At 39.6% G+C, this 122704-nt stretch overlaps 2 protein-coding genes and 2 pseudogenes across 2 annotated transcripts; 2 read left to right on the top strand and 2 right to left on the bottom strand.

Moving 5' to 3' along the window:
• Positions 1-13702: 13702 nt before the first annotated feature.
• LOC132513169 (CXXC-type zinc finger protein 1-like) lies at positions 13703-19955 on the top strand. The gene is made up of 10 exons (XM_060137350.1): positions 13703-13725; positions 14742-14793; positions 16718-16825; positions 16952-17115; positions 17496-17703; positions 17805-17915; positions 18241-18290; positions 18506-18602; positions 19551-19703; positions 19809-19955. The coding sequence occupies exons 1-10, from the start codon at positions 13703-13705 to the stop codon at positions 19953-19955; spliced, it is 1113 nt and encodes a 370-aa protein (XP_059993333.1).
• Positions 19956-47739: 27784 nt separating this feature from the next.
• Positions 47740-49275, bottom strand: LOC132513167 (uncharacterized; annotated as a pseudogene).
• On the top strand, positions 48502-112460 carry LOC132513833 (zinc finger protein 81). Its single transcript, XM_060138434.1, has 5 exons — positions 48502-48607; positions 54673-54918; positions 84114-84240; positions 91415-91510; positions 110752-112460. The coding sequence occupies exons 2-5, from the start codon at positions 54847-54849 to the stop codon at positions 112458-112460; spliced, it is 2004 nt and encodes a 667-aa protein (XP_059994417.1). The 5' UTR covers positions 48502-48607; positions 54673-54846.
• Positions 51438-51968, bottom strand: LOC132513946 (ribosomal biogenesis factor-like; annotated as a pseudogene).
• Positions 112461-122704: the final 10244 nt, after the last annotated feature.

Here is a 122704-nt window from a genome sequence, read left to right as displayed (position 1 = left end):
GAATGGGCTTCCTAGTGTGTGGAAACTTTTCCTCCTTCACGGCTCCCTCCCAGAGGGGCAAGTCCTGTCCCTACTCTTTTGTCTCTGTTTTTTTCTTTTTTCTTTTGCCCTACCCAGCCACGTGGAGATGTTCTTGCCTTTTTGTAAGTCTGGGGTCTTCTGCCAGCGTTCAGTAGGTGTTCATTAGGAGTTGTTCCATGTGTAGATGTATTTTAGATGTATTTGTGGGGAGGAAGGTGATCTCCATGTCCTACTCCCCTGCCATCTTGAAGGTCCTCCTGGAAGTTTTATATTTTTTAATTACAGATTCAATTTCACTTCTAGTGATCAGTCTGTTCAAACTGTGTTTCTGCTTGACTCTGTCTTGGCAGGCTGTATGTTTCTAGAAATTTGTCCATTTCTTCTCGGTTGTCCAATTTGTTGGCATATAACTGTTCACAGTATTCTCTTATGATTTTTTTTTTTTTTTGCAGTACGTGGGTCTCTCACTGTTGTGGCCTCTCCCATTGTGGAGCACAGGCTCCGGACGCGCAGGCTCAGCGGCCATGGCTCACGGACCCAGCTGCTCCATGGCATGTGGGATCTTCCCGGACCGGGGCACGAACCTGTGTCCCCTGCATCGGCAGGCGGACTCTCAACCGCTGCGCCACCAGGGAAGCCCTCTCTTATGATTTTTTTAATCTCTGTGATATCATTATTATCTCTCTTCTTTCATTTCTTATTTTGTTTATTTGGGTCCTCTCTCTTTTCTTCTTTGTGAGCCTGGCTAAAAGTTTATCAGCTTCCTTATCCTTTTGAAAACCCAGCTCTTGGTTTCATTTACCTTTTTGGTTTTTTTATCTCTATTTTTTTTACTTCCTCTCTGATCTTTATTATTTCCTTCCTACTTCTGACTTTGGGCTTTGTTTGTTCTTCTTTTTCTAATTCTTTCATGTGGTAAGCTAGGTTGTTTAGTTGAGATTTTTCTTATTTCTCGAGAATGGTCTGTACTGCTATGAACTGATTTTGCGGCATCCCACAGATTTTGGAAAATTGTGTTTTCATTTTTATTTGTCTTGAGGTATTTTCTGATTTCCTCTTCGATTTCATTGTTGACTTTTTTTTTAATAGCATGTTGTTTAGTCTCCACGTGTTTGTTCTTTCCCCCTTTTTCTTTCTGTAGTTATTTTCTAGCTTTGTGCCTTTGTGGTCAGAAAAGATACTTGAAATAATTTCTATCCTCGTAAATTTGTTGAGGCTTGTTTTGTGACTTAGTATGTGATCTATCCTGGAGAGCGTTCCATTTGCACCTGAAAAGAATGTGTACTCTGCTTTCTTTGCACGTAGTGCCCTGTAGATATCAATTAATTCCAACTGGTCTATTGTGTCATTTAGGACCTCTATTGCTTTATTGATTTTCTGTCTCAGTGATCTGCCCGTTGATGTCAGTGGGGCGTTAAAGTCTCCTACTCTTATTGTACTATTGTCAATTTCTTCCTTTATGTCTGTCAGTATTTGCTTTACATATTTAGGTGCTCCTGTATTGGGCACATATATGTTAACGAGTGTAGTATCCTCTTCTTCTATTGATCCCTTTATCATTATATAATGCCCTTCTTTGTCTTTCATGATAGCCTTTGTTTTAAAGTGTATTTTGATACGAGTATTGCTAGCCCTGCTTTCTTGTCACTTCCATTTGCACAAAATAACTTTTTCCATCCCCTCACTTTCATTCTGTGTGTGTTTTCTCACCCTGAAGTCTCTTGTAGGCAGCATGTTGAAGGGTCTTGTTTTTTTATCCAGTCAGCCACCCTGTTTTGTTTGGAGTATTTAGTCCATTGAGATTTAAAGTAATTATTGATAGGTATGTATTTATTACCATTTAATTCCTTGTTTTCTCATTTTTTTGTAGTTTTTTGTTCATTTCTTTTTCTTTCTGTGGTTTGGTGATTTTCTTTTGTAGTATGCCTGAGTTCCTTTCTTTTTGTTTTTTTGTGTATCTATTGTTGATTTTTGATTTGTGGTTACCGTGGGATTCATATATGTTGACCCATAATTGTATCTACTTGCTATAAACTGATAATCATTTAAGGTCACACACATTCTAAAAGATGTACATTTTTTACTTCCCTCCCCCACATTTTGTGATTTTGATGTTCTATTTTACATGTTCATGCTTATCCTTTTGCTGTTAATTGTAGTTACAATTGCTTTTACAAATTTTTTGATTGTTTTTTAATCTATATACTGGCTTATTTAAGTGATCATCAATCCTTTTATATATCTGCCTTTCCAATAGATTCTTGCTTCTTTTCTTTTTAGAGAAAACCCTTCAATATTTCTTTTAGGGAGGTTAATATTGCTGAATTCCTTTAGCTTTTGCTTGTCTGAGAAATTCTTTATCTTTCTTTCTATTCTAAATGGTAATCTTGCTGGGTAGGGTATCCTAAGTTGCAGGTTTTTCCCTTTCAGGACTTTGAATATATCATGCCACTCCCTCTGGCCTGCAAAGTTTCTGAAGAGAAATCAGCTGAGAGCCTTATGGGGGTTCCCTTGTAACTGACTCCATGTTTCTTTGCCGCCTTTAGAGTCCTCTCTTTATCTTTAACTTTTTCCATTTTAATTATGATATATCTTGGTGTGAGTCTGTATGGGTTCATCTTGCTTGGGACCCTCTGTGCTTCCTGTACCTGGATATCTGTTTCTTTCTTTAGGTTTCAGAAGTTTTCAACCATAATTTCTTCAAATACATTTCAATTCCCTTTCCTCTCTTTTCTCCTTCTGGAAGCCCTATAATGCGGATGTTGGCATGTTTTATATTATCCCGTAGATCTCGTATGTTGCTTTCGTTTTCTTTTTCATTTGTCTTTCTGTCTGCTGTTCTAATTGGGTGATTTCCATTTTTCTATCTTCCAGATCAGTTATGTGTTCTTCTGTATCACCTAGTCTGCTGTTAATTCCTCCTAGTGTATTTGTCATTTCAGTTATTTTATTCTTCAGTTCTGCCTGTTTCTTTTTAATATTTTCTTGTTCCTTGTTAAAATTCTCACTGTGTTCATATATCTGTTTCCTTAATTCGGTTAGCATTTTATTGCTAATGCTTTGAACTCTTTAATAATAATAAATAATTTCTGTTTCATTAGTTGTTTTTTCAGGGGTTTTCTCTTGTTCTTTCATCTGAAAAAATTCCTCTGCCTTCTCATTTTGCTTAACTTCCTCTGTCTCTATGAAATTAGGTGAAATAGTTACCTATACCAATCTTGAAGGAGGGTCCTTGTGTGGGAGCATCACAATACTGTCTTCATGTGCCCAGTGGCTTTGATGGGAGAGCTGGATCTGAAGTGAGCATGAATCACATCTTCCCCCAGAGTGTGCTGGTAGCTATCACATTGGTAGAAGGTGGGGCTGGAAATGGAGGGGCTAGAGCCAGGGCCAGATGTGGTCTAGGGCTTCTCCTCTGCTCAGTGGCCAACACCACCCTGTTGGGGGTGGGGGTGGGGGTAGGGGTGGGGGTGGGTCCTAAGTTGCTGGAGCATAAGTCCTAAGAGTCTGGTCTGAGCTGGCTCCATTCCCTCTAAGTGTGTGCTCTCCCGTCTCCCAGCACGGGCACCCTTGTCCCAAAGGGGAGCAGTACTGGAGCAAGAGGAGCTGGAGCAGGTGCTTGGTGTGGGTCAGGGCACAGGCTGTAGCAGTACCAGCACCAGTCACTGTTCTGGACCATTCCTGCAAGTGCCAGCAATGGCTGCCTTCACCTTGTTTAGATGCCATGCTGGGTCTGAGCCAGCTCGGTCCCTCACAACTGCGCACTCCCCTCTGCCATGGTAGCCCTCACCCTAATGCAGAGCTGCACCATGGAGCAAGTGGGGCCAGAGCAGAGGCTTAGCTCAGGCTGGGTCACATGCTGGGTTGGTCATGGGAAACCAGCCAGAGTCCTGGGTAGTTTCAATATGCTTCCCCACCCTTGTTCCGGGGAGTAAGCAAGCATGTGCATGCTCTTCATGAGTGGTGTGTAGGTTTCTTACAGCCCTCCTATTAGTCTCACTGATTTTCAAACCAGCTCCAGTTTCTTGTCTTCCCCGTGTCAGACCCCAAGGCTGGGTGCTCAATATGTGGCTTGAACTTCTCACTCCCCAGGGAGGACCTCTGAGCCTGTGCAGTCCCCTTCATCTTCTGTGCCCCCTCTCAGGGGTGCAGGTCTTGACCTGATTGCTTCTCTTCCCTTCCTAGCTGATTCTGTGTGGATCATTTTTACAGCCTTTTTGCCAGTCTCCAGTTTGTTTTCAGTGAGAATTGTTCCACACGTTGATGTATTTTTCATGTGTTTGTGGGTATAGGTGAGCTCTGCATCCTCTTCCTCTGCCATCTTGATCTCCCCTTCTCTCTTCCCTCCTCCTTCTTTCAATCTCCTCTTCTCCTGAACTTTGAAAAACTTTAAGAATGACAGAAACAGTTTTCAAAAAAACTGTTCTGAAAGCTGCAGGCATGAGATTGCACCTATGATCCTGAGAAGAAGGCATGGAAAACTGGAACAGTCCCTCAACAGTTCGAACCACAAATTTTCAGCAGTTACAGATAAGAAAAATTGCAGCCTGGGACAGACCACAGTCATATGCCCTTCTTGCCCTATATAAATTAATCCTGCCTCAGCTTGGGAAGTTTATCGTTCTTAAGTTTCTAACTGATGCACATCCGTTGAGTAAAATCTTTAAGCACTCTTAGAGTCACAGTTTTTCTCTCGACAGGTTCATTCTGTAATAATAAAGGGGTTAATTCATCAAAAGGACATAACAATCCTGAATGTTTAGGGACCTAATAACAGAGCTTCAAAAAGTGTCAAGAAAAACCTGATAGAACTGCAAGGAGAACTAAATCAATCCACAATTACAGTCCAATATTTCAACACCCTTCTCTCAATAATCACTAGAATAAGTAAACAGAAGAGAAGAAGTAAGGATATAGAAGACTTGGATAACACTATCAACCAACTTGCCCTCATTGACATTTATAGAGCATATCGGCAGACTACACTTCCTTTACAAGAGCACATGTAACCCATTTACCAAGATAGACCATATTCAGGGTCATGGAACCAATCAAATACATTTAAAAGTATTCATATCATACAAAGTATGGCCTGGGACCAGAACTGAATTAAATTAGACATCAAAACCAGAAAGATCCCTGGAAAATCCCCAAATGTTTTGAAACTAAATTACATACTTCTAAATAATCTGTAGATGAAAGAAGAAATAAAACTTGAAATTATAAGATATTTTAACCTAAATGAAAATGAAAGCACAGCATATAAAAATTGGGGGATTCAGCTAAAGAAATATTTAGAGGTACATTTATAGCACTAAGCATTTATATTAGAAATTAAGAATGCTCTTAAAGCAGTAATCTCAGCTTCCTTCTTAAGAAACAAAAGCTGTACGAGCAAATTAAATCTAAAGTAATTAGAAGAAGGGAAATAATAAAGATCAGAGCAGAAATCAATGAAATAGAAACCAGAAAATCAATAGAGGAAATCAATGAAACCAGAAGCTAGTTCTTTGAGAAGATCAATAAAATTGTGAAACCTCTAACCAGAATGATCAGGGAAAAAAGAGAGAAGACACTAGTCACTAAGATTAAGAATGACAGAGGTGAAATCACTGCAGGTCCTAAAGATGTAAAAAAGGATAAAAGGGAGCACTATTAGCAAAGATGGAGGAGTAAGGATCCCTGGAATTTCACCCTTCCATAAAAGCAATGAAAAAACTGGCAAAATATTGTCAAAATCAACTTTTTCACAACTCTGGAAATCAACCAAAGTTTTTCAGTTACCTGGGAAGCATTTAGTCAAGAACATATACTGAATCTCAGTACGAACAGCAAGTTCTGTGGCATTTTAACTTTCCCTACTCCCACCCCCAACTCCCCAGTTCAGTGGCAGACTTGAAAAGAGCACTTTCCTGGTACCGGTAGGAGCAGAACGGAGTTATTGCTCTTTCTAAGAGCTGCTATAAACATGGGAGGACAAATATCTCTTTAAGACCCTGCTTTCAATTCTTTTGAATATATATCCAGAAGTGGAATTGCTGGATCATATGGTAGTTCTACTGTTAATGTTTTGAGAAACTCTTAACACTTTTTTCCATAGTGGCTGTACATTTTACATTCCCACTAACAGTGCACAAGGGTTCCAATTTTTCCACATCCTTGCCAACACTAGTTATTTTCTGTTTTTTGATAGTAGCTCTGCTAATGAGTGTGAAGCGGTATTACATGTAGTTTGGATTTGCATTTCTCTAACAATTAGTGATGTTGAGTGTATTTTCATGTGCCTGTTGTCCATCTGTGTGTCTTCCTTGGAAAATGTCTATTCAGGTCCTCTGTCCACTTTTTTTTTTTTTTGGCCGCACTGTGCAGCTTACGGGATCTTAGTTCCCTGACCAGGGATTGAACCTGTGACCCCTGCATTGGAAGCACAAAGTCTTAACCACTGGACTGCCAGGGAAGTCCCATGCCCACTTTTTAATTGGGTTGTTTCGTTGTTGAGTTTTAGGAGTTCTGTATATATTCTGGATATTAATCCCTTATCAGATATAAAATTTGCAATTATTTTCACCCCTTTGTGTGTTGCCTTTTTTACTCTATTGATAGTGTCTTTTTAAAAATTAATTAATTTATTTTTGGCTGCATTGGGTCTTTGTTGCTGTGCGTGGGCTTTCTCTAGTTGTGGCAAGCCGGGGCTACTCTTTGTTGCGGTGCACAGGCTTCTCATTGTGGTGGCTTCTCTTGTTGCAGAGCCTGGGCTCTAGGCGCGGGCTTCAGTAATTGTGGCACGTGGGCTCAGTAGTTGTGGCTTGCAGGCTCTAGAGCGCAGGCTCAGTAGTTGTGGCACACGGGCTTAGTTGCTCCATGGCATGTGGGATCTTCCTGGACCAGGGCTTGAACCCATGTCCCCTGCTTTGGGAGGTGGATGCTTAACCACTGCACCACCAAGGAAGCCCTGATAGTGTGTTTTGATGCACAAAAATATTTAATTTTCATGAAGTTCAATTTGTCAAATTTTTTTGGTTGTTGTTGTTGCCTATTCTTTTGGTGTCATACCCAAGAAACCATTGCTGAATCTAAGGTTGTGAAGTGTTTGCCCTATGTTCTTAGAGTTTTAGATCTTACATTTAGGTCATGGGTCCATTTTGAGTTATTTTTTTAATATGGTGTTAGGTACGGATCCAACTTCATTCTTTCCCATGTGGATATTCAGTTTTCCCAGCACCATTTGTTGAAATGGCTGTTTTTCCCCCACTGGATGGTCTTGATAGCCTTCTCAAAAATCATTTGATCATATATACAAGGGTTTATTTCTGGATTCTCTGTTCTATTCCATTGGCTTATATGTTTCTCTTTATGCCAGTACCATATTGTTTTGATTACTGTACCTTTGTAGTAAGACTGAAATCAGGAAATGTGAGTCGTCCAGTTTTGTTCTTCTTTTACAAGATTGTTTTGGCTATTCAAGGTCCCTTGAGATGCTATATGAATTTTAGGGTTTCTTTGTGTGAAAAAAAATTGGGATTTTTGATAAGGATTGCATTGAATCTAGATCAGTATTGACATCTTAACTATCTTTTCTCATCTATGAACATGGGTTATTTTTCCATTTATTTCTGTCTTTATTTTCTTTCAGAAATGTTTTGTAGTTTTCATTGTACAAGTCTTTTAACTTCCTTGGTTAAGTTAATTCCTAAATATTTTTATTCCTTTTGATATTATAAATGCAATTGGTTTTTAAATTTCCTTTTTGGGTTGTCCATTGTTAGTGCATACAAATGCAACTGATTTTTGTGTGCTGACCTTATGTCTTGCTACTTTGCTGAATTTGTATATTAGTTCTAACAGGGTTTTTTTTGGGGGGCGTCTCTATGGAATGTAGGGTTTTCTACATATAAGAGCATATTATCTGTGAACAGAGATCATTTTACTTCTTCTTTTCCAATTTATATGCCTTTTATTTCTTTTTCTTGCCTAATTGCTCTGGTCAGGACTTCCACGATTATGTTGAATAGAAGTAGCAAAGGTGGGCATCCTTGCTTTGTGTCTGACCTTAGAGGAAGTTTTCAGTCTTTTACCACTGAGTATGGTATTTTCTGTGGGTTTTTCATACATCAATCTTACTATGTTGAGGTAGTTTCTTTCAATTCCTAGTTTGTTGATTTTTTTTTTTATCATGAAAGAGTGTTGAATTTTGTCAAATGCTTTTTCTCCATCAATTGAAATGACCATTTGGCTTTTCGACCTTTCATTTTGTTAAGTTGGTGTATTACATTGTTCAGTTTTCATGTTGAGCCAACCATGCATTCCAGAAATAAATCCCACTTGATCATGTTGTATAATCCTAATATGCTGTTAATTTGGTTTGTTGACTATTTTTGCATCAATGTTCATAAGGGATTTTGGTCTGTGATGGATTTTTTTTTCTTGTAGTGTCTGTCTGGCTTTGGGATCAGCATAAGGCTGGCCTCATAGAATGAATTAGGGAACATTCCCTACTCTTCAATTTTTTTTTGAAAAGCTTGAGAAGGAATGATGTTAGTTTTTCTTTAAATGTTTGGTAGAATTCATTGGGAAAGCTATTAGGCCCAGAGATTTCCTTTCTTGGGAGATTTTTGATTACCGATTCAATCTTTTTACTAATTATTGGTCTCTTCAGATTTTCTATTTCTTCATGGTTTAGTCTTGGTAGGCTTTGTTTTTCTAGGAATTTGTCCATTTCATTTAGGTTATCCAATTTGTTGGCATACAATTGCTCAGAGTACTCTCTTTTAATTCTTTTTGTTTCTGTAGAATCAGTAGTAATGTACTCACTTTCATTTTTGATTTTAATAATTTGAATCCTCTGTTTCTTTCTTAGTCCATCTAGCTAAATGTTTATCCATTTTGTTGATCTTTTCAAGAATCAGCTTTGGGTTTTGTTGCTTTTCTATCACTTTTCTATTCTCTATTTCATTTTATCTCTAATCTTTATTATTTCTTTCCTTCTGCTAGCTTTGGATTTAATTTTTTCCTCTTTTACAGGTTCCTTAAGTTGTAAAGTTAGATGTTGACTTGAGATCTTTCTTGTTTTTTAATGTGTTTATAGCCATAAATTATCCCTTAGCATTGCTTTCACAGTGTCACATAAGCTTTTCTTTTTCTTAATTTTACTTATTTTTGGGCTGTGTTGGGTCTTCGTTGCTGTGCACAGGCTTTCTCTAGTTGTGGCAAGCAAGGGCTACTCTTTGTTGCAGTGCACAGGCTTCTCATTGTGGTGGCTTCTCTTGTTGCAGGGCAGGGGCTCCAGGCACCAGGCTTCAGTAGTTGCAGCACGCGGGCTCAGTAGTTGTGGTATGCGGGCTCTAGGGTGCATGGGCTTCAGTAGTTGTGGTGCGTGGGCTCAGTATTTGTGGCTCCTGGGCTCTAGAGCGCAGGCTCAGTAGTTGTGGTGCATGGGATTAATTGGTCCATGGCATGTGGGATGGTCCTGGACCAGGGATTGAACCCATGTCCCCTGCATTGGCAGGCAGATTCTTAACCACTGCACCACTAGGGAAGTCCTCCATAAGCTTTTGTATGTTATGTTTTCTTTTTCATTTGTCGCTAAGTATTTCCTAATTTCCCTTGTGATTTCTTTATTGATCCATTGGATGCTTAAAAGTGTGTTGTTTAGCTTCCACAGATTTCTGAAATTTCCCGTTTTCTTTCTGTTATTGATCTCTAATTTCATCCCATTGCTTTTATTTTTTTAATATTTTATTTTATTCTTGTATTTTATACAGCAGGTTCTTATTAGTTATCTATTTTTTACATATTAGTGTATATATGTCAATCCCAATCTCCCAATTCATCCCACCACCGCCCGCACCCCACTTTCCTCCCTTGGTGTCCATACGTTTGTTCTCTACATCTGTGTCTCTATTTCTGCCTTGCAAACCGGTTCACCAGTACCATTTTTCTAGATTCCACATATATACATTAATATACGATATTTGTTTTTCTCTTTCTGCCTTACTTCACTCTGTATGACAGTCTCTAGATCCATCCACGTCTCTACAAATTACCCAATTTCGTTCCTTTTCATGGCTGAGTAATATTCCATTGTATATATGTGCCACATCTTCTTTACCCATTTGATTGTCAATGGGCATTTAGGTTGCTTCCATGCCCTGGCTATTGTAAATAGTGCTGCAATGAACATTTGGGTGCATGTGTCTTTTTGAATTATGGTTTTCTCTGGGTATATGCTCAGTAGTGGGATTGCTGGGACATATGGTAATTCTATGTTTTGTTTTTTAAGGAACCTCCATACTGTTCTCCACAGTGGCTGTATCAATTTACATTCCCACCAACAGTGCAAGAGGGTTCCGTTTTCTCCACACCCTCTCCAGCATTTGTTGCTTGTAGATTTTCTGATGATGCCCATTCCCATTGTTTTTAGAAAAGATACTCTGTGTGATATCTAACTTTTAGAAAATATTGAGATTTAATCTGTGGCCTAACATGTGGTCTATCCTGGAATATGTCCCATGTACACTTGTGAAGGATGTGTATTCTGCTGTAGTGGGTAGAGTGTTCTGTATATGTCTGTTAGATCGAGTTTGTTTACTGTGTTGTTCATGTCCTCTGTTTCCTTAGTTATCTCTTGTCTGGTTGTTGTATTCATTATTGCGAGTAGAGTATTGAAGTCTCCAAGTATTATTGTAAAACTATCTATTTCTCCATTCAATTCTGTCAATTTTTGCTTCATATATTTTGATGTTCTGTTATTAGGCATGTAAATGTTTATAATTGTTATATATTCTCACTGCTTTGAACTTTTTATTAATATATAATGTCCTTCCTTGTCTCTTGTCAAGAGTTTTTGACTAAAAATTTATTAGTCTGATATTCGTATAGCCATCCCTGCTCTCTTTTGTTTATTATGCATGGAATAACCTTTTACATACTTTCACTTTCAGCCTATTAGTGTTCGGGGATCTAAAATGAATTTCTTGTAGACCCCATACAGTTGGATCACTTTTTTGAAAAAAATCCTTTCTGCCAATCTCTATCTTTTGATTGGAGAGTTTAATCCATTTACATTAAAATAATTACTGATAAGGAGGGACTTACTTCCATTTTGGCATTTGTTTTCTGTATGTCTTTTAGCTTTCTGTCCCTCCTTCCCTGCAACACTGTCTTCCTTTGTGTTTAGTTGTTGGGTTTTTTTTTTTTTTTGGTAATGAAATTTTAAAATTCCTTTCTTATTTCCTTTGGTGTATATTTTATAGCAATTTTCTTTGTGGTTACCATGGGGGTTTCATTTAACATCCTAAAGTTATTACACTCTAATTTGAATTTACACCAGCTTAATTTCAGTAGCATATACAAATTTCTCCTTTAATAGCCCCATCCCCACCTCTTTCAGTTGTTGATTTCACAAAATTACTTCTTTATACATTGTGTGTTCAAAAACTTAAGCTAATAATTTTTAAAGAATGCATTAGCCTGTCAAATTATGAAGATAACAAAATGTGGAGTTACAAACCAAAGTTATAATAATAGTAGCTTCTAGATTAATAATTGCTTTTTTTTAATGTAGTAGTCTCTTAAATCATGTAGAAAACAATGTGGTTATGCAGCATTGTTACAATAATTCTGCCTTTTATAATTGCCCATGTATTTACCTTTACTGAGATCTTTATTTTTCATATGGCTTCAAGTTACTCTCTATTGTCCTTTCATTTCAACCTTCACGACTCCCTTTATCATTTCTTTTTTTTTAACATCTTTATTGGAGTATAATTGCTTTACAATGGTGTGTTGGTTTCTGCTTTATAAGAAAGTGAATCAGTTATACATATACATATGTTCCCATATCTCTTCCCTCTTGCGTCTCCCTCCCTCTCACCCTCCCTATCCCACCCCTTTAGATGGTCACAAAGCACCGAGCTGATCTCCCTGTGCTATGCGGCTGCTTCCCACTAGCTAGCTATTTTACGTTTGGTAGTATATATATGTCCATGCCACTCTCTCACTTTGTGAAGACTATTTCTTAAAATAAACCTTAAAACTTTGGTTTTTATAATATCCAATATATGAATCACCAACAACTGTTGTAGGAACACTGTGCTGGCAGTCTTTCACTCTCCAGCATTGCCTTAACTGTCTAGTAGAGGAGAGAAACCTGCAACCCACACAGTGACACAAAGCAGAATGACAGAGGTGTTGTGAGAAAACTGAAAAAGGAGGAGCAAGGGGTTTGGGGAAGGCTTCCCAGTGGGGCAGGCACCTGAGCTTAACGTTGAAAGATAAGCAGAAAGTTGACAGGCAAAAGCAGACAAATACAAAACAGACAAGTACAGGCAACTCTCCCCCATCCTTTATAATTCCAAGGTTAAAATAAGAGGAACACCACTCACTATTATAACTATTTCCACAAGTGCATTCAGAAGAGAAGCAGGTCACTTGGTTGGAAAGGAAGTAGAGGGAACTTCCCAGATGGTGATGCCAAAGCTGAGTCTTGAAGGGTGAGCAGGACTAAGCAAAAGAGAAGGACAAGCCTGAGCAAAGGCCTGGAATGTGGAAGCCCATGCTGCATTGACAAGAGAGTGACTATCCAGGATGTCCTGAGTGTTTGACACCTGGAGGGCCTGGGAAGAGGATTTGTCTATCACAGGAAAGTGGGGCCCTGTCATAGAGAACTTTGATGGGCACACCACAGAGTGGAGAACTGATTCTGAATACCCTGGGAATCCAGGGAAGATTCCCAAGGAGAATGGTGACATAATTTTTTCATCTGTGGCCCTTTGGGAAGACAACCCTGGAGGCAAAATGGATTAGCCAGCCACATGTCAGAGGTGGGAGTTCATTATAATGTAAAATACAGGAAACCTGAACTAGGGCTTTGGAACTGGGAATGAAAGAAATCAGCAGTAAAGAGACAGGAGATATTGGAGAGGTAGGTCTGAAGTCAGAGGTGAAGAGCAAAACGCTGTCCGAGATTCTTTGAATGAGCCACAGTGATGAAAAATAACTCAAAGGGAAGTTAAAAGTTTAGCTGGGACAAAACAAGTAGTGCTTATAAACATTCACAGCCATAGAGAGGTAGTAATGCTTTCTTTAGAGCTCGCAGACTACTTCTTAGTTCAGCTTGAATTTCTCACCTCTTGCCCCAATCCCTAAACTGGATTTGATAAAAACTGTGAAGATTTAGCAGGGGATACTGTCTTTAGAGGCTAGGCTCGAACCAGGACAATAGCTTCTTAACAGCAACATCTTAACATTTTTGAACTTTGCTTTTCTACATGATGATTAGTTAGATGCAACTCTAGTGTAAATTACAGCATTTATTTGCTCTTATCTTCAAGGAATAATATGCAGCCAGATAAATTGCAGTAATTTGCCACTTTGCAACAACACCAGGCAAGGCACCTGGTCATCAGTGGCTACTGGACACTCTTGTGTGTCATGTGTATGCTGGGCACTGCACAACCAGTAGTGAGCAAGACCAACATTGTCCCTGCCTTCATTTCTAGTTGAGGAAAATGGGTGTGACAAAACAGGTGTGAGGGGTTCAGACAATGCCTCCATTTACTTCTTAATTTCAAGATTAAAATAAAAGAAACATTCTTGCTATATAATTATGTCCACAAATTCATTCAGAAGAGAGGCTGGTCATCCAGATGGAAAGGAAGCAGAGAGAGCTTCCCAGACGGTGATGCCAAAGCTGAGTCCTGAAAGGTGAGCAGTGTGATTGTAATCTTTCACAATGATAATGTTTTTTTCTATTTTACTTTTGTTTTACTTTTACTAATATATTTTTCTTTATTTTCATTACACATCATTTTAATCATGTATTATATAAGATTGGATTTAATTATATAAGATTGGATTTAATCATATATTATATAAGATTTTTACATGTTCATGGTGAATCAAATCATTATAGAATGACTCTTTGAACTCCAATTAATACTTTTTGTCTTAGTATTTTAATCTGATATTAATATAATTGACCTTGCTTTATTTTGATTAGCATGTACCTGGCAAATTTCCTTCCATCCTTTTATTTCAAACGTTTCTGTATCCTTATGATTTGCCAGGTTTGGCATAAACAGCATATGGCTAGACTTGTTAATTTTCATCCAAAATGACAATCTCTGACTTTAACTGAAGAGTTTACCCCATTGACAATTTTTTATTACTGATTATGTAATAAAGTATAAATTTCAAATATGAACTTATTACTACCTTCTTACATTTTTCTTTCTATTTTTCCTGCCTTTCCATAAATCTTTTTCTACTTTCTCGACTTCCAAAAGCTGATTTACTTGTTTTTCTTTGTTTTTCTCATTGCCTACCTCATGATTGAAATAGCAGATAGTAAAATGGTACTAATATGTAATTATTCAAAATAATTGGAAATGATAAAGGGATCAATTTTCCTGCCACATACAATAATGCGGTGAAGATCACTCGGATGTGTGAAACAGTTAGGCGCTGACGTCAAAAGAGACTAGTGTATCCTTCATGACGCACAGAACACCGTGCATGTAACTATGGTTTCTCTGTAACTATGGTTTCTCTGTAACCATTTGCTTCAAACTTTGGGCTGTACAGCAGCTCCGATATTAAGGGTCTGGAGCAAGTGCAAACACAGTACTTTCGGGAAGGGGTGGCGCTAAGTTCGATACCGGACTGGAAGTCGCTTTGCTGCCATTTTTATCTCAGCTGCCTTGAAGCTCTCCTCCGTGTAGCGCCTTCCGGGCGCTGAGGTATCTTGTGAGGGCTTTGAAGACGGAGGAGTGGGTGAGGGGGTCGTCGAAGGGGATTTGGGGGTTGATAATGGGTGGCTTTCGAGTCAGTATAGGGACTTGTTCGAATTTGAGTTGATCGCTCAGATCATTATTTTCTGTCTTCTTATATTGTCAGCTGAGACCACAGTTGGGTATGTATTGCTTTCGTTTTCGTTAAGTTCTAAGTATTTTCTAATTTCCGTTGTTATTATTTTTTTTCCTCAGAGTTTAGATATCCCTTTTCAATTTTCAAAAGTTAAGGTTTGGGCTTCCCTGGTGGCGCAGTGGTTGAGAGTCCGCCTGCCGATGCAGGGGACACGGGTTCGGGCCCCGGTCGGGGGGGGTCCCACATGCCACGGAGCAGCTAGGCCTGTGAGCCATGGCCGCTGGGCCTGCGCGTCCGGACCCTGTGCTCCGCAACGGGAGAGGCCACTAAGTTAAGGCTTTTGTTTCTAACGCGACTTCTCTGTGCCCTGTGTGATGCTTATTCATTGGAAAGTGTTCAGACTTCCTTTAAGACTAAGGCCAGGGTGAGTTTTTATTAATATTGCATCTGTAGCTCGAAACTAGTATGTGTTCTCTGGTTGATAACTGTCTTAACCAAAACGTGTGTATTCTTTGTGTGTGTGCTTGCTCTTCTAATCTTTGAGAGTAATGATTTGCGTGTGTGTGCAAATGCATGCAAACATTTAAAAACATTTGTATATTTATATATTTTAGCAGGCGTTACTGGGTTCAGGTAGGAGTAGTTTTCAGAATAAAGATTGTCAAATTCTTCTAGGTGAGTGAGTCAGGGCAGACAGCGCACAGCGTGGCACGTGCAAGTGGGGGAGGGGCAGGGCTTGGCATGGCTCAGCATGTGAGAGGTAAGGCAGAGCAGAGTATGTACAGGAAGTGGGGAGGGGTATATGAGGCTGAGAGTCTGGGAGGCGGGCAGGGCCTGGCAGCGCATGGGACCCACAGGGCTGGGAGCCTTAAGGCAAGACAGAGTGTGTCCAAGAAGGCAGAGTCAGGCATGTGGAGCCTGGAGAGACTAGGCAGACTGGGCGGGACAGAAAGGTGGGCGGAGCATGTCTGAGGGGCTGGGCCGGCTGGGCAGAGGAGGCTTGTCTGGGACCATGGTGTAGGGCAAGCAGGGTAGCAGGTGTGTCCTGGAGGGTGGACAAGGCAGGCTGAGCCCTCTAAGTGTAAGGAGGTGGAGTCTAGCTTTTCTGGGTGGATATGCAGGGCCTTATGATTTCGACTGGGCAAGATGCAGCCAGATGGACTAGCCAAGTGTGTCTGGATAAGGTGGGCAAGCAGGGCCAGGTGGTGCCAGTCATTCCCAGGCAGGCAAGACCTAGTGCATCCAGGCAGGTGCTGTGGGCCCCAGCCACAGTGGCCAGAGGGTGAGGCCAGGAGTGTTGGGGCAGGGTGAGCCCATCCCCACCCACTTAGTGCTGACCCAGAGCCCTCCTTCCATCAGCACAGGAGAGCTACTTATAATCCCTGGTCTCTGGTGAATCTAGGACACAGGGTGGTTGGGGGAATGGAGCTGGTGTGAGGGTCTGCCCGTCAGTTCTTAACTGTGATACTCTCAGAGACTTTGCCATAGTCCCCCTGACAACTGCTCACTCGATCACACCTGCCTCAACTACAGAAGTCTGAGCTGTCCCAGAAGTACCAGGTGGGGGCAATGCCATCGGCAGGAAAGGAGGCCATACACCAGCTGTTGTCTGAAAAGGACCTGCCTCAGTACTGAAGCTTATACCAGGAGTTTTATATACGAGATTCTTGACAATCAAAGCCTGATGAGTGTATGGCAGGGCCCCTGCGTGGAAGGGTAAGGACATTGAAGGCAGGGAGGCTCAGCAATGAAGAGAGAGGCGGCACGGAGTGTCCAGAGATCATTTAAGAAACAAATTGGGGAGACCTGTCAGCATTTTTCTCGCCTACAGCCCTGGATGAATGACACTGAGGACTTCCCATTCCTAGATTCTGCACTGCAGAAGCAGGCAATGGATACGAAGAAAAGGAAGAATTTGAAGAAAAAAGTGGAGTGGAAGGTGACAGAAATGGTGGAATGGGGGGCATGGAGGCAGAGGTTGGGGGCAGAATGCAAGGTAGTAGTACAGGGTTAGGGGGCTGACACTGATTCCCTTGCCCCTGCTTTGACCACTCTTGTCTCACAGAAGGAGAAGCAGCAGAAGCTCATGGAAAAGTCAGAAGACCCAGAGCAGTCAGATGCCGAGCACCCAGCCTCACTGCGGCAGTGCCTGGGGCCTGACTGTGTGCACCCCACCCGGCCAGGCTCCAAGTACTGCTCGGACGACTGTGGCATGAAGCTGGCAGCTGAGTGAGTGCACCTGGAGGTTAAGCAACAGGGAATAAAGTAGGGCATGATCTATGCCAGCTGTAAGTCCATCTACCCCGCTACCTATGCATCCTCCACCATTCGTCCACTCACCCACCTATCCATCCACCCTTACATCCACCGACCCGCTGAACCACCCATCCACATTCCATCCACCAACCCACTCATTCACCCTCAACAGTCACTTACCCACCCAGCTGTCTAGCCATGCACCCAACCATCCACCATCCAAGCACGCATTCACCAACATTCACTCATCTACCATTCATTATCCTAAACATCCACCATTCGGCCACTCATCCATTTCTTCTTATTTTGATGCCCCCACATACGCATTCCATTCTTGCTGTCTCCCCTTCCAGCCGCATCTATGCGATCCTGCCCAAGCGCATCCAGCAGTGGCAGAAGAGCCCTTGCATTGCTGAGGAGCATGGCAAGAAAATGCTCGAGCGCATCCACCGTGAGCAGCAGGACACCCACACCCGCCTGAAGGACTTAGAGTGCCATTTCCATGAACTTGAGGCCATCATTCAGCGTGGCAAGCAGCAGGCTGTGTGCAAAGATGAAGAGGTGAGTGGGAATGGGTGGGGTGGAGCAGAAAGGTGCCTGATATCTTGCCCTGCCGTCCCCACCCTGCACTGCTTTACTGGCCCTTCTACGGTCCTATGCAGAGTGACAAGCATGGCAGGAACAGCGTCAACCTGCAGATCTTCTGTGTCTCCTGCGGGCAACCCATCAATACGCAGGTTGCCCTGCGCCACATGGAGCGCTGCTTCGCCAAGGTTGGAGCATTGGCTGGGGGAAGATGGGGCAAGGGTGTTTTTGGCTGGGTGGGGTCCATGAGGAGGGGGGCAGGTTTGGTGCCCGGGTATTTGTTGTAGAAGAGAATACAACACACATCCATGGCTCTACCCATTTGTGCTTTTCTTCCACCCCCAGTAAAGGGGCCAAGATTTGGGCATCAGCCACTGGTGAGGGGGGGACATCGGCTGAGTAGACAGGAGCGTAGGGTCCACAGGGAGCAAATGTGTTGTTTGGGGCTTTTTCATGGGAGGTTACGCAGTGTGTGTCTATAGTTCCTCCCATTTGTACTCTTTTTTTCCCCAGTATGAGCGCAAATCGCCCTTCACGTCCATGTACCCCACTCGCATTGAGGGGTGAGTGTGAGTGCTGCTCAGGGTCAAAGGCACGATGTGGACAAGGTCAGGAGCAGGGTGGGCAAGATCAAGGGCAGGATGTGGGTAGGCTCAGAGACAGAGGTGGGCAGATTAGCGGCAGGGTATAGGTGGGGTTGGGGACAAAGTGTGGGCAGGGTTCAGGGTGGGACCAGCCTCCTCCTGACCCTTAGCACCTCACTTTCACCTCTCCCCAGAGCCACAAGGCTCTTCTGTGATGTTTACAACCCACGGAGTAAGAGGTACTGTAAGCGACTCCAGGTGTTATGCCCTGAGCACTCGAAGGACCCCAAGGTGAGACTTTTCTTTCTCTACCTCATCGCCCTCCATTCCTCCCCTTCTCCCTACCTGACCACCTTCCTCTCGTCCTCCAGTGCTTGATTGCCTCCTATTCCTTCTTCCTTCTGCCTGACTGCCTTCATGCCTCCTGACCAATCCCTATGTATCCCCTCCTCCTTTCCTGACCTCCCCTACACCCCCCCTCACTGCCCAATCACTTTCTAGTTTTACTTTTCTCCCTGCCTGTTCATTTATTCATAATCTCCTTGCCTGACCCCGCACCCCAACATTTCTCTCTCCCTCTGCCTGACCAGCCTCCGTTCCTCTGCTCCTCACTGCATAACCATTCCCCATTCTTCCCTTCTCCTTGCTTGCTCATCTCTTCTTTTCCTAGCCCCTGCCTGACCACCCCACAATCCCCCCTCCCTCCCTGCATGGTTACCCTCAATTCCTCTCTTCTCACTTGCTGACTTCCTTCCATTCTTATTCTCCCTGCCTCACTTCCCCAATTGCCTTCTCACTGCTTGTCATGTCCTAAATCCCTTCTTCTTCCCTGTTTGATCAGCCCCCATCCCTTTCACCCTCCCAGCCTTATTCCTCACCTCCCCCATGCTTTACCAACCCTCATTCATCTACTTCTCCCTGTCAGACCCCCCCTCCATCCTTCCTCTCCTTCCTGTTTGATCTCTTTCTGTTCTTCTGTCCTTCCTGCCTGATCACCTCCATTCTTACATCCCTGCTTAACTTCTTCCTCCATTCTCCATGATTGATCATCCCCCTTTGGCCCCCTCTTCTTTACCTAATCACTGAATTCCTCTCTTCCCCCCGCTAGGTCACCACTCCCCATTCCTCTCCTTCCTGCCTGCCTGCCCTCTATTCCCCTCTTCCTTGCATCCTGCCTGCCTGATCACCCTCCATTTGCCACCCTTCACGTACCTCATCATCTTTCATTCTTCCCCACAGGTACCGGATGAAGAAGTGTGCGGTTGCCCACTAGTGAAAAACGTCTTTGAGCCCACCGGTAATTTCTGTTGCCTCCCCAAACGCTTGTGCAATCACCACTACTGCTGGGAGAAGCTGAGACGTGCCGAGGTGGACCTAGAGCGCGTGTGCATGGTACGTTACGTGGTACGTTACATGGTACATTACATGGTACGCCCCTTAGGGGCTGAGAGGCGGGATGGAATCCTAGAAGGCCCTTCTCATGCTTGCCCCCCACAGTTGCTCAAGCTGGAAGAGCTGGTTGAGCAGGAGCACAAGGTGCGCACAGCCATGAAGAATCGGGCAGGGCTGCTGGCCCTGATGCTTCATCAGACAACCCAGCATGACCCGCTCACCACTGACCTACGCTCCAGAGTAGACAGCTGAGCTCTGCTCAGCTGAGGTCCTGTACTCAACACCCTGTGCAAGGGTGACACTCTACGAATTCCTCACACACCTCTTCCTCTAATATATTTTTCAGGGCATCTCAGAGTTTCTCTGTGCTTCTCTGTTCCCCATTTAGTCTCCTGTCTCGGTCTATGCCTCCTTGAGGTGGGGTGGTCCTCAAAATCCCCCTCTTTCTGTCTGTTCCTGTATCCCCCTTCTCTTTCTTTCCTGAATCTGGGTGGGGCCAGGAGATCTGCCCTGCCCTCATCTCCCACCATCCAGAGTTTTGTTTAAAAACTTTAGAACAAGAGATTTTAATATTCTTTGGTGGCCCCTAAGCCGTTCTCTCTGGCCACAAACCCAATTCCGAACCTCCAGTGGTGGTGGGTGACAGTGCAGCTTTACTTGGGGGGTGGGCTACAGTGCACATTTGGGGGTGCCTATGATGCCCGGTGTGCTCAGTGCAGGTCCTGGTGCACACCTGGTTTCCAGTGTCTAAGAAGTGGGTGGGGAGGGTGAGTTTGAGTTTTCATCTCTGTCAGAAGAGGGAGGGACAGGTAGGTTGCCCTGGATGTGCAGTGAAATATGCAATCAGTTTATGCACACAAGATGTTGCCTCTCCTCAGCCTGAGCACTTTGAAGACAATGGGAAATAGGAATATTGTTTATTGAGAGTCAACCCCATATGGGGTTTAGAATCACAGAGTGGCTAAGTGTGGGCACTTTGGAGTCAGCTGACCTCGGCTTAAGTATTTCCTGGTCATTCTACTTGCTAGCAGTGTGACCTTGGGACAACCAACTTAGCCTCACTGTGCTTCAGCTGCTTCTATTGTAAAATGGTCCTAAGGATAATCATTGTCAGGTAGCTGGCAAGGTTGCAGTGAAAATTAAATGAGGTACCTGATATTGATCACCAGGGCCTCAGGACAGGGGCAGGTGTGTCACAGGAGGAGCAAATTCCAGACTTGGTGTCCCTGAGACAGGTCACCATCCTCCTGATGTGTGAGCACCATGGGGCTGGTGTCCCACATCCAGAGCCCTTCCTGTTTCAGTGGAAAATGTGATGCAGCCGATGGAGGAAAGGTGGGATGAGCGGGTCAGCCCCACAGACTAGAGGAGGGGGAGGCAGCTCCCTGCAGGGTGTCTGTGAGCGAGGTGTGGGTGGGGGTGACCACCGGCCCCAGCCAGGGAGACGCTCCCCCCTGACGCCCAGCACAGGCCCTTCAGTCCTCACTGGCTCTGTGCATACACTCAGCTGATCTCTACCAGAGCCTGCTTTCCCCTGATCCTTGGGGATTTGCTGATTTCTCCTCTATCCTGATCTAGGGCAGAAAAATCCCTTTTCTTTGGAACTTAGAGAATGGCAGGGTAGTAGGGTGACCACGCTCTCTAGGGCCCTTCTGCTTCTTCCTCCTCCTCTCAAAGATGAGTAAAGTGGCCTGAGAAGGTACATGACTTGCCCAGGCCTCTGGGATTGTGAGTGACAGCAGTGGACTGGAACCTGGTCTCCTGACTGTGCCTTCCACCCTCAGCACACAATAGCCAAGACCAAGTTTCCCACTAAAAGTTCCCCTCAAGGGATTTCCCTGGTGGTCCAATGGTTAACACTCTGAGCTTCCATTGCAGGGGGCACAGGTTCAATCCCTTGTCAGGAAACTAAGATCCTGCATGCCGAGTGGTAAGACTAAAAAAAAAATGTTCCCCTTGAGAGTCCGTAAACAGAGGCAGACGATGAGGGAACCAGACCTTGCCCCACAGTTCCCTCCTTCCTGTGGATGTTGTCACCTCTGGGGAGAGGCTCATTTTCACAGGGGCTCAGGGTCATGTGGTCAGTAAGACAGTATATATGACAAAACTCATTTTAGTTTTGTTTATTATACAGTTATATTTGTAACTATTACAAATATAACTATTTGTATAATAAAACTAAATATAAAGCAAGTTATACACTACAAATAAGTAGAAAGAATAAAATTTAAATGACCTCTGTTATCTCCTAACTAAATTCTATTAACATTTTGATTTTTTTTTTTTTTTTTTTTTGCGGTACGCGGGCCTCTCACTGTTGTGGCCTCTCCCGTTGCAGAGCACAGGCTCCGGACGCGCAGGCTCAGCAGCCATGGCCCATGGGCCCAGCTGCTCCGCAGCATGCGGGATCTTCCGGGACCGGGGCACGAACCCGTGTCCCCTGCATCGGCAGGCAGACTCTCAACCACTGTGCCACCAGGGAAGCCCCATATTTTGATTTTTTTGCTTTCAGATATTTTTTCTGGCTCTGAGCTTTGGTGTTTATGTTCATGAGTGTTTAGTATATTCATACATGCACATTAATTTAAATGAAAACTAGAATTGTTTGGTTACCTTCTCTCTTTGCTCTGTATTCTAACTTAAGTATTTTTCCACGTCAGCAAATATTTTTGTATACAATTTTAATAGCTGCATAATATTGAGTCTTTGAATATATCATAATTTTTATAACCAATATACTGTTAGTTAACATTTATGAAGGATAGTTTTGGTTTTGACTATTAACATCACAGTAGTGAAATTCCTGCATTTAAATCTTCATGCATATACATGATTGTTTTCTAGAAATTGAAATCTTGGATCAGGGTGCAAGGACAGATATTAAACGACTTAGGAGGCGATAGTTGTACACTTGGTCCCAATGAGAAACCTGCCTTTTCCAAGTGTCACACAATCATATCAGTCACAGATACACAGCTTGTGGCCACAGAAATGTGGTGCCCCCTGGGTCTCCCACAGGGTGTGGCCCCCAGCTGAAGTGTGGGTGTTTCTGGGCTGGTGAATCTGATCTCTGCAACGTACCTGCACATCATCCCCTCTGCAGCTTTGACTTCACAGACCCAAGCCCCTTCCCAGAAACAGCAGGAAATAACCAAGTTTTTAATAACCAAGTTTTTAATTTAATAGATTAATTCATGTATTTGTTTGTTGTACCCATTGCTTTTCCAGTGTTTTTAGGGGGCATTAAAGAATCCCTGTAGTAAAATGTCCAGGTATGACTCTATAAATTTAGGTCAGAGAAGATATAGACAGAACGAACAAAGTCAGCACTAGAATCTATTTGGACTATAGGCATTTGGGCCTGATGGTCCTGCAGAGTAATTAAATTTGAGCTAGAAGTTTTTTTCTTATCTTCCTATCAGATATAGCTGGAAAGGAAACGCAGTCGTTTGTAAGATTTACATTGGCCACAGGGAGAAAATGTGACAATTCTTCCAGGGTAAAGGTTTCCTGATAATTGAATTTCAAAAACAAATTTGATCTCATTATGGAGTATGGGTGAGGTAACCTTATACTTTATCATCCAAATCAGGACACTTTAGAATGGGAAGGGGCATCATTAATAATTATGCCGGAACAACAGGTGTAAACTGGACAGAGGGTCAGCCTAATGAAAAAGACGTGTGTCGTCAACAGTAATCTTGTCATAAGTGTATGATGATAGGGTTTGCCACAGCCATCTTCTAGAACAATGGTTCTCACAGTATGTTTCTTGGACCACCACCAGCAGCATCATTTGAGAGACTGGTAGAAATGCAAATTCTCGGGTCCTACACCAGACTTTTGGTTATGAGGTTTAGTAGTCTGTGTGTTGACAAGCCCTCTAGGTGATTCTGATGCATGCTCAAGTTTGAGAACCGCTGGTTGAGAACCATCTAAAAGAAGCCGAGGGCGTAGGGCCCAAGCAGAACACAGTGGATAGGGTTCTTCATGTGCACACCTCACTGATGATTTCATTTCATACAGGTGCAAACCATCCTACATTTTAACTTTCCTCTGGGGCTTTTGACACTACTTGGGCCTTAGGTAGGTCAAAGTTAAAAGAATATATTTATATCAAAACACCATATTGGGGGCTTCCCTGGTGGCACAGTGGTTGAGAGTCCGCCTGCCGATGCAGGGGACACGGGCTCGTGCCCCGGTCCGGGAAGATCCCACGTGCCGCGGAGCGGCTGGGCCCGTGAGCCATGGCCGCTGAGCCTGCGCGTCCGGAGCCTGTGCTCCGCAACGGGAGAGGCCACAACAGTGAGAGGCCCGCGTACCGCAAAAAAAAAAAAAAAAACCCAACCTTACCATATTGTATACCTTAAGTATATATAATTTTTAATTTGTCAACCATTCCTCAATGAAACTGGAAAATTTTTTAAATATTTAAAAACATTGGTAATAGAATATGCCATTTCCAGTCTGGGCTTAAAGTTCTGTGCAAAGACTCTGTGGTCAGTTCCTCTTTTAATGTTGTTTTAAAAAATCTCTACTTAAAATATGTTATCCTGAAATATAAAATACAATTGCAATAGGGACTATAATTCTTTCAAGATACAAAAGTTAGTTAATATATCTTCCCTGCATATATAATCCCTCCATGGTGATCCATTAGATCAAGGAAAAAATTCTTACTTTTTCTATGATGGAGTCCAGCATTTGTCCTCAGATTTTAAATTTATTTTGCTTCCCTGAATGTCACATAGACCCTTCTTCTTCTACATAGAGCTATTTGACATCAAATAGTTTTTCTTTTTCACTTCCATACCTTTGCACTTTGTATCACATGCCTTATCATCCAATTTAAGCTTCTCCAACACTGGCGGGTAAACTTACTCCCTCATGGAGAACTTACCTTTCCTACCTACCTGTATTTGTTTTTCACATTTCAGGGTTGCTACAGGACAAGGGGTGTGTGTATAATATATTTCTCCCTTCCCAGTTCCTGGCATAACATTTGCTACTTGGTACTCAACGGCCCAGGAAAGGTGTTTCTGGCAGTTCTCAAAATAGCGGGAGGACTTAAGAGGGTTGTTTAGTCCTCATTTTTATCAATATTTTTTAAATTGAAGTATAGTTGATTTACAATGTTGTGTTACTTTCTGCTGTACAGCAAAGTGATTCAGTTATACATATATATACATTCTTTAAAAAATATTCTTTTTCATTATGGTTTATCATAGGATATTGAATATAGGTCTCTGTGCTATACAGTAGGACCTTGTTGTTTATCCATTCTATATATAAAAGCTTACATCTGCTAACCCCAACCTCCCACTCCATCCCTCCCCAGCCCCCTCCCCCTTGGCAACTACCGGCCTGTTCCCTATGTCCATGATTCTGTTTCTGTTTCACAGATAGGTTCATTTGTGTCATATTTTAGATTCCACATATAAGTGACACCATATGGTATTTGTCTTTCTCTTTCAGACTCACTTCACTTAGTATGATAATCTCTAGTTGCATCCATTTTGCTGCAAATGACATTATTTCATTCTTTTTCATGGCTGAGTAGTGTTCCATTGCATATTTGTACCACATCTTCTTTATCCATTCATCTGTCAACGTAGTTCTCATTTTTAGTAAAGAATAACTTTTACTGCATGAACACAGTGAGTTGCAGAAATTTCAATTATATTTCTTTCTCCTATAAAATATTATTTAATATTAGGTATTTAGTAGTAGGCATACTATGTTATATACCAGGATTAAAACTCATTAAAAAATTATTAACTAGGAGATGTGGGTTATTCTGGGCTGGGGTGGGAAAAGTACCGGATGAACCTGAACATTTTGTTGTTGTACCAGAAGGTCAGGATGTGCTCAAGGAATCATGGGACATGTCAAAAGGACATAACATTCCAGCTGCAAGTGACTCCCACTGGCCAAATCTGAGAATATTTTAAAATTCAAATTAAATATAGTAATAAATTATTAGAGAAATGCAAATTAAAACTACAGTGAGGTACCATCTCACACTGGTCAGAATGGCCATCATTAAAAAGTCTACAAATAACAAATGCTGAAGAGGGTGTGGAGAAAAGGGAACCCTCCTACCCTGTTGGTGGGAATGTAACTTGGTACAGCCCCTATGGAGAACAATATGGAGGTTGTTCAAAAAACTAAAAATAGAGTTGCCATATGATCCAGCAATCCCACTCATGGGCATATACCCAGACAAAACTATAATCCCACTCATGGGCATATACCCAGACAAAACTATAAAACCACCCCTCTAGGTGGTCACAAAGCACCAAGCTGATCTCCCTGCATACAGGTCTTTTGTCTCCTTAGGTAGATTTATTCCTAGATATTTTATTTTTTTGTTGCAATGGTAAATGGGAGTGTTTTGTTAATTTCACGTTCAGATTTTTCATCATTAGTGTATAGGAATGCAAGAGATTTCTGTGCATTAATTTTGTATCCTGCTACTTTACCAGATTCATTGATTAACTGTAGTAGTTTTCTGGTAGCATCTTTAGGATTCTCTATGTATAGTATCATGTCATCTGCAAACAGTGACAGCTTTACTTCTTCTTTTCCGATTTGGATTCTTTTTATTTCTTTTTCTTCTCTGATTGCTGTGGCTAAAACTTCCAAAACTATGTTGAATAATAGTGGTGAGAGTGGGCAACCTTGTCTTCTTTCTGATCTTAGTGGAAATGGTTTCAGTTTTTCACCATTGAGAACGATGTTGGCTGTGGGTTTGTCATATATGACCATTATTATGTTGAGGTAAGTTCCCTCTATGCCTACTTTCTGGAGGGTTTTTATCATAAATGGGTGTTGAATTTTGTCTCACACCAGTCAGAATGGCCACCATCAAAAAATCTACAAACAATAAATGCTGGAGAGGGTGTGGAGAAAAGGGAACCCTCTTGCACTGTTGGTGGGAATGTAAATTGAGACAGCCACTATGGAGAACAGTATGGAGGGTCCTTAAAAAACTACAAATAGAACTACCATACGACCCAGCAATCCCACTACTGGACATATACCCTGAGAAAACCATAATTCAAACAGGGTCATGTACCACAATGTTCATTGCAGCTCTATTTACAATAGCCAGGACATGGAAGCAACCTAATTGTCCATTGACAGATGAATGGATAAAGAAGATGTGGCACATATATACAATGGAATATTACTCAGCCATAAAAAGAAATGAAATTGAGTTATTTGTAGTGAGGTGGATAGACCTAGAGTCTGTCATACAGAGAGAAGTAAGTCAGAAAGAGAAAAACAAATGCCACATGCTAACACATATATATGGAATCTAAAAAACAAACAAAAAAATGGTCATGAGGAACCTAGAGGCAAGACGGGAATAAAGACGCAGACCTACTAGAGAATGGACTTGAGGATATGGGGAGGGGGAAGGGTAAGCTGGGACAAAGAGAGAGTGGCATGGACATATATACACTACGAAATATAAAATAGATAGCTAGTGGGAAGCAGCCACATCACACTTGCATTGGAAGAATCAATATTGTGTGGTGATATGTCTGGATAGAATTTTGAAAGCAGAATGCTGTTCTCCTCCAGCCAGCACCATGGTAAAAATTCTTTTAGGATTTTCCCTGATTTTCCCAGTTAACAGGTGAGTTTCCTGGAGGAAAAGCCTATAAAAGCTTGGAACACCCCATGCCTATAGGCATCAGGGACTTCACACTAGAACAGTGACCCACACATAAACTTTAAAAATTTGTTAAGTATTTCTAGCTGAATCTTCTTACTAGCTTAAATGGCATATGGTAGTATCTGTACCAGGTAAGCAAATGATGGCCTTTTTTCTCCCTGTAGGCACCTATTTTTCTCCAGATATTGGGTTACAGGCATACTTCATTTTATTGCACTTTACTATACTTCGGAGATATTGCATTTTTTGTTTGTTTGTTTTTAACGAATTGAAGATTTGTGGCAAACCTGCATTGTCAAATTTTGGTTAGCATATTTTAGTAATAAAGTATTTTTAAATTAAAAAAAAAGAATCAACATTGTGAAAATGACTCTACTACCCAAAGCAGTCTACAGATTCAATGCAATTCCTATCAAACTACCACTGGCATTTTTCACAGAACTAGAACAAAAAATTTCACAATTTGTATGGAAACACAAAAGACCCCGAATAGCCAAAGCAATCTTGAGAACGAAAAACGGAGCTGGAGGAATCAGGCTCCCTGATTTCAGACTATACTACAAAGCTACAGTAATCAAGACAGTATGGTACTGTCACAAAAACAGAAAGATAGGTCAATGGAACAGGATAGAAAGCCCAGAGATAAACCCACGCACATATAGGGTCACCTAATCTTTGATAAAGGAGGCAAGAATATACAGTGGAAAAAAGACAGCCTCTTCAATAAGTGGTGCTGGGAAAACTGGACAGCTACACGTAAAAGAATGAAATCAGAATACTCCCTAACACCATACACAAAAATAAACTCAAAATGGATTAAAGACTTAAATGTAAGGCCAGACACTATAAATTTCTTAGAGGAAAACATAGGCAGAACCCTCTATGACATAAATCACAGCGAGATCATCTTTGACCCACCTCCTAGAGAAATGGAAATAAAAACAAAAATAAACAAATGGGACCTAATGAAACTTCAAAGCTTTTGCACAGCAAAGGAAACCATAAACAAGATGAAAAGACAACCCTCGGAGTGGGAGAAAATATTTGCAAATGAAGCAACTGACAAAGGCTTAATCTCCAAAATTTACAAGCAGCTCATGCAGCTCAATATCAAAAAAACAAACAACCCAGTCCAAAAATGGGCAGAAGACCTAAATAGACATTTCTCCAAAGAAGATATACAGATTGCCAAAAAACACATGAAAGAATGCTCAACATCATCATTAGAGAAATGCAAATCAAAACTACAATGAGATATCATCTCACACTGGTCAGAATGGCCATCATCAAAAAATCTACAAACAGGGCTTCCCTGGTGGCACAGTGGTTGAGAGTCCGCCTGCTGATGCAGGGGACACGGGTTCGTGCCCCGGTCTGGGAAGATCCCACATGCCGCAGAGTGGCTGGGCCCGTGAGCCATGGCTGCTGAGCCTGCGCGTCCGGAGCCTGTGTTCCGCAACAGGAGAGGCCACAACAGTGAGAGGCCTGCATACCACAAAATAAAATAAAATAAAATAAAATCTACAAACAATAAATGCTGGAGAGGGTGTGGAGAAAAGGGAACCCTCTTGCACTGTTGGTGGGAATGTAAGTTGATACAGCCACTATGGAGAACAGTATGGAGCTCCTTAAAAAACTAAAAATAGAACTACCATATGACCCAGCAATCCCACTACTGGGCATATACCCTGAGAAAACCATAATTCAAAAAGAGTCATGTACCAAAATGTTCATTGGAGCTCTATTTACGATAGTCAGGACATGGAAGCAACCTAAGTGTCCATCAACAGATGAATGGATAAAGAAGATGTGGCACATATATACAATGGAATATTACTCAGCCATAAAAAGGAATGAAACAGTTATTTGTAGTGAGGTGGATGGACCTAGAGACTGTCATTCAGAGTGAAGTAAGTCAGAAAGAGAAAAACAAATACCATATGCTCACACATATATATGGAATCTAAAGGAAAAAAATTGGTCATGAAGAACCTAGGGGCAAGATGGGAATAAAGATGCAGACCTACTAGAGAATGCACTTGAGGATATGGGGAGGGGGAAGGGTAAGCTGGGACAAAGTGAGAGAGTGGCATGGACATAGATACACTGCCAAACGTAAAATAGATAGCTAGTGGGAAGCAGCCGTATAGCACAGGGAGATCAGCTTGGTGCTTTGTGACCACCTAGAGGGGTAGGATAGGGAGGGTGGGAGGGAGGGAGACTCAAGAGGGAAGAGATATGGGGACATATGTATATGTATAACTGATACACTTTGTTATAAAGCAACAACTAACACACCATTGTAAAGTAATTATACTCCAATAAAGATGTTTAAAAAATCTTTTTATTGGAGTATAGCTGATTTACAATGTTATGTTAGTTTCAGGTGTACAGCAAAGTGAATCAGTTATACATATACCCACTCTTTTTTTAGATTGTTTTCCCATATAGGTCATTACAGAGTATTGAGTAGAGTTCCCTGTGCAGTCGGCTCTTATTAGTTATCATTTTATATATAGTAGCGTGTATATGTCAATCCCAATCTCCCAATTTATCCCTCTCCCCTTCCCCCCTGGTAACCGTAAGTTTGTTTTCTACATCTATGACTCTATTTCTGTTTTGTAAATAAGTTCATTTGTACCATTTTTTTTAGATTCCACATATAAGTGATATCATATGGTATTTGTCTTTCTCTGTCTGACTTACTTCACTCATTATGACAATCTCTAGGTTCATCCACGTTGCTGCAAATGGCATTATTTTGTTCTTTTTTATGGCTGAGTAATATTCCATTATATATATGTACCACATCTTTATCCATTCCTCTGTTGATGGACATTAAGTTTGCTTCCATGTCCTGGCTATTGTAAATAGTGCTGCGATGAACATTGGGGTGCATGTATGAATTCTTTGGATTAGTGTTAGCATGGTACATGTTTTGCCATCCATTTACTTTTATATTTAAAGTGGATTTCTTGCACAGAACATATAGTTGCGTCTTGCTTTTTTATCCAATTGAAAAATCTCTATTTGCCATTTACATATAATATGATTATAGATGTGGTTGTGTTGAAATGTATCATATGGCTATTTGTTTTCTATTTGTTCTATCTGTTCTCTTTTCCCTTTTTCCTTTATTTCTGTCTTATTTTGAATTAAGTATTTTTTATTATTCCATTTTATATTCCTCGTTGGGTTTAAGAGCTTTAATACTTTCTCGTTTTATTTTAGTTGTTGCTTTAGAATTTATAGTATTAATATCATTAACTTATTACAGTCTACCTTCAAGTGATATTATAGCACTTTATGTATAATTCAAGAACCTTTACAACATACTTCAATGTACCCTCCTAAGTTTTGTGCTATTGTTGTTATATATTTCAATTTGCATATATTATAAATGGCATGATTCATTGTTATTTTAATTTTAAACAGTTGATTATCTTTTAAAGAGATCCAAATAATAAGAAAAGTATTTATATTTACCCATGTAGTTACCATTTCTGGTGCTCTTCATTCCTTTGTGTAGATGTAGATTTCCATCTGGTATCATTTGCCTTCTGCTTGAAGGACTTCCTTTAACATTTTTTGTAGTGCAGGTCAGCTGATGATGAATTCTTTAAACTTTTGTATGTCTGAAAATGTCTTTATTTTGTCTTCATTAAAAAAATAATTTTGCAGGTAGAGAATTCTAGGTTGCTGGTTTGTTGTTGTTAATTTCAGTAAAGTTCTTGCTCCACTGTTTCCTTGCTCCACTGTTTCCTGGCTTGTTACTGACAAGAAAACTGCTTTCGTCCTTATCTTTGTTCCTGTGCATTTTCTTTTTTTCTCTAGGATTTTCTCTTCACCAGTTGTTTTGAGCAACTTGATTATGATGTGCCTTAAGTAGTTTTCTCATGTTGCTGTGCTTAGGATTTGTTGATTGTTGTATCTTTGGGTATATATGTTTTATCTTATGTGGAAATATTTCAGCCAATATTTTTTCCAGACACCCATCTCTCTCCTCTCTTCAGGAAGCCCCACCTCCTAATACATTTATGAAATGACAAAATTTTGGAAATGGAGACCAGGTTAGTAGTTGCCAGGGGTTAGGGAAAGGTATAGGAGGGGGAGGTAGGTGTGGTTGTAAACTGCAACACCAAGGATACCTGTGATAAAAGTGTTCTCTACCTTCATTCAAACCTCTAACTGTGATAAAATTGTATGAAACTAAACACACACACACAAATGAATACAAGTAAAACTGGGAAAATCAGAATAAGATCAGTGTACTGTATCAGTGTCAATATCCTGATTGTGATCATAGTTTTGCAAGATCTTACCACTGGGGGAAACTGGGTGCTATGAACTAAATGTCTGTGTCCCCCACAGATTTCATAGGTTGAAATCCTTACCCCCAAGGTGACAGTAGTGGGATGTGGGGCCTTTGGGAGGTAATTATGTCATGAGAGTGGAGCCCTCATGAATGGGTTTAGTGCCCTTATAAGAAGAGACATGAGAACTAGCTCTCACTCTCTGATCTTCACCATGTGAGGATACAGTGAGAGGATGGCCACCTGCAAACCAAGAAGTGGGCTCTCACCAGACATCAGATCTGCTGGCACTTTGATCTTGGACTTCCCAGCCTCCAGAACTGTGAGAAGTAAATTTCTGTTGTTTAAGCCACCCAGTCTATGGTATTCTATTATAGCAGCCTGAATGGACTAAGGTACTTGGTAAAGGATACACAGGACCTCTCAGTATTATTTGTCATAATTGCATGTGAGTTCACAATTATTTTAATTAAAATTCCAATTTAAAAAGGCATGTATGGGACAATTAAAGGACATTTGTATAATAAGTAGGTAACAAATGATATTAAGAAAATATTGTTAATGTTTTAAGTATGTTAATGGTATTGCAGTTAAACAGAGATACATACTAAAGGAAGTAAGGACAAAACATATCATTTCAGTGATTTGCTTTAAAATAATCCTTCAGTAGTAGATAAAACAAGATTAGTCATATGTTCATAACTGTTGATAGTTGTTGTACATGGGCGATGGGTACAAGGGGTTTATTATACTATTTTTTGCATTTCTGAATAGCTTGAATATTATGCAGTACACGTGGATAAGTTCTGTAATGCCAAAAATTAAAAGATAATTTCTAAGAAAAAGGGAGGAAATGACCACAGGAAAAAACTGGACTGAAAATGTTGTATATGACTAATGCCACTTATAATTTTGACCTATCTGTTCCTCAAGCAGTGTCAAAAGGCTGACCAAGAAAAATTATTACACAGTATTACTGAAGTGCATTTAGCCCACGCATTGATACATATAATTTAGTCTTTTCTGTTTGTATGATGTCAGACCATCAGAAAGGTGTGCCCTCATACAGTTTTGGTTTCTTGTTATAATACATTTGCTGAGATCTGCTTTGACTGTAGGGCTTTGGCTTCCTCTGGAAAAAAATGCTCTAGAATAGGGGTAGGCAGCTACACTCATTTGTTTACATATGGACTATGGCTGTTTTCATGCTACAAAAGCCGAGCAAAGTAGTTGTAACAGAGACTATGAGCCACAAAGCCTAAAATATTTACTACTGGGCCCTACAGAAAATATTTGCCAAGGGCTGCTTTAGAAGACAGCCAAAGAAAACACACAGTACTACATGCAAGATGGGGTTGCTATAACAGGGAACTATATTCAATATCCTGTGATAAACCATATATATATATATATATATATATATAAATAACTGAATCACTTTTCTGTACAGCAGAAATTAACACAACATTGTAAATCAACTATACTTCAATATAAAAAAGTAAAGGACTTCCCTGGAGGCACAGTGGTTAAGAATCCGCCTGCCAGTGTAGGGGACATGGGTTTGAGCCCTGGTCCAGAAAGATCCCACATGCCGTGGAACAACTAAGCCTGTGTGCAACAATTACTGAGCCTGTGCTTTAGAGCCCACGAGCTACAGCTACTGAGCCCATGCACTGCAACTACTGAGCCCACGTGCTGCAACTACTGAAGCCCGCGTGCCTAGAGCCCATGCTCCTCAGCAAGAGAAGCCACTGCAATGAGAAGCCAGTGCACCGCAACTAAGAGTAGCCCCTGCTCGAGAAAGCCCGCACGCAGCAATGAAGACCAAATGCAGCCAAAAATAAACTTTAAATTTTTTAAAAAAAGTAAAAAAAAAGATGGGGTTGCTGTAAGTGACATCGTTTCTCTATTATTAGGCTGACTATATGTGCAAGTTGTCACAGCATAATTATGAACAGAGTCCCCTCTATCAATTTATATGAATATCTATCAAAAACCTTTTGAAAACCCCATACCAGGAAGTTTCTACCACAGAGGAACTGTCATGCTGTCCTTGTGGACAATTTAATCACCTAACTGCTTGTGTTTCTTTTATTCTGTATCTGCCACAAAGAACACAAATTTGCAGTTGGATTTTAATAGCCATGTTACTAAAATTCATTCAGCATTGTGTGAATAGCTACAGTCTAATTATGCTCTGTTGTTGACTTTGTCCACTCTGTCTATATTTTCCCTGATCCTAACTTTATAGATTCATATGTGTTCATTTTACTATACTGATTATAAACCTCATAAATCCAGTGGTAAATGGAAGCAGCAACTAAACAAATAAAGGAACAAACAACAATGCACCAGAGACTGAGTATTTTCTAGTTCTTTTCTGGGAAGGAGAAGAGATCTATGGTCAGAGCTGGGGAAATGAGGGGTTACAGGTGAGAGGGTACCTTCCAGAGTCTGGAATCAGCGGGAGCTGCCTCCCCCTCACCTAGGCTGTAGGGGTGACCCTCCCATCCCACCCTTCCTCCATCAGCTGCATCAGTTTCCACTGAAACACGCAGGGCTTTGAATGTGGGACACCAGTGACTTGGTGCTCACGCAGCAGAAGGATGGTGATCTGTCTCGGGGCAGCGAGTCCAGAATCTGCTGCTTCTGTGAACCACATGCCCCTGCCCTGAGGCCCTGGTGACAGGTTAGGGCCAACTCCTCACTGAATTCCTGCCCCTGGAGACCCCTCCCTCCTCACCTCACACATGCTGCCATGTCCCTCTGCAGCCAGGGCTGGGGACCACTGGGGAGAGCTCCAGTTGGCTGGCATCTTCTTGCTGGGCCTCAGCCCCCAGGCTCTCTTGCTGACAGCTCTGCTCTTCCTGGGAGCCCGAGGCCAGGTGGGCACCCATGGACTCAACCAGAGCTGCTGAGGCCTGAAGGAAGATTCTGCAGCCTTCACTATGGGGTCTTACCCAGGGGCTCCGCAGAGACTTCAAGAAAACTGGAAAGACAGTGTCCACATGGTCAGTTACTCAACATTCATCCCACGAACACTTCCTGCAGGCACCAAGGAGTGGCTAGCTGTGTTGAATACAGCTATTCTGTATTCAAAATACAGATACAGCTATTCTGTATCTGAAAATACAATTTTCTCTGAAGAGAAAAATTCAGAAAAAAACGAACTCTAGTTTATAGTCATGGTGGAATATAGGAAAGATGATAAAATTTGGATTAAAATTACTGAAGGTTTGAATCTCAGGTCTCCCACATGTTAGCTGGGAGTACAGGAAGAAGTTACTTTCAGATACAGGTTCCAAAACAAGACAGATATGCGTATCTTAAGAGATAGTAAAAACTACATGAGATGATACTTGTAATGGTAAGCATTGAATAAATATTAGCAATTACTGTTATTGAAAGGCACACATCAGGTACCTCATTTAATTTTCACAACTCTGACAATCAGTTCCGGCTATTATTATTCTACCCATTTTACAGATAAGAAAATAGAGGCGTAGAGATTTTTTAAGTCATGTGTACTAAGATCACAAAACTAAGTGGAAAGACAGGATTCAACCCAGATCTGTTAGTTCCAAAATTCACACTCTCAGCCACTCAGTAATATTGCATCAAATGCCCAATCCCTGACCTGCTCTAGCCTGTTGATAATTGGTCACTACGGGTCCCAGATCCCTGAGACCACATCACTGTCATCTCTGGCTGGTAGTAGAAGCCATCAATGACTCATTGAACCACATCAAATGCAGGGTGCTACTGAAAAACTAACCAAACATTGACATGGCACAGACTCTTAACATTAATTCAAACAGATTGCAAATTACTTTTCCAAGAGGGTAATTAACCTGGCTTTCAAAGGCCCCTCAAATAATCCCCAGCAGAGGATCCCAGTAACATACCCCCACCAGGAATCCAATCATTGATCTGTCTAGACAGCTAATAACTGATCCTTACTTACAGTACCTGAAATGGACTAAAGGAGAGGCCAGATGCTGACCTTCCAGGCCCCAATTAACTGACTTCACATGGCCACAGTTCCTGATACCCATAGGACACCAAATCACTGATCCCAAGTATTTTCAAAATAAGACTGCCCCAAAGTCTCCAGTTGCCAAAGCTCCAAGGCTCTCAGTCAACTCACTGACTATGTCAGCCTTTCAATCATTATCTTGCAGAGATCTTAATCACTGACTTCTACAATCAATGATTCCTACAGAGATGTAATCACTTTCCCCCAAAATGCCCAAGTATTATTTGCTAAGGGCTCCTTCAAATGCACATTCACTGCTGACAAATTAGTAACTCCAGCAGGACTTCCCATCACTGATACCATTAGGCCTGAAATCAGTGGTTCCTAACTCTGCCTGCACATCAGAATCAAACTAGGATCTTCTAAAATCTTCTAAAAATGCTTATGCAAAGTTCCACTCCTGAATGAATGTAACTTAGTATCTGTGGGCCCAGGCATCTGTATTTGTAAAAACTGCATAAGCGATTCTGATGCACTGTGAGGAGTGGGAACCACTGTATTAAATCTGATCCTCCCCCACATGCATCCTCCTAGCATCAGACTTCTCACTTACAACAATGGAAGCCAGAGTCATTTAACATCTACAGACCATGGAGAGAAGAGGACTTCAGTGTAAGGAGATTATATCCCTCCTAAAGATCCTATTTCTCAGCCAGAACAAAAGAAGGACAGTTTTAGACATGAAATAATTTGAAGAGTGTTCCATCAATTTACCATAGTGAAGGAAAACATTCAAGGAAGTATTCTAAATAAAAGAAAATTGAATCAGAAGTGAGATCTCAAAAGAACAAAACAATGCATATGCAAACACACATGTTCACCTGGTCATCGTGAGATCTTTGAAAACAACAGGACTTGTATGTATGTAAGTGCGTGTACAATCATAACAGAGGAAGAAAATGTGACTGGGAATTTGAAATTTAAAATGCTAAGTACCTTTTAAAGCAGAAACCTAAAGAAAATATAAACGACCTGTAATAAAAAATTTTAATTACCTTTGAAAGGTCCAGAAGTATAACTGTCTTGCTGAAGAAAATTGAAAGGAGAGGGCATGTCTCTATAGGTATAAATGGGGAAAATATAAACTTAATTATGTTTGATAGAAATGGGAAGATATACCTTTAAAGATTTTATAAAAGTTAAAATTCCCTGACTTAAAAGGTGAGTGGGTTGGGGAGAGAGGGGGTGAATGGTCATGCCTGCATTAAGTCATCAAAAGTAAGAACAGGAAAAAGAAAGCAGAAAATAATATAAATAGTAAACATAAAATAAGAAACAAGGCATAGAATTAGGTATACTATGGTTATGTGAAATTGAATCAGTTGATTCATTCTGTAGAGAGATAAGATTGGAATAAAAAAGCAAGCACAATGAGACATAGTTATAAGAAGCATAACTAAAACACAGCAGCAATTTGCAAAATAAAGGGCTGGGCAAAGATATGCCAAGCAAAGTCCAGAAAAAGGACAGCCAGTTTGGTGATATAATTATAAAAGGGAATTTCAAGGTCAGAAGCATCCAATTGGTATAAACAGGTTATGTATAAAGGCAGAGCTAGTAGACTAAGGAACTTAGGAAGAGTGAACTTAGGAACTCTAATTCAAAAAATTAAACCCAACCCCAAATAGCCCAAAACAATCTTGAAAAAGAAGAACGAAGTTGGAGGTCTTACACTTACTGATTTCAAAACTTATTACAAAGCTACAGTAATCAAAACAGTGTGGTACTGGCATGAAGAAGGATATATAGACCAATGGAATAGGGAACCCAGAAATAAATGGGTCATATATGGTCAAATGATTTTTGACAAAGGTGCCAAAAGCATTCAATGTGGGAAAGGTTAGTCTCCTCAATAAATGGTGCTGGGAAAAAAACTGGATATCCATGTGCAAAAGTATTACCTTACACCATATACAAAAATTAATTCAGAATATATCAAAGACCTAAATATAGGACCCAAAACTATTAGAAGAAAACACAGGGGGAAAGCTTCATGACATTTGTATTTGGCAAAGATTTCCTGGATATGACACCAAAACATAGGAAACAAAAGCAAAAATAGGCAAATTGGACTACATCAAAATTAAAAACTTCTGTGCATTGAAGGACACAATCAATAGAGTGAAAAGGCAACCTAGGGAATGGAAGAAAATATGTGCAAATCATATATCTGATAAGGGGCTTATATCCAGAATATATAAAGAACTCCTATAACTCAACAACAACAAACCCAGATAATCCAATTAAAAAATTGGCAAAGGATTTGAACAGACATTTCTCCAAAGATGATACATGAATGGTCAACAAGCATATGAAAAGATGGTCAACATCAATCATTAGGAAAATACAAGTCAAAAAAAGTGAGATAACACCTCATACCCACTAGGATGTCTACTATTAAAAAAAAAGAAAATAACAAGTGTTGGCGAGGACATGGAGAAATTGGAACTCTTGTGCACTGCTGATGGGAATATAAAATGGTGCAGCCACTATGGAAAATAGTACAGCTTTCCTCAAAAAAAGAAAAATAGCAATCTCACTTCTGGGTATACATCCAAAAGAATTGAAAGTAGGATCTCAATGACAAATTTGCACACTCCTGTTCATAGCAGCACTATTCACAATAGTCAAGAGGTGAAAGCAACACAAGTGTCCATCAGGAGATGAATGGATAAAAAAAAATGTGGTATATTCATGCAATAGTATATTATTCAGCATTAAAGAGGAAATTCTGACACATGCTACAACATGGATGAAACTTGAAGACATTATGCTAAATGAGGTAAGCCAGTCACAAAAAGATAAGTCCTGGATGATACCACTTACATAAGGTATCTAGAATAGTCAAATTCATAGAAACAGAAAGTAGAATGGTGGTTGCCAGAGGCTGAAGGAGGGGGAAATAGGGAGATGTCGTTTAATGAGTATACAGTTTCCATTTTGTAAGGTGAAAAAGTTCTAGAGATTGTTTGCAAAACAATGTGAATATACTTAACACTATTGAACTGTACACTTAGAAATGGTTAAGATGGTAAATTTTATAGTACGTGTTTATTTTTGCCACAACAAAGGTAATTAAAAATAGATAAAGAAATAAAAATCAAACTCAAAATGCACCCACAACACTGAAGTTATACACTTTGTACCAGATGTTATTTCACACAGCAAAAGCTATATTTATAAGAAAATGTACAGTCCTACATGATTCGTTATTAAAATGAGAGAAAACCTCAAAAAAGCTAAGTACTCAATCTGAGTAATTAGAAAAAGAAATTAGAAAAAACTCGAAATATGCTAATAAATCCCCTAATAAAACCTAAATGCGATATATATGTGTATATTATATGTACATTGAGAGTATAAATAAAGTGAAGAGCTCATCCTTTGAAATGACCAGTTACATGAATAAATTTCCAGCAAATCTGATAAACGAAATAGAAAAAAAATACAATATTAGGAAGGAGGATATATTACTACTAGAGGAGATATTCCGCTAAACATTATTTCTAGGAGAATATTATGTGCAAATCCATAGCAACATTTAAATATGGAGGTGAAACAGGTGCTTCTCCAGCAAAATAAAAATTAATGCAAAAAAAGAAAGAGCAAAAAAATCTCTAAGTGACCAGTGTATAGAAGTCACAAAGTTTATAATGTGAATCATTTTTAAAAAAACACCAGCTTTGGGATTTCCCTAGTGGTGCAGTGGTTAAGAACCCACTGTCAATGCAGGGGGCACGGGTTCGAGCCCTGGTCTGGGAAGATCCCACATGCCGTGGAGCAACTAAGCCTGTGGGCCACAACTACTGAGCCTGTGCTCTAGAGCTCGCGAGCCACAACTACTGAGTCTGCGTGCCACAACTACTGAAGCCTGTGAGCCTAGAGCCCATGCTCCACAACAAGAGAAGCCACCACAATGAAAAGCCCGCGCACAGCAATGAAGAGTAGCCCCTGCTCGCTGCAGCTAGAGAAAGCCTGCGCACAGCAACGAAGACCCAACGCAGCCAAAACGAAAACAAAAAAACCAAAAATCCAGCTTTCTGTACTATTTTTTGCAATGTCCTGTGAATCTATAATTATCTCAAAATAAAAAGTTAAATACAGTATGGTGACAGACAGTTACTAGACGTATCATGGTGATAAATTTGTAAGAAATATAAATGTTGAACCACTATGCTGTGTACCTGAAACTATTATAATATAGTATGTCAACTCTATGTCAATTAAAAAAGGAAAGTTAAGTACAAAAAAAAAGGTACCAGGATGAAACTGACTTAATATGGAGTGCAATCTAACTTTTAAAAAACAGTATTTCTACAGTTTTTAAACAGTTCTAGACCAGGGGATGGCAAACTACAGGCTGCAGGTCAAATCTAGTCCTTGGCCGGTTTTGTAAATAAAATTTTATTGGAAAACAACCATGTCCGTTCGTTTACATATTGTCTGTGGCTGCATTTGCTACAGCAGCAGAGTTGAGTAGTTGCAAGAGAGACTGCAGTACTGGCAAAGCCTCAAATATTTACTATTTGGCTCTTTACAGAAAAAGTTTGCTAATCCCTGTTTCAAATAATAATAGAAAGTTGGAAATCTTCCAAATTTATTTTATGAAGCACTGTTACCTTACCTAAAAAATATAGTCCTAATACAAACAGTTATCTGGAGATTATTTCATCTTATAGATGCAAACATCTTTAATAAAATATTAGCAATTTGAGTCCAGTAAGGCTCAAAAGAAAAATTTACCCCATGAACAAATTGGGTTTTCCGATAAGACAAAGATGGTTAATGCTAGTCCATTTATCAATTTACCTATTACGTCAACAAATTAAGAAGAAAAACTATACAACCGTATCAATGGATATAAAAAGGGCATTTGACACAATTCAGCAGTAATTCTTAAAATTTTGTAGGAAACTACAAAAATTCGGCAAAGATCATAGTCTCAAAACCACCAGGAAGTATAAAACTAAAAGGTAAAATGCTGAAGACAATTTCCATTAAAACCAGTAACAACATGGGGTTGTTCCTATGCCAACAGTGTTTGAAAGCTCTAGCTGATGCAATTAAATATGAAGATGAAATAAACTGCTTCAATATCAAGAAAGGAGAGAAAATCATTTTTATTTGCAGGTTATATCATTGTATACTCAGAAAACTAGCACAGGGAATTTTGACAAGGTGATGGGGTACAAGATTGAAACAGATGGAGAGGAAAAAAATATCCTATTTCCAATAATGACAACACAAAATACCTAAAAGTGAATGTAACAAGAACGGTGCTGGACTCAAAATAGAAAAACTAATAGTTATTATTCTAGAATATAATATAAAACTTAAGCACATGGAGAGGCAGACCATATTCCTGGGCAGGAATATGGTAAAATAAAAATATCACTGGTTCAATATTAACCGTATTGACAAGTGCCAAGCAGAATTCCAATTCTTTTCCAGATTGGTAAAACAATTTCAAACTCTGTATGCATGTATAAATAGCCAAGAAAATTATGTAAAGGAATACTGAAGGGATGCTTGGACTAGCAGATATTAACATTTACAATAAAACTAATGCAATCAAAACAGAGATAAATAGGCCAGTAAAATAAAAGAAAATGTCCATACTTTGATCTTAATATGTACAGGAATAGATATGACACCAGCGATGTTCAATTGAGGGAGTACAGAAAAGTTCACTATGTAAAAGCCAGGGGAAAGAGGAGGAACGAACAAAGGCTATGGAAATGCAGAGAAGGAATCAAAGTGCCCAAATAACCAGAAAAGATCTCAACCACTAATAGGTGGAAAAGGTAAAACAGAACTAGATATAATTATTCAGCCCTCAGAACAATAAAAAATGCAAAAGAACATCATCCAGTGCTGGAGAGGATTTGGGGAAATGGGGGTATTTATATATTGCTGATGGGAATATTTCATACACATTTCCGTATACATAGATATATGTATTATACATTGTATATATCGATATAATATATACACAATGTATTATAATATATATATATAACACTTTTGAGAGGCATTTGGCAATGTCTATTTTAAAAATACACACACTTGTACCTAATAATAAGGTTCAAATACAGCAAAAGCCCACACAAGCAAAGAGAAACGCACAAATCACCATTACACTGCCCTCTACAGAGCAGGTAGGTGAAAAAAAAATCAGAGAGGGTATACCAGTTTTGAACAACACAATTAACAATCGGAGAACACATATTCTTTGAAAGCAATAGATGGCACATTTACGGGACTTGGCATAAGGCAAGTCTCCACAGGTTTCTAGGAACGTTCATGACACAAATCACATTATCTAACCTCTGAGAAATTAGGTTAGAAATCAATAACAAAAGGATTAACTGTTTATTGCAAAACAGAAACGCGCTTCAAAGTGACACGTGTGAAATGAAAAAAAATCATAACTGAATTTTAAAATACTTGGAAATGAACAATAATGATAATACGATACAACAAATCTTGTGGGTCTTAGATGGAAATGTATAGCCTTAAGGCTTAAATTAGAAAAAGAAAGGCTGACTAACAATTAGCTGGGCATCCGATGTAAAAGATCCCACCACTGAATCCACAGTAGCCCCATCACCCACCCAGATTCCGCCCCCCACCATCACTCAGCTCAGAGTAGCCAATCCCCTTCAAAATCACCTCTGCGTGACGCTAACTCGTAAACAGCTGAGAACCGCTTCCCTTCCAAGTGCCGACCTCCAACACCCGGGTGTTTAGTGGAGGGGCGGGGGGTGTCTCATGCGCATGCTCAAAAGCACTTGCGAAGCTCCGTTCCCCAATCAACAGGGCACTTTCACGCAGAGTCCGTGAGAGTTCCCTTACCCTCTGCGGCTTTGCTGGGCTCGGAATATGGCCGCATCCAAATGTTGCTGCTTCAGGGGGCCGCCATCATGGAAGGGTGTCCGTGCCGTACAGTGGAAGAAGCTGTTGCCTCCTGCCTCACGCAGCAGAACAGTGGGGCTGCCTTGGGAGGAGGTGGACTACCCTTCTTTGGGTAGACTTCCTGGTGCATGGGGGTCTTTGCATTTAGCCTCTGAGGGGCTCCTAGGGACATGGCACGGGTGAGAGGGGAGCCATTACTAATGAAAAAAGTAAGAAGAAGAACCCAGAGTGTGTCTGGGAGATACCACTGGAGTTGAGGGGAGAAATGTCAGGATGGTACCCTCCCCTGGCCGATACTATGGAGTGTTGTAGAAGGGAGAGTAGGAGCGATACTGTACCCCTCCCCCCCCAGATACCACGAGGGGAGAGAAGTCGGGGTGGGAGCGTCGGGGTAATCTCAATCAACCCTCACACTAGTCACTCCAACTGAAATAATTGGTATCAACAAAAATTAGTTTATTTATTTGTGGGCCGCACCTCCTGGCTGGTAGGATCTCAGTTCCCCAACCAGGGACTGAACCCGGGTCACCACAGTGAAAGCCCAGAATCTTAACCAGCAGGCCACCAGGGACACCCCCCCCAATTAGTTTTAAATTGATATGGCTAATGGTGGTTTTCTCTGTCTAATGTAATGTGTCAATAAAAACATCTTCTAGGATTATTCATACTTCCTTGTAAAATAACATCTAAGTAATAATTATGCAAGTGCAGCCTTACAACAAATTTCCAGTCCTGTCCCACAAGGAGTTTGTTGCCCCTTAGGGCCTCAAATATGGAAATTATGGAGAAGCCATTGCCCCTATGGGAGATGTCGTGGGGGCAGACGTGAGAAGAATCCACCATATCCCCTCAATGGATGAACTGCTACACATTCTTCAAAACCCATCTCACATGTGTCCTGTGGGAAGCCCTCTCTGACGGTGGTAGAGGCTCAATGCCAGCTGAAGGTCCTTCTGACGCGCAGGTCCTATTTGAAAGGACCTGGCCCTGATCTCTGGTGTTCTCTATGTCTTTGTGCCCTCAGACCGGTCACGTCCTTTTTGGGCCCCAGTTCAACATTCTGGACAGCAGAGGGCTGGACTCTGTGATTACCCAATAATAGTGTGAAATTTTTCCATTAAAAAGCTGGGTGTAAAATAAATAAGCTATCATTGCCTTCTATCTACTGACACATGTAAATGGTTGTGGCTGTTTGTCCAGAGGTCCCTGCTCAGTAAATATTGTAAACTATTTTTTACCTACTAAAGGAAGGCATGCAAGACAAGACTGATCAGAAGACTGTGGATATTACTCCTTGCATCTACCGTAGGGCAAAGAGGTACTCATCATTACATCCTTAGCTGCAGATATGAAAATATTCTGACCTTGCGTTCTTCCTCGTTTTCAACTACATGCCCATATAAATGTGTGGATTCGAGACTGGCCTGCTCCAGGATGCAGGGCAGTCGGTGGTAGAGTTTAAAAGGAGACTCTGATCTTCCTAGTTAAAGTGCAGTCCTCCAGCATTTCCAATTCACATCACTCTGCCCTATCCACCCCTCTTTAGCAGTTATCACCTTTCAACAATGTTTATTGCCTCTCTTCCCCACTAGGATGTCAGATCCAGGAAGCTAGGGACTTGGGGGCTGTTTTGTTTTACCAAACAACAAGTACCAAGAGCAGTGACTGGTGATCAATAAATATTTGGTGAATGAACGAATATGGTCTTACATACTTAGAAGTTCTCCATCTCTAGTATTTTCTGCATTACTCTAGAAAACAATTTTTTTTTTTTTTTTTTTTTTGCGGTACACGGGCCTCTCACTGTTGTGGCCTCTCCCGTTGCGGAGCACAGGCTCCGGACGCGCAGGCTCAGCGGCCACGGCTCACGGGCCCAGCCGCTCCGCGGCATGTGGGATCCTCCCGGACCGGAGCACGAACCCGCGTCCCCTGCATCGGCAGGCGGACTCTCAACCACTGCGCCACCAGGGAAGCCCCTAGAAAACAATTTTATAATTAGTCATGTCATCCAGAGATGCCTGCAGAGTCTTTAGGAGGGAATAATTAATCTTTTAAGAAAATGAATCCAGTGCATGTGTTTTGCTGCTCTCTACATGTATGGTAAGATACTAAAAATAAGGCAGTTGATTACTCCACATATGTGAGAAGCAGAAATCACTGCAGTATCAGCACGAACAAAGAAATGAGCAAACAGTAAATGAATAAGATAATTTCTGATAAAAAGGAAGGCTATGAAGAAAACGAAAGCATGGCGAGGAGCTAGAGAGTTGTGGGGTAGATCGGGGAAGAAAAACATCCGAAGAAAGGACATTTGAGCAGGTGCACGAGTGGTGTGATGGAGTGAGCCCTGGGGCCAGAGCACTTTTGGCAGGGGCCACAGAAAGTATCAATGCCATGGAGCTTCTGCCTCCCTGCTCATCCCACGACTGGGTGGCATCTCTGGGCTGGAGCCAGAGATTTTCTTACCCCATTCAAGAAAAGGACATCACTTTTCTCCATGCAGACTTCCTCTTTTTACATTTAAGTGTTTATCTAACAGTTTAATTTTCCCAATTAACTATTAGTTAGTTTCAATAATATAATTAGCACTTATGCACCTACCACCCAAAAGAAAAGGTATGGCCTTAATAACCTCCATCTATCCATGTGTTCCCCCAATTGATGGCCCTGCCTGCCCTCAGCTGAGGTAAGTATCATCCTAAATCCCAAGTTCATCAATTTTTGATTTCCTTTTTATATAATTTTATCACAACTATACAAAATCCTAAATAGTTCATGTTCTTTATATTAGTAGCTTTTAATTTTATAAACGTGTGTTATGTTTTATATACTATTTTGGGAATCACAGGGTTTGTTTTTTCCCTTAAACTCATCCTTATTGTTGGGTACTGTTCTAGTTCATTCATTTTGACTCCATCCATTTTTGTTTCCAGGTCTTGCTATTGTGAACAGGATGCCATGCATATCCTAGGTTTCATGTGCAAGTGTTTCTCGTGGATATATTCCTAAGAGTGGACTGGATAGATTGTGAGGTATGTACATATTCGCTGTAGGAGGAAATGCTAACTATTTTCTAAAGTAGTTACACTGGTCTATATTCCTTCAACAGGGCAAAAAGATCCTGTAGCTGTACATCCTCTGCAACATTGTACTGTCAGACTTAAATATTTGCAAATTGAATGGGTGTAAAATGTCATCTCATCATGTCATGATTTGTATTTCCCTGATCGCTGATGACTTTGAACATCTCTTCATATGTTTTTTTTGAGCCAGCAATAAAATGAAGACTATATTATTAAACTTACATAACAAAAGTTCCAGTCCCCAACTCTAACTACTTGAATATGTTGGCTCCTTTTGGTCATTTTTTATTCTTCAAAGGAAAACAGCCATGAAGTTGATACAATGCAGAAAAGAAAACTTTACATGCTGAAAGGAAAGTAATAGCACTCTTATTTGCACTTGACTCAATCAATTATGCAACCTCAGGAACACAATAAATGCACATTGACTGTTTATACATCATTAATATTGCAAAATCAACTATATTATCATAAATTTTCTTTACTTATCTCAGAATATAATCTCCAAAGACTGTAGTCTCCATGAAACAATTGTCCATCTGGAATTACTTTGTCCCCCTAAATGAGGCTAGTTACTTTTTTCCTATTAGGAAGCCATCCAAAGTTTGATTCCTTTCACAGTCATATCTCAAATGTCTATTTCTGAATTTATTTTGTTGCAAGCTTACAGTTAGCAGTTGACAAAACCTTTAACTTTTTTTATACCCACAACAATTTGACAAAATATTTTTTACGTTTCATATGTTTATTGGCTCTTTTTTTTTTCCTTCTCTGAAATAGTCTAATAGACTTAGTTTTTTAAAAACGTAACCATAGTGCTATTACGACACTCACATTAACAATGATTCCTGGAGCTCTATTAGACATGTATGCATGCCAAACATGCTTCCACTTATTCCATTTCTTCTTTAATTTATTCATTCAACAAACACTCAGACCAGGGCTATAGGGGCAGAAAGAGAATCTGGGATAATCAGAGAGTCCAACCTTCTAAGAAAGTAAAAATTAGCTCAGGGAATAAAAGTCTGCTCTGCCACTCATAAGGCTGGGAGAACAGACACAGATTAAGTCAGATGCGAAATTAACAGAAAATATTATTTCTCCCAAGTATGTCCTGCAGCTGTAATGCCATAAATAACTCCTACTTTGAGTGACTACTGCTTTTTTACTCACTGAGAAACTGTTCTCTACAATCATAGGCTATCAGAAACTACTGTTTGAAGTGATATCAGTACAGATAAAACATCTCACTCTTGCTGAAGATTATAAGTCACTTAGACACCGCAGCTAAGATTTCTAACCCCAGTGCAGAGAGAAGGGGTATCTAGATACAAAATTATCTATCTTAACTTTATGGTTTCCAAGGAAACAGGATTCTGGGTTCACTTCATAGTCCACATACAGCCCTGCTTTGCTTTGAGTTTACCAGAACACTGCTTCATTCACATTTCACCTGAACTCCACCATTCCTCAGAATTCCATAATAACTCTATTTTTTCCTTTGTTTAGTGAGCCACCCCATGGTTCCTCTGGCGTGTGGTCTCCCTCACTGACTGATAGATTTGTCTGACTACAGATTAATCCCAGATGGTCTTAGGCTAATTGGGATAGGACACCCTTACATTCCAGATTGTTAAACTGAGGCCCAGAGGGGATGTGACCGGACTGAGAGCATCCAGCAAGTTCACACCTGAGCCCCTCAAAACACCTTCTTCACTTGAGGATTCAAAAAGGCCTTCAGAGGGTTACAGAGCCTTCTACCTCTTTCAGGAAGATTCCCTGGAGGAGATATCTGAACTTGGTTTTGAAAGATAAGTAGGCATTCCCAGGTGAAGGGTAGCATGACTTCTTCCCCTTCTGCCCCAGTAACATCTCCCAGAGGGCACAGGCATCTCCAGAATTTCCATATTGGGGGTGATAAGGGGCAACAAATTGGTTGAAGGGCAGAATCAATCTTGTCTTAAAGCTACATTTGCAAAGTAAGGGCACTATTACTATATAGATTTTATTTTATAAGAAAATAAAAATAAATTTTCCTAAAGATACTTTTATTGACATATTGCATTAGATTAAGGGAAAAATCAAAAACCTTTATTGGTAAGAACTTTTACTTTAGCTCGGGTAGCTGGAGTGGGAGATAATGTAGATTATGGGAGCATCCAAACCCCACAGCCAACCCCAACAAGCCCAGCAGAGGGGAATCTAACACTGACTCCTCCCCCTTTTCCCCAGGGCTATATCCTAGGAGGACTTGCAGGTCCCTGATTTCTTCCCTTTCTCCCCTCGTGGTATGTTCCAGGAGAGGCCCGCAAGCAGTCCTACTTCTCCTTCTCATCCTGTGGTATCTGCCAGGAGATAACAGCCACTGGCACCTCTGCGTCTTTCCAGAGGCCTCTCAGCTTCTCTGAACATTATTACACAGATCCCAGGATGCCCGCCCAGAGAAACATCCCCACCCTCTCTCCCCACCATCTGTGAGACAGCGCCAGTGCTCAGCAATGTGAGTTTAGAGGCTTCCTCATCCTCTGTACGGAATGGACACTCCTCCAACATGGCGTACTCCATGAGGAAGCGCAACCTGGGCGCGGCCATGTTCCCCGCCTGACAATGCTGCCTAGGGGCACTGAAGGCAACTAAACACAGACTCCGTAACATCTCCATGTTGGCTCTGGCTGACTGCGGCTTCGAATGTGATTTTGCGCATGTGCAGAACCACGCCCCTTCGTGTAAAGCCCCAAACCCCGAGAAGGGGCGGTGCTAGGGGTGGTGACCGGAAACTGCTGCGGTTTTCGGCCGCGGTTTAATAGTTGTTGTCAAGAGGATCTCAGTGCTCTTTGCCGGAGGGATGTGGAGGTGATGGGGACGCGGGGAGGGTGAGTGTTGGGGAATTCTGTGTGGTCAGTGATGGAATCGGTTGTCTGAATGTAGTTGGATGATTCGCTTGTTATTTTTCAGGCTTTCCTCTTTTCTCACATTAACGTTAAGGTCTTAAAATTCACTCTGAGACCCACAAGGTTTGGTGCATTATGTTATAAGTGTTTTCTAAGAGTTGATTATTAATTTTTTTGCTCATGAATTATTTAAAAGTGCGCTTTCATTTTACAGAAGTTTATCTTTTTACTAGACTTCTAACCTTAGTTTTCTGTGGTTAGAAAAATGTCTACATGAAGCTCATTCCTTGAAATATGAGGGGAGTCATGGCCTAGTCCTTGGTGAATTGTTTTATAAATGTTCCATGTATAATTCGAAAATAATATTTAATTGTTTAGTCGTCAATTGTGTTGTACAAAATTTGTACTTTTTTTTCCCTGCTAGTTCTATTACAGAGAAAGGAGAGATTAAGTCTTCACTGTGATGATGATTTGTTCATTTCTCCTTCCTGCTGTCCATGATACATTTTGAGTTAAGTTTTGTATAAAGTGTGAGACTTAGATCAAGGTGCATTTATTTGGCTGTCCAATTACTCAAGCACCGTTTGTTAAAAAGACGGTAGTTCCTCCACGGACTCGTTCTGTACCTGTGTCAAAAATAAATTTGCCATACTTTTGTGTGGCTATTTCTAGGTTCTCTATTATGTTCCATTTATTTATGTGTCTATCTATGTGTCTTTTATCATGAATGTGTGTTGAATTTTGTCAATACTGTGTGAATTTATATAGTTTTTCTTCTTTGGCTTGTTAATATGGGGGAATGCCCTTATTGATTTTTGAATATTGAATCAGCTTTACATTCCTGGAATAAGCCTCAGTTGGTTGTGGTGTATAATTCTTTTTTTATATTGCAGGAATTGATTGGTTAATGCTTTTTTTTGAGGATTTTTGTGTCTAAGTTCGTGAGAGATGTTGGTCTACAGTTTTCTTTTTTTGTACTTTCTTTTTCTGGTTTTAGTATTAGGGTAATACTGATCTCAATAAATGAGTTAGAAAGTGTTGTCTTCTATTTTCTGGAAGAGATTGTGTAGAATTATGTTATTTTTCTTTAAATGTTTGATAGAATTCTTCAGTGAAACCATCTGGGCCTGGACATTTCCTTTTGGAAGCTTTTGATTATGGCTTCAATTTCTGTAGTAGTCAAATGACTATTCGGGTTATCTATTTAATATCTTTTCAGAGTATCTTCATATTTAATAGTGGGTAAGTTGTGGGAGTCTCTGTTTTGTGAGGAATTGGACTATTTCATCCAAGTTGTTGAATTTATGTGCATAAAGTGGTGTGTGGTATTCCCTTACTTTTCTTTTAATGGCTGCAGGATCTATAGTTATATCTCCTGTTTCATTTCTGATATTGGTAATTTGTGTCTTATCTCTTTTTATCTTTGTCAGTCTTGCTAGAGGATTACCAATTTTATCGGTCTTTTCAAAGAACCAGCTTTTGTTTTCATTGATTTTTCTCTATTGTTTTTGTTTTCAATTTTATTGATTTCTGCTCTTATATCTATTACTTCTTTCTTTCTATTTGCTTTGGGTTTTCTTTGCTGTTCTTTTTCTAGTATCTTATGGTGGGAGCTTACCTTACTGATTTAATACCTTAATTCTTTTCTAATATAAACAATTAGCATTATAAATTTCCCTCTCCACGCTGCTTTATCTGCATCCCGCAAATTTTGGTATGTTGTATTTTGATTTTCATTCATTACTTTTTAATTTCCCTTGAGACTTCCTCTTTGATCCATGGATTATATAGAAATGTGTTGTTTAATTTCCAAATGTTTGGAGACTTTCCTGTTACCTTTCTGTTATTGATTTCTAGTTTGATGCTATTATAATCAGGTAACATATGCTGTATGATTTCAATTTATTAAGGTTTGTTTTATGACCCTGGAGAATGTAGCACAGGTGTTTGAAGAGAATGTGTATTCTATTAGTGTTTGGCTGCAGTAGAATGGGTATGTTCAGTTAGGACACCCTTTTCTTGGTCCTTTGATTAAGGGGAGCAGGCTTTTCTTAGAGCTTTTTTTGTCTGTAGCTATTGATGGTTCTGAGTTATAAGCTCTTCTAGTGCCCTGTTTGTGATATATGGGAGGGAAAATGAAACCCAGGGTACTCACCACTGTGTTGTTCCTTAGGCCCTGAGGTCTGTGGACTGTCTGCCTTTCCTTTTTACCTTTCAGAGTCTTTCTGTTTGTATTTGCTGTTATGTCATTTTTTCCCTGGTTTCTTCTACATCCATTATTCTCTTCTACCTGTATTTTCCTGTATTAACTTTGTTAATTTACATTTTGCTAGGGAAGCATCTGCTTCACATCAATATTAAAATATGTTGCTATACAGTTATGCATAATATCCCGCAATAACTACTTTGAAACACTGCCTGATCTGGGAAAGATTCTCATTCTGTCTCTCTCTCCCTCTCCCTCTCCCTCCCCCTCTCCCTCGCTCTCTCTCTCTTTCTCTCTGTGTGTGTGTGTGTGTGTGTGTGTTTTTAAACTCTTCTTTATCTCATTTGCTAGGGGGTTATCTGTGACGTCTGTCATTTTAAAGGACCAGCTCTTTGTTTTCTTTAAACTCCCATTGTTATATTTATTTGACTAATTTAAGGTTTTTATTAGTTACTATTTTCCTTTGGGGGGGTTACTTCATTTTGGTTTTTTTCTACTTCTGATGTTTTAGATTGAATACTTAGCTCTTCTTTGTTTTTATTTATTTATTGTATAAAACATTTACTTTGTTGGTCTTTGGGGGCAGTTTGATACATCACCAGTGTATTACAGCTGAGCCATTAATCTTGTAGCTTCCTCACCATTAACTGGTTCATTTTTATGACACTGCTGAGGAGTCCGCTGTTTCTGCAGAGGTTCAAGAGAAAGGCCTTTTAAGAAATGTGCAGGTTCCTTTTGTATATCTCCAGAAGCTGTTTCCACTCTATTAACTTTTTCATCATTCACAGTGTTTATCTTCTTAAGATTAGTGGTAACTGGTTTTTGCTGTATTTTTTTTTTTTTTTTTTTTTTTTTGCGGTACGCGGGCCTCTCCCTGCTGTGGCCTCTCCCGTTGCGGAGCACAGGCTCCGGACGCGCAGGCCCAGCGGCCATGGCTCACGGGCCCAGCCACTCCGCGGCATGTGGGATCCTCCAGGACCGGGGCCGAGCCCGTGTCCCCTGCATCGGCAGGCGGACCCTCAACCACTGCGCCACCAGGGAAGCCCGGTTTTGCTGTATTTTTTAACCTTAAAGTTTTTTGGCTGGCTCTATGGAATACATTCCTGGACTCTGCCCTCTTAGTTTGTTCTTGGCCATTGTCTTTGATACCCTCGTGCAGCTGCTCAAGCTCCAGGTGATACCATCTGCACCTGTTATATTTATTTTTAATTAAAAATAAAGCCATTTAAATCTATAAATTTCACTCTGTATACAACTTTAGCGTGTTCCATGACTTTTGGTAAAAATTGTTTAGCTTCTGTGTTGATTTCCGACTTTGATCCTGGGTTTTTTAGCAAAGTGTTTTGGTTTTTTTTTTTTTTGCGGTACGCGGGCCTCTCACTGTTGTGGCCTCTCCCGTTGCGGAGCACAGGCTCTGGACGCACAGGCTCAGTGGCCATGGCTCACGGGCCTAAGCCGCTCTGCGGCATGTGGGATCTTCCCGGACCGGGGCACGAACCCGTGTCCCCTGCATCGGCAGGCGGACTCTCAACCACTGCGCCACCAGGGAAGCCTGTTTCTTTTCTTTTAAAACAGATTTATTTATTTAGATATATAAAACAGACTTATTTATATATATTCAATACCTTAAGATTCACCCATTTAAAGTATACTATTCAGTGGTTTTTAGTACATTCACAGAGTTGTTCAGTCATCACCACAATCTAATTTTAGAATATTTTCAACACCCCAGAAAGAAACCTTGCACACATTAGCAGATATTCACCATTCATGCCACCCCCTACCCCCAGCCCTAGGCAACTTCTAATCAGTTTTCTGTCTCTATATATTTGCCTATTCTGGACATTTCATATAAATGGAATCATAAAATATGTGGTCTTTGTGACTGGCTTCTTTCACGTAAGATAATGATTTCAAGGTTCATTCATGTTATAGCGTGTATTGGTACTTCTTTTTTTATTGCCAAATAATATTCCATTGTATGGACACACCAAATTTTGTTTATCTGTTCATCAGTTGATGGACATTTAAGTGCTTTCTGCTTTTGGGCTACTATGAATAATACTGCTGTGAATATTTGTATACAAGTTTTGGAGTGGACATGGGTTTTCATTTCTCTTGGTAGATACCTAGGAGTGGAACTGCTGGGTCATATGACAACTCTATGGGTAGCATTTTGAGGAACTGCCAACCTGTTTTTCAGAGTGGCTGCACCATTTTACAATTCTACCAGTAATGTATGAGCTCAATTTCATTCACATCTCACAAACACTTGTTACTATCTTTTTTTTGCCATCTTTGTGTATATGAAGTAGTCTCCTAATGAATAGAACATTTTTGATTTTTAAAAATATTTATTTATTTTTTGGCTGCGTCGGGTCTTAGTTGCGGCATGCAGGACCTTTTGTTGTGGCGTGCAGGCTCTTCGTTGCAGTGCGCGGGCTCCAGAGTGTGTGGGCTCTGTAGTTGCAGCAGTCAGGTTCTCTAGTTGTGTCGCATGAGCTTAGTTGCCCCGTGGCATGTGGGATCTTAGTTCCCTGACCAGGGATCAAACTGGCGTCCCCTGCATAGCAAGACAGATTCTTAACCACTTGACCACCAGGGAAGTCCCAGAACATTTTTGGTTTTGATTACATTTCCCTAAGGACTAATGACGTTGAACATCTTATACTATAATCAGAGAATGTAGTCTGTCAATTCCCAACATTCAGACATCTACAAGATTTTTTGTGTGGCCAGGTTATTTGATAGAATTTTGTAAAAGTTCCATGGGTGTAAGAAAAGAAAGCATATTCTCTTTCTCTGGCACAACATCATCTTTATGTGTTTAAAATTTAATTTGTTCATACCTTTAATTTTATTTTACTCCTTATTTCTTTTACTCTGTTGTTTCCTCTTCATCTCATTTCTTACTTTTGTTGTCCTAATTAAGTTCCTCTTCATTTTATGTGATATTTACCCTTTCCCAACAAGAATGACTAAATCTGTAGTGCCTGTATTAGTTGATCGTAATGAAATTGTACCTCAATTTGGACACAGAGACACCCTCCCCTCCCTAGTTCCCTCAACAGGAGAAACATTTTTCACCTCTGGATGTTTTTGAGGTAATTAAAAATTTTAGTCCCAGGCTACTAGTATTTTCCTTATTGCATATCTCTTCTGTTTTAAGAAACTTTACTTAACATTTTTTTTTTAATTTTTATTCCAAATTACGGTCATGTTTTCAACATTTGTTAAATATAACCATGTTTATTTTGAGCCTCCCACATAAAAGGTACCACGTGATGTACCACTGAGAATGTGAACTTGAAAGCCAGGTAGACTGAGTTTGATTTAACATCACAAACCTCTGTTTCTGTATGCATAAAATGAGATAATAATAACTACAGCAACACATGGATGACGTGATTGTTGTGTAAATTAAATGAGGTACCTCCTTCTGTATATTACATGAGTCCTTGTAATAACAGTACTTGCTAATATGAATTAAATGTTTACCTGGGCCAGTCTGGTGCTGAGTGCCTTAAAAACATCATCTCATTTAATTTTCACAACCCCTTGAAATAAATAGTTTTGATTTGTTTTGGGAAAAAAGTCTGAAGAAACATTTTCATATTCATATAGCTAAAGGTTGGCAGAGCTAGAAATGAAGCTTTTATTAATTTTAGTCTAAATCTCATGGTCTTGCTCATATTCCATTGTAATGAATAACTTGAATCGGTGTTGATGTGGCTTTGTCTACTCCACAGTATCCAGTGTCGTGAGCTATACTTCGGTGCCCTCAGGAAGCGCTTGTGGGGTGAATGTTGAATGCCTGACCAAGTGGACACTGTCTTTCCAGGTTTCTTGGAGTCTCTGTGGAACCCCTGGGCCAGACCCCATAGTGAAGGCTGCAGGATCTTCCTTCAGGCCCCAGCAGCTCTGGTTGAGTCCACAGGTGCCCACCTGACCTCGGGTTCCTGGGAAGAGTGGAGTTGTCAGCAAGAGAGCCCGGGTGCTTAGGCCCAGGGGGAAGATGCCAGCCAACCGGTGCGCTCCTGGGCCATCCCTGGCCCTGACTACAGGGGGGTGTGACAACTCCTGTGAGGTAAGGAAGAAGAAGAGGTGCCCAGGGACTGGAATTCATCCAGAATGAAAGATAATATCTCATTATTTGAATTTGTATGACTTTTTTTTTAACCAGGCAACATAATCAGGGGGTTTTTATTGGATTTATTTCCCTTATGTGAATTTCCTTTTCCTGTCCATTGCTGATTTATTTATTTTAGCTTATGGATGTTTACAGTTTTTTTTGAATATTAAGGTTAATAACCCTTTATCTTTTTTATATATTTTTGTGAATATTTTTTGCCACTTTGTAATTTGAAATTAGTTTCTAGTTTTATTTATAAGTGGCAAAAGGTGCCAAGTAGTTTTTGAAGTCTTCTTAAAACAGTGGCTCTTCCCTGCTTTGTTTCTCCCAGATTCCAACTCCCTAGAAGCAAGCATTCTTAATCTTTTTAATGGATTTATTTTTTTTTCGTTTGGGGCATTATCTATTGACTTTCCACTATGGAAGGTAGAGGTTCAGCTTTTCCTTGCACCTCCACTCATATACACATTTGCCTCTAGCTATCACTATTTTTATTAGATCTACTGTCAGGGTTTATTATTGTGACTGTTTATAGTTAAGTCATGTAGTGTCCATGCTGTGATTACTATTTCTGCACAACTTTTCCTTTTGCCTGGAATTAACTATTTTTTTTCTGGTTTAGTCATTTCTTTGCTTTACTATATACATATCAATAATTCAACTCTAAATTCTTTCCAGTTGTTTAAATCTCCACTCTGTATATTCAAACATATTAGGTAATGATCATACTGACAATAATTATAAACACTCATATAATGTTTACTATGTGCCCAGCACTGTTACACACACACTACATATACTAACTCATCTTCCTAACAACCTGGAGAAGTAGGTACCATTGTTATTCCCACTTTATAGAAGGGGGAACTGGGGCATAAAGAAAAACTATCTGGCCCAAGTTAACACAGCTAGTAATGGAGGGGGGGCTATCTCAGCTCTGGGTATCATGTCTTCTCTTTGAAGAAATCTCTCCTGGACCTTACTGATTCACTGAAGGCTGGTTTGGTTGCTCTCTCAGCTTCACACACAGCTATGACCTTGGTGTGTTCTGTTTGCCATCCCTCAGGAAATCCTTTTTACCTCTGTCTTGTGTCAGATTTCCTTTCCTGGGAATCCTGTCCTTCCTTCCTGTTTCCTGGATCCTGTGTCTTCCTCTTTCTTGGTTTACCCCCTAATTTTTTGGAGCACATCCTCCAATATGTCCCTGAGAATGGATGCATGACAGGTGAACTTTATGAAGCTTTGCATGTCTGAAAATGTCATGCAAAAATGTATTTATATAATATATATAATTGTATAAATAAACTTATAGAAGTAAAAAAAAGTAATAAATACCATGGAAATATATTTATTTGACCCTGACACTAAATTTATCTTTTTGGCTGGGTATAGAATTCTAGGTTGGAAATCATCTTTGTGTAGAAATTTACAAGTCTGTTTCCAGTCTAGTCATTTTCTACCCATACACACGTTTTCTCTGCTTTTCAAAAAACTATTCTTGTTCAGTTGTTGATCCTCCATATTTTAAATTCTTTGTCCTACTGATTTCCATTTCTTTTTCTTTTGCTCACCTTTCTAGTTTTTTTTTAAACTTCACCTCCCAGGTTTTCTTCTGTGTCTCTCATTAATGCTGTTCTATATTGTTGGAGGATGGAGGCAATGAAAAGTGCCCACCAAACTGGGAAGGTATCTTGAGACTGAAAAATGAGGCAGGCAGCTCCATATAATCAATGGATCAGTTTATTGTTATAGGGTAACTTACTCACAGGGTGGGATCAAGGGGGCGATGATCCAGAAGTATTTGCAGCTGCATTCCGCACAGCTGAGGGACGATTGGGACAATTTCATAGTTAACCTAGGGTATGGGGGTACGTGCTTGGAAACAGGAAGTGCATTCCTAAGTCAAGATTTATGAATGGGTAACTGGTCTTATGAGCACTGGGAATATGTCAGTGAAGGTCTTCATTATTGTTTATAAATTTATTTTATTTTTATTTATTTTTGGCTGTGTTGGGTCTTTGTTGCTGCACGTGCGTTTTCTCTAGTTGCGGCAAGCGGGGGCTACTCTTCGTTGTAGTGCATGGGCTTCTCTTGTTGTGGAGCGTGGGCTCTAGGCGTGCAGGCTTCAGTAGTTGTGGCACGCGGGCTCAGTAGTTGTGGCTCATGGGCTCTAGAGCACAGGCTCAGTAGTTGTGGCACACGGGCTTAGTTGCTCCGTGGCATGTGGGATCTTCCTGGACCAGGACTTGAACCCCTGTCCCCTGCAATAGCAGGCGGATTCCCAACCACTGCGCCACCAAGGAAGCCCTTCATTATTGTTGAAAGACTACCAGAGCGTAGAGGCCACCAGACCTAACGATCGTGAAACAATATCTATTAACTACAAAGCCCTTGGTGACAGAGAAGAGGCTTACTACACAGTACAGCTCTAGGCAGGGTCATTGGAAGGACAGGAGGAACTGCAGAGGCCCAAGATGGCATCTGTTATGATGACAACCATACATAAGTTTTTATTTTAAATAGCTCTGTTTCTTTTCAGGATATTCCCTTATAATAGCATACTATTTTTGTTTTATGGATGTAGCATCTTATCACTCTAAGGACATTAGTAATAGTTTTTTAATCTAATTTTTAAAAAGTAATAGAAACATGGCTCAAAAATAAAAAATATATAAAAATTTAAAATATACAAAGCTATATAGTCTAAATTCTCTTACCCATCTTTCTCCTATCTGTTCATCTCTCTTTAATACATATAACCAAGTTAGTTAGTTTTCTCTGCATGAGTTTCTTTATGCAGATAAAAGCAGCTGAGAACATATTCTTATTTTCTCCTTTTAAGTTCATGAAAGGTGTCCCACAAAACAAATTTTTATCAATTTTTAGTAACTTTAGGTCTTTTGGTGAGATAGAATATGAATTATAAACAATGCTGCCATGAACATTTTTGTTCATGTCTTGTCATGTACATGTGTCCACTCCTCTCTTGACTATATGCGTAGGGGTGGAGTTAGTGGGTCGTAGATTCAGCCTATCTTTTAAAAATGTTTTTATTGTGAAATATAACATATATCCAGAAAAGTGTGCAAAACAGACATGTACAGCTCAGTGATTTTTCACTATATAGGTCTAGAAAATACCCATAGTCAGCATTCCAGAATCCCCCTACTTCCAAAGATAACTACTCTCCTGACTTTTATGATAATTACTTCCATTGAGAAGAAAATCACAAGACACAGAGTGGAAAAAGAAACAGACAACAGAGGAGTTATATCCAGGATGTATAAAGAACAGCAAAACAATAAGAAAAAGCAGACTACCCAGTAGTCAGAGGCCTTATTTGAATAGATGTGTAACAAAGGAAGAAATCCAAATGACTAATAACACCTGAGATGGTACTCAATCTCTTTAGTCATCAGGGAAATACAGAAGTTAAACCACAATGTAATACCACTACACTCCCACCAGAATGGCTAAAATTAAGAAGTCTAACAATGACAAGTGTTAGCAAGGATAGGGGGTCATATCAGTAGTTCATATACTCATTTCAGCACATATAGCTGCTGCTATGTTAGCTCATATCAGCAATTCATATGCTGCTGGTGGGAGGGTAAATTGGCACAGTCTCTTTGGAAAACATTTTAGCCTTCTTTATCAAAGCATACGTAGACCATATGAGGAAACACTTCTAGGAAAATACCCAAGAGAAATCCTTGGCTAATGTACCGGGACACACATTTAAATGCTCCCTGTAGCATTACTTGTAACAGCAAGAAACTGGAAATAACTTAAATGTCCATCAATAGTAGAATGGATACAAAAATTGAACATAATATTGAGTGAAAGAATCCAGACAAAATAATTTATATTGTTTTAATTTATGTAAATTAAAGCAGAACAAAACCATATTGTACAGGGATGTATGGTTAGGTGGTGAAACTCAAAAGCAGGTGCTTACTATCAGAGGCAGGATAGTGGTTTCCATGATTGATGGGGAGGCTGGGTGGAAGGAGGGAAAGAGGCATGAGGAAGGCTTCTGGGCAAAGAGGTGGCAATGTTCTGTTTCCAGACCAGAGTGGGAATTATGTAGGTATTTGCCTTGAATAATTAGTTAAGCCAAATATTTATGTTTCATGTATTTTTTGAATGAGTATTATATTTTATAAAAATCTTTTGAAAAGGAAAAGAATATTTACCCTCCAATTTTGACCGCAGTCTCCCATAAACCCTTTCCAAAGACAGCTACAAAAACATAAATACATACACACACAGACACACACACACTCTGCTATAGCCATTTTTAAACTTCCAACACTTTTCTCATTTAACAGTAAATCTTGGTTATCATTAAATGTCAGTAGATGTAATGAGTTGCCTCATTCTTTTTAAAGGCTGAATCTTACTCAATTATATTGATATATCACAATATAACCAGCCCCCCGTTAATAGACATTTAAGATGCTTCCGGTCTTTTGCTATTACAGACAATGCTGCAATGAAAATCGTTATTTCGTCCTTATACATATTTCAGTTGACACAAGAGTGAATATGTTTAAAGAGAAATTTCTGCAAATGGAATTCTCAGGACAAATGATATATATGCATTTTTATTTTTGATTGATATAGCAAAATGACCTTCTTTGTGAGTTGTATCAGTTGTATAAGAATGCCTGTTTTCACCATACCCAAGACAGAAGAGTGTCTTGTCATATTTTTCTTTTTGGCCCATATAATAAGTTAAAACATGGTATATTAGTACAGATCTAATTTGCATTTCTCATGTTATGACTAAGGTCGAATATATGTAATTGTGTTTAAAGATCCATTTATATTATTTTTCCTGAGCTGATTTTAAATTTCCTTTGCCCATTTTTCTATTAGGTTTTTGCTATTTACATATTAATGACAGTAGCTCTTTGTCTGGGTCTGTCTCTGGGTCCCAAATATTTTCCCTCAACTTCTCAGTTGTCTTTTAAAGGAAAATATTGACTTTTTCTCCGTGCATTTCACATAATTGTGCTTATCAATCGTTTATGTCCTCCAAGCTTTGTGTCATAAGTAGAAGGCCTTCCCCATTGCTCAGCTATATTTAAAAAAAAATTCCTGCATTTTCTTTTTAGTATTGGCACTTTCATGTTTTTAGTTTTGCTTTTTACTTCTGTGACTATCTGGATTTTTGGTTGTTGTTGTAAAGCCTTAGCTAGGGATCAATCTTCATTTTTTCCAAGATGCCTACACATTTGTCCCATTACCAGTTATTGAATAACCTATATTTTCCCCACTAATATGCAGCACCACATTAGGATATATATATATATATATATATATATATATATATATATATATTTATTTATTTATTTATTTATATTTATATTCTAATACATAACTCTGGGTATATTTATGCACCTTATTCTCTTCTGTTGATCTAATAGTCATAGTCTTCATGATTCTAATTCCTCTGTATTTATAGTTTATTCTAATACATAGGAGGGCTAAGTCTCTGATTACTCTTCTTTTTCAGAAATTTACTGTTTTCTTGACTATTTTATTTTCCATACACAATTTATAATCAGCTTACCAAATTTAAAAATAATCCTCTTGTTATTGTCAGTGAGTTTGCATTAAACTTGTATTTTAAGATACGACCATTCGTCTCTTTATGATAATTCAGATTTACTACTAAAGTACAGAGTATGTCTGTGTTTTTTTCAAGTAATCTTTGCATTTTCCATTAGTGTGATAAAGTTTTCTTCTTCAAGTATATTTTTGACATCAGTGCTTGTTTCTGTTATCTAAATGAAAAAATACAATGCAAATGTATATGAACGTATATCATTACAAAATGGAACTAAAATGACAATTATACACACAGATAGTTGGAGAGTGAATGAAAGGAAAAACAAAGAATCCTATGGTTCTCTTATTCTTGTTCAGGAGAACGATATAGATATTGATGGACCTTGTTAGAGAAACAAGCGTATACTTATGGTTCCCTTTTCTCCACATCCTCTCCAGTATTTATTGTTTGTGATCTTTTTAATGATGGCCATTCTGACTGGTGTGAGGTGATACCTCATTGTAGTTTTTATTTGCATTCCTCTAATAATTAGCAATGTTGAGCATCTTTTCATGTGCCTATTGGCCATCTGTATGTCTTCTTTGGAGAAATGTCTGTTTAGGTCTTCTGCCCATTTTTTTGATTGGGTTTTTTTGTTGTTGTTATTGAGTTGTATGAGCTGTTTGTATATTTTAGAAATTAAGCCCTTGTCGGTCACATCATTTATAAATATTTAAGGGAGACAGATTTCTAATCTCAATCATTCATGAGACAGAATGGGGAGGTGGAGGGTCTGTGTCTGGCCTTGTCTGCAGATACAGGCAAAAGGAGAAAGGTCTGCATTTGTTCTTGTCACAGGTAAGCAAGGGAGTCGTTTGCAAGTCGTATGGGGGTCATGGGAAAGAGTGGACAGCCAGACTTAGTTAAGTCATGTGGGAAGAATGGTTGTTTGTGGTAGGTCATTTCTCAAAAAGGAATACAAAGAGGTAGGAGGGATTTCTTAATTGTCACTGTTTTCAGGACTCAGGTGAAGTTCGACATTGTCAGGGGTTCTCAGTTCTGTTTGAAAACTTGCGTCCTAGATGTCCATGCCCCCGGCCACATGGCATTCTTCTGCCCCACAGAATGGCTGAGTGATGACCAAGAGAAGTGGTTCAGGGAGACATTTGGAGGTGTTGGCAGGTGTTTTGCGTGTGAGATGCAGGAGCTGGGACCCTACCTGCTGTTTCTGACAGACTTCTTAGCAAGATTAAGGGGAATGGTGATAGCATCCTGGTCGTAGGTATTGGAAGACCTGACAGTTAAATTTAAGGCTTTTGCAACAGTTTGGGAGAGATGTGCCAGGGCATTTTCCTTTGTGAGGAAGGCTCCAGGGGGTGGTTCTGAAAGGCAAAGATCATTAATGCCTGTCCCTTTCCTGTACCTCCTGAGGTCTGAGGTGTTTCCTCTTCAGGTTCTGTGTTGTTCCTCATCCTCTACTGACACAAAATCATTATGGCCCATTCTAGTAGCTATAAATTCACCTCCCCCTGCCCAATTATCTTCTACTAGTTCCCAGACCTTTCATCTGAATGGGTCAGGTACAAGAAAGACAAGGGCATTTTTATAAACTCACAGAGATCTGTTATGTTGTGCACTTTGGCCCATAGTAAGCAATGTACTGAACCAAGTAGTAATTAGCCTTGTGATCTAGGACAGTGTCCATCCAACCAGAGAATCCAGGTAGCTGAACCAGAATTAAATTTCAGTCTCTCAGGCTCCCTCCCTGCTGGCTGGGCTGCCACACAGAGGGTTACCAGCCAGGCTGGTCTGGGGTCGCTAGGTGAAGGAAAGATTATACCCAGGAATGTTCAACGGAGGATCCCAGATTGTCAAAATATGTCCATATAACCCCTGATCACTAATTACCCAGGGAGCAGCTGAAAGGAACTGATTACTTTCTGGGGAGAGCCATATTCATTGACCCAACTGCTTTACTAGGGTGTATGGACCAGAAGGAGGCAAGGGTGATAGTCTGAAATCCTTTTGAGTCCATTTCTGAGGAGGCCATTCCAACACTCGACAATACCAGATGCTGGTGGATGGTTGGGGAGTGTGGAAGTCCATCAGATACCTTGACTATCAGCCTATCATTACATGGCTTTTGCAGTAAAAGGTGTACCGTTTTCAGGCTGCAGATAAATAGTCCAGGATGCCGAAAACTTGACACAGAATAATTCTAAGGGCCACAGCGGTGTGGCTGGAGTCAGCTGAGCAGACTGCAACACTTCAACCTGAAAAAATGTCAACAATGGTGCAACAGTGGTGACATCCCTGAGAGCAGGCTCTTGAGGTGTGATGCTGTATGCCAGGAGCAGGCGGGCCCACAATTCATGCAGTGTGTCCTTCCTCATCCCAATGGGTCATCTTTTAGAAGGAGTCATGTTTTGGCAGGCAATGGTAGCTTCTGCGTCAGAAAGCTATAGTCTTGCAATTTGCGCCCAGTCTGTGATGATGGTTGTGTTGCCATGTCCGTGTGATGATGGATGCAGAAAAGCAATAGCAGTAATATAGGCCCTGAAGGCTCCATCAGCAGTGTGATTCCAGTCAGTATCATCAGAGACTGGACCCTTACCATGGGCACCTACGTGGGTGACCCAGACCGTTCAATTAGTAGCCTTGTTTTGTTTCCATGGCCCACGATACCAAAGAAGGCTGCCCAGTCTCCCAGCCTGTAGTCTTCCAAGTGGGAGACTGAACAGCTGGACATTGGCAATAGCTTAAGAGTCAATAGATATCAAAGGGAATATTGGCCAGAGTTACAAGCATAGGCTTGAGTTCTGCCTGCTGAGGGGAGTGCTCACATCCATCCTCAGTTCTACTAAGGTTGAACAGCCACAGAGCCTGGTAGAAACCATTAGATTCCAGCTTAGACCACTCATTAGTGGATCAGGTCTAGGCATTTGAGGGATCTTCTATGAATCGAGTGCCCCATGAAGCCCAGCAGCCTTGCTCCACGGTTGGCAGAGTGGGAAACAGATTTTCCCCCAAAGGGAAAATCTGTCCCATTTTCATGTGAAGCCAGGCCAGCTGTGCTCTTGAATATATTCTTTCCTTTTGACAAATGAGGCTTTTGGGCCCTTCCCATCTTGTTAGTCATCGAGTCTGAATTGACCTACCCCCAAAGGGGAGTATCAAGCTGGAGGGTTTGCAAGGCCTCCATGAGTCAGGTGTTCAGTTTCGACAAGGGCCCAGTAGTAAGCTAATAGCTGCTTTTCATAAGGGGTATAGCTAGTAGGTGTGTAAGGAAGACGACAAAGCCTGTACCCTAGGGGGCTTTTCCAAACGGAGGCTGCCCCCCGTTGCTAGCAGCCCCAGTAGGCAACACCATCAGTTACACGGACTGGTAGTTCAACAGGGGACCCTGTTGGCAGAGAGCAGAGAATGTGCCACAGCGAGCCGGACAGCATCCTACACTGACCGTTGGTTTGGGCCGCACTCAAAAGACATTGTGGTTTAGCCAACATAAAGGATCAAATAGAATGTCCAGGGGAGGCACATATTGTCTCCCATTCCCAAGAGCCCAGTGTGATGTTGGGCTTCCTTTTTGGCATAGGGTTCAAAGAGATAGAAGTTTTTCTTTGCAAGAGGGATAGAGCATCGTCCATCCACCCAGAGGTCCCAGACACTTTAGTCGAATTTTGTCAGGGTTTACCAGCGACCTCTGATGGCAAAGGCGTAATAATACTATGGGCGGAGCCATTGAAATTAAGGCTTCCGACTGGCTAACCAAGAAGACTTCATCTATATAGTGAAAAGTTTGGACAGCAGAGGGTAGAGGCAGTCTCGCCAAAGCCTGACCCACTCACTGGTGTGAAACGCCGAGGTACTCTCATTACTTCTGGGAGAGCACTGCCAACGTATATGGAAGGCCTTGCCATGTGAATGCAGATTGGTCGTGGTCCTTGGTGTCAAGAACTGTGTAGGGGCTGAGATTTTACCCTACTAGTAAGCTAAGAAGTTGGCTTGCCACAGTTTCAAGTATGTTGACAGAGGCCATGAGACTCCTGAGTCAGTGATGGGAGACTTTATTTGTCACAGAAAAATCAGTAGCCAGAGTCAGCATGGTTGCATGTTAGGGAAAAAAAATTAAATCTCATAGCAACCCAGGAAATATAAATATGCAAATATAAAATAGAAAGAAAATTGTTTTGTTATTGAATAAGCATCAAAGCAGACCACAGTGTGCATCACAAGCAATTAGCTAAAGAGATTGCAAAGACAGAAAGAAATCTCACCCTTTTCTGGGACAGAGCAGGTAGAGTCCATTACCTGCTTGTTTTCAAAATAAATGATAACTTATCAAGTCCTCATGCAAGAGGACTTGACAGGACAATTCAGTCTACATTCTTTCATAGTTCATCCTAAGTTCACCTGGTAATGGGAGTGGCCATCTGTGCTAGTTAATTGCCTTTATCTAAAGGCAAAATCAAACTGCTCCTGTCTCTATGACAAGCAGGTAGTTCCAGCTTAGAGCCAGGTGCCTAGGCTAAGCTCCCAGGGTGACAGGGAGATAGGGTGCTATCTTTCTTCCTTGTTATTTACATGTCAATGAGGTGTCTCCCAGACCCTTAAGAAAAACATTCCTGGGTTATAATGCTGACAAAAGGCTTATTTAACCTTATAAAAGATTTACATACATATAAAAGGGGCAGAGGGAGGATTTACAAATACCAGGTTTCTCAAGGAAATACTCTAAGAAAAGGGAAGCGGTGGGGGGGGAGTCTCCTCTTTTGGCAACAGGGAAAATTCCATTTTTTTTTATCCTTACAACTTTCCTTTTATAATAACACCACACTTTTCTAATTATCTCACTGCATTTTCTACCTTTCTGTGGGCAGTTTGCTGCCACCTAAATATCTAGTAAGTCCACACAATAGCTAAGCACAGCAATTAGGAAAATAACCATAGGGTGAATTTTAAAAGTCAGTGCAATATATGTGTTGGGGAAAAAAACCTTTAAATATGTCTTACCAGTAGTTAAAGCACATTCTTGATTAGCAATGTGCAAAAGCTCTCTGTTCCTCATACATTACTTTTACAAACTGTTGTATTATCTTTATTCCTTGCTCTTTCAAATGATTAATTATTTAAGTATTATTTTGTAGTTCCTTATGAAGTCTTACCCAGTCCAAGGCCAAGGAGTAGCTCTCTGGGGGCCTGATAATTAATTTTTGTTTGTTTTTTGATGTGGACCATTTTTAAAGTCTTTATTGAATTTGTTACAATATTGCTTCTGTTTTATGTTTTGGTTTTTTGGCTGGGAGGCATGTGGGATCTTAGCTCCCTGACCAGGTATCCAACCTGCACCCCCTGCATTGGAAGGTGAAGTATTAATCACTGGACCACCAGGGAAGTCCCTAATTAAGATTTTTTTGTGGCTGCTTCCCACTAGCTATCGGTTTTACGTTTGGTAGTGTATATATGTCCATGACACTCTCTCACTTCGTCACAGCTTACCCTTCCCACTCCCTGTGTCCTCAAGTCCATTCTCTACATCTGCGTCTTTGTTCCTGTCCTGCCCCTAGGTTCTCCAGAACCATTTGTTTTTAGATTCCATATATACCGTGTAGCATACGGTATTTATTTTTCTCTTTCTGACTTACTTCACTCTGTATGACAGACTCTAAGTCTATCCACCTCACTACAAATAACTCAATTTTGTTTCTTTTTATGGCGGAGTAATACTCCACTGTATATATGTGCCACATCTTCTTTATCCATTCATCTGTCTATGGACGCTTAGGTTGCTTCCATGTCCTGGCTATTGTAAATAGTGCTGCAATGAACATTGGGGTACATGTGTCCTTTTGAATTATGGTTTTCTCAGGGTATATGCCCAGTAGTGGGGTTGCTGGGTCATATGGTAGTTCTATTTTTAGTTTTCTAAGGAACCTCCATACTGTTCTCCATAGTGGCTGTATCAATTTACATTCCCACCAACAGTGCAAGAGGGTTCCCTTTTCTCCAGCATTTATTGTTTGTAGATTTTTTGATGATGGCCATTCTGACTGGTGTGAGGTGATACCTCATTGTAATTTTGATTTGTATTTCTCTAATGATTAGTGATGTTGAGCGTTCTTTCATGTGTTTTTTGGCAATCTGTATATCTTCTTTGGAGAAATGTCTATTTAGGTCTTCTGCCCAGTTTTGGATTGGGTTGTTTGTTTTTTTGATATTGAGCTGCATGAGCTCCAACATTTTGGAGATTAGTCTTTGTCAGTTGCTTCATTTGCAAATAATTTCTCCCACTCTGAGGGTTGTATTTTCGTCTTGTTTATGGTTTCCTTTGCTGTGCAAAAGCTTTGAAGTTTCATTAGGTCTCATTTGTTTATTTTTGTTTTTATTTCCATTTCTCTAGGAGGTGGGTCAAAAAGGATCTTGCTGTGATATATGTCATAGAGTGTTCTGCCTATGTTTTCCTCTAAGAGTTTTATAGTGTCTGGCCTTACATTTAGGTCTTTAATCCATTTTGAGTTTATTCTTGTGTATGGTGTTATGGGGTGTTGTAATTTCAGCTCGGTGCTTTGTGACCACCTAGAGGTGTGGGATAGGGAGGGTGGGAGGGAGGGAGACACAAGAGGGAAGGGATATGGGGATATATGTATATGTATAGCTGATTCACTTTGTTATAAAGCAGAAACTAACACACCATTGTAAAGCAATTATACTCCAATAAAGACGTTAAAAAAATAAAAAGAAAGAAAAGATTTTTTTTTCTTATAAGCCCACTGAATTTCTCCCGAGTTCCTGTTGTTCAGTAATTAACATCACACGGACATAATGTAGCCCTGCAGTAATGGTTCCATCTCCCCAAATAGTATTTCCCAGATGCAAAACACAGAGACAGCCATGGTCATTTCTAGTATATTATTATGAGGCACTCTTTGAAGGGTACAGATTGAACTTCCAATGCTTAATGTAGTTTTAATTATTTTAAGTCTTGAGGAACAACCCCGCCTATGGGCCGTTGCTTGCATTGGTCCAAATCAGTAACAGGCATGCAAATCTCCCTGAATAATAGGCATCTACTTTTGTTTATCCATACTGGGACTGGAGAGAACTTGCATCCTAAAATTAATACAGTGACATAAGACCTATCTTCTGCAGTCGCTATCTATAAATGCCAGGTTTCTGTTTGTCTATTAATTAGATGCTGTTTTAAACCATTCTTCTATCCCTTCTGGTATAGTCATAGTGCAATACCTGTTTGTTCCCTTGAATATGCTGTAATTCTGAACTAGTGATGCTATCCTAGAGTTATTTGATAGCTAACTGCTCCTGGACTGTACAGATGAGTGGCTCTGAGACCTATGTGGTGATTTTTTTGCCCCATCATTAAATTATTCCAAACAGTCCAATTCCAGAATTTTCTCAGTTTCCATTTGACTTGAGTTTCCATGGCTTTTAAACATCTTGCATGATGTGATTCCATGCAGTTTGCCATTGTATTATGTGTTTTTGTAGTTATCCCAAAGCACCAAGTTTATTATTCAAAATCTCATTACCAAAAGAGTTAGCTATACCTGTGCCTGTTCCTGTTTCTTCCAGGATTGTATTCCGATAAGCCTTCTTTTGCCCTTGTGTGGTCCCAAACAGGTCCCTTAAACAGATTCCATAGTGGGAGGGCTCAGGGATACAAGTCTAGTTGTGAAGACTGATTTTAGCCTCAGATATATTAAGAGAAACTATCCACCTATAATCCTAGGAGCTATTAAAATAGACTCAGGGCATTACCATGTTCCAAACGTAGTAGGGAGATCTCGTTTATATATATCTTACAGGGTCTGTTGATAGGATTCTTACCAGTTTTTATGATGTAATTTACCATCACTATCTTTACAGCTATCAGTAGTCTTATTGAACCAAACCCTTACCATAGTAAAGGCAAGAGAACAGTTCCCTAGTAGGATTACTCCTACAGTTCTCTTGATTGTAGTACAGTTAAGAGAGTTCTTTCTTCTATAACGATCCTTCCAGTCAAACTAGTTAAAACATTTTTGTGTCAAATTTAGGGCTGGAGTATCTTGATGCATATTAGTTACTTTACTTTGGTATTATAAAAAATTACTAATGAATATGGTTCCACCTTTACTCTGCCAATAATTGACTTGTTTGACTTAAAAGTCCAGATCATGTCTATTCTGAGAATACAATATGGAGTTGATTAGAAATATGTAATTGTGGAGACCATTACTTGGAGTATAGAAAAAAAAGCACTGTAATATGTGTTTTCTAGTAAAATCTGATTCTTAGGTAGTTGAAATAACTCTGCTGTGACTAGGACAGCAAGGCAGTTATGAGAATGGTAATGTTTGCTTGTAGGGGAGGAAAAAATAATTTTCTTTCTACCCTTCTAAGTTCTTGGCTGAGACCCCTTTAATAAAAGATAAATTAATAAGAGAAAACAAGTTTATTAACTTACATACCTCTTGTATATATGGGAGATACCCAGGGAACAATGAGTCACTCAAAACGGTGGCTTAGAATTCCGGCTTATATAGCATCTTCAGCAAAGAACAATAAATTTATGGGGAAACGACAGGACAAAGGAAAGCAGTTTTAGGTTTCCAAGGGCAGCATACTGTGGGAACATAAATATATGGGAGAAGGCTAATGGTAGATAAAGGCTAGTTAATAAAGTTTGTTATGTAGGTGCCATCTCCAGGCTGATAGGGTCTAAAGTTGCCTCCTGTGATTAACTTTTGTCCTTCCTGGGAGAGAGGAGAGGAGAGACACCTTAGAAAATTTATATCTTTTTAAAAAAAATTTTTATTGGAGTATAGTTGGTTTACAATGTTGTGTTAGTTTCTGCTGTACAGCAAAGTGAATCAGTTATACATATACATACATCCACTCTTTTTTAGATACTTTCTCATACAGGTCATTACAGAATATTGAGTAGAGTTCCCTGTGCTATTCATTGATCCTTATTGGTTATCTATTTTATATATAGTAGTGTGTATATGTCAGTCCCAATCTCCCATGAAAATTTATATCTTACTTTTAGGCAAATGGGAGGGCAGGGAGCTTTTCTTGTACCTGCTTCTTCTCAACTGCATTCAGCTCAAAATAATCTTTATGCCAAAGTGACATATTCTGCTACTCTTCAACCTCATTTCAGTTGAGCTCAATACCAGTATCAGTCACTCTAGAAAACTTAAGTTTCAAGTCCTTTGTGGGAGCGACAGTCCAGTCCTCCTGAGGTACTGGCTTCATAGGGAAAGCATGAATCCAACTGTATTTTTTCTTTTACTTGGAAAGATCCCTCCCAGTGTGGTGACAGCCTGTCTTTTCCTGGGACTCTTTTATGTAGATGAAATCTCCCTTTTGATAGAGGTGGCAGACTTTCCAGGGGGTCTTTCCAGGTTCTTATGACTTTATGTCTCAGGGTTTCTGGGGAAGAGAGAAACCCTTTTAAGAATTGAATATGATTATGGGAAGATTCAGTTAAATTAGGCACAGGACATGGTCTCAGACCAAAATTCATAGGCCTGCTAAACATAAGTTCAAAGAGAGTGATTTCATGCTTGCTGGCAAGGGTTGCTCTAATTTTTAACAAGCTAGTGGTAAAGCTGTAGGCCTTTTTAACCCTAATTGGTTGCTGAATCTTGGCCAATGAGTTTCTTTAGAGTTTGATTCATTTGCTGTACATGTCCACAGGAATAAGAATGATAGGCTATATGATAGCTTGTAGAAATCTGTAAACATTTTTGTAATTCCTGAACAGCAGTGGAAATAAATTGACTTTTTCTGTCTGATTCAACGTGCTCTGGTATCCCCAAAGTGGAAATTACGTTTATTAAGGGAACCTATACCATTGCCTGAGCACTGGCTTTTTGAAGAGAGGAAAACTTCAGGCCATTCTGACATCATACACACCATAAGTAGACAAAACCTCCTATGTTCTGCAAGCATTACTTCTATGAAATCCAACTGCCAGCAGTTCCTGTTGGATGGGAAGTTGGTTGGGGAAAACTTCTGGTGCTTACCTTGGGAGTGGCCTGCAAGGAATTCTGCTGACAGATAGCACATCTCTTTAATATGTTTTGAATAAGTTCATCTCTTTGGTAGGTGTAGTGAGAGTCTTTAAAATGCCTTTATCAATGGTGAAAAACTGAAACCATTTCCACTAAGATCAGGAACAAGACAAGGTTGCCCACTCTCACCACTGTTATTCACCATAGTTTTGGACGTTTTAGCCACAGCAATCAGAGAAAACAAAAGAAATAAAAGGAATCTAAATTGGAAAAGAAGAAGTAAAGCTGTCACTGTTTGCAGATGACATGATACTGTACATAGAGAATCCTAAAGATGCTACCAGAAAACTGCTAGAGCTAATCAGTGAATTTGGTAAAGTAGCACTTCCGGGGGCTGGAATGGGGGAAGGGCTCTCCCACCTCCATGGCCTCCTTGCCTCCCCAGGGAGAGGGGAAAGGAGTCAGCCAGCTGTCAGTGCTAGAAGCTTCAGGATCACGCGCTCGGACAGCAGACTTTCTCTAAGAGCCCGTGCGCCCATCCTCAACCAGGAGAAGACGCTCAACCTCCCACATGTCCCGTCCACCTGGGTTTCAGAGGATCTTGCCTTCTGACCCGGAGGCAAAGGGATTGAAGCCATCGCCTTCCTCCCTTACTAGAAACACAAGAAGAAGCTGAGAGTGAAACACAAGAAGAAGCTGAGAGTTACGTGGCCGGATCAACCCAGGCTCCCAGTGCAGTGTTAGGACTGAGGGCCCCAAGGGGGGAAAGTGGGAGACTCGCCCCTTCCAGCTCATTCGCACCTGCTCCCTCCGCCCTGCTGTGGGTCGGGCTCTCTGCCAGGGTGGCCTACCCCTTGCGTAGCTTTTGTGATTTGATGTTCTGTTTATTTACTAAGTGGGAAGGTTACAGGTGTGGTGCAGGAGTCCTGAGGTTTTGCTGCTGTATACTTTTTTTCTTTTTAAGATTTTGGTTTGTCAGGCTTGCTATGTTCATTTCACACAGCGAGGGTTTTCTCGTGCCCGAGACGGCCACGGCCAGCAGGAGTGAGCTTTATTGTGTGAAGAGTTCAGGGAGATCTGTGTCTTTATGCCTGTCTTACCCCAAGTACTTCATGACCTTTTTCTTTTTTCTTAGATTCCATATATATGTGTTAGCATACGGCATTTGTTTTTCTCTTTCTGACTTACTTCACTCTGTATGACAGACTCTAGGTCCATCCACCTCACTACAAATAACTCAATTTTGTTTCTTTTTATGGCTGAGTAATATTCCATTGTATATATGTACCACATCTTCTTTATCCATTCGTCTCTCGATAGGCATTTAGGTTGCTTCCATGACCTACCTATTGTAAATAGTGCTGCAATGAACATTGGGGTACATGTGTCTTTTTGAATTATGGTTTTCTCAGGGTATATGCCCAGTAGTGGGATTGCTGGGTCGTATGGTAGTTCTATTTGTAGTTTTTTAAGGAACCTCCATACTGTTCTCCATAGTGGCTGTATCAATTTACATTCCCACCAACAGTGCAAGAGTGGGGGAAGGGTAAGCTGTGACAAAGTGAGAGAGTGGCATGGACATATATACACTACCAAACATAAAATAGATAGTGGGAAGCAGCCGCATAGCACAGGGAGATCAGATCAGCTCAATGGTTTGTGACCACCTAGAGGGGTGGGATAGGGAGGGTGGGAAGGAGGGAGACGCAAGAGGGAAGAGATATGGGGACATATGTATATGTATAACTGATTCACTTTGTTATAAAGCGGAAACTAACACACCATTGTAAAGCAATTATACTCCAATAAAGATGTTAAAAAAAAAAAGAGTTCAGGGAGGGAGGTGCCAGCCTGGGGTATCAGTTCCCAAAACAAGGGTGACGGTACCGTTCTGAACACTTCACTCACTCGCCTTTTACTTGGGCCGCCCGACTTCCTGTTCTCACTAGAAAGAGAACTAATTTTCCAAACGAGGAGCAGGCCAAACACCGAAGGAGCTGGGCTTGCCGGCCGCTTCCCACCCTGCAAGAGCTAGCGTGGTTGGTTTGGGGTTTGGTTTTCACAGTTTCTGAGTTAAAACTGCAGGCCGCTTCTGCCTCCCAAATCCCGCACGAGGGCACAGGTGCGTGGCGAGCATCCCAAGTGGCTGTAGCCATGTTTTAGCTGCTTGGAGACAGACAGTGGTGTTGAGGATGACACGGCCTGTCAGAAAATACCGGTTGAGGCAGACTTCTTGTATGCATATTCTACAGCACCTGGTTACTATTCCTGGCGAAATTCAAAGGACGGATCCTGGTTCGTCCAGTCACTTTGTGCAATGCTGAATCAGTACGCTCACAAGCTTGAGCTTATGCATACTCTCATTTGGGTTAACCGAAAGCTAGCGATAGAATTCGAGTCCTTTTCCACTGATTCTGCTTTTCACGCAAAGAAACAGATTCCTTGTATTGTGTCTATGCTCACAAAAGAACTGTTGTTTTTAATCACTAAAGAAATGGATGATTTTTAAAAATTTGTATGCCAAGTGAGGAAACGGTGTAACATACTATATTTTCCTCTCTCATTTAAATCTAATCTAATCCCCCAGGTGATACTTGGAAACATGTCACTTTCATAGAAATAAAACTACTATGAAGCTACTTCAGACACAATCAGGTAGTTGAAATTGAATTTAAGAATAAATAAAAATGGATAGTGGTACAGTCATTATGAGAGGATTGTAAATTAACAGCTCTCATAATTAGTAAGTTTTAGTGCTTATGCTATGCTACAGATTTTCAAGGAATTATGGAAGAAGTTAAACATTGCAGTAATGTATTTCATTGATATGGATATGTTGTTGTATCAGAGAATGTGTTATGGTTTTTGTCAAACTATAGAAATGATGATGTGGGATAATGTATCCTAGAAATTGGTGGTCCATGTGCGTGGTCAAAGGCTTGAAGACCTTGATCTTAGAATTAGTATTTGGAGATAAGACAATGGTATTTTTACATCACTTCTCTGAGCACATGGTTTTTTGATGCATGTCTTTGTTGTTAAAAGAAAAAATCATGTTTAGTATTGAAAAAGGAACTAAATGTTTTAATTGAAAATGTGTGAGAAAACTAAGTTGACGCTCTCAAGGTTAAATGCAACATTAATAGAGGGAGACAGAGTTAGGACTATAAGGTGCTGAAATGCAACTCTTCCCACTAGCTGCTGGGCCTCGCATTCCCACAGAATATCTGAAGGGCTCTTATGTCAAAACCTCAAACTTTGATCACACTGATAGCAGCATGAATTGAAGAAACTCTGTAGGAACATACTAAAATACAACTTGCAGAATACACAGTGAGGTGTAAGGAAGAAACAGTAAATCAAGCATCTGGGCACTCCGTAATTAGAAGAATAGTTGGAGGTTGAACAGGGACACAGCGCAGCCTATGTGATGAAGGCAGAGCCATAGACTGCGGCTTCAGGAAAAGGAATGCTGGCTAATTATCTTCATAGGTACTGGTGTGCGTGGAGGATGCTCCCAAGGCAAGAAGCTCCAAGAAAGTGAACCAAATCAAACTTCTGAAATGGAAATTTTCCAAAGATGGTGAGAGTCATAATAAAAATCATAGCACTCTTTTTTTTTAATTTTTCAATGATGGCTTTTAACTGGATGTTAAATCAAATTCTTATCTGCCTTTTTGTAGATAGCACATTATATAAAATACACTTAGCACCACTACCAATGTAACGGATACACTGAATAACAGTTCACTTCTCACTTTACACTGAGGGGGAGAAGCGCTGCGGTTGTCAGCCTGTCAGAAATTAAGGATGTAAATTAATGCTTAAGTGTATGAATTTGAATATGATTTACAAGAGGCTTGGAGTGTTGTTGGGGGAAAATACTGAGGTTTCTCTCTCCCCTTCAAGGTTAACACGTGCTCAGTGACCTTTACAGACTGCACGCGGGCGTGGGTGTGCCCATGTGTGCACTTGGCCACCGAGCTTTGGCCGGGAGCTGAAATACTCGTGAAGAGCAAATCCTGGACTCCTTCTGGAACGCCCCTTTCTGCCATCCATGAATGTCAGCCCATAAAAGCAATTTCATTAGCATTTCCTCATTTTCCAATATAAGCAGTGAGTGTGGCCTGATAATATGGGCCCTCATCCATCCTTTGCAGAGTATGGGAAAAATCATAGCACTCTTCGTAGTAAAATTTTTCAGCATGTTAAGTTGTATTCTGTTGACATTTACAATCAAAGGAGAATGATACTGTTATGATCATATACTGTTCTCTGAAATGAATGGACCATGGCACCCAGGTCTTTATCAGTCATCCAGTCTTCCCTCCTTTGGTGCCAGGGAAACTGAAGGCCAGAGAGGAGAAGCAGCACAGCCCCCAGCCAGGGAGGCCTGGCTCCGAACCTTCTAGCTCAGGAGGTGTTGAGCTGTCCCTGCATCGCTGTATCCTGCTGGTTTTCAGTCTGACATTTCCTGTGAGCTTTTTTTTTTTTCTTTAAAGCAACATTTATTACTAGAGATATTTCATAATATAAAAGAGCCAATTTAACAAAACAATATAAAAACTTTATATCTGTACACAGCTAATAACATAGCCTCAAGATAATAAAACATAAACGGAGAAAAAAAAGAGAAATAATCAAATCCATACTCAGTGGAAAATTTAACATACCTCTTTCAGTTACTGAAAGAAAAAACAGGCAAAAATTCAGTAGATATAAAAGACCTGAACAACATAATTAATGAACTTGAGCCAACAAAAATATATAGAGCACTGTAACCAACAACTTCCGGGTACATATTCTTTTCAAGAGCACAAGGAATGATTATAGAAATAAACCACATGCTGTGCAATAAAGTTTTTAATATGTCATTTTAAATTATCATTCAGCTAAAAATATTTTTAAATTTCCTTTTTTTGTCCCATGAATTATTTAGAATCCTGTGAGCTTTTTGTTTTGACTATGTCTGTAACTTTTTCTAAGTAAGTGAAGCATGTAGTGGTATCTTAAGGTGTGTTCCTGTGTGGCAGTTTTATAAAAAATTTGTTATTATGAATTTTTATTCCCAAATATAAATTTTAACTTAAAAATATAAAACTAAAACACTTCAGTGGTGATCTATTACTAAAAGAATTCATACTATTTCATGATCAGACTCCAGCATACTTCCTTGGATTTTTTTTTTCTCATAATTGCCTCCTTGACATATTATATAATCTCTCCTTTTCACAAAGCTGTTCGCTCTTTCCTTAATTACTGTGTATTTTCCTGTCTCCACACCAATTTCTTCGTCTTTTCTGGAAAACATTTTCCCTCACTTATCTCTATCACACTTATTTTTTCCAGGATTCAGTTTAAACTGTACAAGCTCTATGGAACCTAAACCTACATCCGCAGTAGAATCAACTGTTTTCTCTTTGGGACCCGCATTGTACCCTGAATATATTTATAATATGCACTTTTTTGTGTGTTTTTTGAAATGAGTTATATTTGAACGACATTGAATTACCCAGATCTTAAATGGTATAGTTTAATGAATTTTGACAAATATGTATACCCATCACTCAAATTAAAATATAGACCATGTCCATCACCCTTGAAGGTTCCCCCTTAATCAGTCAATATCCTCCCCCTGAGGCAATCATTGTTAATATTTTTAATCCCTATAGATTAGCCCTGCTGGTCCTTGATTGTCATATAAATAGAATCATACGGTTTGTGTTTGGCTCTGTGTTTGGCTTCTATTTGTAAATTTTTGAGAGTCATCCAGGTTGTTTGTTCTACCAGTAGCTCTTTCTTTTTTATTGCTGAATATTCAATTATATGAATATGCTATAATTTGTTTATGCATTTACCTGCTGATGAACATTGGGAATGTTTCTAGTTTTTTTATCATGATAAATCCTGCTATAAATATTCTTGTGGAATTTTTCTGAGGATATATTGTTGTCATTTCTTTTTAGTATCTACCAAGGAATGGAATTGCCAGATTACAGGCTGGTGTATATTTAACTTTATTAGAAACTGCCAAACCAGGGACTTCCCTAGTGGGACAGTGGTTAAGAATCTGCCTGCCAATGCAGGGGACACAGGTTCGATCTCTGATCCGGGAATCCCACATGCCGTGGAGCAACTAAGCTCGCACGCTACAACTACTGAGCCTGCATGCCCTAGGGCCCACGTGCTGCAACTACTGAGCCCACACACTTTAGGGCCCACGTGCCACAACCACTGAGCCCGCGTGCCTAGAGCCCATGCTCCGCAACAAGAGAAGCCACCACAATGAGAAGCCCAGGCACCACAACGAAGAGTAGCCCCTGCTCAACACAACTAGAGAAGGCCCGCGCACAGCAGCGAAGACCCAACACAGCCAAAAAAAAAAAAAGAAACTGCCAAACAAGTTTCCAAAGTGATAGTTCAGTTTTACATTTCTACCAGCAATTTTTCAGTTTTTTTTAATTTTAGCTTTGAAAGTGAGTGTATAGTGCTTTCTCAGTGTAGTTTAAATTGCATTTCCCTTATAACTAATGATGTTGAACATCTTTTAATATACTTTATTGGTATGTCTTTTTCATGTGTGTCTGTTCAAATATTTTGCCCATTTAAAAAAATTGGGTTACAGGCTTCCCTGGTGGCGCAGTGGTTGAGAGTCCGCCTGCCAATGCAGGAGACACGGGTTCGTGCCCCGGTCTGGGAGGATCCCACATGCCGCAGAGTGGCTGGGCCCGTGAGCCATGGCGGCTGAGCCTGCGCGTCCGGAGCCTGTGGTCCGCAACGGGAGAGGCCACGGCAGTGAGAGGCCTGCGTACCGCAAAAAAAAAAAAAAAAAAAATTGGGTTACATGTCTTTTTCTTTTTGCTTTGTAGGAGTTCTTTATACATTCTTAATATGGGTGTTTTGTATACATATTGCAAATATTTTCTCCCAGTCTGTGTCTTGGCTTTTTGTTTTCTTAATGACATCTTTTTTAAATTTTTATTTTATTGAAGTATAGTTGATTTACAATGTTGTGTTCAACATTTCTGCTGTACAGCAAAGTGATTCAGTTATACATATATATATTCTTTTTCACATTCTTTTCCATTATGGCTTATCACAGGATATTGAATATAATTCCCTGTGCTCTACAGTAGGACCTTGTTGTGTATCCATTCTGTATGTAATAGTTTGCATCTGCTAACCCCAAACTCCCAATCCATCCCTCCCCCACTGCCCCTCCCCGTTGGCAACCACAAGTCTGTTCTCTATGTCTATGAGTTAATGACATCTTTTGATGAGCAGAAGTTTTAATTTTGATAAGGTCCCATTTATCAAAATTTTCTTTTGTGGTTGTTGCTTTTTGTACTATGTCAAGAAATCCTTGCTTGTCCCAGCATTGCAAAGATGTTCTCTTATGTTTTCTTCTGGGGCATTTTTAGTTTTAGTTTTTATGTTTAGGTCGATAATACAGCTTGAATTAATTTTTTGTTGACTTTTTCTGTCATTTGTTTTCTATTTCATTAATTTTTTTGATCTTTGCTAGTTCTTTTACCTTCTTTGGGTTCATTTGGTCTTTTACTTTCTAGCTCCTTGAGGTTAAATTTTAGGTCATTGATTTTAGACTCTTTTCTAATATAAGCATTTAAAGCTATAAATTTCCTTCGAAATTTATCTTTATTTGCTTCATGCAAATTTTGATTTTTTTTAGTAAGCAGCCTTCTAAGTTGGCTGTCAGTGATCCCCACTTCTCGGTATTCATACCCTTGTGTAATCCACTCCCCTTTGTATGTGGGCTGGACCTAGTGACTTGCTTCTAAGAAACCGAATAAGGTAAAAGTGTTGGGATGTCAATTATGTGATTAGGTTATAAAAGACTGTAACTTCCATCTTGCTGGCACTCTCTCTCTCTGGTTCTTCTTGCTTGCTGGCTTTGATGAAACAAGCTGCCATGTTGTGAACTTCCCTATGGAGAGATCCACGTGGCAAAAGGACTGAGGGCAGCCACTGGCCAACAGTCAATAAGGAACTGAGTCACTCAGTACAACAGACCTCGAGAAACTGAATGTTATCAACAACCACTTGCCTGAGCTTGGAAGTGGGTCATTCCAAGTCAGTGTTCAAGATGAACGTAGCCCTGGCCAACATCTTGACTGCAGCCTTGTGAGAGACCCCAAGTGAGAGGACCTATTTAAGCCACACCCGGGCCCCTGACCCACTGTGAGATAATGGATATTGTTGTAACTCACTAAGTTTTAGGGTAATTTGCTATGCATCAAATAGAAAGCTAACACAGATTTTGGTACTGGGAGTAGGGTGTTTTCATAACACACCTAAAAATGTGGGAATATCTTTCAAACTTGGATGTGGGTGGAGGCTGGAAGGATTTTAAGGAGCATATTAGAGAAATCCTAAATTGCCTGAATAGACTATTAGTTGAAATTTGGACTATAGGATGCCGATGAAGGCTCAAAAGGAAGTGAAGAACATGTTTTGGAAACTGGAGGAGCTTATGTGATAGAAACTTAGCAACACTGTCATCTGCAGTTATGTGGAAAGTAGAGAATTGTGCTTCATGAACTTGGTGATCTATCTAATATTTCCAAGAAAAGTGTTGAAGGCATCAAGTTTCTTGCTGCTTTTAGCAAAATATGAAAGGAGATAAATTGAGAGAAAGACTGTCAAACACAAAGGATCCAGGACTTGATGGTTTTGAAAATTATTAGCCTCTTCAGATAGCACAAGATTCTAAAGTTAAGAAATAGCTCTGCGAAATTGAGCTATTTGTAATGAGGTGGATAGACCTAGAGTCTGTCATACAGAGTGAAGTAAGTCAGAAAGAAAAAGACAAATACCATATGCTAACACATATATATGGAATTTAAGAAAAAAAATGTCATGAAGAACCTAGGGGTAAGACAGGAATAAAGACGCAGACCTACTGGAGAACGGACTTGAGGATATGGGGAGGGGGAAGGGTGAGCTGTGACAGGGCGAGAGATAGTCATGGACATATACACATTAACAAACGTAAGGTAGATAGCTAGTGGGAAGCAGCCGCATGGCACAGGGATATCGCCTCGGTGCTTTGTGACCGCCTGGAGGGGTAGGATGGGGAGGGTGGGAGGGAGGGAGATGCAAGAGGGAAGAGATATGGGAACATATGTATATGTATAACTGATTCACTTTGTTATAAAGCAGAAACTAACACACCATTGTAAAGCAATTATACCCCAATAAAGATGTTTAAAAAAAAAAGAAATAGCTCTGAAACACTATCAGGAAAATATGATCTAGAAATAAAGCAAAAGATGTGACTATACAACCTTTTCTTAAGACCTCAGATCAGAGGACCAGAGCATTCAGCCACACAAAACTCCCCTTGAAGAGATTAAGAGTGCCTCATAGATCTCAATCAAGCAAGAGGGCCTCTAGGAAGCTTAAGAGTGTGTCTCTCAGCCCTCTCAGCAGGAGTCCAAGATAAAGAATGGCTTATCTCAAACAGATCTGTAGGTGCACTTTTCGTCTAAGGGAGTGAACCCAGTGAGATTCACAGACAACTCATAAAATTTTAGAGCAAATTATATGAACAGAAACACTACCACCTTAGACTTAAAGGGATAGAGACAATACAAAAATGGAAAGATGTCAGACCTTCAAAATTCTACCGGTAGGAAGCAGACTGAGAAAACTCTTCTGCTACCTTTCCTGAAATGCTACCTTTCAACCTTTCATGAAATAGGAAAGATGGCTCAGAGGGTGGGACCAGAAACACAGAGGGTAGAACCAAAAGCCATGAAGAACTTATCAAGGCACTCCTAGATTTGCCCAGCCAGATAAAACTTATTTTCTTCATCATTTAAAAACTTTGTAGTTTGTATTCTGTATTTTGACCTCTGTTTCTTCTGTTGAGCACTGAGTGGTCATTTTAATCACTGTTTCCCTGTATGTAATATGTCTTTTTTTGTTTGTTTTCTGGCTGCTTTCTTTTCTTCTTTGGTTTTCATTAGTTTGACTACACTGTGCATAGGTGTGGTTTTCTGTGGATTTATCCTGCTTGAATCTGTAAATTTATGTCTTTTACCATATTTGGGAAGTTTCTGCCCCTTATTTTTTTATATAAATTTATTTATTATTTATTTTTGTCTGCATTGGGTCTTCGTTGCTGTGTGCGGGCTTTCTCTAGTTGCGGTGAGCAGGGGCTACTCTTCGTTGCGGTGCATGGGCTCCTCATTGCAGTGGATTCTCTTCTTGCAGAGCACGGGCTCTAGGTGCACGGGCTTTAGTAGTTGTGGCACGCGGGCTCAGTAGTTGTGGCTTGCGGGCTCTAGAGTGCAGGCTCAGTAGTTGTGGCGCATGGGCTTAGTTGTTCCACAGCATGTGGGATCTTCCCAGATCAGGGCTCAAACCCGTGTCCCCTGCATTGGCAGGCAGATTCTTAACCACTGTGCCACCAGGGAAGTCCATGCCTTTTTTTTTTTTTTTTTTTTTTTTTTTTTTTGCGGTACGCGGGCCTCTCACTGTTGTGGCCTCTCCCATTGTGGAGCACAGGCTCCAGACGCGCAGGCTCAGCTGCCATGGCTCACGGGCCCAGCCGCTCTGCGGCATGTGGGATCTTCCCGGACCGGGGCACGAACCCGTGTCCCCTGCATCGGCCGGCGGACTCTCAACCACTGCGCCACCAGGGAAGCCCCACTTGGTTATTTTTTTAAATTGAGGTATAATTGACATATAAAATTATATTAGTTTCAGGTATATAACATGATCATTCAATATTGTATATATTGTGAAATGATCACCACAATAAGTCTAGCTAACATCCATTACCATACATAATTACAAATATTTTTCTTGTGATGAGAACTTTTAAGATTTACTTTCTTAGCAACTTTCAAATATGCAATACAGTATTATTAACTATAGTTATCATGCTGTATATTACATCCCCATGACTTATTTATTTTATAACTGGAAGTTTGTACCTTTTGACCCCTTCACGCATTTCACCCACCACCCACTCCTGCCTCTGGCAACCACCAACTCTTCTCTGTATCTGTGAGCTCTGTTTTCTGTTTTTCTTAGACTCCACATATAAGTGAGATCATATGGAATTTTCTTTCTCTGTCTGATTTATTTCACTTAGCATAATGCCCTCAAGGTCCATCCATGTTGTTGCAATGGCAATATTTCCTTCTTTTTTATAGCTGAATAATATTCTATTGTGTGTATGTGTGTGTGTGTGTATGTGTGTGTGTGTATATACACACATACCACATTTTCTTTATCCATTTTTCCACTTATGGTTGCTTAGGTTGATTCTATATCTTGACTATTGTAAATAATGCTGCAGTGAATGTGGGAGTGCAGATATCTTTTTGATTTAATGTATTCATTTTCTTTAGATAGATACCCAGAAGTGGAAGTGCTGGGTCATACCTAGTTCTGTTTTTAATTTTTCGAGGAACCTCTATCTTGTTTTCCATAGTGGCTGCACCAATTTACATTTCCACCAACAGTGCACAAAGGTTCCCTTTTTCCTGTGTTCTCACTAACACTTGTTATTTCTTGTCTTTTTGATGATAGCCACTCTAACAGGTATGAGGTGATATCACATTGTGGGTTTGATTTGCATTTCCCTGATGATTAGTGATATTGAGCACCTTTTCATGTACATGTTGGCCATCTGTATATCTCTTTGGAGAAATGTCTGTTCAGATCCTCTGCCCGTTTTTTAATCAGATTTTTTTGGGTTTTTTGCTGTTGAGTTGTATGCGTTCTTTATATATTTTGCATATTAACCCCTTATCAGATATATGATTTGCAAATATTTTTTCCCATTCAGTAGGCTGCTGTGTCATTTTGTTGAAGGTTTCATTTGCTGTGCATAATATTTTTACTTTGGTATATTCCCACTTGTTTATTTTTGTTTTTTCTTGCCTTTGCTTTTGGTGTCAAATCCAAAAATTTATCTCCAAGACTTATGTCAAGGAGCTTACCACCTATGTTTTCATCTAGGAGTTGTATGATTTCTGATCTCATGTTCTAGTCTTTAATCCATTTTGAGTTATTTTTTGCATGTAGTATAAGATAGTGCTCCAGTTTCATTCCTTTGCATGTGGCTGTCCAGTTTTCCCAACACCATATATTGAAGAGACTGTCCTTTCCCCATTTTATGTTCTTGGCTCCTTTGTCATAAGTTAATTGACTGTATATGTGTGGGTTGATTTCTGGGCTTTCTGTTCTATTCTGTTGATCTGTATATTTGTTTTTATACCACAATCGAGTTACTTAATACATTCATCACCTCACAGAGTTGCTTAGTTTGAGTGTGTGTGTGTGTGTGTGTGTGTGTGTGTGGTGAGAACACTAAAGTTAATTTTTGTATATGGTGTCAGATGTGGGTCAAGGTTTGTTTTTTTCCTCCAAAACTCATATCCATTTGTTCCAGCACAGTTTTTAAAAAAGACTTTTCCTTTCCCCCTTTGGCACCTTTGTCCCTTTCCCCTTAGGTACCTTTGTCAAAAACCAGTTGTCCATATGTGTGCAGATCTGTTTCTGGATTCTCTATTCTGTTCCATTGATATATGTGTCTGTACTTAGATCAATACCACACTGTCTGATTATTGTAGCTTTAAAGTAAGTCTTAACATTGCATAGTATAAATCCTCCATGCTAATCCTTGCTTTGTGTATTCTAGTTCCTTTGCATAGCCATATAAACTTTTAACATCTCCCTGTCAATTTTTACCAAAAAGTTGACAAATAATTGGCTGAACAAGTAGAAGACAAATGAGTAAAGTGATATAAAATTTCAGCAGCACTCAATCAAGTTGATTTATATATTATAACTGCACCCACCAATAACTGAATATGCATCCCTTTCCAGGGACACATGAAACGTTCTTCCAGATAGAACATATGTTGAAATCATACAGAGTATGTTTTCTGACCACTATGGAATTAAATTAAAATTGGCCAAAAAAAAAAAGGCATCAAGAGAAAATGGCTATATTTTTGAAGACTAAATGAAAGCAGCAGTAGAGGGAGCTATGTAAAGTGAAAAAAAAGTACATTCTTCCTTCTAAAAGTTATAAAACACAAATTCCCATTAAAATGAGCAACAAAATAGGATCAAGTTCAAATCCTGTACAGAAATATTATTTTTAATAATGAAAGACTGAGGGGCTTCCCTGGTGGAGCAGTGGTTGAGAGTCCGCCTGCCGATGCAAGGGACACGGGTTCGTGCCCCGGTCCGGGAAGATCCCACATGCCGCGGAGCGGCTAGGCCCGTGAGCCGTGGCTGCTGAGCCTGCGCGTCCGGAGCCTGTGCTCCGCAACGGGAGAGGCCACAGCAGTGAGAGGCCCGCATACCAAAAAAAAAAAAAAAAAAAAAAGAAAGAAAGACTGAGTGTTGTACACAATGAATAGCAGAAATTTCCAATTAGATATTTGTATTCTGTACATTATGTATAAGTAGGTATTTAATAGGCATACCCTATGGGATATTATGGTAAAAGTTACTAAAAACAATTTTCTATCTCTTCCCTATCCCGCCATGCTGACCATGTCACCCTGAACGGGATTGTGTTGTTACAGGTGTCAGTGTCCTTTGAGGACGTGACTGTGGACTTCAGCAGGGAGGAGTGGCAGCAGCTGGATTCTACTCAAAGGCGCCTGTACCAGGATGTGATGCTGGAGAACTATAGCCACCTTCTCTCACTGGGTAAGCAGAGCCACTCTGTGAACCTACAAGGACCTTGTTATGGGTAAAATTGTGGCCCCCCCCAAAGAAAATATGTTGAAGCCCTAACCCCCACTACTTCTGAATGTGACCTTATTTAGAAATAGGGTCTATCCAGAAGTAATCAAGCAAAAACAGGGTCATTAGATGGGCCCTAATCCAGTATGACTGGCATCCTTATAAAAAAGGGACATCTAGACACAGAAACACAGAGGGAAGGCAATGTGAAGACATACAAAGAAAAGATGACCATGTGACTGGAGTGATGCATCTATAGGACAAGAAATGCCTGAGGCCACGAGAAGCCAGGAGTGAGGCATGGAACAGTTCCCTCCCTAGCACCTTCAAAAAGAGCATGGCCCTGCTTACACCTTGATTTTAGACTTCTGGCCTCCAGAACTTCAAGACAATAAATTTCTGTTGTTCTGAGCCACCCAGTTTGTGGTACTTTGTTACAACAGCCCTAGGAAACTAGCACAGCTTTCTGTACTGGGAAGCGGGGTGCTGCCGTAACAAATACCTACAAAATCCATGGAGGTGGCTTTGGAATTGGGCAATGGGTAGAGCCTGGAAAGATTTTCAGGTGCTTGATAGAAAATGTCTAGATTGCCTCAGAGAAACTGTTGGTAGAAATAGGAGTGTTAAAGGTGTTTTTGGTGAGGTCTCAGATGGAAGTGAGGAACATATAATTGGAAACTAGTGGAAAGGTGATTCTTATTATAAAGTGGCAGAGAATTTGGCTGAATTGTGTTCTCTTGGGTAGAAAACAGAAGTCGTGAGTGATGAATTTGGATATTTAGCTGAGGAGATTTCTAAGCAAAGTGTTAAAGGCAGGGCTTGGTTTCTGCTTCATACTTACAGTAAAATGCTAGAGGAAAGAGAAATTGAAGAAGGAATTGTTAGTAAAAAGGAACTAGAATATGAAGATTTGGAAAATTCTCAGCCTATCCATACTGCAAAATATAAGAAGGTGTACTCTGGAAAGAGCACCAAGGGTGTGGCTGGACAACCAGTTCCTAAAAGATTAGGTATATGATTTGTGGATCCAGTCAACCATCTCAGAAGAAACGCTGCCAGCTTGGGCTGAAGAGGACGGAGGCAGGGAAAAAGGAAGGAAGGCTGGGGTTCTGGGATTCTACAGACAGGAAACAGTCCAGTAAAGCTATTTGGCTATGAACACCCTTCAAGAAAAGGGATGAATGACCCCCAAAATGGTTCAGAAGCCAGCAGGGCTGTCACTGCCATCACAGGCCCAGAGGGCACAGACTGGGGAGATGCAGGGTGACTGGCTGTCACCTCTTTGTTTCCAGAAGGTGAGCCACCTAATTAGTTCCAGAGCTAAGAGGGCAGGGCCGCCACCCAGGTGTGAGGTCGCCACATCTGATCTGAGGTCACACCTCTTAACATGCTCTCTTGAACTCTCTCTTCAACTGTCCCTTATGGTACTTGTTGACTATCAATTTTGAGCCAGTATTTAGCCTTAGATGGAGTTTACCGCCCACTTTAGGCACATTCTCAAGGAACACGACTCTGGGAGGACCCAGTCTCAGTGCTCCAAGGGCGCCTCCTGGCCTCATACCATCCACAGGCTGGGCCTCCATCATAAGGACTTGGGCCCCTTACGAGTAGCACTGGGAGGCAGGTGTTGCCCCTCCTTTTGTTTATGGAAGAGCCAGACACAAAAACTTACTCTTCAAGACCTTAGAAGGGATATCTCAACATGCCCCACACCACTGGACCCCTAGAAATTTCACTGCGATAGAAGGCCCCTAAATTTTTGTCAGACTTATTTCCCACCTTCTGCCACACAAATGTCTTATCCATAAGTCTAGAGTAGTTGCTCCTCCTTGCTCACTAGGTCTAATGAGCATAGTATCATCCACGTAATGGACCGATGTGATGTCCTGTGGAAGGGAAAGTTGATCAAGATCCCTGCAGACTAAATTATGACATAGGACTGGAGAGTTGATCTGCCTCTGAGGTAGGACAGTGAAGGTGTATAGCTGGCCTTGCTAACGGAGAGAAAACTGCTTCTGCTGGTCTTGACTAACAGGTATTGTTTTTTAAAAAAGCATTTGCCAGATAAATAGCTACATACCCGGTATCAAGGAGTGCGTTCATTTGCTCAAGCAACAAAACCATATCTGGTACAGCAGCTGCTGTTGGAGTCACTACCAGGTTGAGTTTATGATAATCCACTGTCTTCTGCACAGGCCAAATAGGCACGGTGAATAGGGATGTAGTGCAACCACCACCCTGCATCCTTCAGGTCCTTGATGGTGGCAGTAATCTCTGCAGTCCTTCAAGAATGCGGTACTGCTTTTGGTTTACCATTTTCTGAGGTAGAGGCAGTTCTAGTGGCTTCCACTTGGCATTTCCCACCATAAAACGCCTCACTCCATAGGTCAGGAAACCAATATGGGGATACTGCCTGTTGCTGAGTATGTGTATTCCAGTTATGCATTCCTGGACCAGAGAAATAACCGCAAGATGGCTTTGGGGATCCACTGAGCCCACTGTGTGTGATGGACCTGAGCGAAAACTCCATTGATCACTTCACTTTTATAAGCCCCTACGCTGTCTGGTGGGCCACAGTGATGTTTTGGGTCTTTCGAAATTAGTGTCAGTTCAGTGCCAGGGTCCAGTGATATCTGGTAAACCTCATTGTTTTTTTCCCCAACGCACAGGTACCCTGTAAAGGGCTATAGGTCCCTTTAGGGAAGGTTGGGAGAAAGGTTAGTAGTATAAATTTTTGGCAGTGTCATGGGTTCCTTCCTTCAGGGACCCAGCCTCCCCTTCATTCAAAAGTGTTCATTCCGGGTATATAAACTGGCTCAAGTCTGAGAATTGATTGAGGAGCCAGGACTCTGTGTTTTGATGTTTCAAGTTAGACTTCTGTTCATTTGACCTAGGACTCTTCTTCTTATACAGATCAAGTAAGAATTTAGTAGATTGCCCACCTATTTCTTTTCTAGGGATGTCAGGATCAACTAGCCAACCCCATAGATCTCTGTGAATTGGACTTCTTGTTTGTTTGTTTGTTTGTTTGGCAGCACAGAAAGTTTGTTTTATTTCTAGTGTATATTAAAGACATGTATGCATTTTTTCCTATTTGACAGTAGTATGGTATATGAGAAGGAAGTTTAAATCTTCACCCGGCCACTTGTTGAGTGAATAACTAAGCCTCTTACTAGCTATGTGATTTTGGAATTTTACCTCTCTGAGCCTCAGTTTCCTTACCTAAAGGGACTAAGAGGAGAGTTATTTTCAAGATGAAATGAATGAATTTATCTAAAGTGCCTAGGGCAGTGTCTGGTACATAATGAATACTCAGTATTCTTTTATTTCCCCTTTCCTTGCTCTTAATTTGTTGATATGTCTGTCTGTGAGCAGATGAACCACTCTGTAACAGGTGTTATATTTAATGCTATTCCCCTATTCTCATACAGTGTTAGAAGGATAGAGAGGTATAGACATATAACACATAAATATATGAGTATGTAGCATAGTTTCATAAATATCTGAAAACTGTTCTTTGCTAAATGTTCATATACTGTTTTTGTCCTGCTTTTCTTAGACTGTCCTAACTCTGCTGCCTTGAAAGAAGGTTATCTCTTAAATAATGGAACACTAAGATAAAGGTTTGTTTTGAAAGATGTCTGAAGTCTAATGAGTAGGAGAATGAATTAAAACAGTATTATAAAAATGTCTACTCTTATGTGTTAATCGGACTTTTCTGATTACTGCTTTGACCCTGTGGTAACCGCATCCACCTTGCATTTGACAACTCAGTGCCTCTGTTTGGCCCCTGCCACCCCAGGATCCAATTACTCCCATTGCATTTAGGTTTCCCAGTTCACTGGCAGAAGTTCCCACTGAAATTTCTGACATACAGCAAGGAGCTTGCAGCAAAGAGCAATCACAGATTACCCGGGGCCCCTTCACAAATTTATTAGTCACAGTCATCATGATAGGTGTGTCTCTGGACCCTCCCAGTGTGAGTGAGCAGACCTTCCACGATAAATCCACTCTAACATTCCAATCTCCCTAAGCCTTTGGATGCCTTCCTCTGTAGTACACCAAAGTAGTCCTGGCATTTCAGCTGCATTTAGTGTGGGCCATGTTTTGGTCCATGTTTCAACCAACCAGCCAAACACACTGTTTCAGCCCTTCCTAACCCCTCAAGTGGCAACATTACATTCAGAATCTGCTTAGTGTACACATATCAATAATTTTGGCCTGATCCAACTTTATGTTCTTTCCATTATCCCACACTCTTAATATCCATTTCCACACATATTCCCCAGATTTCTGTCCGTATAGATTGGACAAATCATGCAGTTCTTTTGGAGTATCTCACACCTCCTCATGGGTCACACTCTGTACCTCACCCTTGGGCCTTGATGAGACTTAAGTCTAGTTATAGGTCTGGAAGCAAAGAAGGGTGGTAGGCATAGGTCCTGAGGGGAACCAGCAGTACCTTACAAGGCAAGTCCCTCAGGGGAGCCCACTGCAGGCTCCTCTGGCAGAGGAGGGTTAAACTTCTCAGTTGAGGGTAAAAGGGCTGCTTCTACTGGCAAAGACTCATCTGAATTTAGAAGTTCAGTGTCCTCATATGTCTCCATTCCAGTTTTCAGGATCCCGTTCCTTCCTCATCAATGCTCTCCTTTAACAGCAGACACTCTGTGAAGTTGGGAATTCAATTTGTGTTGTAATTTAGCCACTCACAGGATGAGACTCTGGGTTTGGTTTTCAGCCATCTCAGCTCTGCAGCTATAGGAGCTAAGGGTTACTTTCAGGACAGACAGAGAAATTTTCAGGTCACTTATGCGATGCATGATCTGGAAAATCAAATCCCTGAGCTCATCCTTTTCTTTCCCCACTTCATCCAGCGCAATTAGGAGTAACCAGGCAATCTTATTATACTTGGAAGTTTGACAAAAATTTCCAAGGTATCAAATACAAGGTTATCCAGAACCTCACTTCTTACAAGCATTTGATTAGGAGTATCCAGTGTTGATATTTTGCATATCTCTATTGCCATGTTACACCAGGGACTATTAGTGCCCTCCTTACTACTGAAATAGAGTCATTAGTGCTTTTGAATCTAATCAGAATAAGGAATCAATTCTAGAAATCCCATAACTAATTCAGAAAACTCATCCTTGAGATTCTGTTCCTCTAGAGCCACTCTCTATTATGGTTCTGCAGAGAAATAGAACCAATAGGATACAGGTATATACATATAGAGAGTATACACATACGTGCATGCGCACGTGTGTACATAACTACAGAGTAGGGGGGAGAGATATATTTTAAGGAACCAGCTCACCCAGTTGTGGGGACTGGCAAGTCTGAAGGGCAGGCCAGCAGGCTGGAAACTCAGGTGAGTTGATGTCGAACTTTTGAGTCTGAAATCCACAGGGCAGGCCACAGACTGCAAACTTGGCAGATTTCTTATGTCGCAGTCCTGAAGCAGAATTCCTTTTTCCACTACCCCGTTTTTTGTTCCCTTTGCTCTCAGCAAGCACCTCAGCTGGTTGTGGTTTTTTACCAAGTGGGATGACCCAAAACTTTATTCCTGAAGGGTCTGGCCCATCAGTAGTGCTGCCTGAGTTGAATTGTTGTAGTTTTCCATTGACTTTAATCACAGGGCATGATAGTATGCCTTATGGGGTCTCCTGTATTCTAGACATACTCTTCTTTACCTCCATCATGATGTAGCAGTCCAGTTTCCCCTTGGTGGTCAAGATCAACCACCACAGCCAGCACAGTAACTCCCTTCTTTGCCTGTTGATTCAGGGACATGAAAAGACCAAGATGTCCAGGTGGCAGACTTAACTTCCAGTTCAAGGGAATCATTGTTGTGTCTCTCGGTGGAAGTGTTCCTCCCTTTGGAACTAAAACGTGTAGAACAGCAATGCATAAGGTTGCCGGTACAGGAAGCAAAATTTTTGCTAATGGGTCACTAGTGGTAATAGTAAGTGGTGCCACTCCTGGCCCGGGGCTGAGTGGTTGGGGCTACCACCCTCGTGGGCTTGGAGGACAGAGTGTTGTACCAATGAGAATTATTGTGAAGCCTTAAAATCTAATGGAATTTGCCCTGCTAGGTTTCAGACTTGCTTGAGACCTTCCATCCCTTTTTAAATTCTAATTTCTCCCTTTTGGAATGGGAGTATCATCTATCCTCTGCCTGTCCCACCACTGTATTTTGGAAGCAGATAACTCATCTGTTTCCACAGGTTTGCATGGAGAGGAATGTTGTCCCAGAATGACTCATACTCAAGTCTCACCTGTAAGATTTGGATGATTTAGATGATGTGATTTGAGACTTTGAGTTGATGTTTAGATGAGATTTTAGACGTAAGAGTTGATGCTGGGATGATTAAGACTTTGGGGGATACTGGGATGGGGTTAGTGTATTTTGCACATGGGAAGGACATGAATTTTCGGGCATCAGAGGGCCGGCTCTTACGGGTTGAATTGTGTCCCCTCAAAAAAATATGTTAAAATCTTAACCCCCAGTACCTCAGAATGTGCCCTTATTTGCAAGTAGTAATCTTTACAGAGGGGATCAAGTTAAGATGAGGTCATTGGTGTGGGCCCTAATTGAGTGGTATCCTTACAAAAAAGGGAAATTTGGGCACTGAAATAGGCACACATAGAGGGAAGACAATGAGAAGAGACGCACAGGGAGAAGACAGCCATGGGACTGGAGTAAAATGCGTTTACAAGCCAAAGAATGCTAAAGATTTTTGGCAAGCACAAGTGCTAGAAGATGCAAGGAAGGATTCTCCCCTATATCTGCCAGAGAGAACATGACCCTGCTAACACCTTGATTTGAGATTTCTAGCCTCCAGAAATATGAGACAATACCTTCCTATTGTTTTAAGCCACCCAGTTTTCAGTACTTTGTTAGAGCAGCCCTAGGGGAACTAACACAGAACCTCAGAGAGGCTGCTTCCATCCTCAGCTGCTGAGTGCTCTGGGGCATCTGAAGTGTGTGATGGTGTCATCCTTGATTGGTCTGAGATTCTTCAGTCCCTTTGCACCTTTGCGCTTATTACTCTTTTCCCAATGAAATGTGGTCACTTTTCCAAAGAACAAATGGAAAGCAATTAGCTGGACCCCATTTTCTATCATTTCCTGTTAACAGGGTGTGAAATTCCCAAGCCAGAGGTCATCTTCAAGTTGGAGCAAGGAGAGGAGCCTTGGACGTTGGAGGAGGAAACCCCACATCAGAGCTGCTCAGGTGAGCGAGTGTGATCCGGGCAGAAGGGAGACATGGAAATACTTGAGGCTGATACTTGTAAAAGGCTATGATTGCTACCCTTTTTTTTTTAACATCTTTATTGGAGTATAATTGCTTTACAATGGTGTGTTAGTTTCTGCTCTACAAAAAAGTGAATCAGCTATACATATACATGTATCCCCATATCTCTTCCCTCTTGCGTCTCCCTCCCTCCCACCCTCCCTTCCCACCCCTCTAGGTGGTCACAAAGCACCAAACTGATCTCCCTGTGCTATGCGGGTGCTTCCCACTGAAGGTTCAAAACTTTAGAGACTTCTTGAAAATAGATAACATTGGCCTCTCTGGTACCAAATTGCTCTCTCCCTTTATTTCCCTTACTGTTATCAACTGTCTTCTTGGCTTGGCTTTCCTCCAGGAGAATTGCTGCAATATGTATAGTCTTGATCATATGACAGGCTTCCTCAGTACGGATCTGGTTTTCTTGGATATTCTCTCCTTCCATCACATTTTTATGCTTTAGTACCGAAACCCCACTCCCAGGGTCTTAGATCCTTATCATATACATTCAGGTTTTAATGGATTTACCATCTTTGAATATCAGTTGGTTGCCTCACTCCTGTTCTCCCTGGTGCCCTTTCACCTTCTTCTCCATCTCATTTTCATCTTCTCACTCTAAGATACCAATAAACTGTCATCTACAACCAGCCTCACCTTCTTTTCTCTTTGTAGGTATTGCCTTTGGATTCCTCACTTCTCTCCACCTTCCCTATCTCACGCCTCTCTCCCATCTTCTGACTTTATGATCACTGTCACCTAGCATTTTTTCTTTTAAAATCAGCTTTATTAAGGTATAATTTACATACCATAAAATGTATCCATTTTAAGAGTACACTTACCTGAGTTTTGACAAAGGTACACACTGATATAACCACCACCCCAATCATGACATATTACATTCCATCACACAGAATGCACCTTCATGCCCCTTGAGGTTAATACTCAACACCACTTCGGCCCCAGGCAACCATTGGCATGCTTTTTGTTATTATAGATTAGACTTGTCTTTATTAGGGTTTCATATAAATGGAATCATACTGTATATACCCTTTGTTGTCTGACTTTATTTGTTCAGCATAATGATTTTGCAATTCATTCACGTTATTGAGTGTATCACTAATTTGTTCCTTTTAAATAGTGAATACTATTCCGTGGTATGACTATACTGTAATTTGTTTATCTCTATACCTGTTGATGACAGGTGATCATTGTTTGGTTATTATGAATAAAGCTGCAGTGAACATTCTGATATGTCTTTGTGTGAACATATGTTTACATTTCTCTTGCGTAACTCACCTAGGAGTGGAGTTGCTGGTATAATATAATCAGTGTTTGCTTACGTTTCTTATAATTTCTTATAATTGCCAAACTGTCTTCCAGAGTGGCTGTATTATTTTACATTCCTAACAGCAATACATGAGAATTTCTGTTGTTCCAAATCCTCACCAACACTTGCTATCGTCAGTCTCTTTAATCTTTGCTATTATAGTGGATGTATGAGTTTAAGTTGCATTCCTCTGATGAGTAATGATGTTAAGTATCTTTTCATGTGCTTATTGACCATTTGTACATTTTTGTGAGTTGTCTATTCCAATATCTTTCCCATTTTTTATTGGGTTGTTTGTCTTCTTTTTATTGAGTTTTAAGAGTTGTTTATATTTGCTCTATACAACTCCTAAGCCAGATATATGTATCACTGATATTTTGTTCCAATCTGTGCCTTGCAATTTTTTAAAATATTTTTTTAACTTTTATTTTATATTGGAGTATAGCCGATTAACAATGCTGTGATAGTTTCAGGTGCACAGCAAAGTGACTCAGCCATACATATACATGTATCCATTCTCCCCCAGCCTCCCCTCCCATCTAGGCTGCCACATAACATTGAGCAGAGTTCCCTGTGCTATACAGTAGGTCCCTGTTGGTTATCCTTTTTAAATATAGCAGCATATACATGTCAATCCCAAACTCCCTAACTATCCCTTCCCTCCACCCTTCCCCCCACTGGTAACCATAAGTTCATTCTCTAAGTCTGTGAGTCCGTTTGTGCCTTGCAATTTTATTTTCTTACTGTTGCCTATCAAAAGGCAAATATTTTAATTTTGATGGAGTCTAATTTATCATCTTTTTCAAACTTTTAGTATTTTTTGTGATCTGTTTAAGAAATCTTTGCCTACTACAAGGTCACAAAAATTTTCTCATATTTTTTTCTATAAGTTTTATTATTTTAGCTTTTTCAGTTTAGGTCTATGATCCATTTTGTGTGTTTAATGTAAGGATTGATGTTCATTTTTTTCAATACGACATTCAGTTCTGGAACCATTTGCTGAAGAGACTTTTTTCCCACTGAATTTCCTAGGCACATTTATTAAGATCAATTGATTTCATATATGTGAACCTATTTCTGGATTCTCTATTCTGTTCAATTGATCTATATGTCTTTCTGTTTTAAAATGAAGGTTTTATTATTATTTATGTATGGTGAGGTCAACAGATCCAGAGACAACTGCCATTGAAAATAGTTTGTAACTCACAGTTCTCAAGAGGAGGAGGCATGCCACACCACGTAGGGTCACACCAGGGAGCACCAGGGTCAATCACGAGGTAGAATTTGTGAGGAGGAAGCATGGGCAAGAGACTTTATTGTGATTTTCATGGAAATAATGGGTGAGCCAGAGTAATCAGGCTGGGGAGGTTTAGAAATAGCTAGTTTGAGTAATTTCAGCTGGCTCTGGGGTGTAGGGAGTTGCCTGGTACCCAGCCCTGAGGTGATTTGGGCATGGGGCTAGTGGCTCAACCTGTGAGATCGTGATGAAGGAGATAATTGGTGGATATGGGCTCTGGATTGGTTGTTTTGCATATGAAAGGTACGTTAAAGGGAAGTCATTTACTGCCTCTAGGAAATAACTAGGCCTGGGAGGGGCAGTCTCTCCAGGATCAGCAAGGCATCGGATGCCAGAGCATCAGGAATACAGAAAATAAGAAAATATAGTTAATACACTGTCCTTTTGCCAGACCCATACTTAATTACTGTAGCTTTTATAATGAGTCTTGAAGTCAGGTAGGGTAAGTTCTCCAGCTTGGCTTTTTAAAAAAATTACTTTAGCTCTTCTAGGTCATTTGCATTTCCATATAAATTTTATAATCAGTTTGTAATTTTTTTGAAAAAGCTTGCTGGGATTTTGGTATTAATTCTGTAGATCAATTTTAGGAGAACTGACATCTTAATAATATTGAGCCTTTGAATCCATGAATATGGCAACTTCCTACATCTATTTAGACCTTTGATTTCTTTCAGCAATGTTTTATAGCTTTCTGTTTAGAAGTTTTATGTATCCTCCATTAAATTTATCCCTAAGTATTTAATGTTTTTTGATACTATTATAAATGGCATTGTGTTTTTTTTATTTTCAGGTTGTTCATTGCTAGTATAAATTGCTAGTGATTTATTTTTGTATGTTGACTTTGTATCCTGAGGCATTTCTAAATCCACCTATTAGTTTTCTTGTAGGTTCCTTGGGGTTTTTCATGTAAGTAATCATCATCACTTTAAGGTCACTTTTACTTCTTCCTTTCCAATCTCATGATTTTTATTTCTTTTCCTTTCCTTATTTCACAGTCTAAGACCTTTAGTTTGATGTTGAATAGAAGTGTTGAGCATGGGCATGCTTGCCTTGTTCTGATATTTGGGGCAGAAAGTTCGTACCATGAAGTATGATGTTAGCTGTAGGTTTTTTGAAGCTGCCCTTTATCAGGTTATGTAAGTTCTTTCTAATCCTAGCTTATTGAAGAGGTTTTCTCTTATTATGGTTACATATTGCATTTTGTCAAGTGCTTTTTCTTCATCTTATTAGAGTGATCATATGATCACTTTCATTTTGTTAATATGTGAATTTATTTATTGATTTTCAAATGTTAAATTGACCTTGCATTTTTGAGATAAATACTAGTTGATTTTGATTTATTAACCTTATTATATCAATGCATTGTTGGATTCTATTTACTGATTTTTTAAAAAATATTGGCATTTTTCATGAGTGATATTGGTTTGTAGTTTTCCCTTCTTTTGCAATATCTTTGTCAGGTTTCAGTATTAGGGTTATGCTGGCCACAAAAAAAATGAGTTGTGAAGTTTTCCCTTCTCTATTATCTGAAATAGTTTGTGTAAGATTGTTACTTTTTTTTACTGTTTCATGGAATTCACCAGTGAAACCATCGGGCTTGGAATTTTCTTGATGAGAAAGTTTTAATAACAAATTCAATTTCTTTAATAGACATAAGGCTATTCAGATTTTCTGTTTCATCTTTTGTCAGACATAGTAAGTTGTATTTTTTAAGGAATTTGTCTATTTCCTTTATGTTGTCTAATTTAATTCTGTTGTGGTCTGAGAAAAGAATATATTTAGCTGTTGATGGGTGTTGTGTACTAATATTGTATATATATATATATATATAATCTATATATAGATTTAAAGTTGGTTGTGTGTTGTTGAGATCTGTTGCTTTATGGAATTATATTCTACTTTTTCAATCAATTATTTGTAATTATAGCGGATAAAAACTGACAAGGAGATTTTAAAGTTTATATGGATATACAAAGGACCTAGAATAGCCAACACAGTCTTGAGAAAGAAGAAAAAGTATGAAAGATTTACACTACCTAATGTTCAGATTTACTATAAAGCTACAGTAATTCAGACAGTGTAGTATTGGTGTAAGGACAAACAGATATATAAATGGAACAAAAGAGAGTCCAAAAATAGACCCACATGTATATGGACAACTGAGTTTTGAGAAAGGTGCAAATACAATTCAGTGGGAGAAAGGAACATCTTTTGAACAAATTGCACTTGAACAAATGGATATTAGTATCAAATGGAAGGAAAAAACCTTGACCCAAACCTCACACTATATACAAAAATTAACACGAGCCATAGTAGGACTGAATTGTTTCCATTGGACCAACCCATCTAACAGATCAAAACTGTTAATTCTATCCATCTTTTTTTTTTTTTTTTTCGGTACGTGGGCCTCTCACTGTTGTGGCCTCTCCCATTGCGGAGCACAGGCTCCGGACGCACAGGCTCAGCAGCCATGGCTCACAGGCCTAGCTGCTCCGCGGCATGTGGGATCTTCCCAGACCGGGGTACGAACCCGTGTCCCCTGCATCGGCAGGCGGACTCTCAACCACTGTGCCACCAGGGAAGCCCCCAAACTGTTAATTCTGGAAAATATATTTTAAAAACTACTGAAGACACTGGAGAGTGACCAAAAGAACATTTTTCTAGGTCATCATATATTGAGTAATTTTGGATTGTATCTTGAACATTATCAGTGTTATGTTGTAGTAACACTATATTCTGTTACACTGTTCTGCGTTTTTTCACAGTAGGCAATTAACCAGGTTATACTCAAATTGGAGATGCTGTCTCACCTAAGGTGGATAGCAACTCAGATCTCTGTTCAGACTCCTCTAACTTCTGACTTCTCTCCAAAATCTGCTTGCTTTTATTCACTCTACCAATACATGTTTTGTTTTGTTTTGTTTCTCTAGAGCTTACAGTTACTGTCTGTAGAAGAATTTTTGTTTAGGAGGTTACTTCTCCATACTAGAAGTGGAACTCTTACAGTACAGATCCTTGTACATTTACCCTGTATTCTGAGACCTTGCTAATAAATTCACTCATTAATTCTAGTGAGTCTTTTTGTAAATTCCTTAAAATTTTCTGTATCCATTGTCATGTCTTTTTATCATTTCCTTTTTAGTCTGCATGCCCTTTATTTTTATTTTATCTTGTTCCCAATCTGAAGGCAAAGTCCTTCAGTCTTTCAGCATTAAGAATATTAGCTGTGATTTTCCTTAATTAATTTGTGGCAATTTATTTTTATTCCTAGTTTGAAGAGTTTTTAACATGAATGGATATGAGATTTTCAAAATGCTTTTTCTGCATTTATTGATATGAACATTTTATTCTGGTAATGTGATGAATTTCACTGATTTTCAGATGTTAAACTGACCTTGCATTCCCAGGATAAACCTTACTTGATCATGATGTATTATCTTCTTTCATGTATTTCTTGATTCAATTTGCTAGTATTTGGTAAGGGTTTTTATCTCTTATGTTTCTGAGAGATATTAATCTTTAGTTTGGGGGGATTTTTTTCATCTTTGATTTCAGTATCATGTTAATGCTAACCTCATAAAATGAGTTGAAATTCCATGCCTGCTCTGTCTTCTGGAAGAGTTTGTGTAAAATTGCTATATTTGCTAGGATTTTTCAAAGTTCACTCCTCTGTTCGGTGATTTTGTATAAGATTGCTTTAAATTTTATAATTTTTCCTTAAATATATGATAAAATTTACCAGTGAACTCATCTGGGTCTGAAGTTTTCTTTGTGGGATTATCTTTAATTTCAAATTCAGTTTCTTTAATAGATATAGGAATGTTCACATTTTCTATTTCTTCTTGTTTTGATAATTTTTCTTTCAAGGAGTTTGTGCATTTTATCTAAGTTGTCAATATTTGACATTCAGTTGTTTCATAATATTCCTGTATTATTATCCTGTATTATTATTATATTCCTGTATCATTTTAATGTCTGTTTTGTCTTCAGTAATGTACCCTCTTTCTCTGAAATTGATAAAATTTCAATTCAACAGGATTACAAAAATATAAATTTGTATGCACTTAATAACATAGCCTCAAAATATATACAGAAAATATGGATTATACTAAAAGGAAAGATAAATACACAATCATAGTTGGAGATTTTGATATGCCTATCTCAGTAATTGATTTTTATCTGTTTACAGACAAAAGAGTCTGTAAAGATGTAGAGGATTTGAACACAATAAACCAGTATGACCTAACTGACATACATAGGTCACTCCATCCCACAACTGTAGATTACACGTTCTTTTCAAGTGCATGTGGCACACTGACCAAAATAGACCCTATTTTGGGACATAAAGCTAATTGCAACAAATTTCAAAGGATTGAAATCATACATTATATGTTCTCTAGTTACTGTTGAAATAAATCAAAACTCTGAACAGAGAGACAATTAGAACATATCCAAATGTTTAGAAAGTAAGCAGCATATATACACATAGCTCATAAGTCAAAGAAAAAAACACAGTGGAATTAGAAAATATTTTGAGCAGAGTGATAATGAAGATATGACACATCAGGGCTTCCCTGGTGGTGCAGTGGTTGAGAGTCCGCCTGCCGATGCAGGGGACACGGGTTCGTGCCCCGGTCCGGGAAGATCCCACATGCCACGGAGCAGCTGGGCCCGTGAGCCATGGCCGCTGAGCCTGTGCATCCAGAGCCTGTGCTCCGCAATGGGAGAGGCCACAACAGTGAGAGGCCCGCGTACCGCAAAAAAAAAAAAAAAAAAAAAAAGATATGACACATCAGAACTTGTGGGATGAAGCTGAAGTACCACCCAGATAGAAATTTATTGCTTTATATCAAGATGGTAGAGTAGGAAAATCCTGAGCTCATCTCCTCCCACAAACACACTTAAATTACAGCTACACAGAGAACAACTAACTATCTCCGAGAATGACATGAAGACTAGCAGAACAGATTTTCTACAACTAAGGATATAAAGAAAAGGCCACATTGAGATATGTAGTAGGGGCAGAGACACAGTCTATTCAGAACCCACACACCCAGTATGATGACCCACAAGCAAGAAGGTATCATAACTGCAGAGGTCCTCCTTGAAAAGTGAGGGGTCCAAGCCCCACGTTGCACTCTCCAGCCCAGGATACCTGCACTAGGAAGACAAGTCCCCCAACATCTGGTTTTGAAAACCAGTGGGGCTTACATCTGGGAAAGCTGGAGGGCTGTCAGAAACTAAGACTACTCTTGAAGGGCTCACATACAGACTTACTCTCTCTGAGTCCCATTGCAGAGGTAGCAGCTTGAAAGTGCCTGGGTTATACGAGAATGAGATTCACTGACTAATTTTAGAGCATGTGCCAGAGGGGCAGGGATCTAGTGGAACTTTCTCTAGGGACAGAAGTGCTAGTGCATTTTTTTTTACTCTCCTTCCACCTAGCTGGCCTGGTGCTGGCAGGTACCATTTCTGTCACTCTCCCACTCTCCATTAGCCTCACTAACACCATGCACCCAGTGTTCCTCTAAGGACCCACCCCACTCCACCCAGTGGGCAGCCTCAGCTGGCCCCAGTGCCCCCCCAAAGTGGGTCCTGCTCCAGGGGGCCATTCCACCCTCCAGCATGCTCACAGCAATCATGGCCCAACCACAGCAGGTGAGTACATGCAGCCCACACAGAGGATACCCCTGGAGCACCTGGTTCTGGTGACCAGGGGGGATTGTATCACTGGATATTAAGAAGATATTATGATGAACTTTATGCTAACAAATTTGATAACTGAGACGAAATGGACACAGTCCTAGAAAAACACAAGTTATAAGAAATGTCACAGAGAAAAATTTTAGTAGTCTTATCTATTAAAGAAGTTTAACCTAGAATTTAAAACCTCTCTCCATTGGTAAATTCTTCCTGTCGTTTAAAGAAATAATACCAGTATCGTACAAGTTCCTTTGGAGAACAACAAAAACAAAAAATAATATTTTCCACCTCATTTGATAGTAAATTGAACTATATTAGAATAAAAAATTACTCTTCTTGCAAAGGTATCATCATGGTCAGAATGGTGGTCACCTCTGGAGGTCAGTAATTGACTGGGAAGGACCACAAGGAAACTTCCTGGGATAATTAAAATATTTTATATTTTCATCTAGGTGGTGGTTACATGGGGTATAATATGAAAAAACTCATGAGTTCTACATTTAACATCTGCATTTTACTGTATAGAAATTATACCTCAATAAATGAAGAATTTCTTATGCAGATCATCTTATGAGCCTGTGAGATTACTCCTTGGAGATATTTATATAGGAATGGTATTGCTTGATCATTGGAGTATACATGCTGTACACAAGTGTGCCCATTTCACCACATCTATGCCAGTACTTGGCATTACCCAGATTTCTTATTTTGTGGCCAATCTAATGGATGTAAAGTAGTATTGTGGGATTTTTTCCCCTTTTTAATATCTGTTATCCATTTGGGTTTCCTCTCCTGTGAATTTCTTGTTCCTATTATTTTATCTTGTCTAACCATATAGTTTTTTCTATTCTTGACTTGTACCTAATTTGCTCACTTCCTTTTCCATTGAGCCTTTTCCCCCCACTGAGATGCCACTGGCTATGGATGTTGTTTACTGGCTTCTGGATATTTGTTCCCGTAGTAATTAATTCAAAAGATTCTGAACACTTAAGCTTTTTATTTGTATTCTTAGGAGTTCCATATTGGCACCACTAGTTGCTATATTATAACTGGGCTTTAGTACCACACTTACCTACATATTAGACAATTCCCACAGAATATTCTACTTTATCCATCCTTACTTAGTATGTGAGGAATTGGCATTATCATTTCCCAAATCAGGAATCTTCAACATTCCAAACTTTGTCAGATTCTGCTGTTTCTTGTTTCTTCCCTCTTAGCTATCTTCTCCTACTCATTACTCTGCAATTCCTTTTTTTTCTTTTTAAAAGAATACTATTTAGATATCCTCTCATCTTAACTCCTAGTATCATCATCTAGAGCAAGTCTGTATTTTCTTATGCTTGGATTTGCAGATTCCATTCTTGTTTCTAGTTCATCTTAAATGCCACTGATAGATTTCATTACCTGAGACACTGCATTTCTCTTTGCCATTAGCTTTATGAAGTAAAGCTATTAATATTAAATATTAACTTTTTTGCAGTCCAAATGATTTTATTTTTTAAAATTTATTTTATTGAAGTATAGCTGATTACAACATTGTGTTAATTTATGCTATATAACACAGTGATTGTTATACATATATACTTTTTCATATTCTTGTCTATTATAGTTTATCACAGGATATTGAATATAGTTCCCTGTGTCAATTACTCCATGTTATATAATACATGACCAATAGCTCTTCTCTCAGTGCCACCTACAACATGGCCATTTATTTCCAATAAAAGTTGTATCTGTGCAGTTTCCTTAATTCATGCTTTCCTCAGATTTTCACCTTGTCTTTAATGCCTACCAAATATAAAGTTCGTCTCTGCATCTAGGCTCTTTATTATTTTGTGCTTTGCCTATCTAGGCAATAGACACATTCGTTTTGTTTCATCTCAGGTTATCGTCTATTACATAAAACTCCCCTTACTCCAAAGTAATTGCTCTTTTCCGTTTTTGTTCCCCCAACACTCAGATGCTTCTGCCCTTAGTAATTTTGAAAGTCCCTGAAAATAAGAGCCTGTATCTTATTTTCATTATCCAAATACTAAGCACAAAGAAAATACCAATATTAACTAATCAGATTTGTGGGGGACAAGAATATGAGTATTTTGATCTATTTCAGAAGGGTTTTTAAAAGTTCTACTGAGAGGAATTCAATGGAACATAGACTGCAATTGGAAAGTAAAGACAATGGAATCAAATATTTAAAAGTTTACTGTCTATGCATTGTTTCTATTTTTAAAACATTATTTATTTTGGCTGCTATTAGTCTATTAAAATGATTAGCAAAATGAATAGCACATAGGATGTCTGCTTCTGAGGTTCAGAAAAAAGTCTCACTAGCAATATGATCAGATTAATTTTCAAAATAAAAGACACAAACTATTTGATGAAGCATACATACATTTTTAAATGGCACAAAAGAAGATGCTAAGCAGGAATGGAGGAAGAGGATATGAACATGTCGTTTTATTTGGGAATAAACTGGACTTTTGTGAGGCATTTTTTTGAGTGGCAAAGAGAATGCCAGCTTGCATGTACAGTTCTTTCTAGACTGATGACTCTCCATTTATGTACTGTTCATTGAATATATGGGCTCAGGAAAGGTGTAGAGAAGCTTTTTATTGCAGGAGCAAATTTTTTACAATGAATATTGGTGCTGGTGATCTAAATATTGTCCAATACAGCAGGGGGTTAGAAGTTAAGTTCTATTTATGTTAGACAATTTATATACATTTAAATGTTAAGTAAAGTGAGAAGTGAAGCCAATGCTAAAACCAAGCCTAGGAATCCAGGGCTTAATAACTTACAAATAAAGTAAAGCCAAATGTGTGAGAATAAAATGCAACTTAAGAATAAGAGGAGGGGGCTTCCCTAGTGGTGCAGTGGTTGAGAGTCCGCCTGCCGATGCAGGGGACATGGGTTTGTGCCCCGCTCCGGGAAGATCCCGCATGCCGTGGAGCGGCTGGGCCCGTGAGCCATGGCTGCTGAGCATGCGCGTCCGGAACCTGTGCTCTGCAAAGGGAGAGGCCACAAAAGTGAGAGGCCCGCATACCGCAAAAAAAAAAAAAAGAAAAAAAAAGAATAAGAGTAGGAAGAGGCCTTCAAGATCGTGGAGGAGTAAGACGTGGAGATCACCTTCCTCCCCACAAATACATCAGAAGTACATCTACATGTGGAACAACTCCTACAGAACACCTACTGAACGCTGCCAGAAGACCTCAGACTTCCCAAAAGATATATATTATTTTCCTTTTTCCCTTGCAAAAATTCCCTTGCAAGTGTGTATGTGTATGCTTCTTTGTGTGATTTTGGCTGTATAGCTTTGCTTTTCCATTTGTCCTAGGGTTCTGTCTGGTTTTTTTTTTTTTACACTATAGTTTTTAGCACTTGTTATCATTGGTGGATTTGTTTTTTGGTTTGGTTGCTCTCTTCTTTCTTTCTTTTTTTTATTTTTAATTTCTTTTAATTTTTAATAGTTTTTTAAATTTTTTATTTTAATTTAATTTTATTTTTTCCTTTCTTTCTTTCTTTTTTCCTCCCTTTTCTTCTGAGCCATTTGGCTGACAAGGTCTCGGTGCTCCGGCAGGGTGTCAGTCCTGTGCCTCTGAGGTGGGAGAGCCGAGTTCAGGACATTGGTCCACCAGAGACCTCCCAGCTCCATGTAATATCAAATGGCGTAGGCTCTCCCACAGATCTCCATCGCAATGCCAAGACCCAGCTCCACTCAACGACCAGCAAGCTACAGTGCTGGACACCCTATGCCAAACAACTAGCAACACAGGAACACAACCCCACCCATTAGCAGAGAGGCTGCCTAAAATCATAATAAGGTCACAGACACCTGAAAACACACCACCAGACAGGGTCCTGCCCACCAGAAACACAAGATCCAGCCTCATCCACCAGAACATAAGCACCAGTCCCCTCCACCAGGAAGCCTACACAACCCACTGAACCAACCTTAGCCACTGGGGGCAGACACCAAAAACAACAGGAACTACGAACCTGCAGCCTGTGAAAAGGAGACACCAAACACAGTAAGTTAAGCAAAATGAAAAGACAGAGAAACACACAGCAGACGAAGGAGCAAGGTAAAAACCCACCAGACCAAACAAATGAACAGGAAATAGGCAGTCTACCTGAAAAAGAATTCAGAGTAATGATAGTAACAGTGATTCCAAAATCTTGGAAATAGAATGGAGAAAACACAAAAAAACGTTTAATAAGGACCTAGAAGAATTAAAGAGGAAACAGACAATGATGAACAACACAATAAATGAAATTAAAATTTCTCTAGAAGGAATCAATAGCAGAATAACTGAGTCAGAAGAACGGATAAGTGACCTGGAAGATAAAATAGTTGAAATAACTAACACAGAGCAGAATAAAGAAAAAAGAATGAAAAGAATTGAGGACAGTTTCAGAGACCTCTGGGACAACATTAAACACACCAACATTCGAATTATAGGGGGCCCAGAAGAAGAGAAAAAGAAAGGGACGGAGAAAATATTTGAAGAGATTATAGTTGAAAAATTCCCTAATACAGGAAAGGAAATAGTCAATCAATTCCAGGAAGCACAGAGAGTCCCATACAGGATAAATCCAAGGAGAAACACGCCAAGACACATATTAATCAAACTACCAAAAATTAAATACAAAGAAAAAATATTAAAAGCAGCAAGGGAAAAACAACAAATAACATACAAAGGAATCCCCATAAGGTTAACAGCTGATCTTTCAGCAGAAACTCTGCAAGCCAGAAGGGAGTGTCAGAATATGTTTAAAGTGATGAAAGGGAAAAACCTACAACCAAGATTACTCTACCCAGCAAGGATCTCATTCAGATTCGATGGAGAAATTAAAACCTTTACAGACAAGCAAAAGCTAAGAGAATTCAGCACCACCAAACCAGCTTTACAAAAAATGCTAAAGGAACTTCTCTAGGCAGGAAACACAAGAGAAGGAAATGACCTACAATAACGAACCCAAAACAATTAAGAAAATGGTAATAGGAACATACCTATCGATAACTATCTTAAATGTAAATGGATTAAGTGCTCCAACCAAAAGATATACACTGGCTGAATGGATACAAAAACAAGACCCATATATATGCTGTCTACAAGAGACCCACTTCAGACCTAGGGACACATACAGACTGAAAGTGAGGGGATGGAAAAAGATATTCCATGCAAATGGAAATCAAAAGAAAGCTGGAATAGCAATTCTCATATCAGACAAAATAAACTTTAAAATAAAGACTGTTACAAGAGAGAAAGAAGGACACTACATAATAGTCGAGGGATCAAACCAAGAAGAAGATAGAACAATTGTAAATATTTATGCACCCAACATAGGAGCACCTCAGTACAGAAGGCAAATGCTAACAGCCATAAAAGGAGAAATCGACAGTAACACAATCACAGTAGGGGACTTTAACACCCCACTTTCACCAATGGACAGATCATCCAAAATGAAAATAAATTAAGGAAACACAAGCTTTAAATGATACATTAAACAAGATGGAGTTAATTGATATTTATAGGACATTCCATCAAAAAACAACAGAATACACTTTCTTCTCAAGTGCTCATGGAACATTCTCCAGGATAGATCATCTCTTGAGTCACAAACCAAGCCTTGGTAAATTTCAGAAAATTGATATCGTAACAAGTATCTTTTCTGACCACAACACTATGAGATTAGATATCAATTACAGGGAAAAAATTCTGTAAAAATTACAAACACATGGAGGCTAAACAATACACTACTAAACAACCAAGAGATCACTGAAGAAGTCAAAGAGGAAATCAAAAAAATACCTAGAAACAAATGACAATGAAAACACAACAACCCAAAACTTATGGGATGCAGCAAAAGCAGTTCTAAGAGGGAAGTTTATAGCAATGCAATCCTACCTCAAGAAACAAAAAACATCTCAAATAAACAACCTAACCTTTCACCTAAAGCAATTAGAGAAAGAAGAACAAAAAAACCCCAAAGTTACCGGAAGAAAAGAAATCATAAGGATCAGATCAGAAATAAATGAAAAAGAAAAGAAGGAAACGATAGCAAAGATCAATAAAACTAAAAGCTGGTTCTTTGAGAAGATAAACAAAATTGATAAACTGTTAGCCAGACTCATCAAGGAAAAAAGGGAGAAGACTCAAATCAATAGTCTTGAAAAAGGAGAAGTAACAACTGACACTGCAGAAATACAAAGGATCATGAGAGATTACTACAAGCAACTATATGCCAATAAAATGGACAACCTGGAAAAACTGTTAGAAAAGCACAATCTTCTGAGACTGAAGCAGGAAGAAATAGAAAATGTAAACAGACCAATCACAAGCACTGAAATTGAAACTGTGATTAAAATTCTTCCAACAAACAAAAGCCCAGGACCAGATGGCTTCACAGGCGGATTCTATCAAACATGTAGAGGAGAGCTAACACCTTACCTTCTCAAACTCTTCCAAAATATAGCAGAGGGAGGAACACTCCCAAACTCATTCTGCGAGGCCACCATCACCTTGATACCAAAACCAGACAAAGATGTCACAAAGAAAGAAAACTACAGGCCAATATCACTGATGAACATACATGCAAATATCCTCAACAAAATACTAGCAAACAGAATCCAACAGCACATTAAAAGGATCATACACCATGATCAAGTGGGGTTTGTCCCAGGAATGCAAGGACTCTTCAATATATGCAAATCAATCTATATGATAAAACATATGAACAAATTGAAGGAGAAAAACCATATGACCATCTCAATAGATGCAGTAAAAGCTTTTGACAAAATTCAACACCCATTAATGATAAAAACTCTCCAGAAAGTAGACATAGAGGGAACTTACCTCAACATAATAAAGGCCATATATGACAAATCCACAGCCAACATCGTTCTCAATGGTGAAAACTGAAACCATCTCCACTAAGATCAGGAACAAGACAAGGTTGCCCACTCTCCCCACTGTTATTCAACATAGTTTTGGAAGTTTTAGCCACAGCAATCATAGAAGAAAAAGAAATAAAAGGAATCCAAACTGGAAAAGAAGTAGTAAAGCTGTCACTGTTTGTAGATGATATGATACTATACATAGAGCATCCTAAAGACTCTACCAGAAAACTACTACAGCTAATCAATGAATTCAGTAAAGTAGCAGGATACAAAATTAATGCACAAAAATCTCTTGCATTCCTATACACTAATGATGAAAAATCTGAAAGAGAAATTAAGGAAACACTCCCATTTACCATTGCAACAAAAAGAATAAAATACTTAGGAATAAATCTACCTAAAGAGACAAAAGACCTGCATGAAGAAAACTATAAGACACTGATGAAAGAAATTAAAGATGATACAAACAGATGGAGAGATATACCATGTTCTCAGATTGGAAGAGTCAACATTGTGAAAATGACTATACTACCCAAAGCAATCAATGCAATCCGTATCAAACTACCAATGGCATTTTTCACAGAACTAGAACAAAAAAATTCACAATGTGTATGACAACACCAAAGACCCCAAATAGCCAAAGCAGTCTTGAGAAAGAAAAACAGAGCTGGAGAAATCAGGCTCCCTGACTTCAGACCATACTAAAAAAGCTACAGTAATCAAGACAGTATGGTACTGGCACAAAAACAGAACGATAGATCAATGGAACAGGATAGAAAGCCCAGAGATAAACCCACGCAGATATATGGTCACCTTATGTTTGATAAAGTAGGCAAGAATATACAATGGAGAAAAGACAGCCTCTTCAATAAGTGGTGCTGGGAAAACGGGACAACTACATGTAAAAGAATGAAATTAGAACACTCCCTAACGCCATACACAAAAATAAACTCAAAATGGATTAAAGACCTAAATGTAAGGCCAGACACTATAAAACTCTTAGAGGCAGAACTCTTAGGCAGAACACTATGACATAAATCACCGCAAGATCTTTTTTGACCCACCTCCTAGAGAAATGGAAATAAAAACAAAAATAAACAACTGAGACCTAATGAAACTTAAAAGCTTTTGCATAGCAAAGGAAACCATAAACAAGACAAAAAGACAACCCTCAGAATGGGAGAAAATTTTTGCAAATGAAGCCACTGACAAATGATTAATCTCCAAAATTTACAATCAGCTCATGCAGCTCAATATCAAAAAAACAAACAACCCAATCCAAAAATGGGCAGAAGACCTAAATAGACATTTCTCCAAAGAAGATATACAGATTGCCAACAAACACATGAAAGAATGCTCAACGTCATTAATCATTAGAGAAATGCAAATCAAAACTACAATGAGATATCATCTCACACTGGTCAGAATGGCCATCATCAAAAAATCTAGAAACAATTAATGCTGGAGAGGGTGTGGAGAAAAGGGAACCCTCTTGCACTGTTGGTGGGAATGTAAATTGATACAGCCACTATGGAGAACAGTATGGAAGTTCCTTAAAAATCTAAAAATAGAACTACCATACAACCTAGCAGTCCCACTACTGGGCATATACCTGAGAAAACCATAATTCAAGAAGAGTCATGTACCACAATGTTCATTGCAGCTGTACTTACAATAGCCAGGACATGGAAGCAACCTGAGTGTCCATCAACAGGTGAATGGTTAAAGAAGATGTGGCAGATATATACAATGGAATATTAGTCCACCGTAAAAAGAAACGAAATTGAGTTATTTGTAGTGAGGTGGATGGACCTAGAGTGTGTCATACAGAGTGAAGCAAGTCAGAAAGAGAAAAACAAATACCGTATGCTAACACATATATATGGAATCAAAAAAAAGTGGTTCTGACGAACCTAGGGACAGGACAGGAATAAAGACGCAGACATAGAAAATGGACTTGAGAGAATGGAGTTGAGGATACGGGGAGGGGGAAGGGTAAGCTGGAATGAAGTGAGAGAGTGGCATGGACTTATATATACTACCAAATGTAAAATAAATAGCTGGTGGGAAGTAGCTGCATAGCACAGGGAGGTCAGCTCCATGTTTTGTGACCACCTAGAGGGGTGGGCTAGGGAGGGTGGGAGGGAGATGCACAAGGGAGGAGATATGGGGATATATGTATATGTATAGCTCATTCACTTTGTTATAAAGCAGAAACAAACACACCCTTGTAAAGCAATTATACTCCAATAAAGATGTTAAAAATAAAAAGAATAAGAGGATGAGATTTTATATGGGAGATGTGTTCAGAGTACAGTATCAAAATGACTAACAGGGGAAAACTGGATTTGATGATTCAGAGCATTCTCAGTATCTAAAAACTCTTGCTGGTAAGATAGTGTGTAATTCTTCATTTTACAATTATTATTGAGATTCGCATATGTCTCATGAACTGTACTGGTAATGGAACAATCTGTGATTCCCACTCTGGGCAAGAATAGTATAATAATTGTGTTAAAGATAATTCACAGTAGTAAAGAGAGCATTAGATACAGTGACTTAAATACAGAATTTTATTTGTCTCTTATATAAAGTCTCTAATATCACAGGCCATTGGAAAACCTAGTTGCTCCTGCTTATTTATGAATCCAGGTTCCTTCCACTACTCAACTCCACTGTCTCTTGGATTCTTTGTGGCATCTGCATGTTTGAATCCATGTTGCTGTCAAGTCCAGGTTTTAGTAAGCAAGAGGGTAGAAGAAGGTATAGAGAAAACATGCCTACTGTTTCAATGCCCTGGTTTGAAGGTAGCACCCGTTTTTTTCTCTCACATTCTGTTTAGAACATTGTCACATGGCCACACCAATTTTCAAACGAGGTTGAGAAATGTTATATGACTGGGCAGCCATATGGCTGGCTACTACTCTGTTATTGCAAAAGAATGATGAAACAGATTCTAGTGGGCAGCTTTCAGTCTACCACAGTTGGTTTGTCATCTCTCTGATTTTGTACTTCTTGTTAAATATATATAATTTTTGTTCCAAGAAAACAATAACACCTGGATGGAGAGTTGGAGTATAGACATCCATTTATTGTTTGTATAGGTCAAGATGGCTGTGATCACAATATTTTTCCTACAGGCATGAATAAATTAATTTTTTCAGTTTTATTGAGATGTAATTGACATACAGCGTTGTATAAATTTAAAGTGTACAGCATAATGACTGGATATATATATATTGTGAAATGATTGCCACAGTAAGTTTAGTTAACATCCATATCATATAGATACAAAAAAGAGAAAGAAAAAATTTTCCCTTGTGATGAGAACTTTTAGGATCTACTCTCTTAGCAAATTTAACTGTTTTTTATCACCTTAATTTGATATTGTTGCTAATAAGCAAGAATCAGTGAGATAAGTGAGGATTTAGAATTGAAAGCTAATGAGGACTTAGACTCTGAGTCACCCCTTCAAGCCTAGGCTCTCCACAGAAATTTCCCCTTTAAACCCTTGTCTGTTTAATCTTCACTTCACCCTACTTGATATCCCCTACCAAAATAGAGCTAGATTGCTTAGCTGAACTCCAATCTCCCATACTGAATATATATATATATATATATATATATATATATATATATATATAAATCATTCTGAACTTCACTTTCCTTATCTACAATGGTGAATAATAATAGAAAATACCTCATAGGGCTTTTGAAAGGATTAAATGAGTTCATATATATATATATATTTCTTAGACCAATGCCTGGAACATCATGTCATATAAGAGCTTGGCACATAATAAGTGCTATATATGTATTTTCTGTCATTATCATCATCATCATCATCAAATTTACTGGTTTCCCTGTGTTCAATTTGGATTAATTTATGTGTACCTTTTAATCTTCTGCCGTCTATTCTTTGTGTCAATTTTACTTTTTAATTCTGTTTTTAGATGAAAAGTTTGGGATTAAGACCTCACAAAAAAGAATTTCTGGAAAAGTTTCATTTCATAGTGAAATGGAGGGTGAAGATACAAGAGATGATTCATTGTATTCCATTTTAGAAGAACTGTGGCACGGTGCTGAACAGATAAAAAGCTATCAGGAAAAACAGAACAAACCTCTGAGTCATGCTGCTTTCATCAATAAGAAAATATTGAATACAGAATGGGATTATGGATATAAAGACAGTGGAAAATTTGTTCATCCAGGCCCAAATCGTATTCCTTCACAGAAAAGATCCCATAAACGTGACTCATTTGGAAAGAGTTTAAAGTATAATTTAGATGTACCTATTCATAATAAAAACAATGCAACAAAGAACTTTGATAAAATTATTGGACACGGTGAAGTTTTCACCCAGAGCTCTTCTTATACTAACCATGAAAATACACATACAGGAGTGAAATTCTGTGACAGCAATCCATGTGGAAAAGTCTTCAGCTTCAAACAAGCACTCAGTCACAATCTGAAATTTCCTGTTGGGGAAAAAGCAAATATGTGTACTGAACTTGGGAAGATCTTCACCCAGAGGTCACACCTCTTTGCACCTCAGAGAATTCATACTATGGAAAAACCTCATGAACTTAGCAAATGTGTGAATGTTTTTACACAGAAGCCACTACTCAGTATATATTTGAGAGTTCATAGAGATGAAAAACTATATATATGTTCTGAGTGTGGGAAGGCGTTCATCCAAAATTCAGAATTAATTATGCATGAGAAAATTCATACTAGAGAAAAACCCTATAAATGTAGTGGATGTGGAAAATCATTTTTCCAAGTGTCGTCTCTACTTAGGCATCAGACAACCCATACTGGAGAAAAACTTTATGAATGCAGTGAATGTGGGAAAGGCTTCTCCCTCAACTCAGCCCTCAATGTACATCAGAAAATTCATACTGGAGAAAGACACCACAAGTGCAGTGAGTGTGGGAAAGCCTTTACCCAAAAATCAACGCTCAGAATGCATCAGAGAATTCATACAGGAGAGAGATCCTACATATGTACTGAATGTGGGCAGGCCTTCATCCAAAAGGCACACTTGATTGCACATCAAAGAATTCATACTGGAGAGAAGCCTTATGAATGCAGTGACTGTGGGAAATCTTTCCCTTCTAAGTCACAACTCCAGATGCATAAGCGAATTCACACAGGAGAGAAACCCTATATATGCACTAACTGTGGGAAGGCCTTTACCAACAGGTCAAATCTCAATACTCACCAGAAATCTCATACTGGAGAGAAGTCTTATATATGTGCAGAATGTGGAAAAGCCTTCACAGACAGGTCAAATTTCAATAAACACCAGACAATTCATACTGGAGAGAAACCCTATGTCTGTGCTGATTGTGGGAGGGCCTTCATCCAGAAGTCAGAGTTAATTACACATCAGAGAATCCATACTACAGAGAAGCCTTACAAATGTTCTGACTGTGAGAAATCCTTCTCCAAGAAACCACATCTCAAAGTACATCAGCGAATTCACACAGGAGAGAAACCATATATATGTGCAGAATGTGGGAAAGCCTTCACTGACAGGTCAAATTTCAATAAACACCAGACAATTCATACTGGAGAGAAACCCTATAAATGTAGTGACTGTGGAAAGGGCTTCACTCAGAAATCAGTTCTGAGTATGCATCGCAATATTCATACATGAAAGTAACCCTGTTTCTTGAAAATGAGAAAACCTTATCACAGAAATCAGGTCTAAGTGTGTATTATAAAATTCAACCAAGACCGATCATATATGAATACATTGTATAATTACAATGTATTGTATACATTGTATAAATACATTGTATAAAAAGAATTCATCAGGCTGTTTCACCTGAGAGGAGAAAAATTATTCGGAAGAGACCATCTAAGAAGGCACTGAATGAAGGGGAACTTCCATATTTTCACAGCCTCACAAAATATACTAGAATTCATACCAGGGAAAATGCTGTCAGTTTGAGGCATTAGGAAAAGCCTTCCTGTACAAAGTATTATATAAGGCAAGTTATTATCAAATTCTTTATAGATGGAGTATGCAAAATCATATAAATGACTGTAATGTTTACTGTGTTACATTAAGCAATTTAAAGTGGCAACAAAACAAAAGGTAGGACAACAAAATGATATATTTAATGTGTAGACCTGCTCTCAGTTCTGTAGAGTATTTGCAGCAGAACACATTGCACAATGGGAGGAATAATTGAATTGAAAATTTTTTTTGGATTTAATGTAATTGTGTCTATCAAATATGTTTCCTATTGAATATTTTGCTCATGTGAATCCACAGTTTTAAAGTCATTATGGTTTTATATATACACACATCTGCTGATATAATTTTACACGAATACATACATATAATCCTATCATTCATACTGGTTTCCATGACATCGTATTTTTATCTTCCTTCATTGTGGTACAATGCAAAATAACCACAGATCTCTCCCATCCTTTTATGCACCCCCCTTTGTAATATTACTCTGTTGTTTTTCTTATTAAGAGGTGGAGCTCTCTCTCTATTCCTTGACTCTGAGCTTGGCCATGTGACTTGTTTTGGCCAATGTACATTAACAAAGAGATTCAAGAAGATGCTGGGGAAGTGTGTAAAGCCTGCCTCGAGTCTTACCCTCTCTTGCTGCTCTTTGGAATTCCAAGACCTTCATGTGAAGAAACTCAGATTACTGAGGGATGAGAAGCCACATGGAACAGAGATGAACCAGGCCAGCTGAAGCCCCTTAGACCAAATGCCAGACATGGGAGTGAGGCTTTCATCAACCTCCAGCCCCAGCCACGCCAGCCCACACCAGAAGAGCCACACCAGTTATCCCAGCCAACCTGGAGAATTATGAGATAAATAAAATGATTATTGTTTTAAGCTACTAAGTTTGGGGTAGTCTGTTGCACAGCAAATGCTAAGTAATACCTAAAAGTGTACGTCTACTGGGGGTATTGTTTCAAAATATAAGACGTGACATTAGCTTTGGGCCTGGGCAGCAGGCAGAGACTGGAAAAACAATGAGGAAAACTGTTAAGAAAGGCTGGAAAAGATGGCAGTCTGTGTTGTTTAGTAAGGGAAAGAAATAGCAAAACAGTCACCATCCTCTGTGGAAAGATAATGTACCAAATGAACTTGTGGATCTGGCTAAAGAGATTTCCAACAGAATGTTGGAATTATCAGTTTGCTTCTTTTAGCTGCATGTGATAAGATACAGAAAGAAAAGTATGAACTAAGCAAATAACTGTTCCATTTGTGAGCAGAATTCAGAAGAAATCACAGAAAAGCCAGGACTTGGCTGGGTTGAAAATAACTGCTTCACATCTCCAGTCTCTCCAGACACCAAAATATTCTCAAGGTGAAAAAATGGCCCAAGGGTAGAGATCAAATCGTAGATGTGGTTCTACGACCCTTTGTTAAAATGTGTGAAATATTTAAGTTGGAGTTTGGGAGACTCTCAGCTAAGTCAAACAGCTTCTTAAAACTTCACATTTTCCCAGTAGCCTGACACACTGCTCAAAGTAGGGAGGGTAAAAAGAATTGTTGATGTCGCATTTGGGACATGGAGTAAATACAAACCAGATTCATAGAAACTTGTAACATTTTTACTAGAGTTTTACTAGCAAAACTACCTCCAGGTTGGACTTAAAGGGACTGAAACAGTCCAAAATGAAAAGTGGCCTGTGGACTCCCCTCTCTAACTTCTGTGAACAGGAAGCAAGCTAAGAAAGTTACTCAGCTGCAAACATGGGCCATTTCTTATGGGAAAAGAAGGCTGTCTCAGAAGACCCAAGAACGATGTACTAAAATGGACTGGGAAGCCATTCCCAGGTAGAACTGTGACCTAAGCAAGAAACATTTGCCCCTGGGGCAGGGAAACCTGACAATATTTGCTCTCTGGGATTTCAGAATTATTATGGAACAGTGACATATGTGCCTCTTGTTCCTCCCCTTTTTGAATGGGAGTATTTGTTGCAGTTATCCTGTCCCTATCTCATTATTGTATTTATATTTATGTGTGTGTGTGTGTGTGTGTGTGTGTGTGTTGGGTTGGGGGGGTGGTCATATAACTTGTCATTTAACTCACAGGTCTCTGGATCAAGAAACTGAGAAACTGCACCCAAGGAGCCTCAGCCATATCTGAACCTGATGCAGAAGACTTAAGGTCTTAGATTTGAGCCTGATGCTATAATTTGGGATAAACGTTTAGAGGTCTTGGAATGGAGGTGAACATATTTTGCATGGTATGACAATGTAAATAATTTATGACCAGAAGAGAGACTGTTAGACAGAAAATGCTACAAATTTCTATCCTTATATGTATGCCTGTTTTCAGTCATTATTTTGCTTTGTGTTTCAGTTGGGATAATTTCTATTAACCTATCTTCAAGTTCACTGATTTTTAACCCCTACCCTGGCTCTGTTAGATCCACTGATGAACCCATTGAAGGCATTCTTCATCTCAGTTATGTTTTCTTTTCATTTCTAGTATTTCCATTCTCTCTGCTGAAATTCCCCATCTGTTCATACCTGTTGTTTACATTTTCCACTACCCTCTTTAACATATTAATTAATCATTGTTATTTTAAATTCCCTGTTTGACAGTTCCAACAACTGGATCAACTGAGTCTGGATCTGTTGATTGCTTTGTCTCTTGACAGTGGATTGTTTTCTCTTGCTGTTTTGCATGTAATTTTTGGCTGAATGTCCAATGTTGTATGTAGGAGAGTAGAAACTAAGGTAAATATTTATTCCTGGGAGTAGATAATGGCTGCTTTCCTTATAGGTCATTAGCATAGGGGAATTGAGTCCATCTAGTCAGGATTTAGGCTGGGTTTAGGTTTTGTTGCTCTCTTTACCTACAGTGTGTCAATGACTTCAAATTTCTCTAGTGTTACCTTGTGCTTAGAGTAGGCACTGGTTTTCCAGATAATTTTTCTCAATATTCCTGAACCACCCTTGCCTTTAGGTGTTTCCTATGTGCCTGCATCTCAGAGAGACTCCCTCTCTATGCTCTTGCTTCTCCCTTAGTAGTAGACTTCTATTATTACCTGGGTCTTGGTGACCTGATGAGTGGGGGGACAGGAGTTGTCCTGGGCCAGCCTCAGTCTTAGGCAGGCCCTGTATCCCTAGGTCTTGGAGGGTGAGGCTTTTTCAGTGATCCTGCCCTCCCCATTAGTATAAAGCCTTAAATGGTCTGGGCCTAGGATGGTTTCCTGCCCTTCCTCTGTGAGTGGAAGGTTTTTTCCCTTTTCCTTTCCTCTAGCCACAGTGGATCTTCACCTATGTCCTGTGGGCAACAAGGTTTGCTGCACTTCCCCCAGTGGCTTAAGGCTTTTGCTTTGTAGGGGAATAGGGTCCCATTGGGGCTTTGTGCCATTTCTGTATCAGCAGCTGTCCCCTTGCAGGCCTACACCACTGAGAGAGGCTTTCTCCAATCCCACCCTATCCCCAGTGTTTCTTGTGAGCACCCAGTGGAGGTCTGTGAAGAAGAACCTGCAAATGGGGGCTAACTACCCCTAGGTCTGCAGCTCTCAGAGGTCCTATATTCTCACACTATCCCACACTCAGCCTTTAGAAATTTATTTAAAATTCTTGCTGAATTCTTACTGCTGGTGTGGTAGACCCATCTTCCTTCCTGCTCTGCCATAGGTGACCAGTGATAACTTCCTGTCTCCTTTGAGGCATTTGTCTTATATATCAAGCTAGTTGGTTGCTCTATGATGAGTTCAAGAAAAGTTATGATTTTGTAGATTACCTGAATTTTTTCTAATTATAAGAATGGGAGCTCTTTTCAGGTGTCTACATTCTAGCCAGAATCCAGAAGTTTGGATGGTCTCCCTTTAGTCACTACCATCAGAATATATGCCACCTTTCAATATGACTTTGCCACTTCACCCAAGAGGTAGAGTCCATTTCTCCAGCCCTTGAAACTGGATTTGGCCACTTCTTTGGCCAGTAGGACATTAGCAAATATGACACAAGCAGAGGCTTGAGAAGTACTTGCACACTGAGGTTTGCCCACTCTTGCTGCTCTTTGAAATCCTGAGCCCAAGTGTGAAAAAGCCTGGATTATGCTATTAGAGGATGAGAGACCTTATGGAGCAGTGATGGAGCAGAGATGAGCCATCCCAGTTGAGGTGCCCTAGACCAACCATATTTCATCTGCCAGATGTGTGAATGAAGCCATTCTATCCATCTAGCCATGGTCAAGCCTACTGTGGTCGGCAGCCTCTGAGATGACCTTGAATTATCGCCACCTCCTGGTATCTACACCCTTGTGTAATTCTGTTCCCTTGAGTTTGGGTTGGATTAGTGACTTGGTTCTAGTGAATAGAATGAGGCAGAGGTAATGGGATGTCACGTCCAAGATTAGGTTACAGAAAGATGGGGGCTTCCATTTTGGATGCTGTCACTCTCAGAGGGTTTACTCTAGGGGAAGCATGAGGCAGCCCTATGGAGAGACCCACATGAGTGAGTTTTGGAGCATATTTTTCCAGTCTAGCCTTCTCATAAGACCAGAGCCTCAGCTTACAGCTTGACTGCAACCTTATGAGAGACCTTCAGCCAAAGGCACCCTTCTGAGCCTCACCTGAATTCCTGACCCACAGAAACCGTAAGATAATAGATGTTGTTTTAAGCTGCTAAATTTTAGGGTAATTTGTTAGATAGTAATAGATTACAATAGTAATACACTGGCCTAGACTAGAAAAGCTCTGCCATCCACCCCACCCATCCCAGACAACTCACAGAATCGTGGATTAAAATGTTGATTGTTTTAAGCCACTAAGTTTTGGGTGGCTTATTACCGAGAAAAAGCTAACTAATACATTTATTATTTACTGAATTTCCTCTTCCACTATTTATCCCCAACAGATAACCAGTACTAATTAACCACTATGAACACTTTCATGTTTTAATCTGTGCTCATAATTGTATATAGATATACATATGTTACATGCTTATAATCAGACAGAAGCTGTATAAGGATTGTTTTCTTCCTTGATTTTCAAATATGGGATCATGTCACACAACTATCTCTGCTTGCTTTATTACTCAACAATAACGCTTTTGAATGATTGCATGATAGTTTGTGGGGTGGATATGCAATAATTTATTCAACCATTTGCATAGTAAGATTTATTTATACACCCCCTTTTCAACTTAGGAGCAATGCTGTTCAAAATATTGAGGCAATTTGCATAGTGGTTGGGTAGATAGGCTCAGGAACCAGTCAGCTAGGGTTTCAATCCTGGCTCTACCAGTTACTAGCTATGTGACCTTGGACAGGTTAGTTAACCTCTCTGTCCTGATTTCTTCAGCTGTAAAGGATGGATGTTCACAGTAGTACCTATCTCATAGATTTGACATGAGATGTGTATAAACTTCCTAGGGCTGCTGTAATAAAGTACCACAAACTGAGTGGCTTAAAACAACAGAAATGTATTGTGAGGGCAGAAGTCTGAAATTAAGGTGTCAGCAGGGCCACACTCCCTCTGAAGGCACTAGAGAAGGAATTGTTTTGTGCCTCTCACCTAGTTTTTGGTAGTCTCAGTCATTCCTTGGCTTGTGGATACATCACTCCAGTCATACAGCCATTTTCTTCCCATGTGTCTTCACATCGTGTTCCTTCTGCTAGTCTGTCTCTGTGTCTAATTTTCCCTTTTTTTTAAATAAGAATACCAGTCATATTGGATTAGGCCCACCCTACTGGCCTCATTTTAACTTGATTACTTCTGTAAAGACTCTGTTTTCAAGTAAGGTCACATTCTGAGGTACTGGAGGTTAGGACTTCAACATATCTTTGGGGGGTACACAATTACTCATAACAAGAAGTTGATGCACTTATCTGTGTAAAGCACTTAGAACTATGTGTGGGGAGAAGTTCTTGATGAATACTAGATACACCCCACTTCCTGAGCCTGCCAAGTCCCCCCTACCATTCTCTATGCTTGGGCAGGATTTGAGAGCTTGTGTGTGGTATCTTAGTCTCATCCAACTACCTAAAGAAAATGTTTAGAGTGACAGGGAAAGCAGGCCAAGGACCAAGGCTTGGGCTATCAGCATTTGAGGACCAGGCCAAGAAAGATTCATCTACAGAGGATAATGGGAAGGAACAGCTGGAAAGGTGAAAACATACCAGGTGAGCAAGGGGTTCACAGAGAACAGAGTGTTTCCAAGGAGTGTTTCAGTGGAGGAACTGTCCACACTAGAGGTCAATTCACATGAGGAAAGAAAACCGGTGCTTGGATTTTGTGACAAGGAGGTCATTATTAACTTTGGTGAGTGTTATTTTAGAAGTGAATTTAACTAAGGAAAACAATTGAGCAAATTTGAAGGAGTTTCTGAACTCAGGTGGTGTTACTTCACCACAAAACTTTTCCAGTAGAAAGAAAAATTAGGTTATTGGGCTGTATTGTTCTACTGTTGTCTGGGTTATGCTGAGAAATGTGTTTTCAAGAATCCTGTGTGACTCCAGGTTAGAGTTGGCCAAAAGTAGAAATTGCATGAGATTCGGGAGGTCAAAGTGAAGGAACAACCATTACTCCAAAAGTTTGAGATTAGATACAGGGAAGGACAGATGCAGAGATACCCGGAAGGTCTTAATTTTTCCTCACTCTCTTCCACTCTGTATTCAGCCCTTTCTATCTCCCAGCCCTGCTTACCTACAGTGGCCCCAGGCCTGCCACCAGATGCCTAGCTGCAACCCACAAAGGCAACAGCTCTTCATATATTTCTCCATCAGCTCCCCTTTCATAGTCTCACTTAAGCAGCTGGATGTGCCTGGCTTCTCAGATTTTCTTGCAAGCACTGACTTATCCACCCATGCCAGTGTTTCAAAAGGGCTGGTTTAGTGACTTCTCTAATCTTCCAGCTTCCCCTTCCATACCTTTACTTCCCCAGCTACTCCCACAATTGTGCATGATCTAATTCATATAAAAATTCCTTATTCCATAATACTCATAGTGAATCCACTTCCCTGATTGAACCCTGATTGTTAAAGTTACACTTTCTTTTCCTGAGAACTTGGTAAGCATTGCTCTTCTAAAATTGAGTGGTACCATTGAGAAGTCTTAGATTAACCTGATATTTTTCTTGTATGTTTCTGCCACGTGATTCTTTTTTTATGCTGGAAGTTAAGGATCTTTAGAAGCATATGCCTTAGTCTTGATTTTTGTGAGCTAATTTTAACTGGGTTATAGTTAGCTGTTCCAATCATGATTCAAGCCTTTTATTTCAGGGAAGTTTTATTTTGTTTAACTTTTTTATCTGGTCCATCTCTTTTCTTCAGGGACATCAAGTATGCATATGTAATGTGTCTTTGTCATCTTCTCCGTCCATTTCTTACCACTCTACATTCGTTTCATACATTCGTTTCATACATTCGTTTCATTATTCTTTTTGGTTGTTTGTGATTGGCTCTAGCCTCCTGTTCAGAGATAATTCTCCATGAATTCTTAATGTCTAGACATCAAGCCAGTGTGCTCAGGTTTATTTACATTCCAGAACAGTAAAGATAGAGAATGTCTCCCTCCCTGGAGACATTCCCAGAGAAGATTTACTTACATTCTAGGACAATAAAGGTAATGTCTCGCTTTGTAAGATAAGGATGGGCAGTAAATCAATATAACAATATTGTGTTTTCCCCACATTTTAATTATGTCAATTTTCAATCATGTAGAAGTACTGAAAGAACAGTACAGTGAACACACATACAACTTTCATCTAGATTCAACAATGTATATGTAAATTTTTTCCTGAATAATTGATGGTAAGTTATAGACATTATAACATTACACTCAAATATTTGAGCATCCATATCCTAAAAATAAGGACATTCTCCCCATAACTAGATCATCATTATCAATCTAATTCTCATATGATATCTAATACGATATATCCATTCCATTTTCAAATTTCTCTCATTGTCTCCAAAATATATTTTACAACTTTATTGAGGTATAATAACATATAGTAAATAACATATAGTAAATGGAACTTGTTTAAAGTGTACAATTTGATGAGTTTTGACATATGTATGTACCTTTAAAACCATCACTACAATAAAAATAACATATCCATTACCCATAAAAGTTTCCTTATGCCCGTTTGTCATCCAACCCTCCCTCCCCACACCCTTCCCCCCATCCACAGGCAACCACTGATCTGTTTTTTCTCACTATAAATTAGTTTGAATTTTCTACAATTTTATATAAATGGAATTGTACTGTAGGCATTCTTGTTTTGTTTTGCTTCTTTCATTCAGCATAATTATTTTGTGATTCGTTTTTGTTGTTACATGTATCTATAGTAATTACTTTTTACTGCTAAATGGTATTTCATTGTATAGATTACCAAATTTGTTTATCCATTCATGTGTTGATAGAAATCTGTGTTGTTTCTAGTTTTTGGCTATTACAAATAAAACTGATATGAACATTTGAATACAAGTCTTTGTGTGGATGTAGCTTTCATTTCTCTTGTGTGAATACCTAGGATTGAATAGTTTGGTCATACACTGAGTGTATATTTAGCTATTTAAGAAATTTGCAAACTGTTTTCCAAAGTGCTGTACCATTTTACATTTCCACCAGCAGCATATAAGTGTTCCATTTGCTTCACATCTTTGCCCTCACTAGGAATGATTATTCCTTTTAATTTTAGCCATTTTTGTGGGAGTCATGTGGTTTTAACTTACACTTTCCTAATAACTAATGCTATAGATCATCTTGTGCTTATTTACAATCTATATATCATCTTGGTTGATATATCTTTTCAAATACTTTGCCCAGTTGTAAGAGTTCTTTATATATCCTAGATATAAGTCCTTTGTTGGATATATATTTTGCAAACATTTTCTCCCAAGTTTGACTTTTCATTTGAATAACAGAAGAGCAAAGGTTTTTAATTTTAATAAGTCCAGTTCATTTATACGTTCCTTATAGTTCATGTTTTTGAGTCATGGTTAAGAAATTTTTGCAAAACTCAGGGTCACTAAGACTTTATCCTATGCTTTCTTCTAGACATTTTATAATATTGGTTCTTACATTTAGTCCTGCTATCCATTTTGATTTAATTTTGTATATGGTCTTAGGAAACGGTTTAGGTTCACTTTGTTTTGCATATGGCTGTCCAATTGTTCAAGAACCATTTGTTTAAAAAAAATTATCCTCCCTCGATTGACTTGCCTTGTCATTTCTGTAAAAAAGTCAGTTGATTGGTTGTATTTCTGAGTACTTCAGTTCTGTTTTTCCATTTGTCTATCTTACTGCCAGTACCACTGTTGGCATTGTTGTAACTTCTGTATTACTCTAGCATTAGTGATTACTGTAGTTTCATAATAAGTCAAAGTCAGATAGTGTTAAGTCCTCCAACTTTACTTTTCTTTTCCACAATTGTTTTGGCTATTCTAGGTCTTTTAAATTTCCATATGAATTTTAGAATCAGCTTGTTTGTTACTATAAAAGGCCTGCTTGGGTTTTGATTGGGATTGAATTGAATCTATAGATCTATTTGGAAATAATTGACATTTTAATAATATTGAGTTTTCAGATCCATGAACAGGGTATATATTTCCATTTATTTAGGTCTTCTTTCATTTCTCTCAGAAGTGTTTTGTAGTTTTTAGTATGCAAGTTTTATACATTTTGTCAAATTTATCCCTAAGTATTTCATATGCCTATATTATTTTAAATGGTATTAATTATTTTAAAATTTCCAATAGTTATTTGCTAGGATAGAGAAATACAATTGACTTTCACATGTTGATCTTGTATCCCATAACCTTGCTAAGCTCACTTATTAGTTCTAGTAGCTATTGTTGATCCTGTTAAGCTTTTCTACATAGACAATCATGTCATCTGTGAGAAATGGTAGTTTTGCTTCTTCCTTTCCATTATAGGTGCCTTTTATTT

This window comes from Lagenorhynchus albirostris, chromosome X (genome assembly GCF_949774975.1).
Source record: "Lagenorhynchus albirostris chromosome X, mLagAlb1.1, whole genome shotgun sequence".
Lineage (NCBI taxonomy): Eukaryota > Metazoa > Chordata > Mammalia > Artiodactyla > Delphinidae > Lagenorhynchus > Lagenorhynchus albirostris.
This window is presented reverse-complemented; position numbering and strand designations above follow the sequence as displayed.

Coding starts and splice junctions, on each gene's coding strand:
- LOC132513169 (XM_060137350.1), top strand. CDS start 13,703: ATGCCAAAGCTGAGTCCTGAAAG. Junction 14,794..16,717: donor CTTTGAAGACGGAGGAGTGG/GTGAGGGGGTCG, acceptor TCTCGCCTACAG/CCCTGGATGAATGACACTGA. Junction 18,291..18,505: donor TACCCCACTCGCATTGAGGG/GTGAGTGTGAGT, acceptor ACCTCTCCCCAG/AGCCACAAGGCTCTTCTGTG.
- LOC132513833 (XM_060138434.1), top strand. CDS start 54,847: ATGCCAGCCAACCGGTGCGCTCCTGGGCCATCCCTGGCCCTGACTACA. Junction 84,241..91,414: donor TAGCCACCTTCTCTCACTGG/GTAAGCAGAGCC, acceptor TCCTGTTAACAG/GGTGTGAAATTCCCAAGCCA. Junction 91,511..110,751: donor CCCACATCAGAGCTGCTCAG/GTGAGCGAGTGT, acceptor TTCTGTTTTTAG/ATGAAAAGTTTGGGATTAAG.